This window comes from Lutra lutra, chromosome 9 (genome assembly GCF_902655055.1).
Source record: "Lutra lutra chromosome 9, mLutLut1.2, whole genome shotgun sequence".
Classification (NCBI taxonomy): Eukaryota; Metazoa; Chordata; class Mammalia; order Carnivora; family Mustelidae; genus Lutra; species Lutra lutra.
Window position 1 is genome coordinate 50,490,659 of NC_062286.1, and position 133,322 is coordinate 50,623,980.

Here is a 133,322-nt window from a genome sequence, read left to right on the forward strand (position 1 = left end):
CTCTCTTCACCAGTATTTTTTGCCATTTTAATGGCTATGTGCCTTGGTGTGGACCTCCTTGGGTTGATTTTGTTGGGGGATCTCTGTGCCTCCAGAATCTGGATCTCTGTTTCCTTCCCCAGATTTGAGAAGTTTTCAGCCATTTCTTCAAATATATTTTCTGCCCCCTTTTCTTGCTTCTCCTTCTAGAATCTCTATAATGCGAATGTTATTACACTTGATAGTGTCACTGAGTTCCCTAAGTGTGTTCTCATTTTGCACAATTTTTTCTCTTACCTGTTCAGCTTGATCACCTTCTATTACTCTGTCCTTCAGGTCCTTAATTTGTTCTTCTGCTTTCTTTAGTATTTATTTTATTTCTAGAGTATTTTTTTTTAAGATTTTATTTATTTATTTGAGAGAGAGAGAAAGTATGAGAAGGGGGAGGGTCAGAGGGAGAAGCAGACTCCCTGCCAAGCAGGGAGCCCGATGCGGGACTCGATCCCAGGACTCCAGGATCATGACCTGAGCCGAAGGCAGCCGCCCAACCAACTGAGCCACCCAGGCGCCCCTAGAGTATTTTTAATCCTATTTATTGTTCTTGATCTCTGATTGGTTCTTTCTTATCTCTTTGTTAAGGGTCCCACTAATGTCTTCTCTTTTCTCAAGTCCAAGGAATATCTTTATGACCATTACTTTAAATTCTCTATCAGGTATATTACTTATCTCCATTTTGCTTAAGTCCCTTGCTGTGAATTTGTCCTGGTCTTTCACTAGGGACATACTCTTCTGTCTCCTCATTTCATCTAACTTTTTATGTCTGTTTCTCTGAGTTAGGGAAGTCAGCCACATCTCCTCATCTCCTGCTTTTGAAAGTAGTGGCCTTATAAAGAAGAGGTAATGTAGTGCCATGCAGGGCAATGCCCCCTGTTCATCTGAACCTGGCACTTCAGGGGTGTCTCTTATTTGTGTTGCATGTGCCCTGGATGTGTGCCCTAGCTGCTTTTGCCTTCAGTCCAGTCATCTGCAATGGCTCTCTGTGTCTGTTGTGGACAGGGTTTAGTCCCCGTGTTGTTTGTGGGCGAGTCTGGGGCTGTCTTGAGCTTTAGCTGAGTCAGGCCAGGCATTTGCCAGAGATGCAGTAGCACTGAACTGCAGTGTGCTTCCCCTGTGTTGTGCCCCAAGAAGCTTTTGTGGTGGGTGGAACCTGTAGTCAGACCAGATGTTGGCCCCCAGCCTACTCCTGGGCCCCCAGTCTGACTGGTGTGTGTTTTTATCTTTTCCTCTCCTTGGGGCAGGAGTCACTTTGGAGGGGCGCTGTTTCTTGTTGAGGCTGCAGCACACTGCCAGGTTTGTGGCACCTCTTTGGATGGGCTCTGGTCAAGAGTGTATTGGAGGGAGTGGATCCATAACATACCTGGGGGCAGACGGCACAGTGTTTGCAAGGTTTGCATAATTGTCCCAAGGGAGAGGGGACCTTCAGTGCTGAGACTGAGTCAGGCCTGGCTAGAGTGGGCAGATCTGCTGAAGCGCAAGGAGAGGGGGTGTGGAGGAAGGGAGAGATCAGGCTGTTAGAAAGGTAGTGCTGGCATTGTGCTGGATCCCACAGGTGTCTGTGTGTTTATGCTGGCCGGCAACGGAAGGAAATGGTGCCTGCTAGCTCCTTCGTTCCTGGAGGAGTCTCCCTTGCAATCCCTGCCCCTTTAATGTTCCCAGATTAGTAAGTAACTCTCTCTCCCATATGCCCTAGGCATTTTTCCAGCTACTACTTCTGTGCTGCATCTCCTTGAGCTGTTTGTTTTGTTGACTCCTTAAGGGTGGGGACTCAGTTCCCTTTTGTGCTCTAGGCTCTTCCAGAGCTGAGCCTGCTAATTTTTAAAATCTTAAGTTTTAAGTCCTTCTTGTAAGAAGTCATTCTTATAAGAAATTTGGCCCTTCTGGTTTTCAAAGCCACATGTTACAGGGATTTGTCTTCCCCATGTGCGCTCCCCAGTACACCCATCTGCTTTTCTCCCCCTCTCTGTGCCTGTGGGTCCCCCCTCCTGTGGACAGTCCCATGATCTGTTTTAACTTCTCAATGTGTCTCTGCCCTTCCTACCCTCTTCCATGTGGCCTTCTATCTACATTTAGTTGTGGAATTTGTTCTCCTAGATCATTTTCTGGGTTACAGTGATGTAAGTGTTACCTAGTTGTATTCCTGGGAGAGGTGAACTTAGGGTCCTACTCTGCCATCTTCCCAGCAGTGGGGGGTGTGTGTCGTATGTGATTAAAGGACATGAGGGCACAAAGAGTCACCTAAGGAGAGGACCAGAGGGCTTCAAGGTCTTTGGAATGTCACTGATGGTACAGCTAAGGAGCTGAGAATTTTGAGAGCATTCACAGAGTTGAAAGAAATCAGTGAGGACAAAAGTGTTGCCCTAAAAGACCGCTCTTTCTGGAGTGAGTGGTTGGTGTGGAAGTTGAAGCTGAGATGTTGTCTACACCTGCAGAAATGTGGTGGCGATAGAAATAAGTGAGAAAGGTGGTGAACATGGGCAGAGCAGGATCAAGCCAGAGACCTGAGAGCACATAAGGGAGAGGAGCAGCAGAAAGCGGAATAACTGCTGCGGCAGGTGGTAAAGGAGAAACAAAGGGTGGATCTGGAGAGAAAACTCCGGGCTGGGGGGATCAGCCTTGAGAAGAAGGGATCAGTGTGTGTGAAGAAAGAGTAAGAGAAAATGTTCTGAGTATAGGGATGGGAAACTGGGAAAGCTTGTGCGCCTGGGATTGGGCTTCTCAGGGGATAAGAAGAGTAGGCTTCTGCCAAAGCTTCTGGAGGGGTGACTGGGGATGAGGTTGGAAGAATCTAGATTCTGAAGAAGCTTTGATCACATCTTCTTTGGGGACCTCATGGCTCTGGGGGGAATGTGCAAGGGTTATATGGGTTGAATGTATTTTTGGCAGAACCACCATGCCTGGGGATATTAAAGGATTCATTCCCTCTTATAGGATGGTGAGTGCCAATTATTTTGAGCAAAATGGGAGACATAAAGATGACTAACAGCCCCCTGAGGTTAAGAAGCCCACAAGAGCATCAGCAGATGAGCCTGTGATAAGGTTGTTGAGCAACTTTGTGTAGCTGGGCAGCATGTGTCGACAAAGCTAGGATTCAATACCCACAGGAAGAATGAGTTAAGCAGTCTGTTTAAGACAGCCAAACTTCAGGGGCTGTGTGTAGAATTAAAAACACAGGCTGGATTAGGAAGGCTGGAGGTTGGTGGACTTGACTTGTCAAGAGTTCACATAAGAGGTCACTATGCCTTGGACTCTTTAGTGACCTAAGTCTTTGAATATGCTAAGAGTAATAATGACAGCTTCTATTACTTGACATGATTTGCATGTCTGGTACCTTTACTTCTATAGTATTTTTTGGTGCTCATATCAATCTTATCTGGTATCATTAGCCTACTTTACAGACAAAGAAAATGACATAGGAGATGAGCCAGTTCATCTCCCCATCAAACAACTGGGACATTAGAGGGCCATCCATGTGCTTTTTACTGAGCCACACAGCCCTCAGCATGACTCAACTGCTTGAAAAGTAAATAAACCTTGGTGTGCATTTATAAGGATGGCATGTCCAGATCATGGGACTCTTTGGTGTCTCAGCTTGGCTTAGGACAGCTGGATCACATCTGGAACAAAGTGTTTATTTCTAGGGATCCCCATATAAAGAACAATGTGCTGTCTATACAGACAGGGCATGGTAGGGGCAGGTAGGATAGGATCTAGAGCTATGTCACAAGGAGGTTCAGGGACTTACAGATGTAGTTCTGTGGCTGCTGCTTAGAGCAGAAAGAAATTCAGTAGGTGGGACTTATGGAGGCAGACTTAGATCGGCCCATTTATAATTACAAAATGTTGGGATCTTAGAATTTAATAATGATAATGATAATAATAGTAATAATCCACACAATGAAGTACTAGGCAACTGTGGGAACGTGGACAACACTGACTCCATCTTTGGCCCTCCATCTTGTTTATTCCTGCACAATGACCTCCCTCTGGACTGTGTGTTGCAGGCCCTGTGGAGGATAGCATATGGTCTGACTGGAATGTGGGAAGACTTACTCTGATCTTCCCTAAGGTGGTGGATAGAGGGCTTCACTTTTAGATGACTACCAGAGATGACTGGTGCACAGAAGACAGCACTTTATTTTCTTACTTTTTTATTTCCAGTATAATTAACATAGAGTGTTACGTTAGTTTCAAGTGTACAGTACAGTGATTCAACAATTCTATACCCTACTCAGTGCTCTTCATGCTAAGTGTACTCTCTATCCCTTCACTTATCTCACCCATCCACCTACCCACCTGCCCTCTGGCAACCACCAGTTTGTTCTCTATAGTTAAGACTCTGGCTGTTTTGTTGTTGTTTCCTTTTTAAAATTCGTTCATTTGTTGTGTTGCTCAAGCTCCACATATGAGTGAAATCATATGGTATTTGCCTTTCCCTGATTTATTTCGCTTAACATCATATCCTCTGTATCCATCTATATTGTTGCAAACAGCAAGATTTCATTATTTTTAAGGCCCAGTAATATTCCACTCTGTGTGTGTGTGTGTGTGTACACATCACTTCTTCTTTACCAATTCATTTTTCAGTGGAAATTTCAGTTGCTTCCATAATATGGGTATTGTAAAAAAAAAAAAAATACAATAAACTCTGGGGTGCATGTATCCTTTCAGATTAGTGTTCTCCTCTTTTTTGGGTAAATACTGGGATTTAGTAGTATGATTACTGGATTATATGGTAATTCTATTTTTAATTTTTTGAGGAATCTCCATACTGTTTTATACAGTGGCTGTACCTGTTTGCATCCCCACCAACAGTGTTGCACAAAGTTTCCTTTTTCTCCACATTTTTGTTAACACTTGTTGTTTCTTGTGTTTTTTATTTTACCCATTCTGACAGGTGTGAGGTGATAGCTCACTGTGGTTTTGATTTGCATTTCCCTGATGACGAGTGATGTTGAGCATCCTTTCATGTGTCTGTTGGCCATCTGGATGCCTTCTTTGGAGAAATGTCTGTTCATGATTTCTGCCCATTCTTAATTGGAGTATTTGTTTTCTTGGTGTTGAGTTGTGTCAGGTCTTTATATATTTTGGATACTGACCGTTACTTCATGGGATATGTTGTTTGCAGATACATTCTCCTATTCAGTAGTTTGTCTTTTTGTTTTGTCAATTGTTTCTTTTGTTGTCCAGAAGCTCTTTATTTTGAAGTAGTTTCAATAGTCTATTTTTGCTTTTATTTCCCTTGTCTCAGGAAACCTATCTAGAAAAATGTTGCTATGCTCAATGTCATAGGAATTAGCACCCGTACTTCCTAGGAATTTTTTGTTTTTGTTTCAGGTCTTGCATTTAGGTCCTTAATCCAGTTTATTTTTGAATATGGTGTAAGAAAGTGGTCCGGTTTCATTCTTTTGCATGTAGCTGTCCAGTTTTCACAACACCGTTTGTTGGAGTTCTTCCCATGACATATTCATTTCTTCTTTGTCAAAGATCATTTAACCAATAATTGTGGGTTTATTTCCAGGTTTTCTATCCTGTCACATAGATCCATATGTGCCAGTACCGTACTGCTTTGATTACTGCTACTTTGTAATGTAGTGTAACTTGAAATCTGGGATTGTGATTCCTCCTGTTCCATTTTTCAAGACTGGCCATTCAGTGTTTTTTGTGGTTCCATACAAATTTTAGGATCATTTGTTCTAGATTAAAAATGCTGTTGGTATTTTGATAAGGTTTGCATTAAATATGAAAATTGATTTGGATAATACAGACATTTTAACATTACTTGTTCTCCCAATTCATGAGCATGGAATATCTACTTTTTGCATTGTCTTATATTTCTTTCATCAGAGTTTTATAGTTTTCAGAGTATAAATCTTTTATCTCTTTGGCTAAGTTTATTCCTGGGTATTCTATTGGTTTTGGTGCAATTAAAAGTGGGATTGTTTTTCTTAATTTCTCTTTGCTGCTTCATTATTAGTATATAGGAATGTAACAGATTTCTGTACATGGATTTTGTATCCTGTGACTTTACTGAATTCATTTATCAGTTCTATAGCTTTTTGGTGGCGTCTTTAGGGTTTGCTCTATAAAGCATCATGTCATCTGTAAACAGTGAAAGTTTTCTTTCTTACCAGTCTGGATGTCTTTTATTTCTTTATGTTGTCTGTTTTATTTCTTTATGTTCATTGCTTGGGGCTAGGACTTCCAGTACCATGCTGAATAAAAATGGTGAGGGTGGACATCCTTGTCTTGTTTCTGACTTTAGGGGGAGAAGCTCTCAGTTTTTCACCACTGAGCATGATGTTTGCTGTGGGTTTTCATATATGGCCTTTATTATGTTGAGGCATTTTCCCTCTAGACCTACTTTGCAGAGGGTTTTTATCATGAATGGGTGTTGTACTTTGTTAAATGCTTTTTTAGGATCAACTGAACTGATTATATGGTTTTTATCCTTTTTTTAAAAAGATTTTATTTGTTTGAGAGAGAGCACAAAGGGAGAGTGGGAGGGAGAAGCAGACTCCCTGCTGAGCAGAGAGTCCAATGCAGGACTCAATCCCAGGACCCTGAGATCATGACCTGAGCAAAAGGCAGAGGCTTAACCCACTGAGCCACCCAGGGGCTTTGTCCTATCTTTAAATGATGTGATGTATCCTATTGATAGTTTTGTAAATACTGAACAAACCTTGTATTCTGGGGTAAATCCCACCTGATTGTGGTGTATGATTTTTCAAATGTATTGTTGGATTTGATTGCCTAGTACTTGGTGATGATTTTTACATCTGTATTCATGAGATATTGGCTTGTATGCTTTTTTTTTTTTTTGGTAATATCTTTATCTGGTGTTGGTATCAGGGTATTGCTGGCCTCATGGAATGAATTTGGAAGTTTTCTTTTGTCTTTTCTTTCTTTCTTTTTTAAAAGATTCCATTTATTTATTTGACAGAGATCACAAGTAGGCAGAGAGGCAGGCAGAGAGAGAGAGGGAAGCAGGCTCCCTGCCGAGCAGAGAGCCCGATGCGGGGCTCGATCCCAGGACCCTGAGACCATGACCCGAGCCGAAGGCAGAGGCCCCAACCCACTGAGCCACCCAGGTGCCCCTGTCTTTTGTTTTCTTAGAATAGTTTGAGGAGGAATAGGTATTAACTCTTCGTTAAATGTTTGGTAGAATTCTATGAAGCTATCGGGTCGTGGACTTTTGTTTGTTGGGAGTTTTTTGACTACTGATTCAGTTTCATTTTTGGTAATTGCTCTATTCAAATCTTCTATTTCTCCTTTAGTTTTGGTAGGTTATATGTTTCTAGGAATTTACCCATTTCTTCTACGTTGTCCAAATTGTTGGCATGTAAGTTTTCATGATATTCTGTTACAGTTGTACTTGGGTGATGTTGGTTGTTATTTCTCCTCTTTCATTAGTGATTTTGAGTCTTTTCTTAAATGAGTCTGGCTAGAGCTTTATCAATTTTATCGGTCATTTCAAAGAATCATCTCCTAGTTTCATTGATCTGTTCCTTTTGCTTCCGCATAATTTCTTTCTGCTCTAATCTTATTATTTCCTTCCTCCTGCTGGTTTTGGGTTTTGTTTGTTCTTTTTCTAGCTTCTTTAGTTGTAAGGTTTGAGATTTTTCTTGCTTCTTGAGTAGGTCTGTATTGCTTTCAACTTCCTTCTTAGAACCACGTTTGCTGCAGCAGGCCTGGCAATCTGAATTAAAAGGGGGCCTTATGGGAATGCTCCTTTCCCCAAGGACAGCAAAATCTAGGGCTCCATATTTGGCCCTTCTTACTAGACCCAGTGTTCAGGTCATCAGAATGAAGCTGGAATCAGCTGTTTTTTAGCAAATATTACATCAGAGGTAAACAATCTTAACTTGGGGGAGAGGGAGGGAGTCTCCAACTAGAATGAAAAAAGGGGATAAAAAGATAAAAGAAAAAAAAAACCCAAAACAGAAACATAGATGAGAAAAAGGCCATCTCTGTTTTGTTCCCACATATGCCTCAATTACATCAAAAGCTAATGGCCTTTGGACGTTATGCAGGTGGCAGGAGGAGACCAGGCCAGGCTCTACTGTTGCTATTAGTGAGGGCTTCAGGGGTGCACTTACAGCACACGGTGGGAGGGCAGGGTTAGAGTAAGCCTTAAATACCAGTCTGGGCCTGGCTCAAGGGAGTGGGGATGGATAGGGGAGAAAAAAGAACCCACTCTGAATTTGAGTGCAAAAAATAAATATAAAATTTATTAAAACACCCACAATATTTTAAAGATACCAGGAGTAATACAGTTCACAAACCCAGTTGTTTGTGTAAATTATAATAAAATACAAATCAAAAAAGGATACATACTTGCAATTTCTAGGCACCCTAAATTAAATTTACTGAAACACTGGGGGAGAAGGGAGGGTAAGGAGGGGTAGCTCAGGAGGCAAACCAATAAAGTGGGAGGAAAAAATATTAACAAAAAGGTAAAAATTATACAAAATAAAATTATCAGCATAAATTTACTGTACTAAGAATATCTACAGTTTAATAATACACATCCTATTGCCTTGAGACATTGCAAAAATCTACCATTCATCCATCAACCCCAGATAAACTTCATTTCAAGTAGCCACAGTTACAAAGTCAAGACGGAATATTCAAGTATGGTTGTTAAGTTCACCTCCATTGGAAGCCAAGTAACCAAACAGGAATTCAAAGAGAGAAGAAATAAAACACAGCAAAAAGCTATAGGGGTTCCAGATTAAGTCTAATGCATTAATATGCCACAATATGACCTGCCCTTATTTCTTTTTATAATTAGAATATGTGAAAAAGAAATGACATCACTCCTGTTTTTCTCCTCCTTTTTCCCCTCAAAAGAAAAAAAACAAAAAATTAAAAAAGGAACTGGAATCAAGAAAATTTTGGATGTTCAAATGAGCCAAATAGTATTTTTTCAATCCCCATGTGAATAGTGATGAATTTTCCCTGAATGACGGGTAGTCAAAATGAGAAGAGCGCAAATGACACCACTACAAAAAGCATCCCTGATATCAGAAGAGAAGCAAACGAGGAAGTCGGCCAAATCACGCACTGATCCTTAGGCCAAAAGCAACTTTAGACCTTGCATTTCTGTGCTGCAGCCTCTGCTCAGGGGAGAAGCCTATTGCTCTGCTCTGTGGGAGGAAGGGCTAGGAGCGCCAAGACAGGGTCGCACGCGGAAACTCTACGCACACATGGGGTGGGGCCGTATATAACCTATGCTAGGATACGCACCTCAAAAAATTTTGGTCCAGGGTATGTCCAAGTTGGCCGCGTACTCCAGCAGATGCAGCTGGCTGATAAAGTAGGTTTCGAGGAAGTCATGTCAAATGACAGCAACAACGCCTGCCAAAGCTCAGTGAGATGGGCACGGGGGATTCACATTGTATCCGAAAGCAAAACTGACCAAGAAAATGAAAGAAAGTCAACCACACTCATTCCTTTCGCTGTTCTGCCATGATTAACTGCCGAAGAGTGAAAAATAAAATGACCCCAGATGCTTCAAGGTCAAGTCAGTCAGCGATGGGACAACCTGCAGGTGTCAGACCCTCGCGGAATCTACTGAAGTTGTCACAATGTCCTGTTTTTGAGGTATTTAAAAAAATTACTGTGACAGTGGATGACACAAAATGGAGCTTCCTGTTACGTTTCTCCAACATCAACTTTTGTGGACCCAAGAGGAAATGGAGAGTAGCACCAACTAAAAAGCAGTCTCAGTGGCATCAAGTGAGCAAAGAAAGCTCCTTCCTTTAGTTGGAACACGAGGAGGGACAGGCAGGAGCAAGGCTGGGGCCAGGGTTGCGGGGAGCAGAGGAACGAGCCTGCCGCGCACCAGGGCCCTGGCCAGTGCCAGGGGAGGAAGGAGGTCCCTGTGGAACGCCTTAGTAGGCGAGGGCCTTTGAGACCCTCAGCGGTGCCTACTTGGCACCCTGGGCTGCAGGGGAAAGTGTGTGTCCTTGGCTACGAGAATGCCTGCCATGGTAGAAGGGGCAGGAGTACCAGACTCCCCTTCCTCAAAAGAAGCCCTTCACCCTTCCTTTCTTATCAGGCGTGAAGGGACACACGTGTCACCAGAGCCCCTGCCAAGCCAGGCAGGCCCACTCCCGTCACTGTTAGGGAGCCGGCTGCCTTCAGAACTTGCCTTTCTGTGTTCGGCCACCAAGGGAAGAAGAATAAAACGAAACAAAAACTGCTCAGAGCAGGTTTTAGCACGGTAAACAGAGGTCTAGGAGACAGCACCAAAAGGGGAGGGGGGAAGCCAAGAGAGACTGGAGCCCACCTTGTTTTTGGTTGGTTTTGGTTTCAGAACCTTGATAGCACCTCAGCAGGACAGGATCAGGGACAGTCACATTAAAACACCATAGCACCATTTTATTTAGACTATTTCAATTCATAAAAATGCTTCCTAGTCCATAAAACACACTTCCGTAACAAAAGGAAAGAGATTGGTTGAGGCACGTCAGGGATATTACTTAAATTTTCCGCCAGCATCGCCTTGGTTTTGAGATCTGGCGGTGGTTCAACTTCACAAAGTCTAGCTGGATTTCTCTCCGTGAAATCAGGTTACCATCTACTCATCAACCGTCTTCACACATCTAGGGCTGTTTGGTACAAAGCCCTTGAGCTCTGCTCCTTTCTTGGCTTTAGCACTTAAAAAACCCCTTGCTTATAAACTACCGTTTCCACAAGAGGCTGGTGGAAGGACCAAGAGGGGCAGGGTATGATCTCTTTCCATGCACACCACGGTTACCCCAGCGAGAGGGCAAGCAGTACCCACGAAGCCAGCATGTGGGAAACTTAGGCCCTAGCAAAAAAGAAAACACCTCCAAAACAAAAACAAAACTCCCCAAAACCAACAAAACAAAAACCCAAACGACGACAAAAGAAACAATGAAACCTCAAAATCCACGCAACAACTTTAGTCAAGATTTCTGATAATGGGTTCTTGAGCTAGCACCAGTTATTTTGTGAGAACCTGCCGCAAAGCGATTATTTAAAAAATCTCTTAGCACAGAACTTTGCAAGCACTTCCCTTGCATGCAGAAGGCAGGGGAAACCAAACACAGGGGGACCCAGATATCCGCACTGCATGTGGCTGGCGTCTGTGGACAGGGCACACTGGGGAGAGGACTCTAGGACTCCATCACTTCTCATTGCTATAATATTACTCTACAACTTGGTCATGCTGTTAGGTTCTTTAGTTGCAATGGCTTTATTTTTCTTCTCATGATAAAAATGTCTGTTAATCATCTTTAGGACTTAAAAAATGATAGTGCCAGTAAAAAATAAAAATTTGATTTTTCTCTAAGAAACCTTCAGCAGCAAGGGGGGGGAATAAGGAGCTGTGCATAGTTACTTTTTAAATATACGTCTAAAGCATGCTAATTTTAATGACTGAGATTTGAGGTAGGTTATACATGTAGTGTGTAAAAATCAGCATGGACTCGAGCATGGCAACAGCACCACCTAATCTGTGAAACACCATTGTCAGGGGAACGGGAACATCCAATGGAGACCGCCTCTTGACTCAGCTCTCAGCAGCCTTGGTGCTAGTCTAGAAAGTTACGGACCAAAGGCTGTTGGGGCTGCGGGGACAGACATCACATGCTTTGAGCCTGTAACGGTTTCTCCTTTCATCTAATGGCTTTGCTACCAAAGGGTGACGAGGGGAAGAGAATATTTAACAGACATCAGGAAGATTCACACATGCCAAGTATCCGAATCACCTGGGTTACACTCGGGACCTTCCAAACCAACAGCCAACCTGGGGTTTTTCCCGGGTCATACAGACGGTCACATTCTCCAAATGGTTCGTAAAATATTGTATTTCTTGCTTAAGATCATTTAAAATGAAGTTTTCAAGGCACCCCCGCATCTACCTAAGCACGGAGTCAAATGAGACCTGCATAAAAGTACTGATGCGATAAGCAAAATAGCATTTAAAGGACCCAACTTTTCCTCAAAACTAGAAAATTAGCATGCTTATTAAAGACTCTGCTTCCTTTAGCTTGTCAAACTGAAGGTCAGAGGTTTTCCTATAAATCTGAGTTCTGAATAATTCTAAATCCTGATAAGCTCTTGGGTATTTATTTCAAAAGCTCTTGGGTATTTATTTCAAAAGCAATAATATTTCATTTTTGTCCTGTAAAATAAATGCAACTTTACAGAATATGGTAAAAGTGAAGGATAGACAAAGCACGTTAAATATTCAGCTACTATTTACAATTTCTCCCACAATTACATGTTAAAACATACTTTTTTTTTTTCAAGTTGCTGTTTAAATCTAGGCAAAAGTGCTTAAAAAAATCTTTCACTATGTACAGTTAAAACCAGACCACATAAATGCTCAGGACATCTGACAGCGACTCCCCGCCCGTGCGTCTGACTAGTTACAGCAAACACCCAGCGGGTCGGTTCTCAGCTCTTACACAAGGCACCTGGAAGCTCAGGAACTTGCCTTCAGTATCGTCATCTGATTGTTAAACTCGTTTTACAAAGACCCACGTCTGAATAAAACTGCTCAATAAATATCTGACCTGTATCTCAGGGCTTGGTTGTCATTCACCGTGTGGCCACGGTCCCCTCCGTGTGTCCTGCTGAAGCCTTCCACTCACCACACACATCCACACGGGCAGCCTGATGGAAACGTCGCTCACACCACAGGAAAAACACACACGCCAGGGAGTCTGACTTGCTGTCCACGGAAGTTGCTTCTACCAGCCACGCCCAACCTCTCTGACAAAGTTGCAAAAATGAAGCACCACATTCTCATTTCAAAGAACCAAACGAATGCACCAGAATTTTAGAAGGGGCCCGTTGAGGATGGGGGTGGGGAAGGAAGGAAAGGAGAAGATGATCAAATTGAGAAATGGCACCAATTAGGGAGGAAAATCATAGCTACCTGCTGAAAACGTTGGACTCCTGCATTTTAAAATTGCTGAGGGTAAGCCCACCCCCGCCCGGGAGAGCATGGAGAGGGTGGGCCCCGGGTGGGGAGGCCTGCACCATCGTCTGATGTGGAGATCCAGGAACAGAGAGATGCACTAATTGCTGTCACGCAGCAGGGCCGGGCTCCCGCAGGACGCCACCTGCCCCGGAGTCCCAGCTCCGTCCTACAGCACCAGGCTCTGCACAGCGCCGCGCCGTGGGCCGACGCCGGCTTTTCACAGCTTGGGTTCAGCTTCTTGCGTTTAGAGATACAGTAGCCCTTTTTCAGTATCAGCATAGGCTTTGGGGCATTTTTTTTTTTTAACAAAAAAAACCTGCCACTACGACAAATTCCTTCAGCCCAGCATTCATTGGCTTGTCAACCCGGGGGGAAGAGGCTCCAAAGAGCCTCTCAACTCCAGCTCCTGCAAGGAGGTGCTGCCTGGGGAACTGTGACATCATGGGACTTGATCGACAATGGACAGAGGATTCAGTGTGGAGACTAGCAAGCTCAAAGCTGTCTACTTCCAACCTGGTTTACCGGGGAAATCGACGCCGGCATCTCCGGTGCCTGGCCTGGGGGTGCGCCTGCCTCCCGGTCCCCGACTCCAAGCCGGTGACTGGAAAAGGGACCCCGGATATTTCTTTACAGATTCTCCCATCCTGTTGGAGAGGACGGAAGCTGTCCTGAGGGCTCCCTCCCCTGAAGGGAAGGTGTAGCGGTCAGGAGGGGTGGACCGGGCGGCTACAGTCTGCACTTGGCTCGTGAGGGGCAGATGGCTGAGAGAACCTTGCCAGCTCCCAAGAGGGCGAGGCTCACAGGGCCCAGCAAGACTGGGCAGGAATGTGCGCTCTTGGCCTTTCCCGCCGCTCCTTTACCATTACTATTGTCGCTTTTAAAAAAATCCAATAAATACACATTTTAAATGGAATTTAAAACTACTCCTTTGTGAAAGGACACTATAAACTTTCTTTCCATTATTGTGATATACAAGGATAGAGTTTTAAAAACAAGAGGAAATAAAAGCCCCCCCAACAAGGGGGGGGGAAGGGAGAAAAAAACCAACATGGAGATATAAATAGTAAGATCACGAAAAAAATCACCCGACAGCCGTAGTTTCTTCTTCAAAGTGCTGGGGAAGTTGGGGAAGGGAGGGGCGGGTCAGTTCTGAGGTTTGGACCATAAATACATATATATGCGTATCTATATATGTATATATAAAGACTTCTGCACCCCCAACCCGCCCCCAGGTGTGAGGGCAAAAGCACCACAGAGGCAGCTCGGGCCGGGCCCGACGCTGAGGTACACTGGCTCCCTGGCACCGGGCACCTAGATCCAGCGGCTGTAGGGGCCAGTGACCTTCGTGTAGGCGTAGGAGGACACGGTGACTGCGGAGTCTGTGGGCACGGCCAGCGCCTGCCGTGTGGGGACAAGCCCCTTTTTCTCCTTATGCTGGGGCTCGGCCACCATGGCGCCCCCCCATTTGCGCTTCTTTCCGTAGAGCTTGGCCTCCTGCTGGCCCAGACCCAGCCGAGCGGCCTCCTCCTGTCGCGCCCGGGCCCTCTCCGCCAGCTGCTTCATCTTGGCCTCCCAGAGGGCCAGCCCGTGGTTGGGCTGGTTGAGGTTCTTGTGCTGGTAGAAGACCAGCGAGATGCGGGTGGGGTGGCAGCGGTTGGGTTTCTTGAGGGGCGTGGTGGCGTGCAGCTCCCGCCGGGCACACTCGATGAGGATCGAGCCGTGAGCAGGGGCCACGGCCACACCGCCGATGTTCTCGTCTAGGAAATTGTGTTCACTGTCGGACCAGAGCTCTTCCTCCTCCTCCGCGCCCCCACTCTTCTCCTCCTTCACCACCGCCTTGTTGGGGGGGTCCTCGGCTGTCCCCTCCTCCAGGCTGAAGGGATCCCACAGCTTTTCCTCCGACTTCAGGGCCCCGAACAGTTTCTCACTGGAGCCCAGGGGCACGCCAAAGGACGGCCAGGCTTTGTCCAGCTGGCTTGCCCCCGGGGTTGGAATCCTTCCCTCCTCTCCTTTCAGGGGGCTCCACAACTTGTCTTGGAACCCAGGACCGCTTTTCAGGGCAGAGTTGAAATCCCCGGCCCCAACCCCCCAAGGCTTCTCAGTCAGGCTGGGACCGGCCAAGGCCGAGGTGTTGTTCCCAAATTTGCAGGGGCTCCACGGTTTGCCTCGAAGCCGTCCTCCGGGTTGGGGTGCTGGCTGCTGCCCCTCCCCAGGGAACAGCCCCCACTGGCCATCCGGGAAGTGAGAAGGGGTCAGGCAGCCGGTCCCATAAGAACTGAGCTTGTCGGGGATGATGGCAGGGCTCTCCCCAGGATGGAACACACCCCAGCTGCCGCCCACACTGTTAGTCCTCTTGGGGGACATGCTTGGGCCTCCTGAGTACTGTCCCCAGAGGTGATTGGGCCCCCCATTCTGAGAAGCCTCGGGCAAAGGTGTTTTGCCCATCTTACCAGGGTCTCTGGGTATAGACTCAGCCTGGACCAGGGGGTCCACTGGCTCTTGCTTGATGGATCTGTTGTAGCAGTTGGAGCTCTGTGCAAAGGGAGAGGGGTCCCTGGATGCTGGGTGGATCTGGGGAGCCTTGGGAAGCAGATACTCCTTGGGGCCTGGGTAAGCAGGCTGCTGGTGGTGAGGAGTGGGGTGGTGGGTGTCCGTGGGAACAGCCTGGCCAGGCAGCTCGGCAAACTCAGCACCACCGTAGGCCGGGCTCAGGCTGTTGTGCAGAGCGTGGAGGTCTGGCTTCTTCTCAAAGCTGCTGCTGCTGCCACCGTGTCCCCAGGTGCCAGGACCTAGGAACTGTGAGGGGAAGACGGGGTTGCTGGATGGGAAGCCATAGTAGCTGAACGACGGAAGAGCGTACTTGGAGTGAAAGCCATTGACGGAGGTCAGGCCGGGCTGTGCATAGTAGGAGTGGTAGGAGTACACGCTGTTCACGCTGTAGGGGTCGGAGGGCCGGCAGCTGCCCAGCACCGAGTAGCTCTCCACCACCGCATTGCCGCTGTACTTGAAGGAGCTGAAGTGGTTCTGGGGCTCCACTTTGAGGGAGGGCTTCAGGCCTTGCTGGGGAAGTCCACCCTTCAGGCCCAGGCCTGGGGAAGACAGGAGGCAAACAAAGAAGGAGCAGAGAGAACCACAGCCCACAATGGGCCCGCGGCCTAAGGACTGGGGATGGAAGCTCCCTCTTCCCCTGAGGGGTTCCCAGCCCACGAGAGCCCCAGGGAAACCGGCTGCCAGAGCCCACAGGCCCCCTGCAGCACTCCTCCTCCCTGCTTCCCTGGTGCAGGGAGCTTCGGAACACAGAAGCTCCAGCCACACCCATGCTGGCCTCTGGCAGGACCAGGATCCGAGGACGTGAGAGCGGCCCCACACCCCACTGCGGACCATGTGCCTGGGGCCCTGGCACACTCTGCAGACACTACAGCAAGCTGGAGAAACCCAGCTCCTCTGGAAGATGGGACTCCCCGCCTCATTCCGGTGTCCTGGGGCTGCCACGGATACTGCGCTGACTGAAAGTTAAGATACTGCGGGGTCCAGATGGCCGAAAGAGGCCCTGGGACTCCGGTCTGGAGTTCCCTCGTCAGGCAGGAAGAAGGGCAGGGAGGGAGCTGTCCAGGGCCACCCCCCATCCATCTACCCCCGCCCCAACGGTGCCACCTCTGGCGGGCACCCTCTCCCCACACACCTGGGCCAGTGGTGACACCGGCCAGCTCGAGGGCCTCCTGTTTGATCTTCTCGGGAGTACTCAGCTTCTCCTTCTGCATCTTCTTCTTCTCGGCCGCCGCCTTCCTGGCTTCCAGCTGCCGCTGGCGGCACGACTTGGCAGGCTCAGGCAGGCGCCGGACCTCGCGGGGGAAGGCGGTGAGCACCTGGATGGCCCCGCTGCCCACCTTGGCATTCTGGTTCTCCTCACTGCCGAACTCGTCCGTGTTGGCCATTTTGTACAGCGGGAGCACATGCAGCTGCTCATCCTCGGGGATCTTGCCCACGCAGCGATTGTCTTCCTTGGTCAGAGTGCAGACCTGGCCAAGCAGAGAGAGGAAGTGAGGGTGTGTGGGGTTGGGGGTGCTGAGCGTTGGCATGCAAGACCTCACCCTTCCCCGCGCCGTCCCGACACCGGCCATCCGCTCTAGAAAGAGTGTCTAAAAGCACGTTCCGCTGGTTCTCAGAGTAACACTATCACCAGCATTAGAATCTGCCCTACAGCTTTCAAAGGGCACCCAATCACTGTCTTCTGTGACCCTCATGCGAGGGAGAGGGGAAAAGACAACTGGCCCAAGGTCCCGAGGCTGGGAAAGGGCCGGTCAGGATGGCAGCCGAGCTCTGCCTCCAGTGAGACACTTGTCCCGACGCCTCATCACCTCACTGAGCCTCAGACCTCACCCCGTTCTCCTCTGTGCCCCGAACACGCAGCATCCTTTGGATCTTTAAAATACTTCGTAATAAAAACTACCTGTACTGCTTGTAGAAAATTTAGGCCAGCAAAAAAGAAATAATTATCTCCATAATCCCACCATGCAGAAATAATCACTATAAACATGTTGATCATATTTGCATACACACAAACCCACACTCACTCTTTGGTAATGAAATTGAATCGCATTATTCATACAACCTTATAGTAACTTCTTCTTAAAGCCAGTATGAAGATTTCCTTATGTGTTATTCTCCCCCAATGTGATTTCAGAACTTGCATCATATTATTCTGTTATCAATGTGTTCATGTGAACCTTCATCACTATTAAAACTTGTTTCCATCTTTTCCCTACCATAAACAATACTTTTACACTTTTAGCTAAATCTCCTAAAATACATAATTCCTTGGAATAAACTCTATGAAGTCAAGAGCCACATGTTGCCAAACTGCCCTGTGCAACGAGTCTCCTCAGTGCTCCCCTTATACTGGAAGAAGGGGAGTTTCCGTCTTCCTAGACTTTTGCTTATAATTTTGCCATTCACTTCTGAAAAACATTTTGTTCATTATGGAAATGTGTCTCATTGCTGGTCTGCATTTCTCTGATTACTAACAAGGTTTGATTTTTTTTTTCTCTCTCAAGTTTACTCTTTACTGTTGTGTTGACTATATTTTATTTTCTGTGTACTTGATGTTTTGCCATTTGGGGCCTTGACCCTGGAAGGGCTTTCCTTCCCCCAAGACTAGCTAATGCCTAGAGATAGTAAATCACCTCCTTTGGGTGCACGCTGATACACAAACCAACCAATCCAGAGCCCACGGCCAGCTCTCTCTCTTTATCAAACTCTCACACCCTGAGCCAATATTCTCGATGCCCTACATCACCCAGGGCCAGGGAAGACAACTGGGGACCACCCCTTTGGCCCAGAGCGGCAAGAAACTCTCCAAACTCTCCAATCCCCAGCTTACTCAGCTTTCTACTCTGCCTTGCCCACTCCTTCCCATAAAATCTCCAGTAAAGGCTCGGGCCACGCTCTCCCCTCTCAACCCCTGCCTCACCCTGCGGCTTCCGCGTGGCCCAGCAGGTGCTTCTGAATGCTGAGGATGAACTTCTGCCCTCCTGATGCTCACATCTGTGTCTTCAGGTCATACTCGAGTCAAACAAACCTTGGGTGAATTTTAATACCACTGTCTTTTCTCATGAGTTTTATGCCTTTTGCCCATTTTTATATTAGACTATTCATTTTAATCATTTATGTAATCTTTGCATATGAAGATTATCCTGCTCTTTGTCACTGTTATACTGTTTTCCAGTTTGGATTGGCCTTTCAATTTCGCTCGTAGGGTTTTATTACTGAACAGAAACAGTTCATTTTTGCAAAATTAGCTGTAGTTCTTCCTCCCATCTACAACTTCTCCTCTGCTGTCATGCTCTACCATGTAGGTTTCTTCCCCGCATACATGGGGCCCATGTGACTTAATCTGCTCTGACCAGACCCCCGCGTATCTTCTGCGTTGGACTGACCACCGCCCTGCTTCCAATCATTCCCGGAAACCCAGTTTAATAAAAGAGCAAAAGTAAAGGCAAAGGAGGAGTGATGACAGGAGCAGTATTTCTCTCCCTAACATACACACCTTATCCACATCAACAGCTAAGGCTATCCCTTTTTTTTTTTTTTTAAAGGACATAAAGGATAGTCACAAAGATAAAATTTAAATGGTTGAGAAATACACAAGATGCTCAACCTCTCTAGTCCTAAAGCAAACACAAAGTACCATGAGATACATTTGCCACTCAGGCAGGCAAAAACTCAAGAAACCGAGAAAGGTCTGTGTTGCCAGTAAGCACTCCTCTCAGCCTAGAAATGTCCTGGCCCCAGGACCTTGAGGTTATCCCAGCACTGCACCAAGATTCGGTAAGCCTGGAGCCCCCCTCTGCTTTCTGGAGGGGGCATGTGGAAGCACTCACTGTCCATCCAGAGGTGGACGGTCAAATAAACGATGGCAAAGCCATCCATCCAGCCCGAGCACAGACTGAAGCAGATCTACACCCAGTGACACAGAAGTTGTCCATCATGTACTCCTGAGTTGAGAAGAGCAGGTCATGGAGCAGCACATACGTATCATGTGATCACGTCTGTATGAAACATGTAGAGCTTTCCGCACACACGCACACACACATTCAGGTGCCTGAAAGGATGGTCACCCGAATGCTCACATTGGTCATGTCCATGAGATTTCAGGCAATTTTCACTTTATACCTTCTTAAAAAATGAATAGTTTTTTTAATCAGAAAAAATACTGCTCATTTTGAAAAAAGTTTTTTTTTTTTTACTCTAAACTCTACAAGCTCTGGGACTGAAATAACCTCACCGTGCTCCAATCTCCCAATGTCTCCTCCTCCTCCCCTAACCCTCTCCTAAATCCTGCAGGTCCCTCCCTTTCTCTCTGTCTCAGCTGGAAACCCTCCCTGTACAGTGTAGACAGATGCCTGCCCCACCTCGCTTTGAACCTTGGACATAAGGAAGGAGGACAAAGCAAAGAAATACAATCTCAGGGCTGTGCCATCAATCCTGGTGTCAGACCCCAGTCACACCCAAACTCTGGGACCCCCCCTTTCAGATGACCTGCCAGGGCCTCTGCCTCTGCTACAGTTCCCCAGGGAGCCCTGCCTGCCAGGACCCAGTAAAAAGCAAAGCAGAAAGCCGGCATCATCCCTTCAAGGAGGTCCACTCAAGCCCAAACCTCCCCTCTTCTCCAACTGTACTCATTCTCCTGGTGACCACACCTGGTCTTATGGCTGTAAGTGTGAGCTACGTGCTCTCCAGACGCCCCCTCCCCTGCATACTCAGCACGTCCATGTGGGCAGACAGCAGGCCTCTCAGGAGAGTTTCCCTCCAGACTGCCTTCTCCTGCTAGTCTACAGCTCGGTGTGTCACCCCAACACATGTCCTGGCGCTCAAGCAAAAAGTCTTGGGTGGTTCTCTTGTCCTTCCCTCTCCTATCCTGCATCTGTCCATCAGCAACACTCCCTTGACTGGACCTTCAAAATCACCCAGAATCATCCCATTACCCTCCTCCCTACCCTCCCTCCTGCCCCAGCCCTGTCACCTCTAGCCTAGACATTGTCCCAGCCTTCTAACTGGCCTCCTCCTCCGGCTCCCCCGCCATCCACCACCTCCACATACTTCTATTTGCCAGTTGCAGGAGGAAGCTCCCAACTTCATAAATGAGATCCTACCGTTCTTGGCTGATGAGCCTCCAGGGCTTCCCATCACACTTTGAGCATAGCCCGCAGCTCTGCCTACCTTCCGGGCTCCCTGTGTCTTGATCCCATCCTGCCTCCGAGCCTTTGCCTGTGCTGGTCCTCCTGCCTGGAGCACTCCACCCCCAGACACTCATTCCCTCACTCTCCCTCTTCACTCACGTCTCAGCTCAGCCGCCCCTTCTCAGAAAGTCCTCTCTGCCCACAGCATTTCAAACAGCATCCACTCTTTCCCCTTCCTCTACTCCATCTTCATCGGTACCAGACATGAACTGTATCACATACTTGGGCAGGGCTTAGTCCATTTTATTCCCCAGCATCTAGACCAGCACCTGGGGCTCAATAAACATTTGCTCAATGGGTGCATCAAGAGATCGTCTGGACTTAAATCCAAGGGTTCAGGGAGACCTGGAGCCATCTGTAGATAACGGAAGGCCTACAGGTGTCCAAGAGCCTGCACCCTGCAGCACCCACGAGACACAGAGCCAAGGCCGGCCTGGTCCAAGCATTCCGGTCCATGCGTTTCTCAGAGAAGTGAGCATGAGCAGTCTGGCAGGGCACACCTCCTGCAGATCTGAGACTCTTGTCTCCAGGTTCCTCCCTACTCTGAGCTCACAGGTCTGCACAAACCAGTGCCCCTCCCAGAATCATCCCGCAGGGGGCCCAGAGTTCCTTACCACAGTGCACCCATTGTAGAGGTTATGCTGGTCCTTGTGGGCGTGGGCACAGAAGTCCATGCAGGCTGTGACCCCCGAGAAGGGCCGCCCTTCCTTCAGCCCCAGACGGCAGTCAATCGCTATTTCCTCATTGGTCACCTGTGTGGACAGCCAAGGAGAACTGCTTGTGTGACCTGAGGTCAGTGGCCTGGATTCTGCACTGGGGAGGCTAGGTCTTGGAGGGAGGGAGGTTAAGCACCGCGGCTGCCTTGCGCATGGGCTGCAGAAGGTAGGCTTTCTGGCTGAAGACCCTGTAGAAATGACTTCCTTCTGAGTTACCTCAAGTCCCACTCCCATCATCTGGGAGATGCAGGGGCAAGAGGACGGAGAAACTTGAGCCTCCCTGGGAGAAGCCAGACCAGAGGAGGTGAGAGATGAATAGGCGAAGAGGCATGAAAGCAAGGGATAGAGGAGAGATGGTCTGGGATGCCATTAGCTCATGTAAAGAAAGGATCTTATTCAAGACCTCCACTGTCGCTGTCTCTCTAGCCGAGATTTCCCATATGGAACACCATGGGAGGAGGTCAGAGATGTGGATGACACGTGGGCAGAGAAAGGCCCAGGACCCCATACCTGGTTCTGATAGGCCTGGGGGGCCAGCCTCTTGTACAGGGGAGCGACTTCGGTGGCCAGGTCCTGGAAGCTCTTCCGGAGTACTTCCTCCTGTGGGAAGAAGAGCCGTCACACACACCCACAGCAGCCCCACCTGACAAGCTCTGTACGCTGGAAATTGACCTCCATTCTGGACCACCACTAGGCTGTGGGAAGGTAGAAGTTAGGTGCCATCAGGGGTCTTGACAGAGTTCCCTCAGGAAGGGGCACAGTGCCATGTCCGTTTTAAAGCTGGAGACATGGAAGCTCAGGAAAAGTCTCGCCTGAAGGTCCATCCCTGGACTGTCCAGCTACTGCTCTTCCAGGCTCTTGCTCAGGGCAGCTCACAACCCATGAAACAGGCTGTTGGTTTTGAGTTCTGAGCATCCCGGGCCAGAGGTGTGGTGGGGCAGGCACGTAAAAGCAGGAGCAACAAATGTGGCGGCTTTCTCTTCCGGTGTTACAGGCAGGGAGGTGAAGGCGAGAGGGGTGCTCAAGGTCTGTGCGGGGGAGCCCCCCAGCCAGCCAGGCCCAGAGCCTGCGGCACACCCTTCAGAGCCCTGCCCTGCAGACCTGTGCCATCGTGTGCCTTTGTCGCCAGCCAGGTGCGGCTACCGAAATAAATGTGAATTTTAATTAAAGTGAAGAATCCAGTCCCCCCGTTTTACTAGCCACATTTCCAAATGCTCAGTGGTTCCACGCAGCTCCCGTACTGTTTTTACAGAGAACATTTCCCTCCTCACGGGCATTCCGCTGGCCAGTGCCGCCCCACACAGGGCAGCAGCATCCCCACTGCGTTTGGTCAAGGCTTCAGGTGTCCCCCGCCTGGCCCTCCAAGGGGGCCAAGCAGAGCCAGGGGGGTGGGGCCAGGGGCCTCCTAGAAGGCCTTGAGCACAGGCATGCAGAGGAAGACGATGGAAGAGAGAAAGAACCAAGTTTAGAGAAGTGGAAATGTGAGCGCAGGACCCATGGCTCAGCGTCTGTCCAGCCGGGTGGCCCGAGCAGCCAGCCACCGCCAGCCTCTGACTGCGGTCCAGACACTGCCACCAGCACAGCGGGCCCAGGGCCAGCACAGTGCAGGGGTGAGGCTCATGAGTTCCGGGAAAATCCATGCCCAACTTCACCATTACTGCCACAGGGTCTTGGGCAAGCCATGTGCTTCCTCTACGAAGTGAGGAGCAGTTGCGCCCAGACCCTGGGGTGCCGTGAGCCTGGCTGAGACGCACACCTGGGAGGCGCCAGCCCGAGCGCAGCAGGACGGAAGCCCACGGGAATGCTAGCTGACAGAACAGGGCGAGTGAGAGAGAAAAATGAAGGCAGTGCATTTCCTTTCCTGGTAATTCTTACTTCCCATGGCCCCCGGGCTCCTCTCTTCATTGAAACAACTGCATTCACTGCTTCCAGGGGAGGGCGGATGCCGCCAGAAATACAAGTCTAGCGTCAAACCAGACTGGTAGACTAGCTTGTGCAACAGTCTAAAAGCCAGGCTTCGGGGGCGCCGGGGTGGCTCAGTCAGATGGGCGTCCAACTCTTGGGTCATGATCTCAGTGGGGAGTCTGCTTCTCCCTCTGTTGCTCCCCCTGTTCTCGTTCTTTCTTACACTCCCACTCACTTTCTCTCTCTCAAATGAATAAATAAAATATTAAAAAAAAAAAAAAAGCCAGGCTTTGAGGGAAAAAAGTTCCGCTTTGAAAATGCTTCCTTTCGTTTCTGAAAAGCAGGGCTGAGAACTCTGAGCATAGAAGTTTATTACATGTATAGTAGAAAAACACACGCCTGGGGCACCTGGGTAGATCAGTCGGTTAAGCGTCTGCTTTCGGCTCAGGTCATGATCCCAGGGTTCTGGAGTCAAGTCCCACATTAGGTTCCTTGCTCAACAGGAAGCCTGCTTCTCCTTCTGCCTGCCACTCTCCCTGCTTGTGCTCCCTCTCTCCCTGACAAAATCCTAAAAGAAATCCTAAAAAATCCTAAAAACCAAAATCCTAAAAAAACAATACACACACACTCAAGGGGAATCCCCATACCCATGGAAAAGGGGGAAACCCTCTGGTACAAGGAGCTTAGGGATATATGGAAGATAGAACCAGGGATCAAGATGTTGCCTTGACCCCCACTGAAGGGCCCAGTACCCTACCTCACAGGTGTTCAGGCAGGAGGGAGGGGGGAGGCTGAAAGGGAAAGGACAGGGAGCCCAGACAGGTCTGCACCTTCCCTGCACTTGGAACTCAGAGGGGAGCCCACCTCTTGGAATGGCCTTCACAAGCAGGGCAACAGAGGGGAAGGGGCAGGGCGGAGGGCAGCCTGACCTGACAAGGCAGCTACCGAGAGGCCGTACCATGTGGACACCAGGCCAGTGCCTAAGGGCCAGGCCAGGCTCTCAGGAAGAGACAGCAAGGGCCCGGACAGGTGAACAACCGCAGAGAGGTCACTGGCTGCCAAGCAGGATGAAGGTCACTCTGGGAAATCCAACACTGGCCCCAGAAAATGGCCCATAGCCTTGAGGCTCCCCTTCCTGCTAATCATCCTACCCTCTGAAAGACATCTTGGCAAGAACGAAGAGAAGAAATGACCCAGGAAGCAAGTCCCATTCAGATGTAGAATTTGAACATCTGCCATAAAGAGATGGTTTTAAAGCTGGAAGAGTCTGGGGTACCTAGTTGTCAGTTAAGTCTAATCTCTCACTCCCCCTGCCCTCACACCACACCCCACACCCCTTACCTCAGGGCAAGATAAGGTCAGTTCAAAAAAAAACAAAGCAAGTTGCATTCTGCCCCCGTCTGAGTCCCACCTGCTGACCCACCCTCCCCCCAGGGGCTGGCAGGAGAGGTCCCCCCCCCTCACCTCCTTGGGGTTGTCCCCTGCGAGGCGGAACTTGCGCGGCGTCTTGCTGCGAGCGTATTTGCAGCCGTTGAAGTACATGCTCCAGGAACAGCCGAAGGAGAAGGAGGCACCACAGGTGCTGGGGTCTTTGCCTTGGCAAGCGCAGGTCCGGCTGCAACAGACGTCCCACGTTAGGCACATGGACACAGGCTTTGTTCGGAAACCTTCCTCCTGCCCGGGGGGAGGTCCTGCGGAGGCCTGGCATCCGTGGCCTCCCAGTGACTGGGACCACATCCTTCCCCACCTCCGACTCCTCTCCCAAGTGTCCTGGGGTCGACGGTCTGCTCTGAGCAGCCCGTTCTTCTCCTACTCCCTGAACCTCCTGCTGTTGGGAGAAGCTCGTGGGTTGTTTGAGGTAAGTAGGAAGAATCCAGTCAAAACCCCAATAAGGTTTATCCTTTGCCTTAACTCTAATATCATGACAGCTTTCGACGCGTTCAACACAAACAGAGTCATAACACGAACTATGGGGTTTGAACACTCCCACGTCCTTCAGGCCCGGGTGCTGACAGGCCTTTAAACAAATTAACACTGACATTGTCACTCAACAACTAATTTGGAAACAACCCAGATGCCCCTCAACTGGGGAACAGATAAATGAAGGTGCCACCGCCGGCAGTGGCATACTACTCAGCAGTAAAAAGGAACGAGCTGACACGAGCACAGATGAGGCTCAGGGAAAGAAGCCACACCCAAAAGGCTATGCGCGGTCTGGTTCCATTTATAGAACATTCTTGCAAAGGCAAACCTATGGGGACAAGAAGCATGATAGGCCATTGGTTGCCAAGGGCAGAAGAAAGGATTTTCTTGTAAAGGGGCACAGGGGAATTGGGGGGAATGACAGAACTGTTCCATTATCTGGATGGTGGCAGTGTTGGTTACGGCGCTGTAAACATTAGTCCCTATTACATTGTCGGTTAATTAACTGCAATTTAAATAAAAACTTAAAAAAAAAAACCCTCTTCAAACTGTATACCTAAAAGTATGAATTTTTACTCTACTTTTTTAAAGCAAAAATACCTTAATTTTAAAAATGGGAAGAGACTCTAGGAGGGCAGGTTTCGTGATGACTACTGATGCCTTACACTTGGGGGTGGGGGTCGCTCATACACTTTTTCACAGTTGTTCCAGCATTAGAGTCCCAAAGTCTGTGTGAGGTTCAGCAGCAAAGCTGAGCCCAGGGAAGAGACCCTTTGCCGCTGGCACCAGAAGAACCCAGGCTGGGATCGTGGGGGAGCTGCTTTCATCACAGCCCTGACTGCAGGGCAGGCAGAGCCCGGGGCGGGCGGACAGAATCCCCTGCATCTGCTGTCCAGCACCCTGCCAATGGCCACCTGGCCCAGCCGCCCCCACCCCTGCATGTAGGGACCCCCTCCCTGCCCTGCTCCCCACATACTCATCATTGAGGCCACATCTCCGGCTGGTGGGGTTCCCATACTTCCGGAGGGTGTCGGTGAGCTCCTGGTAGAGGGTGTCTCCGAGGCTGCGGGGGATGCCCTCCCAGGCCAGGATAAGGATGACAATCACAGCATTCTGGCAGTGGTGACCTGCCCGGTGCCGCACCAGGCACAGCAACTTCTCCTCCAGCGTGTGCCTACGGATCACCTGCAGGGATTGTGGGCAGGTGCACACTGTTCACTGTTGGAAACTGGCCCCCTCGCTCCTCTGCCTGGGACGTGATACCTCCTGACCTCTGCCCACCAGACCAGGGTGGTGGGTCTTTAGGGCAGTGTCGACAGCAACCACACAGGCTGAGAGACCGCTATCATTAGGGAATAATAAACACAAACATTTTCTCAAGAGCAAAATAAAAAATAATTACTACAATAAGTTATAGATGAGTTGCATAGGCTTAGAACTAAAATTATAGAGATAAAATTGTGAGCCAAGATATAATCAGAGATTTCTTTTTATGTTGTCCTAAAATATTTGCAGAGAAAATGTTGCCTATCTGTATGATTTTAGTTACAAAACAAGGGCTTTGGCACTATGGGAAAGTTATGGGCAGTTTCTCGAAATGCGTAACATGTCATTACCACATGACCAGGCAGGGCCACTCCTAGGAATTTACCCAAGAGGACTGAGAGCGGGGACTGCGACAAGCGTTTCCAGGCTCCTGTTCAGAGCAGCACCAGTCACAGCAGCCAGATAGCGGAAGAAACCCAGATGTCCATCAAAAGACACGGATAAACAAAATGTGGTCTCTGCGCACGTGAAATAGTCGTCAACAAGGAAAGAACATCAGACACACACGATGACAGGGATGGGCCCAAAGAGCACTGTGTTAAGTAAAATAAGCCAGATGCTGAAGAACAAATACTGTACAGGATTCCACTTACAAAGGGTACCTGGAACAGTCGGATTCACAGGGACAGCAAGTAGAATGGCGGCTATCGGGGGCTCGGGGAGCAGAGAATGGGGACTTAGTTAACAGGTATAGGGTTTCTGTATTCTAAGTTTTGGAAATACAGAGTGTGGTGATGGTTGCATAAGAATGTGAATGTAGGGGCGCCTGGGTGGCTCAGTGGGTTAAAGCCTCTGCCTTCGGCTCAGGTCATGATCTCAGGGTCCTAGGATCGAGCCCCGCATTGGGCTCTCTGCTTGGTGGGGAGCCTGCTTCCCCCTCTCTCTGCCTGCTTCTCTGCCTACTTGTAATCTCTGTCTGTCAAATAAATAAGATCTAAAAAAAAAAAGAGAGAGAGAATGTGAATGTAGGGGTGCCTGGGTGGCTCAGTGGGTTAAGCCTCTGCCTTTGGCTCAGGTCATGATATCAGGGTCCTGGGATCGAGCCCCACATCGGGCTCTCTGCTCAGCAGGGAGCCTGTTTCCCCCACCCCCCGCTCTGCCAGCCTCTCTGCCACTTGTGATCTCTGCCAAATAAATAAAATCTTTTTTTAAAAAAAGTGAATGTAGGGGCGCCTGGGTGGCTCAGTGGGTTAAGCCGCTGCCTTCGGCTCAGGTCATGATCCCAGGTCCTGGGTTCGAGCCCCACATCGGGCTTTCTGCTCAGCAGGGAGCCTGCTTCCTCCTCTCTCTCTGCCTGCCTCTCTGCTTACTTGTGATTTCTCTCTGTCAAATAAATAAATAAAATCTTAAAATCTTAAAAAAAAAAAAAAAAAGTGAATGTAGCTGGTACCACTGTACACTTAAAAATGGTTAAAAGGATCAATTTTACGTTATGTATAATTTAACATAATTTTTAAAGACTAGTAATGTCCCCCAAACCAATGACCTGTATACTCTGAATGGACAAATTGTATGGTATGTGTACTGTGTCTCAATAAGGCTCTTAACATGACGAGCAAGGGCCTAGGGCTCTGCACCCCATGGCTCCTCAGCCAGGCTCCCCGCCCCCCAACTGCCAGAACTCCCACCTGGCTCCCATGGCAAAGGGCCCGGGAGCCAAGGCATGAGGTGGCTGACCTCTCCTAAGAACCCCAGCTAATTCCAGGAGCCAATGAGGGCCTGTGAGGAGGGTAGACTGGGAAGGGCTTCGAGGGAACAAGGACTCGAGGTGGCATTCCACAGAAAAGTCAACACAGGGGGCTCTCCTGAGGAGCTTCCTGCTCTAGAAGGGGAGCAGGTGGTAGGGGCGAGGGAGAGGCACAGCGAGGCCACTAACAGACCTAACACAAGCAGAAGTGGATTACGTGCTGAAGCAGGGCCATGGGGGATGACATGGGAAAAGGAACGCATTCAGACACACTGAGGAGAAAGGGGACTTTGGGACTCTCTGACTCGAGGGGCTGACGGACAGGAGAAAGTTTTAAATGCCATTTTCACTTTTGTGGCAGGGGACAGTGGGTGGGTTGTGGGCTGCTTCTTGGCGAGTTAACTGGGAACATGACTGGGCTGAGAGCAGCCAGTCCTCAGAGGCCCCAGGAGATGGGTCTGCGGTCAGGAGATGCCTGTGCTGGACACACACTTGGTCATGAGTGTGTCAGTGCAGGAGACGTCTGAAGAGGCAGCCAGACAGGATAAATAAGGAGAGTGAGTCAGATGGACAACGGGGGAGCAGTGCAGACAGACCACGGCCACTTGAAAAAACAGCACTTGCCCTTCAAAAGGAAGAAGCCCGGCCTTCTCTCCATTGACCAGTGCCTGAGGAGAATCTCAGCCTAGGACACCCACCTCTTCCAATTTTAATAAGACAACAGAGATCCAGACTTTTACACGAGATCTCTGCTTTAAAAATGTGAGCATTTGGGGGCACCTGGGTGGCTCAGTGGGTTAAAGCCTTCGGCTTGGGTCAAGCCCCGCATCAGGCTCTCTGCTCAGTGGGGAGCCTGCTTCTCCCTCTCCCTGCCTGCCTCTCTGCCTACTTGTGATCTCTCTCTGTCAAATAAATAAAATCTTAATAAATAAATAAGTAACAATGTGAGCATTTATTCCAATGTTTTAAATCATGGTAAGACACCCAGGACATAAAACTGACCACTTCTGTGTGTGGTTCGGTGGCGTCCGTACGCTGCCGTTGAGGGGCACCTGTTGCCAGAACTCCCTCACCCCAAACAGAAATTCTCTAGCCTCGTAACACTCTCTCCCCTCGCCTCCTTCCCCAGCCCGTGGCAATAAGCACTCAATCTGCTGACCCTCCGAGGAGGGCGAGTGTGTGCAGAAACTCATAACCGTGCAGTTGTCCGGGACTTGTCCTCTGGTGACTGGCTTATTCCACTCCATGGAACAGCCTCAAGGCTCATGCCGGCTGCAGCAGGGGTCAGAATTTCCTTCTAAATTTTAAGGGGCACCTTGCAGGCTAAACAAAACACATCCCCTGGCCCACGAGTTCCTGCTTTGAGCCATCCCAGGGGAGCATCAGTTACATCATTATTTTTTAAACTGTTTTTCTGGGAAAAGGAACCTATGAATGTGCCACTAAGTCTGCCGTGAGAGGACTCGCTGTGTGACTGTCCAGGCGTGTTGTGAGCAGCTGTGCACATCCCAGGGACTGATAAGACAGCAGTCCCTGGGCCGCCAGGGTGGCTCAGTCGGGTAAGCGTCTGCCTTGGCTTGGGTCATGATCCTGGGGTCCTGGGATCAAGTCCTGCACCAGGCTCCCTGCTCAACGGACAGCCTGCCTCTCCTTCTGCCTGCCATTCTCCCTGCTTGTGTGTGTATGCACGCGCATACTCTCTGTCAAATAAATAAAAATCTTTTTAAAAAATTGCATATATTAAAAAAAAAAAAAAAAAAAAGACAGCAGTCCTATCACCAGGGTTCCTGAGGCACCACCGTCCACCTCTTGCTCAGTGCGCAGGGCAGGGCACTGGCTCATGGCGCCCATGTGTGACCGTGTGATCCGAGCACACAGGGAAACACCTTACCTGTCTGAGCTGAGATTGAGGCCATATCCTTTTGGTTTCCCAAGTGGCAGGCACATAAACATGACTAGCACAAGCAGACAGCTCTCTGTGGCCATACCCTCACAGGCCTATGGCTACACTCAAAAAAACCATAAGAAAACTGAGTAAAGTGGAGCGCCCTATGCACACTAGGAAGGAAGCCAGCAGGACTGAATGCACGAAGCACCTGATTGAAAGGCCCACGGAAGGGCAGGAGGACACCAACACCTGAGCTCGGCAACACCAATGGTTCATAAGTCACCACAGAACCACAGACAGCCCACTCAGATTCTGGGCAGGATTTCCCTGAGCACTGCACCCAACAGAAGCCTAAATCTGTCTTCCCACAGCTCCCACTCCTGGTACTCCGTTTCAACCCCCGGGGTTCCCCAGGAGGCCCGTTCCACTGTGCCCTCTATGGGCCTTCAAATACCGGCCTTCTGTCCCCGGTCATCGGTACGGACTGGCCCACGCAGCAGCTCCGCAGTTCTGCTACTGAAAGCCCACTTCTGCTGTCAGTGGCATTTGCTTCCGGTGTGTCCCTGTTTATACTGAGCCCTAGGAATGTGACCTGGGTCACTCCCCTACTCCCACGCTTGGCAACTTCCATATTCTGTATGGGTCACCTTACAACTGGCGGTTACCAGTGGGCTCCCTGGGCCATCCCACTGCTTTCTTAGATCCTTCCCCCAACACACATTTACTGGGTACCCATGACGAGCCTCAGCTCTGTCCCTGAGATCCTGGCCAGTCAAGTCCCGAATTTGTCAGGCATACTACTTTTAGATGAACGTACTGGCTGGGGGCTTGGACGGTGAACAAAGACATGCAGCTGTTTGGAAAGGGAAACCCGGGCTCTAGATGGGAGACCGGAGGAAGCTGTGGGCAGGGAGAACCACGGGAGGTGTCGTCCACCATGGGCAGCCAGGCCCTGCTCTGTATGTAGCCACAGACCACCGCCTGGGCTCCTGAAGCTATGCTGCCGCCAAAGACAATCTGCCCTTCTTGGCACTGATAAGTCCCCTCCCCGTGAGGGGGTACCTGTCCCTTCTCCAACTTCCAGGGAGGTAGAACTCTGTAGATGAGCTCTACCACCAGAACAGATCGGGTATTTGGTGGCTGTGTAGGCAAACCAGAGAAGCCCACCGCACCGAGGGAGATGGCTACACAAGACCACCACACGACTCAGCACCACCTCTTTCTTACCACTGTCATCATCTATGACCTGCCACTATTTGCTCTTCCTATAAAAAAAATTCTTTCCTCTCTCATGTTCCCTCACCAGATACTGGAATTTCATCATCTCTGGGACCACTGTCACCATGCATTCCCTTCTATCTGGCCTTTTCTTTCAAAGCCAGCATCCCCCACCGGGATTTGGTGACACCCCCGAGTTGTTTCATCCTTGGACAAAACATCAGGTGTCCTGCGTGCTCTGCTCTGGGCATCTGTCCATAGACCCTGCAGGATCAATGTGTGAGGATCAAGGTCCTCCCGCTCTCTCATTCTGCTTCCCGCTCACTGCCCCAGGGACCGAGCTCACTCTTCACCCAGGCACCTCCTTCCTCAGGCCTGGCAGAGACCCACAGGAGCTGCTCCTCGGGGGTACTGGGAACTGGAAATGCATATTCTCTTCACCACCACTACCCACAGAGCCAGCTCTTTTCTTCCCGACTATTCCAAAGATGGAAAAGTCTCTACCTGGGTGAGGACCTTCAGTTTCCCATCCAAGACTCTGGAATTCCTCAAGGGCTATCTGAATGAGCAGGAATAAGGGGCAGATGCCAGGTCACTGATGGCTTCTGGGGGGGATAACACCACCCCCTGATCAGCCACAGACACACACCGTCTACCCGCCACTGTAACGCCCAACTTTCTGGAGGACAGGACACTGTGCTGCTTCATACTTGTGAAAGTTCTATGTAGTTCCAGGTTCTTTTTTTTTTTTTTCTTTTAGAAGTTCTTATTTATCTGAGAGAGAGAACATGCGAGCGAGCGCGCACATGTGCACGAGTGGGGGGAGGGGCAGAGGCAGAAGCAGTCTCCCCACTGAGAAGGGACCCTGGGATCATGATGACCTGAGCCGAAGGCAGACACTTCACCTACTGAGGCCCCCAGGCGACCCCACCCCCAGATTCTTTTATTGTATATAATTCAGCAACATTGACTGAAAATTGCTAAAAACAGATATGTGGTAGTTCAGGTTCAGACACCTTTCATGTCCATTAAAAACAGACCAACATACGAAGGCATGGCGGACAGACCATGTGCACAGATGGACAGATGGACCGCCTTCCCTCACTCCAAGGGAGCTGTGTGTTCATGCAGCCTTTTGCCTTTGCTCCCATGACTCTCCTTGCCAGAAATGCTTTTGCTCTTCCCTCAGGCCATTTATATGGCCCTGCACTCACGGCCCCAGAGTCGTGGCTCCATGCACACCCCCTCCTCCAAGAACCTGAGCCTCACGCTCCCCCCACCATGCACGTCCCTGCACTCTGGACTTCACAGCACTGTCTCAAAGTCAGACCTTGATGCTTCGGGTCTCTGATTTTATTTCCCGTGTCTCTACATCAGAAGCTGCTTGGGCACAGGCCCAGAGCTCTCTTGTTCCGGGCGCATCCCTCCACCGAGCACCCGGCACAGAACCAAGCTCACGGCTACCTAACGACCCCGTGGCTGCTCTGGAGCACAGACTCTGCAGGGACGCTAAAGGGCTCCTGCAAGACTGGAAGGACGAGGTCAGAAAACTGTGTGTGGGCACAGGGGTCTCAGTCACCGCCATTGCCCCTGCAGACACTTAGGCTGCCTGGAAGGCAAGAGTGGCTCAGAAGTCACACAGATGCATGCGCCTACCCCCACCCCCTGCCCCCGGAGGCCAAGCTCTTCTGCCACGCGTGCGGCCCGGGGGTCACATGGTCCACAGGGGGGCCCGCTTTGAGGGAGGCACCGTCTCTGTGCCTCCCTTCAACCACGTCTCCGAACTATGGGGAGAGTTTGAACTGAACGTAATGACTAGAGCATTTCTGAGGCCAGCCCAGGATGCCAGGGGCTGCCGTTGAAACAAGAGCAGAGAGCGCAGCCTGGGGGAAAGTGACCTTAACCGAGCACAGATGCCGACTCTGACTCCGCTGGACAGGAAGCGTCTATAGGCTCTACACACCCCTGGCCTGGCCTGTGGGAGGGAAGTGAGGCACAGCCCTGGCTGGGGCCGTGGGGCGGGCGGGGGGGGGAGCTTGACACTCACCCACTTGGCGATGGGGCAGCCTCGAGAGCTCTTTCCCTCCTTCCCAGTGTAGATGACCTTCTCGATCCGGATGGCTTTCCCCTTCTCTCCGTACCTGGAGACGGAGACAGAAGCCGCCATCAGCACAGTGGAGCCCCAGAGGAGAGCAGCTTATGGTAAGAAGGCAAGCCTCAGTGTGCTTCGGCGTGGGTTTCATTACCATGGGGTCAACAGAGAAGAGTTTAAGTGTTTGTTCTGTGCCGAGAGCCTCTGGAGACATAGTGGCCACTTACAGCTTCCAGGGCCTCTGGTCCATCTCGCCCAGGGTCGAGGGGATCGTCAAGCACAACATCCCTGGTTATTATCTCCAAGCCTTGGGGAAGGGTGCTCAAGCCAGTGGCTAAACATGGCCCTTGGTAGCCGAGTCACCCTGAGAGTTTGTTATGTATAAATTCAACAGGCAGAACGAGGTAAATGGGGAAAGCCTTCTTGTTTTCCTTCCACAATCCCCAGCTGACACCTGAGCATGAGGAGGACCGACAGCTGAGGCCAGGGGAAGGGACCCTACCAAGCACCAACTGGTCCATGCCCCGCCGCGGACAGCACACACATTCCGCACACGCACTTGCCCTGGCCTGCACATGCACATGCACGTGCAAGGGGGCCCGAGGCCATCTCACGCAGAGGGGAGGAAACTATGACCGCAGAGCTGGCTGCCCTGCCCAAGGCCACACGACCACAGTGCTGTTGGCAACGGGAGCTGCAGTGCTGGACCCCCGACTTTCCGCCTACAGGACTGCAGCCACGTGACTGAATTTCTCGAGGCCTCAGTCTCCTAACCTGCAAAATGGACATAAAAAGGGCTCCCACTTCTTAGACTTGGAAAGAGAACAAAGGACATTGTCGCCAGGGGCTACATGGTTTCAAGTGCTTTGAAGTTCCTGGCACGAGGTAGGAGCTCACGAACTATTAATTCTTAACAACGCAAGCAGCCACCTGACTGAACTGTCTTGTTTTTAATAGCTTTTTAGTTTCTGGAACCAAGTCCTAGCATCTGCAAGCAGGGTCAGCGGTCCCTTCCTCCTGTCCACTCCTCATGCCCCATTTCAGGCTCCTGTCTTTCTGCCCCAGTCAGGGCTCCCCAGATGCTAGGGGCACCTTTGCTTATTCCCTCCCTCGACTAAAATGCTGCTGACTCCATCTCTGCGCGTGAAGCCAGTGACCCAGGGAAGAGACAGAGACTCCCTTACTTGGCCGCCACTTCCTAGGGGTCTCCTGTTCGAAAGATTTTTGATCAAGAATTATTACTTTTATCAAAAGCACTTTTCACACCAAAGGACATTGATGCCTGAATGGTTCTTTTTTTCCTTTGGTCAATTAACGCAGTGTGCTACTTTAACGGACTGTCTAAATCAAACTATCCTTGTATTTTTGTAATGAATCCGAGTCGGCCACGGCCTATTATCTTTAACACACAGTTTAATAGAAATGATAACATTTCACACCTGCCCCCGTTTACCTATGCTCTCGTATGCACTCCCTCACTTCTCAACGTGTTATACCACGGTGCTCTTATGAAACACCGACCTCAGCCCCTGTTTTTTGGTAACTGAAACTAATCCAAAGAGAATTTCTGCTTTTAAGAACAAAGGCAGAAAGCGAACATCGTGTTCAGCGTCTATTTTGCAATGAGCCATTGTGGAGGCAGTGCGCGCCTGGAATAACGGGGCAAGAGTGGCCCCACTAAGCATCTTCCCCAGGAATTCCACTCAGCATCTCCACATCCAGCTGCCAGAGCTCTGAACTGTGTCCGTGAACATCTGGGCTTTGTCTTGATTTATTTTGTGCATCCGTTAGCCAGATGTATCTTAAGGTATGAGAGAAGCCTAAAAGAGGTAATTGGAGGGAGGGAGGGTCCAGGAATGCTCAAACGTTTCTCCCTGTAAGTCAAATGTAACTGTTGCTTCACTTTACTGCCATTTTCGGTTTAGGAAAATTTTCAAAGGGACACTCCACTTCTAGATAGTGCAGGAGACCTGCATTCTTTCTCATGTCTGCTCTGCTTCCAGGAATCTCTAGGCCTCTGAGCTCACTGCACAGACACACCAAGACTTAGAAACAAGATATTCATTGTTGCATCGACAACTGAGAAATTAGAAACAACTTAAATATCCAGCATAGGACTGGCTAATTACAATATAATCAATATAATAAATTTCCATATAATGGAAAACCATGCAGCCATCAAAAAGGATTCGACATAATTGTATGCACTAACATAGAGGAAATTAACAAGGGGGGAGGCAGCTGCAAACAGTGGGTATGTTATGATTGATCCCCTTTGGTGTAAAATTTATCTATATATGTGTAGCTATAAACGCTTAGAAAAAACTGAAGGGTAAGCATGAAACTTTCTTTTTAAAGTTTCTTCTGGATAATTGCTGGAGAGCTTTATTCATTCTTAGCTTTTTTAAAGCAAGACTTTTACAGACAGGTTTTATTTTTGTAATTGGGAAAGAAAAATTATTTTTTAAAATACTGATATATGGTTTCTTTGAGTTCCCAGAGATCTTGAGTGAAACTGAGAATACTGAAGAGGTGAAAAGCATTTCTGAGAATTAGCACATGAAAATTCTATGGCTATGTGAGTCCCTTATAGAATGTGTTTGGGGACAGGACCCTGGGGAGTTGACATGGTGTGGCCTGTTTCCAGAGGAAAAGACCAGATACTGCCACTTTTGTTCGGTTCCTGGAAAACTTTCACAAACATTTATCAGGAAGTGGTCCCCAAGTGCAAAGCCTGGATACTTGGTGTGTCCTGGGGTCCCTGTGGAAAGGACAGCGCAAGTGTCCATGCTGCTCTCACCAAAACAGACAGGATATCATGTTCCCCACAGGAGGGTGAGCTGAGGACACTGACGTGAGCTTTCTGACCAGTACCTTCCCTGCCATCCCACCCATGTGAGAAATACTTCCTGCACTGACCTGCATATTCAAGAGCAAATAAGAGCCAAGCACTGTCTGATCAGCTAGACCTTCTCTCTCTGTGCTTAAAGACAACCAATCAACTCTGGATTTGGGTCTTTTTTTTTTTTTCCCTTAAATGTCTCACTCGCTGGTCTATCATTAAGATGATATTCTAGAACATCTAGATGATGTTCATCCCCATAGACGAACTCCTAGACCCTAAGCAAAGTCTGAAAGAACAGGCTGAAACCTTACTCTGAGGGATAACTCGATCATCTTAGCAAGTAATTCTCAAAGGGTGGTGGCGAGACCAGCGCCACCTGGGAACTCGGGAGGAATGCAGACTCTCGGGTCCCATCCCAGACCTGCTGCAGGGTCAGGAACTCTGGGGTGGGGCCAGGGATCTGTGCTTTCACGAGTCCTCTGGGAAACTCTGAAGCCTGCTCAAGTTTGAGAACCACTGACCTAAAGTTGGACTTCTTTGAGGTTCCCTTTATCACACGGTAACGAGACCAGTCAGACCCCCTGAACTCAGAGGCTTTTTTGCCAGCACGGGGCTGGTTCTCTGTTTTTCGAATAAACACTGAATGAACTCCTAGGCTGCACAGAATCCCCTTCCCAGTTGGAGGACAAGGGACTCTGCAGCACAACCTTCTCAGACACGGGTTTGAACAACTGACTACAATTACCTATGTCAGTGGGGACCTGGGTTCCCACAGGTGGAACCCATAAATAAGTTGGAAGAATATTTTAGGATTTGCTTTTGACCTCCCCCTCCTTTTTCCAAATCTTTACAGAGAAGCTAAAAGCACCAACGTCTCCTTGATTTCAGTTCACTTCCCCTTCCTGACTTTGGCCAACTTCTGGCGGTAGAGTGGTCCTGCAGAGAGAGGGTTGGCGGGGAGAGGTCTAGGGAAAAAGACAGCCTGGACCATTCACAGACTAGACCCCCAGCCTGGTGATATTCACTAATCATTCATTCCTCTCCTTCTTCCACAAGAAAACTTTTTTTTTTTTAAGTTCTATAAGATAAAAATAACAGGTGATGAAATCAGAATAAAGGGGGAAAAGACGGATGTAATGTTGGTGTGCAAAGATGCAAGCAGTAGGGTCTTGTGTGTATTTCTGAGAGATGGGCCTAGAAAATTTCATTGTATGAGAAATCCAGCAAACGCATGAAGACTCCTTTGGGTCATGTCAAAAGGACTCAGGAGTGAACCTGACTAGGTTCCCATGGGCCAAAGATGAGAAATTACATTCCTCCTAATAGGGGTACACAAATCTGGCTCTAAGCTTACCAGCAGCTAACGAAGATGGAAACGCAATCTGTTACATAATTTACAAGGTCCTTAAGATAAAAATAAACCAGCTGCTGAGGAAAAACACAAGTATTCCTGGTCTTGACAGGAATTCCTCCCTTGGATCAGTTTCTGAAGAATCTACAGTTTGCTGTTATTTTTAAAGCAATGAAGGGGGAAAAAAAAGGACAAATCTCAACTTTATCACTATCTCCTAATCCTTGTTTCAAAACATACTCTTCCATAACTAAAAGTTATTTAGCGAGCTGTCTAGAAATTTTGTAAAATTGTTACCAAGAAACAAACACAAACAAAAACTGTCCCAGATCAATGTGCACATTGGAATCCCCTGTAGCCCTCAACCTGCAAACCACAGTATCAAGATTTCCTTGAAAAAAAAAAAAAAAAAAATCATCACAGGCCAACTTGCTGGCTGCCCCAGCCTTGGCACTGTGACGCATACACGTGTCAGCACACGTGGGTGTGCATATGTAATGCATACCCTGTCTTAAATGTTCTGTTCTCATGGACTCAGAGGTACCCTTGCAATCAGGCTCGAATGTGCAGATTGGGTCTTTGATCAAATGCTTTTCTGATGGGCTACTTTGAATCTAAATGTTTGCAGATGGTGCAGGACGATTAGGAGTCATTACAAGAGATCACAGTCCTCCAACCATCTTACCACTTATTTACTCAGGGATGCCAGTACAGCTTTCCCGGTCAAAATCATGTTCCCTGCTACATTAATGACAAGATTCATCTGGCTCCCCGATCAGACGAAATTTGGTTCCCAAATCTGTGGGAACACTGAGCCACTCAGCCTTCCACACATCTGTCTGTATATGTACATACAAACATGTTTATCTACATAATCGTTGCCTTTACTATTAAAATGCTAATGCTTGTTATAAAATTTCTACCAGTACATATATGTATGAGACAGAACCCTTTGTGCGTGGTCATTCCCTATAAGCACGAAGTGCTCTCCAGACATGGATTCAGCTTCTCTTTGTAACTCTCCTACAGTGTATGTGTACTTCTATCAGCTCCATTTTGCAGATACAAAAACTGAGTCACAGAGTGGAACAACTTACGCAAGGACTCAGCAGGAAGGGCAGGGCCAGGATTAGATTGTGACATCTAGCTCCAGTATCCACATGTTCTCAATCATCAAGCTATTTTACCCTTCTGTACACTAGAATTAATGGCATTTCATATCTGCTTTGGACACGTACATAGATTTTAAAGTCTCTATCTACACAAATTGCTTAAAAAAACAAAACAGGGTTGTTAAGGAAAAACCCTATAGTCCCGAGTTTGCATTCTAAATGTTAATGTAAACTGCGATGTATCTGGTCAGTAATCAATAACCAAAAATAAAAACTTGACACGTATCTCTTAGCTCTTTCTACTGAAATGGCCTAGAAGCAATGGGCACATCTAGTACCAGAGTTTGTTTTCTAAGTACTTTTCCCCCAGTAAAAGGGACCGGGACTTCTTGGGTAAGTGTGGAATGTGAGCCCCAAGCATAATACCACATGAGGAATGGAGAAAGCTATCAGACTCCCGGGACAGCGTCGCAACGACTCAGGGTATAACCTGAATAGACACCCACTGGCCAACGAGGAAGCATTCTATTCCTCCTAGTGGAGGCACAAAAAACCACATATGAAGTTGTTTTGAAAAAAAGAAAGAAAAAATGATCTGATTCCCATGACATCTTAGGTCCAGCTGAGAATTTACAGGCCATAGCGAGGGCAGAAGGACACAGTGAACGATATTTCAAAAAAGCCAGCAGCAAAATTCAGACCTCGAGAAACACTACGGGACAGGGTCATTTCACCAAATTTCTTCAATAAAAAGTAGTTCAAAAGGAGAGAGAAGAGCCGGGGAGGGGAAGAGAGAGGGCAGACCTATGGAGAGAGCCCCGTAGTCAACCTTCCAGTGTGGGTATCGCGACCTCCTTCCTGTTCGTCGTCCGGTATGAGGCAATGACAATGAGAGGCGCCTCAATGCCGCGCTCTCTTAACTGCCCACCTCTGCTTGGACACCTGGGCGTCACTCACCGCTCCTCCATGAGCTCCCGGATAGAGGCTACCGTGGGGCCAGATCCCAGGTGAGTATAATACGGACCTTCATCTTTCTCCACTATTTGTTCTGCAGAGACACAGAGTAAACATTATTTGGAGGCATCGGTTCATAACATCAATTCAGAAAGGCAAACCACCAATAGGAATGTTAACGGGCACATTACAAAACAAGAAATTCAAATGGCTTATAAACATGTGAAAATGTGTTCAACTAACTCCTTTAGGAATCAGGATATGCACACTAAGATTACAGTGTAACACCGCGGCACACCGGGCAGACTGGCAAAAGCTGAAGAATCTGGTAAAATCAAGTCAAGATTGTCAAGACTGTGGTAGAACCACTTCAGAATTCAGTCTGCCGCGCTGTCCGCGTTCTACACCGGGGTCGGCAAACCACTCTACTCCTAGGGCTATACACACAGGAATAAAAAATAACGACTCACTCGGATACTTGTAGGCTAATTGATGAGAGCCAAAAGGTGAAAACAACACAAATGTCCATCCACAGTTGGACAAAATGTGGGGTCACCGCCCAATGGAGTATCATCCAAACCTAAAAAGGAACAAGCTTCCGAAACCTGCTACAACATGGATAAGCCTGGAAAACTTGATGCTGGGTGAGAGAAGCCAGACGCAAGAAGACGGCTACTATGTGACTCCACTTAGAGATGCCCAGAACAGGCAAATTCCTAGAGAGAGAGAGATTAGACTAGAAGGTTACCAGGCCCGTCAGGGGCAGAGAAAGGGGACTTACTGAGCACTGCCTTTCTGCGTGGGGGGATGAAAAGGTTTTGGGAACCGCGGGGACTGGCCGTATGGTGTTGTGAGTGTAGTTAATGCCACTAAACCGTACATTTGAAAATGGTGAAAATGGCAAGTGTTCTGTTATATATATTTTACCACAATTTAAACCAAAAAAAAAAAAAAAAAAAAAAGAGGGAAGTACTGACATGCGGTACAAGGCAGATGAACCTGAAAAACAGGACATGTGGAAGAAGCTGGACCCAAACCACTGCACGCTGCGCAGCCCTGCCCACAGGAAATAGCCAGAACGGTGAGGCTGCGGAAGCAGAACGCAGACTGACGGCGGCTGGAGGCTGGGAGGAGGGACAGAGCGCACAGGAACTGCGGGACGAGTACGGGGCTTTGTGCTGGGGTGATGGACATGTTCTGGAACTGGAGAGACGTGGTGGTTGTGCCCTGTACATGTACTAAACACCACGGAAGTGCTTACTTGCCAACGGTTAAGTTTTATGTTGTAGGACATTCACTGCATTCATTCATTCATTCATTCATTCACAAAAGGAACAAATTATTGAGGCACGGAGCCTGGATGAATTTTAAATGGATTTTTCTCAATGAAAGAAAGGAGACCCAAATGACTATGTCATAGTAAGGAGCTTTTGGCTACTATATGTGGCTAAAAACAGAAAGAACTTTACACGAATACTATACTGTAGTTGGTAAGTTTGTTTTATGTCTAAAGAAATGGGACAACTAAGTGCACTGTGGTATCCCACACTGGTCCTAGAACAGAAAAAGGATGTTAGTGGAAACAATGACAAAATCCAAAGTCTGTAGTTCATAATATTGTAACAACATTAATGTCTGATTTTTAAGTGCACCATAACTATGTAAGATGCTTACATTAGGGGTAGATGGATAAAAGGTATACACAAACTCTCTGTTCCAACTCTGCAACTCTTCTATACATATAAAATCATTAAAGGCTTGAAAAAAATAAAAAACTAGGGAGCGGGCCCTACTTCGTGGATTCTGTCCTAGAAGAAATCTTAGTTACATGCATCAAAACACATGTACAAAGATTTTCATTAGCAACCTTGTTTTCAATAGTCAAAACTGGAAACCTATAATCCCACCACAGTGGGATGGATAAATAGAGTGTGGTACATCGTACGATGGGCTCTCTCTAGCAGTGAGAACTGACAACCTTCGACAACATGGTTGAGCACCACAAGGTCACAGTAATGGAAAGAAGCATGGCAGAGAACAAATACAGTAAGATTACACTTAAATAATATTCAAAAGTAGGCTCCACTAAACTATACTGTTTAAAGACACATGCAGAGGTGGTAAAATTATTAGGCTGAAATATGAAATGGCAGACATTCAACGGCTTTTTACCTACACACAATGGTGATTTTATATGGTCCAATCTTATTATAAAGTAAAACAAGAAAATCCTTGTCACAAGTCAAGAGAGTGGTTGCCTCTGGAGGATGGAAGAGGAATGTGAATGGGACAGGGGTGCCGGGGACTTCTGAGGAGGAGGAAATGGCCTATTTTTGACCTAGGTTGTGGCTACCCAGGCATTCACTTTATAAATTTTCACTGAGTTGTATGTGAATGTTTTGCATACTTTCCTATACATGTAAGTCACAATTCTTTGTATATAAAAACACTGTCATATCTCTTTTATGCAGGATGTTATGCTCAGCTTTATGGGGGATTCAAGATAGGATGATATCTAATTGTTGCCTTTTAAAAGTTTATGGTCTGTCTGGGTAGATAATATCCACGAACAAGAAGATACCTAATGGCATTTCAAATCAATGGGGAGATTCATTTTTCAATGCACAGTGTTGAGACAATGAGGGAAAAGTCTGATCCACACTCAATACCTTACCCTCAAATATATTCCAAAGAGCTGGAAGATTTAAATACAAAAAAAAAAAAAAATTGAAACTATGCAAGTTCTGAAAGAAAAACAATGGGAGAGTTTCAAAAATATTCATAGAAAAGGGAAATCTTCTCTAAGTGTAACATGAAATTCTAAAGCCCCCCGGCACATATATACAAATCCCAATAAATTTAACTAAAAAAAAAGTTTATAGTAATAGCTACCAAAAGTCAAGCTAAAAGACAAATAACACGCTGGGGACAAATATCTGGAATTCATACCAGACAAAAGGGTAATTTCCTTAAAATATCAAGAACTTCTATAGCTAAATAAGGTCAATAATTCAAGAGAAAAATTTAAAAAGGATAAAAGGGAAATGCAAATGGCTCAAACATCTGTAAAACACAAGAAGGTACCAGGTTTACCTTCCCGAGGAGTTGCCATCAGGGTCCTGTGTTGGTGAGAGTACAGGAAAACAGGCAGTATGCAAAGTAATTTAGCAATATGTTAAAATCACAAATGCACACGAGTCCATCTGACTCCGCAATTTCACAAAGAATTTCAAATCTTCTAAGAACTCATTTCTGGAAATTCAGATATGTGCACAATAGTACTTGTATACACGAATACTCACTACCTCATTTGTAATGGCAAAGTAACAGAAACCTCAATGTCCATCACGATGCATTATGTATTCCAAAGACACTGGGGCATGTCCGTATAATGAAATGCTAAGCAATATCAAAAGGAATGAGGCAGCTCCAGATTTACGGACAAAACACGACCTCCAAGATATTTTAAATGGGGAGGAAAAAAGAAAATTTCAATACTGCGTGTATAACACACTACAGTCAGTGTACACACGCAATCACACATACATGAGTGTGCACACATCACACATACACACTACGTGCAAGCCAATCGGTGTGTGGGTCGCCACCCACACTAAAAATAAGTGTAAGAGCAAGTTTGTGAAAATGAGTTTAGTTGTGTTTCTGGCTTTAAAAACAAACAAGAAGGGGCGCTTGGGTGGCTCAGTTGGTTAAGCATCTGGCTCTTGATTCTGGCTCAGGTCACGATCTCAGAGTCGTGAGACTGAACCCCGCGTTGTACTCCATGTGGGGTGTAGAGCCTGCTTAAGATTCCCTCTCCCCCTCTCCCTCTGCACCCCTCCCCTTTCTCTTAAAATAAAATAAAGTAAAATAAAAAAACAAACAAACAAGGAAAGGTCTGCAGAGCCTTCAGGCCACTGTGAAGCTGGGCAGGTCCCGGCCAGGCTGAGTATGTTGATCTCACTGAACTCCCAGCCCTTTGACATTTCCCTGAAGCCCCTCAATAAAATGGTTTGATCCCCCAAAAAAGATAGCAACGGTATATCCAGCCAATGAATTGACCAGACGTGTCTGCCTCTTATGGCTTCTGCTCCTGGAGGCTCTTCATCCCCCACTAATGTCCTGGGTCAGGCTTTTGTCTGAATTATGGGTATGGTTTAACTGATCTCAGCCCTCCTAGGTTATCCTTCCTAATTCCGCCAGTTTATACACCCCCCAACAAAAAAATCTGATCACACTGCTTCCCCCGAATGACCCCATGTTAGACAAGAGAAAGAACCCAAATTCCAGAGCACAGTCCACAAGGGCCCTTGGAGCCATCTGTGCACACGTCCCACCCCACGTTCGGCAGCGACCAGCACAGCTCCTGCCACCCAACTGTGCGATCCCTCCGTGTCTTCAAGAGGGTTTCCCCACTGACAACAGTGCCCTCCCTTATTTCTGTCTTTGGAAAAGCTCCTCTTTTAAGGTCTAGTTCAAATGCCACCTCTTCTCTGAAACGCCAGGGCACCTGTCAGGGTCCACTTCACCTCTGGATTCCCAGATCACCTTGCAGACAACAGAAACATCAAGGCACGTATCACCACCCGTGTCTGTCATTAGTATGGCACAGCAGAAAGAACGTGGATTCTGCAGAGACCTGGGGACCTGTGATGCGACCGGTTACCCTCCCGACCTGTAATCCTCATGCCTTCCTGTGCACACTGCACAGAGGGCTCCGTGCAGTCTTTGGCGCATGAGACGAACTCAGAGCCTGTTGTCCAGGCTCTGCCAAACAAATTGTGTGACTGTGGCCAAGTGACACAACCCTTATGAGCCTTAAGAGCAGTTAAAATAACGTTCCTGCATTACAGAATCATTGATGATGAGATGAGAGTTAGTCACCTAGCACTGTTCTCAACCTATCGGTGCCTAAATGTTTCATGAATGAATGAATGTTTTCAACTAAAGGATTAAAAATGACTTGCTCCAAATATACACTATTCCGAACATAACACAGAGAGGATTGCAGAAGGAAGCATATGGAATGGGGGCGGGAGGGAGGGGAGACCAGAGAAGGCTGGGGAAAGGAAATATAAGAATGTGGGTGTTGGAAGTAGTGGTCTGAAGCTCTTTATAGGTGCTAGGAGACTACATGGTATATAGAAAACAGAATATAAGAAGATGCCAGAACTTCTGGGCTCTATTCCAGCTCCTATTGTCTGGAGAAAAGTCAAAATAATGGATTGACTGCAGAATCTTCCACTGGAACTAGAACATAATGTAGCTTTTAGTGACTACCTTCTGCCCCCCAGTCAGAAAAGCTCAAAACTTACTGGCTTAAAGGCAGAGAAAGGAGATTTTCAAGAAGATGCAAACCAAATCTTGGCCATTCCAGCCGCTGAGAAAAAAGATACAGATCCGAAACCAAGCCAGCCTCCACACTGGATGGTCAGGTTTCTCGGGGAAGGCCTCGAAAATGCAAAGGCAGACACAGCTCCGAGTGCCAAGCAAAAGCAAAGTCATTCTTTCCCATCTGTCAGTTTACAAGGCAGCCCAGGGAGTCCTTCGGAAGCACTGTTCCCTTTAACTATATCCCTTTTTCCTGACCTACATCTATAAAAACATATAAGATAGATATATTTAAACATAAAGATAGATTGGGGCGCCTGGATGGCTCAGTGGGTTAAAGCCTCTGCCTTCGGCTCAGGTCATGATCCCAGGGTCCTGGGATCGAGCCCCGCATCGAGCTCTCTGCTCAGCAGGGAGCCTGCTTCCTCCTTTCTCTCTCTCTGCCTGCCTCTCTGCCTACTTGTGATCGCTGTCTGTCAAATAAATAAATAAAATCTTTAAAAAAAAAACAAAACATAAAGATAGATCTCCTTCCTTGATTATATGTTGATTATATGTCTGTATCAGGGAGAAGATATTCTGTGGAAAAAAATTAAACTTAAAACCAAGTATGCTTAGTTATAAAACTAGTATACATTTGCAAATGTAATTATTCACAGGTATATGTTTATACATCCACAAGGCTGTATATTTCATTATATATATTTATATAGGCAAGAGAATATACGTCTCATTATATATACACATATACACACATATATGTATTTATATACATATATACATGCATATATACACATTCGCGTGTGTGTGTATCTTTTCTATAGCAATGGGCTTGTACTTGGTTATGGTGCCAGACAAGTGACAATAATTTGCAAGGTTGGGATAATGTTCTAAAGAATGCAGTACACATTCTCAATCAGTAAGCAATATATGCCTCTGTTTTTTCATAGGGAAATAAGGTTTATTAACATTTTTTGGTGCTGTTTAATGCTATTCATCTTAAATTCAATACATGAGTTTACCCTATTTACATTTACTGTCATAATATATGTTTGCTCTTCTGTCAGTGTATATTATGTTTTCCATGCTGTGTCCTTGTTTTTTTCTTTCCTGTATTTGTTCTAGGTTTTAAATTTTCTTTTACTCCCTACCCTCAACCCTGGTAATTTAGAAAAATCTGTAGTATGTCTTTAGTAATGTTCATTGTACTTTTGCTGAGAAAGAAGTTATTAGCATCCTTATAATTTCTCCCACCTCCTCCTTCATTTTGTCTCCTGCTTTTTGTGGGTATCCTTATGAACATAGCTTTTCCTCTCTGTTAGCAAAGAGATATTTGATATAAAACAATTTCAAATATAAGTAAATAAATTACTCCTGTTTTAGAAAAACAATGATTACAGTTATTTAAATGTAGACTTCACATTTGAGTATATTTAGTGTCCCATCATATATATAAATTCCCTGATCCATTACTTATCTGATTCATCTCTAGAAAATTTGAGTTCTTGTATATTTGGAAGTATTTTAAGAAATTTTTACATGTGAAGGGCAACATAAGTGGGTATAGAATTCCCAGGTCAAACTTTTAATATTCCGAGAACAGCAATACACATCTCCAACAACAAAAATCGGATCCACCATAAATAAAGAACCCATGCCAATCAATAAGAAAAAAAACAGAAACACAACAGAGAAATGGGCAAATGGCTTGCATGGGCACTCTATAGAAAAGTATGAACAGGTATGAAAAGGTCTCAACCTCATCAGTCATGAGGGAAATGCAAATTAAAGCCATGATGGGATACACCTGCCACAACGGCAGGAAGACTGCTGATACCATTTGCTGGTGAGGATGTGGAGTATGGCTGGCAGGAGTTTAAAGGGTCACAAGCACTTTGGAAAACGAATAGTAGCAACCTAAGCTGAACACAGACAATTTCAGTCTTGGGTATATAACCAATGGAAATATGTAAGCGTATACCTCCGTGTTCCAAAAGACCTATAGAAGATATCTTATATCAGCATGATTCATAATAACCTTCAAATTGGAAACGATCCAAATGATCATCAATGGTCAAACGGATACACTGTGGTATATTCACAAAACAGAACACTATGTAGCAACGAGAATGAAGGAACAACAGGAACTGCTACACACACATAGATGAACCTCACAAACAGACACAACACGAACAGAAAAAGTCAGAATGTGAAGGAATACATATAGATTTATGATAGGATACGTATGCAATTCAGGAACAGGCAAACTGGTCAGTGTGGTTACAAGTTAGAAAAGTAGTTACATCAAGAGAGGGGTTGGCAAACCTATGTGAAGGGCCAGATGGCATGTCAGGCTTCACAGGGCATTGGTGTCTGTGGCGAGCACTCATCTTTGCTGATGTAGTGAAAATGCAGCCACAGATAACACATAGACAAATAAGCATGGCTATGTTCCATTAAAGCTTATGGACACTGGAATTTGGACCTCATCTAATTTCCATGAGTCATGAAACCTTATTCTTCTTCTGATTTTTTGGGGGGCACCATTTAAAAACATAAAAATTGTCTTCGGCTCAGAGATGGAGCCAGATTTGGTCTGCAGGCTACAGTGTGCTTTAGTGAATCAGGTGTAGGGGACTGGAAAAGCTGTTTCTTGATCTAGTTATGGTTACATAAGTACATGCCTTTTGTAAAACTTACTGAGTGTATACTCTTAAGGTTTCTATACCTTCCTATATGTCTTTCGATTAAAACAGTGTTTTTTAAAAAGCATTTTTTAAGCTTAAAAAAAAAAGAATACGTGTGACTTAATTTTTCAGTTAATTTATCTGTAGGTGATTGTTCATCCTTGAAATTCAGTAAGTTGATCAGGATCATGATTTGTCCATTTTTAGTCATTTTCTTTCGCTTCAGAAAAGTTTTCTATCCTTTGACTCTTGCCTTTGCTCAGTTTGTTCCAGGCTCTTCCCCAGTGAATGTTGCCAGCATTCCTGACAGGGAGTCGGCACACAGGACCCCTCCTCTGGCCTTTGGGTCCCCTTATCTCCCTACTCTGGCTAGGACCCTTTCTGTTTTCTTTTCCTGTTTTGCCATGACCTCCAAGTCCCTCTTCCTCACTGATTGGCTCTTCCTGTAACTCTGATTCCGCTTTTTCCAGCTTCTGGTGCAGCTGTGTGGGCTGTGTGCAATGGCCTGCTTCTGGAATTTAATCTGTACCTCGTGCAGCTTCTCTGTAATTTCATTTTAGCCCCTCATCTTTCACTTCCTGTTTCAGAGGGAACTTTTTTGGTTCAACTTCCTTGATGGCATATATCAGTTCTTCAAATTTTTGTTTTCTCTAACGTAAACTTTCATTCTAAATGTTATATATCAATCCCTCTACTTTCCCCACAGAATCTGAATGGATTGCATGTGGGACTGTTTGTTTGCTTATTAATTAATCTTTCCACGGCAAAGTTTATCTCCAGGGTTTCTCCCCTTTGGTACTACATTTTGGACTGGACAGCCCTGTGTTGTCATGTTCTGTGTATCAATCACTGGGGAATACTTAGCAGCATCTCTGCCCTCCACCCACTAGATGCCAGTCGTACCGCACCGGTTGTTACAACCAAAACTGTCCTCACACATTGCCAAAAGTCTCCTGGGGAGAAGAAGTGCAAAAGAGCCCATCGTTGAAAACCACTGGGCTACTCACCTGCCCCATGGAGGATGGGTGGAAGGTCCTGACTCCTCTCTATTTACCTGCACCATGTTCAAATCCTTCCCTTAGAAATTAAGCTCAAGAACTGGATGGGGGAGAGGTTTCGACTATTAGTTCAAAAGCTCAGCAGCCTGAGGGGGGATGGGAGGAACTGGGGCTGGCTGTGGACTGTCGTTACAAGTAGGAAATTTCATCTTTGGGCACTCTGTCTGTTGGGGCCAACACCTCTGAATAAGGACAGATGTATGTTTGTATGTTGGGGGTTGGGTTATGCTCTGTCCTAATGCTATGATACTGGTTTATTTCCTTATTTGGGAGTGAGCGGGTCACTGTGATAAGTTAACATCAAGTTAAAATAAAGCCCCACAGATTGCAGGATTTTTGTTCGGTGGTTCAGCAAATACTTCTCTGTGCACAATGGCCTTTGTTCGGTGCTACTGGCCCTCAGCTACAAAGCAGGCTCCTAGGATATGGTTTCCAGGCCCTCCAACCAACTGAACTCACCCTATACCTCACCCCCATCAGAAGCTGGAATAGGGAGGGGAAGGGGGCCTGTCTACATTCCCCACTTTCCAGAGAGCATGCTTTCCAGAAGGGTGGTCCCCAGCCCATCTCTCCAAGTTTCAGTGTCCAAGAGTCCACTACTGTTTCTCCCCACACTGCGAGCTGTATACCCTGCATCATCCTTTGTTTTCATACAACTTCTCTTAAGCTAGTAGACAGCCTCTAGAATTCATGGTTTAAGATTGGGGCTACTTCCAAACTTCAGCGGATGAATTTTCACTTCTGTTTTGGTTGTTGTTCCTTTCACCAGGCTTCTAGAAAGGGTTCTTTGGCTATCTTGCTGTTAAGTCACCGATTCTCCTGCTAGTCCCCAGTGGGGTGTGTCTTCCTCCTCTACAGAGGGAAAGAGCAAGGGAATTGCTCAACTCTCCTTGAAGAAAAATCTGGTTTATGTCTCACTTCGAGCCACTGGAGCAGAAAGAAGTGATTTTCCACCCCCCCAAAATACATAGTAGGAAGCTCTGGGGCAGAGCTCAGGAGAGAAAAATCCAATTTTTGAGAAAAGTGCTGGTTATGTGGCTCTAGATGCTTTTCTTCGCCCTGTGCACTTAATTTTATGCTCATTAAGACAGAAAAATATGCTCCGCTCTACTTCTGCACTAGGCGAGGGAGAGAATGAAATGTATCCTTTCTGCTATCAGCAAGAGATACCAAACACAAGAAACTACTCATGACTGCCTAACAGCAAGAAGGATCCTTAATTTCTAAGTGAGCCTCCCATCTTCCCCCCGCCTCCACCGGGTCTACACAGAGACTAAGGCACCCAAACTTCCCCAGTGGGAAAGATAACAGCCACGGAAAGACATGGGAGCACAGGCCGAGGCACTTTTCCTCTTTATGACATTGATAGAGACAACTGATAACTGGTATAATTAATGCATAGGAGTCAAGATCACACTAGGGTTTTATGTACTGGTCTTCTTTTTCCAAACAATCCTATATAAAATGCTCAGTTTCCTAGTCCCATTTCAGTGGACTTCAAGCTGAACAGCTCAGGCTTATATTAACTATTTAGACTCTATTTCCATGACAGTCAATCACCAGCTGCTAGCTCATTGCCTCCTGGCAGGCATAAAGACACACAGTGGGTAGGTAGATGGTTGGGCCCTACCCTGGATTAGGTGTGCTAGATGAGTTTTTTAAAAACTAAAATCACAGGTCAGCTGCCTGTGAGTCCATGGGCAGAGTGCCAGGCCTGCTGGTAGCGGACACAAATACTTTTATAACAGGGGCACACTCACTGATGACAAAGGTTAAAGGGAAGGAGATCGTGCCTAAACTCATCTGACATCTCTGCAGAGTTTAAATGGGGAGGCAGAATAAGGTTGACCAGTTAACCAAAAAATAGGAAGCACACCTACCAGAATGCTTAGCACCAGTCTAAATGTTCTAGAAATACAACATTCAGTCCCCGTTCCTAAGGAACCTGGGATTCAATCGACAAGACAACCGCATGTGTAATAACAAATCGTGTGAGACAAAGAAGAACCCAGCATTGAATCCTGACGCTTCTCCAGAACTGGGCTCTCAGCCCTCCCAACCTCCCAGCTCTCTGCGGATTCTTTAGCCTTCCCCAACCTCAATGTCTTCCCAAGTCTCTTCCACACCCTCCTTCACAGTCTCCTGTTTGAGACCCTCTAAATGTTAGTGTGCTCCCTTCCTGGGCCTCTTCTCGATCTACACGTTCAGCCTGGTGGAATGATCATAATTGAAACATCGACTACCATCACTTTGTTCTAGAACCTCTAACGCACAGACCCACCTCGATGCATAACCTTTAGGTCATTTTATCCAGCCTTTTATCTCAAAGGCTGGATGTCCAAACCTGATTCCTTCCAAGGATTCTGAATCTAGGTAAATGGCACTACTGTCCACCCCAGTCACCCAACCTGGAGCCCCAGGAGCCACCTGACATGCTGCTTCTTCCTTTACTCCTACAGCCAGCAGTTAAATCTTTTTCCTAATCTTTCTCTTATCCATCCACCTCTCTCCTCCCTCCCACTCAATGTCATTCTCGGAGTTCAAGCACCCATTATTTCTCTCCTGAACCACACCTCAGCTTGCAAACTGGTTTCTCTGCCTTCAGTATCATCTCTGGATCCCCTGAAGCTCTCCTGTCCGGCCACTCCCAACCTTTCGTCCAATACACCAGTCACACCAGAATTACTTGCATTTCCCCATGTTTTCTCACCACTACAGCTCTGGCTTCGTGAGGTTTTTCATCTCTACAATCTTCATGTTCCTTTGCCTGGAACACTCTCCCTTCTTCGTATTAATCCATTAAATGTCTCACCTCAAACATCACCTCCTCCAGGAACTTCTTTCTGATACCCTCCCCAGAGTCAGATTCCCCATCTTTATGCTGGGATCCAAATAGTCTATTGTCCAAAAAAATATTTAGAACACATGAAGTTCCTCTTCATCTCAAACTGAATGAGAGGCAGGGGTGGGTGAGGGGGGTACCTTCTCCTAAAAACTATATGAAATAGACTTTCCCCGATTGTAAACAGAGGTAAGTCTCTGTGTCCCCCATTCAGATCCCATGGCACTGGGGGTATAGCTCAGTGGTAGAGCATTTGACTACAGATCCCATGGCACTGTTACCAGCCATATCTGCTGGACAACAGCTCCCTCTCACCCAGAATTTCACCATGCTCCAGGCAAAAGGACTTTTTTTTTTGTATTGGCCTCTGGCTATTTCTTTAAGGTAGATGATCAACTGAATGAAAATGTCATTCCTACGAAGGTGCCTCCTAAGATCTGTCTCCCAATCTGCTTTTCCTATGGTCTAATATCTAAAGCTGTCTGTGGGATGCTCCTCAGAGACAGGGGGACAAGACTCAAAAGTTAATCAAACTTGTTTCCTCAACTGTAAAAGGATGAGCAGATGACTTCCAAGGATGCCTTCCCACTGAAAAGCCACCTGAACTCATTCTCTGTCCTAAGCTGGCTCATCTTGTGAACCTCCCCATCTAGGAGTAGTATTTTATCTCTTCCTAGTCATTGCTGCTCACTGTCCCGCCTCTGACAATGGTATTACAGGATGGTTAAGGGGATCTCTATTGTGTGCCGCAAAGTATTAGAAATACATCAATACTCTCTTCCTCCAATAATCTAAAATAAAACTTCAACTTGTAAGTTTTCCCAAACCTGGATACCATTCTACCTTTTGGAGAAGGACACTTCCTTTCACGTCTTCTAAATTTATTTCTTTGAAGCTTCAAGAGATGCCTCTAATTCTAGTATTTCAGGATTTGGAGAATAAGTCCAAATGAATGCTACCCATTCCTTCAGAAACTCATAGTCTTTATACAAGGGGAAAACAGTGCTCTTCGTGTATGGGTTTTTGGTTCGTCAGTGAAGCCCATGTCGGCCAAAATCACCAATTTGGCAGAAGTCACCATATTGAATATTAAGTTTCTTTTGCTGTGCTATAAAACCTTTTTATGCCTTTATAAAGTTGTTCATTATTAATGCATGATGGCATCTCCGAACCTCACTGTCACTTCTATGGAAAATTCTTCCTCAAACTGACCTGCAATCCGCACCTCTCTACCTACCACTGTTGAGAGGATGAGTTTCTGGAACATGAGACGGTTCCCATCTGACATTAATGCCAGAGTGAGCAGCCTTTACTCCTAACCCTTGTCCTGAGCCCGAGTTCACAGAGACAAATTCTGCCATACTGACTGATGGAAGCAACAGTCCAAAAGCGGGCTCTCTAGATACTTCTGGAAAACAGGATGGCTTTCCCTAACACGAACTCCAGCACCTCAAGAAGCTGGCTCCAAGTGAATCCCATCTTTCTCACCCTCTTCACTCTTAATCCCACCATTTTACATAATAGGACTCCTTTCTCAACTAAATTTCTTTTTTTTTTTAAGATTTTATTTACTTATTTATTTGACAGAGATCACAAGTAGGCAGAGAGGCAGGCAGAGAGAGGAGGAAGCAGGCTCCCTGCTGAGCAGAGAGCCCGATTTGGGGCTCAATCCCAGGACCCTTGGACCATGACCTAAGCCAAAGGCAGAGGCTTTAACCCACTGAGCCACCCAGGTGCCCCTCAACTAAATTTCAATCACAGTATGGTGTGCTGGTTAAGAGTCCCACTGCCTAGATTCGAATCTCACCTCTACCGTGTGCTAGACATGGGACCTGGGTAAACTACCGAATCTAAGTTCGCTTCCTTCCTCATTATGATGGCACTACTGACAGTACGCCCCTCATACAGGTGTTATGAGGATTAAACGAGGTAACTGTAGAGTCCTTGGCACAGTGCCTGGAACAGAGCAGGTGTTTCATAAATATTATTATTACTACTATTACAATTCTTCTTCTCAATAGCTCCCCAACCAGTCTTCTACTGCAAGGTCATCACCCTTCACTGATCTGTCTTCCAGGCCATTTCCAGGATACGCTTTCAAAACAATTCTTGATTGTAAAATACATATCTCATTACAGAAAGCTCAGAAAACATATAAGAAAAAAGTCACCCACCGACCACAGAGACAGCCACTTTTGATGTATTTCTTTCCAGTGTTTTCCTTCCTTCCCTTCTTTCCCTCCTTACTGCCTTTCCTTCCCTCCCTCCCTCCTTCCCTCCTTCCTTCCCCTCCCCACCTCTTTCTTTCTTTCCTTTCTTCTCCCTCCTTTCCTTCCTTCCTTTCCTTTTTTAACATAGGTGGGATGATCATTTATGTACTGCTTGTGTCTATTGGCTCCCACCAAGCATGTCCCCATAAGCTAACATTTAACAACACGAGCTAGGCTTGGTTCGAGCTCTCTGCTCAGGATTGCATACAGAGAAACACAAACTGGAACACTAAAGGATTGGCCATGGCAGGTGCTGCCCACTGACCTGCCCTTCCCTGGCGGAGGGGCATTGGCGGCCAGGATCGCTGCTGCCAGGTTTGTGGGACGCTGACCTTCTCTTGCCAATCCTCTGCTCACTAGCTTCGACCGGACACCCATCCTCTGTAGGGGGACGCAGACCGCCAAGGGTCTGGGAGCACCCCTGTGCCGCTGGCCCTCCATGCCCTCCGCTGGCTCCTGCTGCCCCGAAGCTGGGGCTCACACGTTCCTGGGGCTGCAGTGGCTGCCCTCTTGCCTCTCCCCGTCTGGGTTCACTGCCTGTTTCAAACCCCATTTCAGAACAAGAAAACATCACCCTCAGTAATGACAACCAAGCCTGCGGGTTCAGAGCACTCCTACCATCCAGCCACACCCGTGCGACCACATGGGCACCTGGCAAATGCCTGCTGAAGGGGCGACTGAGTATCTTGTGGTTTCAGCGGTTGCCTCGAGCACACGACAGAATCCTTCAGAGACAACCATGTCTCCTAACTTTGATCCTTTACAGTAGTTAATACAGAGTTAGTAATCAATAAATGACTGATGAATAAAGTAATAGCCAACACCAGGCTTCCTTTTTAATACATATGTTTTCACTTCTTTCTCTTGCCTTACTGCACTTGATACACCCCATGACGGCTAACACCCGGAGGGCTCGCTCCACGCCAGACACCATCTAAGTGCTGTGTACATATTAGCTAATCTAATCCTTCCAACAGCCCTGGCAAGGGGATGTTATCATCATTTTCATTTTAGGCACGAGGAAGTGATGGAATTAGAATTCAAATTTTAAAAACTAGTTTGATCAAACATCATATCCAAATAATTGAATTCAATACCTGAAATATTTAGTAAGGACCAGCTATGGCCTATGCATAATGTAAGGTTATGTCTTACACTGCAGGGGGAGGAATTTCTAACAACGAACTAAACACAAGGCAAAGTGGGCAGATACACACCAACGCGGAGAGAGAAGAGGGCAAAGGGAAGGGCCCAATTCCTATGATCAGAACAAGCTTCTCCAAAACGCTGAGAAATAAGGAGGCCCTCAAAGTCATCTCATTATGAAGATCCAGGAATGAATAGGGTTAGCCCTCTAAGGGAACCACAATCCCAGAACACATCTGGGATCATCTGGCAGGACCCTGAACTTCTGTTCACCCCCACGACAGAAACCCTGGGGCCAACGTTTCCTTTTTCCCCCAAGTGAGTCCTTGTCAGGAGTACAGGAGTCTGGGGTAGCTGGAGTGGGCTGGACAGCCCAGCTCCTCCTTACTGACAAGGACACAGCACCCCAACAGATCACACCATTGCCCGATATTAATTTATTTTGACAAGCAGAGAATACAGACCTCGTTTGTATATCCTAAAATCGCAAGCATTTCAACACGCTCCTCACTAGCATCGATGTGCTTTTCCGGCAACACGTGAAAACACATCTTCTAGGGAACGCACCATACACAGCAGAGAGCCATAGCCCTAGAGGAGACCTGGGGCTTCCCAGTGCATCCATGCTTCCCTAAGACAGAAGCCCCCGGGGAGCAGTCGTCACAGCCTTGGCCCTGATTACTTACAGGAGGGCAGGGCTCCTCAGCGCTTTTACCACAGCGCTCAGCTCACAGCTGAGGACCACAGCCTCAGCCACAGCCTGGATGCCAACTGCATCCAAACCCACGACTCAGAGGTCCAGGCTCTTGGCCTGCTCTCGGGGACCGGCACCACCCAGGTAGAACCCCCAGGCCATCCGTACCGCACATGCCCTCCCCCACGAGAGGCCCTCTGCCTGCCCACTCTCTCTGTCAGGCCCGCTTTCCTCCTTGCCTGGTTCATGACAGCATTCTTACAGATTTCAGAAGAGTCTTTTGGAAGCACAAAGTGACAGATCATTCCTTGATTTACAACCCTCAGAAGCTGACTTATACCTATGAGATCAGGTCAAACTCCTCACCTTAGCCTGCCAGGCCCCTGTCAGATTTGGTCCTTCGCTGCCACCCAGGCCACCTCTGGTTCAGACCCACATGTACTCCACCCCTCCTGATCCTGCCAGACCCAGAGCAGTCCAAATAAGCCTCACCCTCTCACAGCCACCCAGCTCAGGCCTCAACACAAGTACCATCTTACACAGGAAGGCCTCCAGGATGCCTTTGCCTCCCTCTGTGCACAAAGCACCCACGCTCGCCTCCGCTAACATGCTACCTACCACACAGCATCACCGGCCGCTTCCTTTGCGGTTGCTTCCACTAGTCTCTGCACTCTTTTCAGTGTCCCCAGGCCCCAGTGGCAGAGGGGTGGTCAGCACACAGTAAATGTTTGCCACGTGACAGACGGAGCCTAGACACCCAAGCCCACCAGGCCTCTCCTGTCCCTGACACCCAACGGACTTACCAACACAGTCGCAGGTGGGGAACTCGGCCTGGGCTCTCTTTGCAGGTGTGTCTAGCAGACTCTTGGTGGGCGTGTCCAGGTACTTAAGAGGTGACTCCAGGAAGCCACTGAGGGTGGGTGTGAGGGGGTTCTCGGCCTTGGTGGGTGTGGCCTCCTGGCCTCCCTCCTCCGAATGGAAGCAGGTAGTTGAGAGCACAGTCACAGCCCCCGAAGACTCAATCTTGATTTGCTTGGGGGAGCGGGTAGAAAAAGGGCTCTCGGGGGCTGGGAGACATGTTGACTGGTTCTCGGCGTCCTGAATGGGCACAGATGGGGGGCCAGGAAGCCCAAAGCTATCCCCAAATTCAGCTTCAAACTGCCGGATGAGCTCTTCCAGCTTGTCATCAGCAGGGGGAAGAGGGCCGGTGGAGCCCGGCTGCAGGGTCGCCATGGGGCTAGGGGATCTCATTTCCTGAGTAGGGGGCAGCAGGCTGTCCCCAGAGGGACTAGGTGCAAATAGCGCAAGAGAAGGTTCTGGGGGCAGGGGGGCAGCAGAGCCCTGGGAAGTGGGGACAGGGGCCGGTGGCTGTGCCTGCACATCCTCAGAGGCCGGGGGCCTCAGCCCTTCTAGGACGATTTGCCGCAGTGGCAGGAAGAGAGGCTGTGCTTCCCGCGGCCTGGACTTCTTGATCTGAATGGGCTTCCGGACACTGGGCTTGATCCCGGGGGCCACCTTCTCGGTTCCCGGGGGACCTCCAGCTGGTGCCAGCGGCTTCTTCTTCTTCTCCTTAGGTGGTCTGTCCAGAGGCCGTGGGGCAGGTGAGCTTGCTGGGGCCCACCAGCCTGGAGCAGGAGGCTCGGTGGGCGGGGGGAAGGAGGCATCATGGGCCTGGTCCAGGAAGAGACTGCGCTTATGGTGAAGGTGCTGCTGCAGGGCGGTCTGGGCTTTCTGGTGGGTGTCAGGCTCTGTGGAGGGTGCCGGAGCCTCCCTCTGGAGCATGGGGGATGGGGACGGGGCTGGGGAGGAAGAAGGCGCCTCCACCTTGACCTTTGGCTTGGAGGGCAGGGCCTCGGGCCGCTTGAATACTGACTGGATGTAATCACTGGCGCTGCCCAGCAGCTGCTCCAGTTCGGCCATGGGGTCAGGGCTTGGGCGGGGCAGGGGCCAAGAGCTCCTCGGAGTTGCTGGTGGGGTGTCGGTGCCCCAGGCTTCAGGAAACTCGGGTCTAGGAGTTGCTGGAGGGAAGGCGGGGCTGTCAGGAACGAAGGGTGCATGCTCTTCAGCAGGGACCACAGGCCACGAGGGGGCCCGGAGGTAGGACTGGGGGGACCGGAAAGGGGCAGGAGGGGACAAGGCCTCAGGGAGGGGGCAGGAAGCCTGGGAGGTGGAGTGGGAAGGCTGAGGGAGGGCAGAGGAGAGCTGAGTGAGGGCCTCGATGGCGATGGCCGTCTGCAGGCTGATGTTCTTCTCCTTGGCGATGCTCAGGGCGCTCTGGGACAGGGGAAGGCCCTCAGGGGGAGGTATGTGGGGGACCTCGGAGCTGAGCACTGGCCTGGGGCTTGGCGCTTGGAGGCCAGCCTCAGCAGAAGGCAGAGTCCCTGGGAGCCCGGGCCGCCCCTCCGCGCCGTCCACGACCACAGACTTGATCTTGCCCTCCAGCCACTCGAGGTAGTCCGGGCACTCCGGGCCATCGCAGTTGCAGCTGGGCGGCTTCATGCCATGCCGCGCGAGGGCCAGGGCCGCCTGCAGCGTGTCCAGGTCTTCGCTGCCAGCAGAGCAGCCCTCGGGCCCCGGCCGGGCTCCCCTGCTGTTGTTCCCAGCCTCGCGACTCATCTCACGGTTGAAGGTTTCGTAGAGCCGGGTGCTAAGGGCCCCATAAGAGGACACCGCTTCGGCCACAGCCGAAAAGGCCACCAGATCGTGGGCATCTTCCAGGCGAGCAGTGTGAGCTGGGCCCGGGGCAGCGTCCCAGTCGGGCTTCTGGTCTACTCGCCAAGGACCCCCAGCCCCTAGCAGACTGGGTCCGGAGGGTTCTCTAGCACCATTGACAGGCGCCCCTGAGGCGCTTAGCTGCCGTGAGTCCCCATGGTACACTGGCCCTGAGTCCATCTGACCTGGAACAGGTCCATCAACTGGGCTGAGCTCTGAGCCTGTCTGAAGAAAGAAAGAGAGAAAAAAGGGAAAAAGATGAGCCATAATATTAGAAAAGCACTGCTCTGCTTCACACCACTCAGAGGCATACCTAAACCCCATGTTTCTTGCAAACTCTGCCCCTGACACAGCTTGAACCTGAGCTCATCTTTGTCTTCGTGTCTCCTTGCCCAGCCAACCGCACCAACAGAAGTGGAAGGCAGATCTTTAAGAGGTCCTAATCCAGAATTCTGCTCCTTTTAGAGCCTAAGATCGATGGTACAGATGAGGCTCCCCAGACACCAAGCATTTATTCAGGATTCACAAAAAGACCTCTAACTTCCAGGGGCCAAAATGACCCCGGGGCCATGCCGACTTCGGTGTTTGTCAGGCGGTGTTTGTCAGGAGAAAGCTAACCAAACACCCCAAGAAGCCACAGGCCATAAATGTGTGGTGTGTGTGTGTACAGGGAGGGGGCAAGCAGCTCTGAGGAACAAATGCAGCCTGGACCAGAGGTCAGCCAGAGCTTTTCAGTGGGAAGGAACCCACAGTTTTTTTCTTTGCCTGTTCATGTCTGCACGTAAGCCCTGGCTGAGCTCCGAGAGCTGGTGACAAGATGACATTCCCACTCCCAGCCCCAGGCTGGCCGGAGGGAAACACTGATTGGACACCACGTGCGTTCAGCACCCTGACGAGCCAGTCACACCAGTGACAAGCAAGCCGCCAGTCGCCGGAGATCCAGGCCTCTTCCCAAGCCCAAGAACCACCACTATGCACTTGATGTCCAATGAAACACACAGACGGGGGAGGGCATAAAAAAGGAGGAGCCAGGGGTCCAGCCCAGCAAGTTAAAAGCTAATACAAAGATGTGAAATTCAGTTCGCAGAATTCGTCCCTCTAGAAAGGAAAGCTCTTCCCCACAGTAGAAAGCAGGGCCAATAGATTGGGAAAGTCATCAGTGAGTGCTACAACTAGCAGGTGAAAGCTTGATGGAGCTCAGGATATAGACGTGATCTCAAGATAGCTCCACAAAAACCACCAAGTTACAACTGTAAAGAGAAATCTGGCAGATGCCACCTTAACCAAACGATCAGAGTTCTCATCATCACCAGTACTGCGACAAACCTACATCCCGAGAGTCTTGATGTGATACACTGAGAAGGATACAACATCACTCACACAGAACTCCAGCCAAAACATACAACCCGCCTCCCATTATGAGGAAACATCAGATAAACCCAAACTGGAAGGCATGCGAGAAAGCACCTGGATTGTTGTCTTCAAAAATTTCAAAGACAAGAAAGACAAACATCTCCGCAAACATCTTCAGCTTACTGAAGAGACAAGACAGAGAAAGGCATGGTCATGAGTTAGATCACAGACTGGGGAAAAGAGCTAGAAGGCACATCGCAGGACATCTGATGCAACTGGAGTATGGACCTGGATAAGATCACACTGCGTCTGTCTCAGTCTTCTTGGCTCGAATCATTTTACTCTGATTATGTAAAAGAATGTCTTTGTCCTTAGGGGACATACACACACACACACACACACACACACACACACACACACACGCTGAAGTATTCAGGACAAAGGAACATAGTATCTCTAACTTAATCTCAAGTGGTTCACAAAAATGTGATATACATATAAGAAATATACACACATAGAGAAAATTATAAAGCAAAATGTAAATAATTTTACTATGTGGGAGTCCCAGGTACTCTTCTTGCAACTTTTCTGTAAGTCGTAACATCAAGCGGATTAAACAGATGTTTATGCTGCTACTAGTCCCCAGACTGGGGAAGGTGGCCATCACGCATGGGCTCCAAAGCAGCAGTGGGAAGGTGGGCTTTGGGATCAGCCCCGTGGGAGGGGAGAAGAGACCCCAGCCTGGGGTTCCCACCTCATCCTCATCACTGCCCAACTCTGGCCCTAAAGGACCCTTATGCTTTTCCAAGTTTTGCACGTGCAGGGCTCACTGCCTGGAATGCCCTTCGCAGCCTCTATGGGGCCACCTTGGCTTATCCTTGAAGCACCAGCTCAGAGGAACCCCCTCCCTAACCTGGCCAGCAGACCGGCTGTGGCTCCCACCCCCTGGTCTCCCGTGGCACCCCGTATAGGCCTTAGCAGCACTTTTCACTGGCCCCTGCTATCATTCCAGCAGCTGCCTCCCCGACCTGATTCAAGTTCCTTCAAGACAAGGTCCGCATCTTAGCCACTTCCGTGCCTGCTGCCCGCAGCTGCTACTCACACTCTCTCCTGGGGTAAAAGGGCTCCCATGCCCCCAGACACAAGTGCCACCTTTCCCTGACTGTCTCTCCCAACCTGGAACTAGGAACAAGACCTTCCCTCTAGGAATGTGGCTGATCACCTAGTCGTCCCTTCCTTCCTTCTCAGAAACCTAAAACTACCATGACGACAAGGGCAATGAAGTCTGAAGTGGCCAAATTTTACCTGCTTATGTGTAAAAGACAGCAGGAGCATGCATAATCCCAAAGAAACTTGAGGGAGTAGCATGGACTTACAAAAACAGTGTCAGGAAGACTGATGCTGAGGGAGCTGAGGCTTCCCCAAAATGGTCAAGACAACTAAAAGGATTTAAAAAGTTATTTTTGGTTTGTGAACAAGAACAAGGAAAGGCTAGGCTGGCGCTTGGGCCTCTGACTTCCCTGGGAAAGAAAATGCTCTTTCGACCAAAAAGAGAAGGAAGGGAAGAGTGGACACAAAAATGAGGGAAGGGAAGCCAGGACAGGTGGAGGGATTTTTTAAGAAATGCTACATTCCAGCTTCTCAGCCAGGGGATTCCACTAACACATTCCTAGGCACGGGCTGGGGATCCTAGAGGAAAGACACCGTCAGGAGAAGGGGCCACCGGCAAGAAGAGAGCAAGCATCGTTCCAGACTCTGGTGCCCAGAGCAAGACCAGCCCCATGAGGGTTCCTGAGAGGGTAACTAGAGGAACCACAAGGAGCCAGGTTCAACATACACCATCAACCCATCAACACCCAATGAACCTTACTGTTTTGTGTCGTAGGGTCACTGGACCAGAAGACAGGGAGACATCCTATCTGACAGATCACAGACTCAAGGGCTGTTGGCCAAATCAGCCACAGACCTAGTCTGTTTGGCCTACACAGCGTTAGATTCTTGTTTATCTTGTCAATATTAAAATGTCAAATTTGACACGAAACCCAGATTGTCTTGAAGGTCTGCATTTCCACCTAGCAAACAAGCCACGGCTTCTGCTCTGGCCATCCCTGGCCTCGCAGTTCCATGCTTCTTTCTTGACACCAAGGCCAGGGGTCAGAGATTACTTGAATTGCCTGTATTAGTTTTCACTTCATTCGTGTTACTTGCCAAGGCTTTGCACACATTTGTATTTGCGACTCGGGCTATAGACGTTTAAGTCTACTAAGGCCTGCTGTGATCCCCTCGAGGGCCAGCGGTAGAGAACGACAGGCCGGATGGGCTGGCTCACCACAGGCGGAATGACCATGCTCAAACTCAAATGGGGTAGCAACTTGGGTGGGAGGTAGGGGGAGGTCTCTAGTGGTCTGCCACGGGGCTCTGTCCTCAGCTAGTCTTTCCTCTCTCCTGATACACGCAACAGGAGGATGTGGCAGCTTCAAAGGGTCCTATAACCCAGGGTTTTCCCCCCAATTTCTTTACTACAATCCGCAGTAACAAATACATACTGTAACATGATCCATTACATGCTTAAACGTATGACAAGGCTGCAAAATACTATTTCCCCTTACTATATACAGAAATCCCTCCCTCCATTTCTTGTAGGCTGCAACCTTGTAAGGCGATTTCACAGCCCACTAAGGAGTCCCAAGCCATAGCTGGACACACACGCAGGCATGACCTGATTGAAGAGGACCCATAGCACAGGCAGCGATGGCCTCATTCTGCCCAGACAGTCCGTGAGGGGACACAGAGCAAGCTAGACAGTGCAAAAGTATAGAGGTACGGGTCCCTTTAGGTTCTGAAGACAAAACTCATAAAAGTCTTTACACATCTGAAGTCTGTCAGTCAGGCACAGAATTAGACTCGTTTCGAGTGACTCTGAGGGATGGAATTAGAAAATGAGTAAAGCTTTAGAGAGGTGAACGTAGGCTCAATTTAGGGAAGACTGTGAACACTTAGAGATGCTGACGCGTTGGCCCGCGTCCCCCTAACAAGCAGGAGGCAGCAAGTTCTTATCAATGGAGACTGAGAAGGGAACAAGGTGGGTTATCAGGTGATTAGTGGCAATGCCAGACGATGGAGGCTAGTTGAGAAAGGCCCTTTCAAATTCTCAGTTCAGAAATGCCCCAGCTTTAAAACCCTCCATGATGTCTCCCTCCCGCTCCAAAGATCTTCCCCAATGTTTGCTTTTTGTCTGGACCTCTCAGCTGACCTCCAGCTAGCTCCAACCCCAGGGACATGTTACAAGCCCACTGAGAGGCAGCTTGTCTCAAACAGAGTGTAACTCCCCTCCCCACCTGCAACAATTTCCTATTCTGGACAGTGTTCTTACACCCGCCAATGTTCCTGACCCCAGCATCACCTGTGTTCTTCCAGTGTGCCTCATCACCAGACCCCAAACAATTCTTAAACAAGAACACCTCTCTGTTCTATCTCCTCCCCCTCCATGCCTGCTCCCTAATTTGAGCCTTGCTGTGTACGCACGCTTTCTATCAATCTGCCACCGGCTTCTTTAAGCGACTCCATGTGCCCCCCTCAGCCCCAGCCCACTGATTATCTCTGTTGATGATGCCTCACCTTCCCTCAAGGCTCCCAGCACCACTTCATAACTCCTCCTCCCACTCCACCTTTGCTCACCCTCCAGAATTTGAGAATGTCATTTGTATGCACAAAGTGCTTGGGGCGTGTAGCCCATTATATTTTCCAAAATGGCCATTATATCCCTCCATCCCAAATGTACTTCTCCTACGGAGAGGTGGGAATCTATATGCTCCCTCCTCGTGAATTTGGCTGGGCTCACGGCAGCGGTGGAAGTGACCCTACATGGCTTTCACAGCTGGACTGCAAAAGAGAACACAGCTTCTGCCTGATTCTCTGGGGACACACACTCTTGGGGCTCAGCCACCATGGGGTGAGGGAGCCCAGACCACATACAAAAGGCACATGCAGGTGTCTGAGTGGACATTCCCAGCAGAAGTCCCAGCCAACAGCTGGCATCACCTGCCAAACGTGTGTGTGAAGGGGCCCTTCAAGGATTCAAGCCCAGGGGTCGAGTTACCTCCAGGTTTTGACCTCCCCAGCCAAGGCCCTAAACGTCAAGGACCAGAGACAAGCTTCCGCTGCATGTCCTTCCTGACTTCTGAATCCAAAGGCTCCAAGAGCATAATAAAATGACTGCTTTGTGCCACTAAATTTTGGGGTGGCATAAAGACCAGACAATTTCAGGAACACCAAGACGTTAATGAGTGAAGAAAGACTATAAACAAACACCAAAAAGCCTGTCAGTGCTGTGAAAGCCGTCTACACGGAGGGCACAGGTCAAGTGCACATGTGTGTCAAGAATGATCTCACCTGGGGCTGCTGGGGGGGCTCAGTGGGTTAAGCCTCTGCCTTTGGCTCAGGTCATGATCTCAGGGTCCTGGGATCGAGCCCCACATCGGGCTCTCTGCTCAGCAAGGAGCCTGCTTCTCCCCATCTCTCTCTGCCTGCCTCTCTGCCTACTTGTGATCTCTCTCTCTCTCTGTTAAATAAATATAATAAAATCTTTTAAAATTTTTTTAAAAATTTAAAAAAAAAAAAAAAAGAAAAAGGATCTCAATTTGGGGTGCCCGGCGTTGGTCATAGTTTACTTTAAAAAAAAAAAAAAAGATCTCACTTCAAAGTAACCTTGGGGATGAAGCTGGAAAGCTGGGCAGGTATTTGGGAGCGGGGGAGGGGTGGAGGAATTCCAGATGGAGGGAGGAGCAGATGCGAAGGCACACAATCCTAGGGTTGGGGTGGGGGGCAGGGAAAGATAACTGCTGAGCACGGGGAGGACAGGTGTGTGGCTCACAGTGTGAACAAAACAGAGCAGATGTACCTTGTAGGAGGGGCAATCAGGTGACCCTGTAGAATTCAGACTGCAGACTAAAGACCAGTTGGGGCACTGAGGTCCCCATCAGTGATAAGGGCCTACAAGAGCAAAGAGGTGAGACTGGGCCATGCTTACGGGAGCAGACGACTTGGTGCAGGGGCTGAGCCAGGAAACGGAATCAATCACCTACCAATTGAGCCCTCCCTCCCCAGACTTGCTGACCTCGGGGTCTGAGCCAGATCCTACGGTCCCCGTACACAGCCTCCATCTGGCAGGGGATCTCTCTCTCTTCCTGTGAATCTGACCAACTGCACCCTAAGCGCCCACACTGGAGCTTCACCACACCCTCAGGACCGAGCACACAGTACTCGGTATATGTCCCAAAGGACATGCTGCTTCTTCCTCCCAACACCAGGCTGGGACCTGCCCTTTCAGCCCCATACCTGGAGAGGAGGGCCCGTGAAATCCTGGGCAGACCTGGAGGCTGCTTCCCCACTACAGCCCCACCACGGAGCACAGCCGGCAGAGGTCTGCAAGGCAGCCGGCACCGGGAACACCTTCACCACGAGTGACTGGGGAATCTGACATCGGACCCGGGAACGGCCTGCCCCTAACCCGCCTGCCACGGGAAGGCCCAGCCAAAGTGGGTCCCTATTTACGGCCACCTTCCAGGTAGAGAACCACACCCTGGCCTCACTGGGATGCACATAGCCAACCTTACCCAGTCCATTCCCTGCCTCACAGTGCCACCCATCCCAGGCTGTGCCTTGTCCAAGCTGGGGGTGCTCTCCCCTCAATGCGGGGCAACAGGGGCTTGTTCCTGGAAGACAGGCAGAGTAGATGCCCTTCTCAGATCCAAGCAGAGACTTAATGCCACACCTTGCTCTATGAAGAGTGGACGTGTGCATACATCACACCGATCCCAGGATTGCACCCTGAGGGGACTCCAGATCCTCCTCTGAGGGTCCACGAACCTCTCCTGGGATTGGTCCCTGCACCCTGCCCGCTCAGGACTCCCAAGGGCCCACCTATCTCTTCTCCTACAACCAACTCCCTTCTTCCACTCCCAATCCCCCACAGCTGGTCCGCCGATATCTGCAGGTATCCAACAACAGCAGCCCACCCTCCCCACCTGAGGGGCTCCAGACAAGTGTGGAACTCCGCCACCAAATGCCAAATATCTCGTTTTTCCTATAACACAGGGAGCGGGGCCGAAAAGACACAGGATTTTCCAAGTCCTTCCTGGCTCTCAGAGTATCAGCCCCCTGAAACCAAATCAGCAATCCCCTATCAAAGGGAAACAGAAGGAAGGAGGTTAAAGACTGCTATCTTGAGAGATCAGAGTCCGTATCGGCCACAACATCCTAGGGCCTCTAGGGAAGGGGAAGCCAGAAGAGGCACGGGGTCCAGGGGGCTGCTCCGTGGGTGGGCAGCACTTACACACCATGTTGGAAGAAGTGTGTCTGGGAAGGTGTTTCCAGCCAGGATGGAGAAGTCTGCAGTCGGCCTCCACCAAAGGCCAGTGGCTGGGGGGCAGGGCTGGTCTTGGGTGCATTCTCTATGGCGGAATCTCCAAGAATAAATTCCTCTGGGATTCCAAGATAGTAGTGGCTGCTCCCCATCCAGCTGGCCAACAGACCCCACCCAGCGCTTTCCCAATAGCCTGCACCAGCAGCTCCACTCCTCTGCCCTCCAGCAGCTGTTCAAGGAGCTGGACCTCCCAGCTCCGCCCTCTCCCCCAGTCCTAGAGAGCAGCAGCCAAATCCTTCCTACTCCCCTCCCCCAACTAACTGATGGCCCCGCCACCGCCGCTCAGCACACGGGCTGTATTTAAGGCGCGTGTAAATTAAGGCGTGTTCTGTCTAGAGGTGATCAATTATTCATCTCTTAAGAGGATTCTCCCCTCCTGGGATTTTACTGATGAAACAAATCCATGAGTGGGGAAAGAGACTTTTAGGGGAGCCCTTTCAGAGGATGTGTTCATGTGTCTGTGTGTGTGGGGGTGTGTATGCTGGCTAGCCCTGTCCCATGTCTACACTCTCCACACCCAAGCTCTCTGCAGACAGCAAATCCTGCAGGGTTAGGTCTAACTTTAGAGATTGTCATGTATTGGCGAAGGGTGTTCTTGTGTGAGGTGGAGGGAGATAGTGGGCTTTTGTGGTTAGTAATGTATGTATCAATAAAACACTTTAAAATCTAATTTTTTTCCTACTACAAATTGGATGCACATGTAGCAGATCTCTCAATGGCTGGGGTGATGCTTGGGAAAAAGCTGAATTAGACCCAATGACCTCAGGCCTAATTCCCTGAGGTCACCATATCTGGCAGAAGCACAGGGCTGTGACCATTCATGCCTTCTGACCCAACAGTAACCAATACAGTTTCAGGGAAGAAAGAAAAAGAAGAGGAACTAGGAAAAGTCTAGTAACTTTGATGAAGCACTCTTAGAGTATCAACCTAATCACTGCACACTCACTTGTCTCCTCCAATCATCACAGACTCCTACAGGGTGGAGATGTACCTCCACAGATGAGGACCCTGAACACAGAGAGGCTAAGTTCACTTCACCAGCATCACACAGCAACCCAGAAGAGCACAGCAATTTTTCATCATTAAGCGTTCCTAATCTCACTTCAGGAAAAGTAAACAAAATAAATAAGACAACAGAAGAAATTAAAAAGTTACATGTGCCAAAGACTTCCCCTGAAGCATTAATAGCCAAGAATTACAAATAACCTAAGTGCTCCAAAGATAGGGGAATAGTCTTAAGATGTTATGTTTTAATGGTTTTAAAATGTTATGTTGGTTTTTCTTCATGAAAAGAAAATGGGAATAAACATAAAAAAGTATTCAACTTGGGATGCCTGGGTGGCTCAGTTGGTAAAGCAACTGCCTTCGGCTCAGGTCATGATCCCAGAGTCGTGGGATGGACTCTGCTCAGTAGAGAGCCTGCATCCTCCTCTCTCTCTGCCTGCCTCTCTGCCTACTTGTGTTCTCTGTCAAATAAATAAAATCTTTAAAAATAATAAAAATAAAATAAAATAAGTACTGGTATGATGTCCATAGCATATGTTGTTGCTACTCTTATGAATACTTGTCTCAGGCCTTTTCTTCCATGGGCAACCTTTCCTTGAAAAATAAAGCATATAAATATGCATTCTTTCATCCTGTTATTTTGTACATGTATTAACATACCTCTTTATTTTACTCATGGTACAGCAGGCTGCTAAGATATCTTGGTTAAGTGGATTCTAGCTTACTCTATTATTTTAATAACTAATTTTTATAAAATAAACAAGATCTCGAAATAAAAAAAAAAATTTTAGTTCATATCCTGCCTGCTCTTACCACTTAACTAGCTGTGTGACCTTGCACAAGTTGGTTAACTTCTCTGTGTCTCATTTCTTTATGTGTAAATCTGGGGTTAGTCATTAACCTCTCTGTGCCTCTGTTTCCTCATCTGTATATCCAGTGTTCATAATAGTACCTAACCTCACACGGTTGTCATGATTAAACGAATTAACATATGACGAGCACTTTCAACAGTACCAGGTACATAGGAAGGGGTGAAAATTTAGTTTCACACCAAGTGCTGGTGGGGTTTAGCAGGAATGTTTTTCTCATATACCACTGGTAGAAGGCAAAATAGAAAAACCATTCTGGAAAGGTCTGTGGTTCTTTCTTTTAATGTTAAACATACACTTACCCTAGTCTTGCAATTCCACTCCCAGAGAAACTTTGCAAATGTGCATCAGAGATATGTACACAAATGTTTACTGTAGCATTACTCATAAAACTCAAATCCTGGAAATATTCTAAGCACCACCAACCATAGAGGGACTATGGAATATTATATAGTAGTGCAAACAAATGAACCACAGGAACACAAACAAATCTCAGAAACTAGACTAAGCTAAATTAAAAAAAAAAAAAACAAAAAAAAGAGGCAAGGCTTAAAGGCTATATATAGTCTACCAATTCAAAAAAGTTCAAACAAAAAATAAAATTAAATGTGCTGTAAGAAATTTAATTAAAGTATGTAATTAAAACTTTTTTTTAATTTTTTTTAAGATTTATTTATTTATTTGACAGACAGAAATCACAAGGAGGCAGAGAGGCAGGCAGAGAGAGAGGAGGAAGCAGGCTCCCTGCTGAGCAGAGAGCCCAATGTGGGGCTCTATCCCAGGACCCTGGGATCATGACCTGAGCCGAAGGCAGAGGCTTTAATCCACTGAGCCACCCAGGCGCCCTTTTTTTTTTTTTTTTAAAGCAAGGGAATGATAAACACAAAATTCAAGGGAGTGGTAACCTCTGGAGGTAAAGAAAGACTACAAGGTTAGGGGAAACAACTCAGTTTTTTTTTTTAATCTTTTTTTTTAATTCAATTTTTATCTTGGGTAGGTACTTCATGTGTGCATTATCATGCTTTATCTGTTTAATGTACATAAAACACTAGGTCAAATATACATTTCAAATAATACACAAAAAAATTACAATACACACTACTTTACCAGTAGATGTATAACTGCTTAAATGATTTTTTAAAAAAAAGGACATTTTTATAAAAACACAGGGAAATGTCTTCAACAAAAAAAGGAACTCAAGAATGTACTCATAAATAGATGCTTTCTGAGGGGTTTTATGACAGGGGAAGTGTCTGAAATGGAGAAAAGAAACAAGATCCAAAATATTACCTAACTTAAGAATTCCATCCACAACACACACTTGTGCACACAAACAAAACACCAAAGGAAAATGTGCAGAAACGGTAACAGTGCTCATCTCGGGGTGGTACCGAACGTGAATATTCCCTTGTTCATAATCTCCAGACTTTATTGTAGGTATTGTAGGCAGAAAGTGTAAGAACAGAGTATGGACAACACACCTGAAACGGCATACACTAACCTCTGAACAAAAACTAGACGGGAGCTTCCTGGAAAGGAATGTGTGGGGTGAAGTTTCTTCTTGCTATTTCTCTTGGTAGAGAGTTTGTGCTACCCATCCCCCAACACACACACACACACACACACACACACACACACACACACGGACAGAGCAGGGAAAGTCCTACGAGATGAGCTGCACTGGGGGAGGGGAAGACAGGGTTTGGTTGAAGTGGGGTGCAGAGGCTGAAGTTCCTCACCCGTTAAAAGTTCTCTGCCGCTCGAAGTGCTCCCACCCCAAGTCCAAGGTAAAGCCCTGCAACGTGCACCGCTGCGGAAGCCGCCTCCCTGGGCAGCAGCGCAATCCTCCCCCACCTCCCCCGAAGCGACCCCCACAGGCAGCAGGAGCGGGTGCGCGCTGGGTGGGGGCGGAGAGCCCAGGCCGGGCGCAGTCTCCTGATCTAGGGCCAAGGCGGCCAGCTCTCCCGACTGAAGCCCCTGCCTCGAGCAGCCGGTGGCGGCCCGGCCGGGGGCCAGCCGGTAGGAAATCGAGCCGACCACATCTGAGGCCTGGCGAAAGGCGCAGCAGCTGCCTCCGGAGCCGCCAGCGCACGAGAACCAGGTCAGGACGCAGAGGCGGCTCCTTGGCCAGACAGCAAGACACATACACACACACACACACACACACACGCGCGCGCCCCTCCAGCAGCCGCTGGGGCCATCGCCCGCGCCACGCAGTGCACGTCCGGAAGAGCCCCCACCGACCCCCCGTGAGGCCGGCCGCTCCCACAGCTCCACCCACCCGACTGCCCGCACGGCTCCTCACCACCCACTCCCACCCCGAAACGCGAGGCAAAGGAGAAAGCAAACGCGCGGCCACCACAGCCCGCGGAGCGCCAGCCCCGAACAGAACAGCAGCCCCACGCACGTTGCCTAAAGGGGTCCAAAGCCCGCGAAACCTCCTGGCCCCTCGGGAGGGCTGGAGGACAACGCTAAGGAGGAGAGCAGCAAATAGTTTTGGAAAGGCCGGTGGAAATCCCAGATGAAACAAGCACTCTCATGTTCAAATGTAACCTCTGAAAGTCTTCCAACATCCATTTTAGTGGATGGGCAGATAAACAGGGGACAGTCAACCAACAGACTCCAAGGCTCAACACTGGTGAGTGGCAAAAGCCAATGGAACTCGGGAGGGGAGCGTGGATGCCCACGGCCTCCCAGCTGCCAAGCTTCTCCACTTTTGGAGAATGAGCTCCCACACACTAGGGATTTCTGCCTCTCCCTTGCACCCCTGACAGGTGAGTTTGCCCCAGGCCCTTCCTTTCTCTGAAGACTCAAGAGGACTTACACCTTTTTTCATCAGAAGAAATGAATCTTTAAGCCAGCACCCAAAAATCTGGAGAAGTAATTTGTGACAGAGGGGCCTCCAGCCATCAGTCATTAAGACCGACTTCACAAAGTGGGCTAAGAACTGGAAATGGGGGAGAAATGCCATTTAGGGAAGCCTGATGACAGGAAATTAGGGAATGCAAACAAATCAAATACATTCTATTTGTCCTAAACTCCTAGGGAAAAAAAAAATCACACAACACATCTCAGTATAAAGTCTCATTATCCACAGGCACTACAGTCTGTTAGCCCAGATAACTGAAAGATGCCCGTAATCTAGATTCTTGTACATGTTCATCTGGAAGTCCCATCTGCAATGTTAGAGAAAAGGGCAGAGAAACCCTGGCCCTCCCCCTCCCAGAAATGCTCTCTGAGGGTCAGGGGTGATGAGGAAGACTGTGGGAGTCCTCCCTCTGGCCTTCCTATGGCACACAACCCCTCACCTCCCTCCCAGTTTCTGGGACGCTGCTAGATCTTGGTCCCCCATTCTCTATTTCTTCCTTCATCCCCTCAGCAGAGCTACTCTCCACCGTTCTACCTTTTGGTCTTCTGGAAACTTCCTCTCCACCCAAGGCTCCACAGCTCAGCCTGCACCAATAACCCTAAAGCTTCCGTTTTCCTAGACTGTTCCTCAAGCTGGAGCCTGCTTTCCAGCTCCAAGAAACATTTCTACCGATGCAATGTAGGCCCAAAGCACTTAAAACCTAACTCAGTGGGCAGGTTGGGGGGGAGGGCACCCAGATGACTCAGTCAGAAAAGTGTGTGACTCTCGATCTTGGGGTCTTGTGTGTGAGCTCCACACTGGATGTAGAGACTTAAAGTCTTAAAAATATTGGGCGCCTTGATGGCTCAGTGGGTTAAGTCTCTGCCTTTGGCTCGGGTGGCGATCTCAGGGTCCTGGGATCGAGCCCCGCTTCAGGCTCTCTGCTTGGCGGGGGACCTGCTTCCCTCCCTCTCTCTGCCTGCCTCTCTGCCTACTTGTGATCTTTCTCTGTCAAATAAATAAATAAATAAATAAATAAATAAATAAATAAATAAATAAATAAATAAATAAAATCTTAAAAAAAAAAACCACATACTAGAAACTCTGTTAAAAAAAACTCTTCAAAACAAAACAAAAAACAAAAACAACTCACTCAGCACCTGTCCCCTTTTCCCCAGCAACTCCTCCTCTGAACATTGTTTTTTAAAAATTCCTATGAAAAGTTATTCATCAATGAAGTTATTCATTAATGAAGGTTGGATGTCGTCCCCTTTATGCTTCCATATGCAAGCAGACCCCAGTCCTGCCAACGGCTCCCCTCAACAGTAGTTCAGACCTGTCTTCTTCCCATTTTCTCCTCACTTCTCTCTCAGGGGATAACTGCAGTACAAGTCTCCTTGACTGGCCAGCTGACCTCTGCCTTCACCTCAGCTCACACTGTCAGTCATATTCAATCCACTGAACCCCCAATCCATGGGTTCAACTCCCAGACTAGTGTGCGTAATTCACTGCTTCAATCTTTTCTTTTGGTTCAAATGGTAAAAATAAGCAAGTAGGCAAGTAGGTACGCAGGTAAGTAGGTAGGTAGACAGATACATGTATCAAGGGCAATAAAGATCCTGCCACCTTGCTCTTATGAACTTGGGTTTAGAATTTTGTGTTTTTTCAAAACATCTTTTCTACACATTAGTGAAAACTGAAAACTCCAGATGAGGGCAACAGTTGGGTAAATTAGAATACAACTCAATGGAATATTAGAGAATCCTCAAAAACTATAAACCATGAACGCTAAGGGAATATGTTGGATAAACCAGACTGTACGAAGGTCATGACTGTAACCACGTAAAACCATGCAGGCAAGGGGCACAAGCCGGAAAGTAGTTTTAAAAAAAAAAAAAAGGCAGAAAGAAAGAAGAAAAAGCAGAAAGAGCTAGAGCGGCCCCACAGAATACTAAAATTTCACCTAATGATGCTAGCAGCGCATCCTAACCATCAGGCCCTTCATGTAGAGCGTACATGTATGTTATGTCAGGCACGCTTCCAGCAAGCACGTGTTGAAAACTTACTCGGTGAGTGTTACTTGCGGGAACCGGGGAGGCAGGACTGGGTGAGCAGTCTCCGCCTCATGAACAAAGATGTTAGGGATGTTTGGACTCATCTTAGATCTCATTCAAGGGAAGGTTTCTCTAGGACAGACCCGGACCAATACCTCTGAAGTGTGTATGGCAGCATAAATCTAGGCTACAGACTCTGTGGCTTTGAGTCTGTGATGAAAGCAATGAAAACTGATATTATTAATTATGAGTTTATCTCTGAGTGAAGCTGCCCTTTGTGCAGCTACTGACAGAATTATCACAGGCACACTAAAACTCATTACAGAGCCAAGGAAAACTCTGGTGGATGACCCAAAGGAATCAAGCAGGGTCCTAAGAATAGAATGACAAGAAAGGTAAAGAAGAGTTTCAGTAGAAGATGCTGAGAGGGACGGAAGAACAGGAGACTCCCTCCCTGCGAAGTAGAAAACAAAGAAGTAAAAACAAGGAGTTGACACTTCCCGGGGAGGACTATAGTTTACATTTGGTGCCCTCCCCCCATGCAATTGGCATATAGTTTATAAAATTGGGGTCACTGAGTATACTCAGGATTTTTAAATACTTAGCTCTTCCCTGACTGTATCCTAGGTATTTTCCCATAGCGTTTCCCATACCCTGGCGTGGGTGAATTGCATGTGATATGAATTATTATCGAAATGAAATTGTAATTTAGGAAAATCCTTTAGAGGAAACTTGTATCTCCCTCCCTGTAAGAAGCCTTAGGACAAAAGCAGAAACAACACGTGCTCACAAGGAGAGGGCTGAGCTGGAGAGCCCACCCCGACGCTGAAGGGTAAGGGACAGAGGAACGGCAGGAACCTCAGTAGAAACTCCCCTTTTAATTTCCTCACAAGGGTTTGACATTTCCATTTCCCCACTGGGTCACAAGTGAAAGTGAGAATAAGAGGGGTCTTATTTCAGGGTGAGTGCTGGTGGTCAGGATAGGGAGACCCCCCTCCCACTCCGTCACTACACTTGGAAGGGAAGAGCCTCCCCAGGACAGCAGGAGCATGGTACCTCCTGTGAGGAGGGGAAAACAAGCTGGTGTGGCCATAAGCTGTGGGTTGAGAAAGAAAGAGCTGCATTCTGAAGATGCATAAGCAAGGGTCCCCTAACCCAAGAATCACTGCCACAAACTCCAGTGATCAGCTATGCAGTCACAGGTAACAGTCACGAAATGCAGGTGGGTCCAAAAGGCCCTTACTGAAGAAGGAGAACAAGAAGGAAAAGAAAAATGGGGGAGGGGAGTCTGCCAGAGACTGAGTAAAATAAAAGCAAAATAAAACAAAGAATATGTATTAAGCAATTAGCATGTCCTTTAAAAAGTTAAATGCAGGGTGCCTGGGTGGCTCAGTGGGTTAAGCCGCTGCCTTCGGTCATGATCTCAGGGTCCTGGGATCGAGTCCCGCATCGGGCTCTCTGCTCGGCAGGGAGCCTGCTTCCCTCTCTCTCTCTCTCTCTGCCTGCCTCTCTGTCTACTTGTGATCTCTCTCTGTCAAATCAATAAATAAAATCTTTAAAAAAAAAAAAAGTTAAATGCAAACCATTTTGTTGAAAACTGGAGTAGTGTTTTTAATACCCACAATACAGGCCCTTTGTTATGAAAAGACCATTCTAGAACCTCTGGGAGAGCACACAGGCAGGTGAGCTGGTGACTTGCACACTCAGGCCCAGCCTCCAGACATATCCCAGGCTCCCACTTTGGGCTGGAGATGAACAAGTCCTAGCCACTAACTCCAAAACTAATGGGGGAGGGAGATTTGAAAACCACATCCCCAACCTGGGGGTGTCAGTCCTCAGAAAGCAGCAGCTGTGCCCCACCCAAGGCCATGATCCTTGCTCCTCAGCCTTCATCTCAAGGGAAAGGCTGGACCAGTTTTAAAGTCCCTCTCTCCCCAGCTATGGCCTTGATCTCTGGCCAAACCCAGATCAGCTAGGAAAGGGGTGGGGGTGGGGTGCTGTGGCCTGGCATTGCCAAAACAGAGGGGGAAAGGCAAGGGCAGAAGAGGACAGGTGGCTGATGATACAAAGACCTAGCAGCAAGATGTTCACCTGGAGCTGGAGGGGCATGTGACCAGCAGAGACATCAGCTTGCCAGGTGGGACCCTCACATCTTCTAAGGTTGTCTTCCTATAAGCCCTGGATAACATTTTATCTCGCTGGGCCTCAAATTCCTCATCCACTCTTAAAAAATTCTTTACATGTGTTAGAGAAAACTGAGGATCCACTCCAGGTTAAAGGAGACTAAGAAACCTGAGCATTGAATATGTGTGACTTGGTGGTTTTTTTTTTCCTTATGAAACAGACTGTGACAATGGGCAAAATCTAAATAATGCCTATAGGTTCGTTTATGTTAATAATGTTAATAATGCTAGTGTTCGTAAAGTCTGTAGATCAGGTCTGTAGTAGTACTGTATGTACATTCATTTCCCGGTTTATCGTGGCACTGTATTAATTTATGTGATTATAGAAAATCCACACTCAGGGTGCCTGGCTGGCTCAGTCGGTGGAACATGCGACTCTTCATGTCGGGGTTGTAAGTTCGAGCCCCAGGTTGGGTACAGAGATTACTTATAAGACAAAATCTTTAAAATATTAAAAAATTACTTACTACTTATAAGATAAAATCTTTAAAATATATAAAAAAAAAGAAAATCCACACTCAAGTGGTTAGAAGTAAAAGGAATCATGTCTGCTACTTACTTTCAAATGGTTCAAATAAAAAATAGAAAAAGAAAGCAAAGTGCATGTAGTAAAATGTTAACATTTGGAAATCTGAGTGAAGAGAATTCCTTGTACTAGTCTTGCAACTTTTCTGAAACTCTGAAAGTACGCCAAAAATAAAATAGTTTTTAAAAGAATTACGTTATTAGATGATTGATAAGACTCTCCTAGTCTCTGTAAGAAGGTAACATTCTCCACATTTTAGGAAACAGGAAGAGGAGCTCCTTGACAGCACCAGGAGGGCTCTGGAACTCAGGGTCTCTGACTCAAGTCCTCCCTCCACCCAGACTCCAGCTTCCGAACAGCAAGGGATGGTGAGCCCCAGACACCACTCCAGATACCCGACAAGAACCTCAGTGCAGAAGGCAAGTAAGTGCCCAGAAGACTGTCAGGAGAAGCAAAAAGCTTTGGAAAACAGACCACCCTGTTCTCCTCCAGAGACCCCTTCCCTCCACATGCACGGGGCACAGACGGTTCCTCTGGTGCACACCCCAGAGGCTAACCAGAAGTAACCAGAAGCTTCAGCCAGCATGCATGCACTAACTCCACCAGAACAGGCAGCCCCACAACACAGAACACAGCCTGGACATGCAGTTTGGCCCTGGGAGGGCAGCCTTCAGCCATCTCTGACCATGGAACACGACATCTGGAAAACCTAAGTCAGTCTCCTAAACAACTCTAGGGTCAAGGGAGAAAAAAGAAACCAAATCACAACTACATTTATTTCTATGTGTGCTACTTGTCTGTGTCATGGTAAGGATGTACTTTAAATATCATTAATATGTAAACTGATTTGAGTATAAAAATAAGAGCTATTTCTGGGGAAAAAAGTCACACTTACAGATCTGAAGATTAATGTCCATGAAAATAATAGCTATTCACAGAGGAAAAGTTCTTCTATTTCTTCTAAAGCTGCTTCTATAAATACTTTTTATGAAACATGAAGGAAAATAAATTAAGGCTCCATCCAAGAATATAGAAAATAGAATCCTTTAAAAACGTAGGAAAGGAGCCCCTGGCTGGCTCAGCCGGAGGAGCATGCAACTCTTGGCCTTGGGGTCGTGAGTTTAAGCCCCATGTGGGGTGTAGAGAAGACTTAAATAAAACTTAAAAAAAAAAAAAAATAAAAAGTAAATAAAAATGTAGGAAAAAGGAATCTGTAAATACAGAAATAGTTGATTAGAAAACAAAATGTAGTGGTATTTATAAATGGAATCTAAGAGATGGCTCTCCAAAAGACCAATGGAATAAAGAAACTTCTGGCAAGGCTGCATCGTTTGAAAAAGAAAAACATATAAACAATATTAGAAATGTGAACAGGAATATAACTATTATCAGTGAATAAGGCATGAAGTACATTACTAAAAACTTTGAAAATATTAATGAAAGGATGATTTTTCTAGGAAGAGTAGAAATATTAAAACTATCAATCACCGGACAAGTAGAAACATATCAGAGAACAACCCTCCCCCAAAAAAGGGCACCAGGACCAAAAGTTATTACATTATTTTTCTAGGTCATAAAAATGATTTGTTTTATTCTTTCATTTAATTCTCCCAGATCCGTATAAGGTAAGCACACTCTCTCACAGTCAAGTAATCCAAGGGCTCAGAGGGGCTCAAGCAGTGTCTCCAAGTCACCCAGCCACACGTGGCCAACCTGGAACTCAGTCCCACAGCCTGACATTTCTGGGGTAAGGCTCAGAGAATTTTGTGTTCCAAAGTGTTCAAGTACTTCTGTGACCAGCCAGGGTTAGAAACTTCTGGGCCCTTGCTACTTAAAGTCTGGTCCCATAAACAGAAGCAGCATCACCTGCGAGCATGTGAGAAATGCAGAATCTCAGGCCCCACCCCAGACAGACCTGCTGAATCAGAAAATGCGTCATAAAAAGATTCCCAGGGACGCCTGGGTGGCTCAGTTGGTTAAGCGGCTGCCTTCGGCTCAGGTCATGATCCCAGCGTCCTGGGATCGAGTCCCGCATCGGGCTCCTTGCTCAGCGGGGAGCCTGCTTCTCCCTCTGCCTCTGCCTGCCACTCTGTCTGCCTGTGCTCACTCTCTCTGACAAATAAATAAATAAAATTTTAAAAAAATTAAAAAAAAAATAAAAAGATTCCCAGATGATGTGGATGAACATTAAAATATGAGAAGCACTGGTCTATCCTATATCTGTCCAGTCTACTTCAATTCCCTTTAAAATTTGTAAAAGCAGCACCTGTTCCATCTAGCACAACCCAAAAAAATGAACTGATGTACAGCTGGAGGGAGATTTGATCCTATAACCATGCACCAAAAAAGTGTAGCAAAATAAAACACTAAAAAAATTAAAAGAAATTTGTAATATTTATCAAGGTCTGAGAGAATACCACTAATAAATGAAACTCTTACTAATTCATAAAAACACACACAAAGAGGCAAAGGAAATAAAAATATATTCACATAGTAGTACAGAGACCCAATAAACAGAGCAATAAGAGATGTGTGAATCAAATGTTATGCCAATTTTTATGCCAATTAAAAAAATAAAGATTTTATAATAAATATGTATTATTTTGTTGACAATCAGGGGAAAATCAATAGACATTTAAAATAAAATATATAGGGGCGCCTGGGTGGCTCAGTGGGTTAAGCCGCTGCCTTCGGCTCAGGTCATGATCTCGGGGTCCTGGGATCGAGTCCCGCATCGGGCTCTCTGCTCAGCGGGGAGCCTGCTTCCCTCTCTCTCTCTCTCTGCCTGCCTCTCTGTCTACTGTGATCTCTCTCTGTCAAATAAATTTAAAAAAAATAAAATAAAATAAATATATACACATACATATATATACACATACGTACATATATATACACATACGTACATATATATACGTACATATATATACATATATATACATATATATATATATACACGTACGTACATATATATATGTACGTACGTACATATACATATATACGTACATATATATACACATACGTACATATATATACATACATATATATACGTACATATATATATACATATATATATACGTATATGTATATATACATATACATATATATACATATATAAAGACCCAAATATTAACAGGAATTCTAAGTGGTGAAATTACAATGTTTTATTTTATGTGCTTATGTGAACTTCCTAGTTTTTCTGCGATAAATTTGCAATCTCTGTAACAGACAACAACCAAAAAGTTCTTAACTATTTCTTAGTTTGACCTGATCTGTAATTTAACAGCTTTGACACTTAGTCTCTCTTGGATTTTCATAAGTCCTCACACATTATTTCCTTTTCACAAATCAAGTCTTTTTTTTTTATTTTTTATAAACATATATTTTAATCCCCAGGGGTACAGGTCTGTGAATCGCCAGGTTTACACACTTCACAGCACCCACCATAGCACATACCCTCCCCAATGTCCACAGCCCCACCCCCGCTCTCCCAACCTCCCCTCCCCCCATCAATCCTCATTTTGTTTTGTGAGATTAAGAGTCACTTATGGTTTGTCTCCCTCCCAATCCCATCTTGCTTCATCTACTCTTCTCCTACCCCCTTAACCCCCCATGTTGCATCTCCTCTCCCTCATATCAGGGAGATCATATGATAGTTGTCTTTCTCCGACAAATCAATAGTCTTAAAGGCACGTCCTTTCCGTCCTCATCAAGTACCAAGCCCAGATAAACAGAGCCCTTTTACCTTACTCTGCAGCCTGCAGTTCTCAAAATCCAGTGCACACAGGAATCACCCACAGGAAGCTGGTTGTGGATGTGGACCTCCAGGTCCTACCCTCAGTGATCAACCCTGTGTGTCCACGGAGGGGATGAGGAATCAGATGGTCCCCTAAATATCTTTAGAGAAGCCCCCCTCCTGGCCAATAACCCTATGGGAGTGAGGGTAAGTATAGAAAAAGGGAATTCTTGACTGGTTTAGAAATTGGGTGAACTGACGGTCTTACAGGTTGGCAGGGGGACAGCGGTCTCTTTCCACCCACCCCTACTCTGTGCATGTGCAGGGTTGACAGGGGCTTCTGCTGCTGAAAGAGGGCAACAGGTGGGTGGGAGGCAGGGGTAGAAAAAGGTTTTCTCCCAAAAGGTGAGCTGAAGTCCAGCACAGCCCTGTGTCTTAGCCTCCCTGCCAGAATGCACTCTGCTCCGGGAGAAGGCACTTGGAACAGCTCTACGGGTTCACGGAGGTCCATCTGCCAGGGTTTCTGCACGGCGCCCTGAGAAGGCAGCTCCTCCCCGGCTGGCAGAGATGCAGCGCAGCTGCCACAAGGGGCCTGAGGACTCGGCCTGGTGCTGGCCGGCCCCACGGGGACCTCTTTCAGCCCTGGAACAGAGCTTCCCCTCCCTCCTAGACCTTGTGGGTACCCCCTTGATTCCAAGGTTTCCTGGAGGACTTAAAAAAACCAGCAGAGGAGCCAGAGAAAGGGCTTGGTCTGCTACGCCACCTGAACATGAAAGGGGAGGAGGAGCAGAGACCACCACTAGATGAGAACTGCTCACTGCTGCTGCAGATGCAACCTGGTGACACGCGGAACCCGACACGTGATGAGCCTTCTGGCAACTGGGAGGCAGCTCACAGCCCATGTCTAGCTGGCGTTTCTTTTTCACTTTTCTCTTTTCAAGCCAAGTTGACCCCTCTCCCCACCTTCTTTTTAGAGAGGGCAAGAGACAGGAATCTGGCCCCTGCTTAACAGCAGCAGGGGTTCCCACGGCTCCCAGGGAAGTGGGGGGGGGGGGGTCCCCTGTTCATGGCTCCCAGCAGACGCAACCTTCCTAGGCAGGCAGACAGCTCCATCTCCAATGTAGTTCTTGGGGCAGCAGAGACCTGGAACGTGCAGTTATGGGGCGAGGGGCCGGGGGCAGGGCAGGACAGAGGGGCCGACACTGGACAGCTCCACGGAGAACTAGTGCCTCCCATTCCCCAATTATAAGTTTAAAGTGCAGGGCGCCTGGGTGGCTCAATCGGGTAAGGGACCAACTCTTGATCTCAGCTCAGGCCTTGATCTCAGGGTCATGAGTTCAAGCCCCGAGCTGGGCTCCACACTGGGCGTGGAACCTACTTAGAAAATAAATAAATAAAAATAAAAGGCAAACACAACGGGAAAGATTAGCGCATTGACAGGCTCTATCTAGAACACACTTGCGGGAGTCTTGGACTCTGAAGAGCCGGACAACCAACAAAGATGCTGCCTCAAGAAAGGAGACCGGGCACACAGAAGTGGAGCCCATTTCTACTTCCAGCTTCCATGAACCCTCATCCCCACAGAGCAGCTGCAGATAAGTCTGTGTTTTAGGCTTCCTTCAGGTGTCTGGGAACTGAGAAGGCAGCTCCCCCTCCTAGTAGTTAGTACTAATGAGAGTTAATGACAAGTGGGCTGTTAGTCCCCAGGTAATTACAAGGTGTGGGTTCACAGGGCTCCTCCCTGATGCATGTTTGTGGGAAAACAGCCTAGGACCTTCTTTCTACGTTGGGGAACAGGCCGGTGCCCCATCTATTATCCGGCTCACAGCCTCCAGGCTCGCAGCCAAGCCTGCGTTAGATTCTGCTCCTCAGACTGGCCTAAGCTGTCACACTTTGAGGAGGTGAAGCTCATTGTCTCTCCCATCAATTTGATTCTACAGCATTTATTAAAAGGACTTACTGCATGCCAGGCCTTGTGCCAGCTCCTGGGAAATGGAATTGAGGGAGAGGAGTGAGCACCTCACCACAGGAAGTCATCCCAGGCCCTAAAGTACTCCTAGGGAAGTACAGACTTCCTGTGCGGCAATGAGGGAAGGGTGGGTACTGGGGCCCAGGCAGTGGGAGCACTGGAGACAGGCAGCACAGCTGCAGGGACAAAGCCCAGAACTTTTCCAATATACCTGCAGGAACAGGTTAAAAAATGTAACACAAGCATGCCTGGCTGGCTCAGTCAGAGGAGCACATGACTCTTGATCTTGGGGGCTGTGAGTTCGAGCCCCATGCTGGGGGTCGAGATTACTTAAATAAATAAAACTTTTAAAGAAGTGTAACAGAAAAAGATCCCACTCACTGCAGTAATAACCTACAACATCTTAGATCTGAACCTATTGAGAAATGTGTCAGAGCCAAATCTTTAAAACTCTGGTGGACATACAAAGAAGACTAGAAGAGACCGATATACTTTCCATTTCCTGGATAGGAAGACTCATTGTAAAGCATTCCACTCTCCCCTAAATAATCTATAAGTTCCACGTAATTCCAACTGAGAAATCACAACATTTTTCACAGAATCTGACAAGTTGTTTATAAGCTTATTTGGAAAAGGAAAAACAGAAGAAAAGCCAAAAAAAAAAAAAAGTGGAAAAAATGAGTTCTGGGTTTTTGTTTTTTTTTAAACTCAACTGTTATATAAAAACTGCTGTAATTAAAACAATAAAATACTGGGGCGCCTGGGTGCCTCGCTCAGTTAAGCGTCTGCCTTCAGCTCAGGTCATGATCCCAAAGTCCTGGGATCAAGCCCCATGTAAGGCTCCCTGCTCATCAGGAGCCTGCTTCTCTCTCTGTCCCTCCCCGCAGCTCGTGCTTGAGCACACGCTCTCTCTCAAATAAATAAAATATTAAAAAATAAAATACCGACATAGAATCAGACAAATAATTCAATGGAACTGAAGACAGGCTCTAGAATGCCCATGAATATGTATTTATAAAATGCTTAAGGTAGAATTATAAACCATTTGGGAAACTATAAATAGTCAATAAACAGACTGGCTTTCTATTCAGGAAAAATTCAATCCCTATCTAATCATACACAAAAATCAATCTTGAACAAATAGCCAAAAAAATGTATGTATATATGTGTCAATTACCACATTTGTAATTACAAAAAACTGGAACTGTACAAGTCCATCGATGGGAATCAATTTAATTACAATAGCTCTATAAAATGCAAGACTCAAAAAGAATAAAATGCAAGACTCTACAGCCTTTATAAGGCGAAGATAGATGTGCTGACATGGAAAGATACCCTCAATGTATTAATGAGCAAATAAAAGAACACCAAAATATAAAGGATAGTACAAACACATTACTGCAGGAAAAGTAGTGAGTTCACCTACTCATTTTAAAGTCTGCAAGATAAGTATAAATTGACAATAGAGATTACACCAGGATGGAGAGAAAGAGCAATTTTCAGTTTCAATCAGTTTCAAACTGATTTTGTATAGGTTAAAAAAATTTTTTTTCTCCTACAGGTCTGGCTGCTAAGCTGTTACTAGGTCCCGGCCCGGCGGTTGGGAGACAAAGCTCCTAAAAGTAATCAAGCTCCTTCTCTGGCCTTGCCATTGATCCACAGCCAGTGATTCTCCCTTCTTGGGAGCAAAGGGAGCCAGGATGCATCAGGATTTGGTCTTCTCACATTGACTATGCCATCAGCATCTCCCCAAGAGCACTAGCAGACATGAAATACCAAAACCTTTCAAAAGAGGCCACAGTAGAACTTAGAGAAAAAGTCATATTTTTAAATGTGTCTGTGACAAAAAAAAAAAAAAGTAGGAAAAAAAAATAGAGCATCTTACAGATCCAACGGAGAATCTAGAAAAAGCACATACCAAATAAACCTGAGGAAAAGAAGAAAATAAAGACTGAAGCAGAAATTCATGCTTTAGAAGACAGAAAGCTGGGGCGCCTGCCTGGCTCAGTCAGTATAGAGCATGTGACTCTTGATCTCAGGGTCGTGAGTTCAAGTCCCACGATGGGCATGAAGCCTACTGAAAGAAAGAAGGAGAGAAAGAAAGGAAGGAAGGAAACAAAACAGAAAGCACAACTGACAAATCCATGTGCTTTTAAGCTACATAAAAAAAGAAATTAATGTACGATGTTGGAAATTAACAAAGTGAAAAGAAATCACAGCTACTGAGGGAACTGAAGGGCAATAACTATATACCCATGGTTCTATTAAATTTGAAAAGAGATCACTTTCAGAGAAAACACGAAGTAAATGTTTTGTAACAATAGCCACAGAAATTATAGGTCAATCTCCTTCACAAAAATAAATGCAAAACTCCCATGCTGATAAATCAAACAGCATGCTAAAAAAAAAAAAAAAAAATACCCCACTACCAAATATGGAATATTAAGGAATGTAAAGATAGTGCAACACTAAGAAAGGCATTAATGGGGGAGGCTATGTGCTATGGTGAGTGCTGGGAAGTATGTAAGCCTGAAGATTCACAGACCTGTACCCTTGGGGCTAATAATACATTGTATGTTAATAAAAAAGTAAAAAAATAAGTTATAAGATTTTTTAAAAGAGCATATTTATTTTTAAAAATTAACAATGCAAAACATCACAGTGGTTTCAGTAGTTCCATGTTTACTACTTTCTGCATGATTTCTGCTAAAACAGTTCATCTTTCTTTGATATGAGCTGTTCTTCTACTTTTAAATGTTAATTCTAAAAAAAAAAAAGAAGAAATGCATTAACACAATTCATCCTATTAACAGAGGAGAAATGTTTCACCTTCAAACCATGTTAAATAGATATGACAAAATGAGGCATCCACTGTTAATAGGGAAAAACTCCTTAATAAAATGGAGCAAGAGGCGAATTCCCTAACATGACATAAAGACCTCAAACAATCAGCAATACCATGCTTATGGGTAAAACACTAGCGACATTCATATTAGAGTGAAGGGGGGGTGGGAATCACTAAGGAGAACAATGGCCTCTGCTCACTAAATATTTGTCAAATGAATTTAACATGGAAGGATAGTCCTAGGAGAGAGGTGGTAGACAAGGGGAGACAAGAGGATTGGCTCTGAAGTCAGCTCCACCTCCTGGAGAAACAGCAGCCCTTGCTCACACTACTGGCCTGAATCTGTTCGTTTTTGTTTTAAAAGATTTTACTTAATTATTTGACAGAGAGGATCACAAGAAGGCAGAGAGGCAGGCTGAGAGAGAGGAGGAAGCAGGCTCCCCGCCGGTAAGAGAGCCCAATGGGAGGCTTGATCCCAGGACCCCAGGATCATGACCTGAGCCGAAGGCAGAGGCTTTAACCCACTGAGCCACCCAGGTGCCCCTGAATCTGTTTTCTTATCCAAACAGTAGGGCTACTACCACCTGCCTCCAAGTTGTCACAAGAACCATGAAAACTTGGCCCCACGCATCACACACATGGGGATCAGTAAGCAACACTACAGCTAGTAATATGTAGGATAAAGCAGGCTGTAACAAAGCATGACTCCATTTTTATAAACAACAGAAAATGAGGAGTTCACTCTGGAACAACTTGAAGTTAGGGGCACTGACCCCCATGCTGCTGAAAATCTGCATATAGCTTCTGACTTCCCAAAAAGTGAACTGCAGAGAGCCTACTATTGGCAAGAAGCCCTACCGTAACATAAACAGCTGATGACCATATATTTGACATTTTATGTATGATCTACTGTATTCTTATAAGAACGCTGAGGAAATGTTAAGAAAATCATAAGGAGGGGCATCTGGGTGGCTCAGTGGGTTAAAGCCTCTGCCTTTGGCTCAGGTCATGATCCGAGGGTCCTGGGATCGAGCCCTGCATCAGGCTCTCTGCTCAGCAGGGAGCCTGCTTCCTCCTCTCTCTCTGCCTGCCTCTGTGACTACTTGTGATCTCTGTCAAATAATAAATAAAATCTTTAAGAAAAAAAATCACAAGGAAAACACATGGACGGTACCATAGTATATTTACTGAAAAAAAAAAAAAAAAAAACCCAAAAAAGTCCACGTATAAGTGGACCCACACAGTTCAAATCCACGTTATTCAAGTGCATAGAGTCAAGTCTGGGAAATACTAGTGAACAGTGGTTAATCAGGTTGTGAAATTATGGGCAAATTCTTCCCCTCTATTTTTATTTTCTCATTTTTCCAATAAACATGTATTATCTGTAAAATACAAAAAGAGACTAAAAACCAAAAAAAAAAAAAAAAAAAGTAATAGTTTTGGATTCAGCCAAGATAGAGGCCTGGGCAAGGCTCCCAGGGAAGGTGGCGGAGTAACGACAGGTTGGGGGGTGGGGGCCTGGTTACCGAGGGGAGGGGCTTGCGGGCCTCCTGGGCTCCTGTCGCGCGGTGAAACCCACCCAGTTTCAGGCACACCCACGCAGCGGGGCACAGCGCGAAGCCCAGCTCCCCGCAGAGGACGAGATGAAGCCCTCAGGCCCGCAGCCAGCACACTGTGCCGTACAACCACGGCGCCTGACCTGACTTTGTGCAAATGGCACAGAAAGCCTGGATGATGGGAATGAGGTGAGAGCACTCATTTCTCGAGCCAGGGGCTTGTTATGCAGGTGTGTTTGCTCTGTGAAAACTCACCCAGCTGCACAGAGTATGTACCCTTTTGTGTGTATGCTGTACGTCAATAAAGTGGTTTTTTTCTTTAATCAGAGAACACTCAGTTTCTGTCCTCTGCCACAGGGCTTCCCTCTTAAATTCTGGTTTTGATAAATATGAACTCATGGGCCAGTTTCATGGAACAGAATATTCAATATGGTATTTTGCCTGACATGTCTTGCTCTCTTCATTTTTCCAGACTCTTTATTGATTACTACTAAAATTATCAATGGACAAAGAAAAAAATTCTGGGGCAGTCAGGGAGACACAGGAAAGCCAAACCAGATGAAGGCCAGTGGCTCTCCGCCCCTGAGCACACATCTGAAACCCCTGAGGAGTCCTGAGAAATGCTGGCACCCAGGCTCTACTTTAGACTAATTACATCAGCTTCTCAGGGCCTGGGGCCCCAGCACTGATATTTTCTTTTTTAAAAGCTCCCCAGATGATTCCAGGATGCAGTGGCACCGAGAACCACTGAACTAGCTGAACCGGAGGGACTAGCCCCCAGGCACTCTCCGGAGCAAGCTTAAGCATGCTCCCTGCTCGTCCAGGCACAGGCTGTGGGGGTGGGAGCTAGCATTTAGGGCCCAAGTGCCCTGGCATCCTCCCAGGCCCTCCTCCATGTCCCACGACCCCCAGACCTCAGGCAGAGACAGGGGGATACCATGCCCCCACATAAAGGAGGCATCCTCTGGAAGGCTGGGGGGTGCAGGGAGCTTCCCAAGGGTTGGACACAGAGCCCTGGGCTCTGGCTTCCAGCCAGGTGTTCAGAATGCTCTGGACCACTTGCCAGTCCAGCCCCAAGACATGTACCACTCCAACCACACAACCCCAGAGCTAAGCCCTAACTACTACCCAGGGTCCAAATGACACCACTGGGAACCCACAACTGGAAAACAGGAAACCGAGGAAAAATAACAGCGAGAAGAAAGGCCACGGGGCAGAGGTCAGTGTATAGCTCAACCATTACATAGGACCTGGCTCAGGGACAAGGGGCAGGGCCAGTTTAGAAGGGATGCCACACGGACCACCTGCCCAGAGTCTCCAAAACTCATCTCTGGGACCCCCATACCACCCTCATCTTGCAACCACTCTGACTAAATGTGTAAGAGAGGAAGCCACAGGTCTGAGCCAAGCAGTAGCTATCGTGGCCCAGCAGCCCCACAGCATCTTATAAGCACACCTAGATAACTGACAGGAGTCATCCCTGGCTTATAGCCCACAAAGCAGTCCCCTCAAAGGCCCCCTCTGCTCAGCCCAGAACTTAGGGCTGGGCTCAAAGCACAAGGGGTGAGAGTGGGGATGGACTGAAGCCATGAACAGTGTTCTAGGATGGAGAACACAGCAGGAGAAGAGACAGGGAGGGATGTGTTGCACCAGGAAAAACAGAATGGGCATCTCTGGGGCACAGCCTGCCCCAACCCACTGCAAATCCATTTCTGTGTACCCTCCACACAGCTCAGGGTGGAAGGCAACAATGGTCCCACTTGGGAAGGCAGCCTCCCCCTCTCTGGGTCCAGCAGAGCCTGGGGTCAGAGGGTATTCCCTGCACCCAGTGTGAACTTATTCAAGTCAGTAGAGAAATGACTTGGCCCAGGCGGCTTGGGCCTTGGCCCACTCTCAAGGGAGAAGGTGGTGGAGAGAGAATCTGTCTGGGGATGCAAACAGGACTGTCAGCCCGGACCCCTTCCAGGGTCTGTTTCTGCTTCTGCTGGAGTTACTGGTCTCCCTAGTTCCTGCACTTATGCAGAGGAGCTGGCGGGAATCAGGGACAGAAACTTCCTAAGGTATAGGATGACGGACCGGCAGAAACCGCTCCTTCAGTAAACTCCATCTGTGTAGCAGGGCTGGTGAACCAAGGCCCACAGGCTGGGGGCGGGGGGGGGGGGGGTTGAGGGGGAGGGGACGTGGGTGCGTGCTGCAGAAGGGGCAGAGCAGGAAAACTCAGTCAATAGGGCAGGGAGTTTAGGAGCTCACTGTCAGGGACAAGTTGCAAACCCTTTCAATGTCTTTGTTTCCCTTGCAAAGCCCATGAGGTTAGGATTACACGTGAAAAATGCTTGGAGGCGGGGTTGAGAAATCCAATTACTTAAGCACCAAGGGCACAAGAGTTCCAGGCCACAGAAGTAACCAGGATTTGCTCAGACCCTAATCTTACTGTCCTTGGGATGTCTGCCTCTTAAGGAATATTTCTGTGGCAGGACAATGTCATCTGTGCCTTAGCCCCGACCCCATTCTCCTCTAGGATAAGGTAGCTGGGGTAGTAGAAAATGGCTATTTTTCTTTTTCTTTTTTTTTTTTTTTTTGTCTAGTCTTTAGCATCCTAAATGAAAACACCAAGGAGCCTCAGCATAAAAAAACAAAAAGCTTTGCAGAGTGTGTAGGGGGGGAAAGTGGGATAAAGTAGGAAGGAAATGTCCAAACTTCAGCAATCAAAAATATTGGGACGTCTGTCCTTACAGAAACCAGCGCAGAGTTTGTGATCAGCCCCAAGACGAAAAGAGCTATACCTCTAAAGGAACGAGAGCCGCCAAAGCGGAAAAGCTTGAAAGTCAAGGTGCCCTGAATGACGCCATGGAGCTTTAGTGTCCTACAGGGTCCAGGTCCGCTCCAGCATCTATAGGAGATCTGGCCTCTCTGTAACTGTTCCCTTCTTCTAAAGCACACAGTAAACACACACACACACACACACACACACACACTCACTCACTCACTCACTCCTGCCCGTTCAGGGGCCTCTGCAGGTTCTCCTCCTCTCTGTCAGAATCTGAGACTCGCAGAGAAGTAAGGGCAAACAGGAGGCATCCTTATCTACAGAAGCCGGGAGGCGGGTAAATCTTTGGAGGTACTTAGAATCTCTGTGATAGTAAGATCTCTACTCTTCCACGTGTCCTCCAGAAGGACCGTACAGAAGAGAGGAGAGGTCCTGTCCAGAAAAGGGCAGGGGAGGGGGGGGTCAAAACAGAGACCCTCTGCTCTCCCAGGAGCAAAGTTCAGAAGTAATGCAGTCCAAGACCTGGCCCGTAAGCTGTGGCTCACCAGTCCACCACGACTTGTAAAACCATCGCAGCTATGTGCACCTGCCGTGACAAGCCAGAGCGAGCTCGCTGACATGCCTCACCCGGGAGCTCCCCGACCGGTCTGGATGGTGCTGAGCTCCCAAGGGGAGCCATGCCCACCAGAGTCCTCAAACTCCTTGCACAAACAAGGCTGGGCTATGTTTCCATCTGCAACATTTTGGTCATGAAGAAAAAAAGAAACTGTCGCTCTGCCACCTTTAGTTGGAGAAAAACTAACTTTGGGTAACCCCTTCATTTCACAAAGATGACTAAAGTCCAGGAACATTAAGCGTCCCCACGCCTACCACACAGGAGAAGAGCGGGGAACAGAGAGGAGAAGAAACCAGACAACTGCCCTTCCCAGCTTCCTCCTTTCAGCTGGTGGTCTCCATGGGAACCCCCCTGGCAGGACGGGCTGCAGGACCCACACACTCCCACTGAGGAGAAGGCAATTCAGGATTCAAGGTGGAACGCCCAGACACAGTATTTCCGTCCCGCTTTACCTGAATCTCAGACACAGCACATCTATGACCAGCGCTTTCCTTTCGAAACTAAGCTGTCTTCCCACCTCTTTCATTCCTGATCCCATTACCCTAATCTACAAGCACCAGCTTCCAGAAACACTGACTTACTCAAAACAAGGCTGGCATATGGATTCTTCCTGCAAAGTCCCTTGAGGTCCACTGAGCCAGTGATGAAAGCAAACATAAAGAGCTAGGAGCTAGGCACAGCTGGAGGCCAAGGGTTTGGTCAGGGGCACGTGCAGGTTCACAGCCCTAAACAGAAAGATCAAAAGCCTTCACTGCATAAAAAACAAAACTTGCCAGTGCTGGTTTTCTCACTCCGATTTAAGATTTTTGGTAATATTGTCAGTGTCTCTTGGGTCCAGTGGTACTGTGAAGAACAAATAATGACTTATTTTTCAGGATTTGCTACTGTACCAGGAACATGGTAAATGCTCATAAATGTTGAAAGACAAAGGGGGGCGCGGAAAGGGAGATAAAACGAGTAGGATCACAGTCCCAGATAGCACCATAATCAACAGATTTTCACCGTCTGAGCCATTCCTGTCCCCTACTTGTCCCAGGGCTTCCTAAACTAACCCCTAAGGAAGCCACCTCCTTCTCAGAAGCTGCACACATGCTGGGAACAAGGGGGAGTCCTCAGCTGACTGCCAGATGCACGAGTGTGAGAGGAAATGAGGCCAAAAGCCCAAGAGGTCAGGGTGGGAAAGAGAGCTGGGAGACTTGGAAGCTGAGCCAAACCAAAGCCTCTCCCCATGCTCCCTGCCCCCACTCCCAAAGAGCCAAACCTCTTGCTACAGCCTCAAGGGTATGGGAAGGGACTTGGCAGGACCACAAAGCCCATTTCTAGCATCTGCAGGGAGCCCAGAGCCCAGACCCCCCTCAGCAAACCCAGCAAGTGGGACACCGGAGCCCTCACCATGATCCCTGTGGGCGGCTCCAGGGGCCCCTCACTGTGGCAGGCAGGAAGGCTCTCCCTTCCACTCACGTATCTATCCTGCAGTGGATCAATGGTTCAAACGTGGCTGGGGTCACTAAGGAGGTGGGGCTGAGCTCTGGGACTCTAACTGCAGTCCTTATCAGGCATGCGGGCATTCCCAAAAGAAATTCTGTGTTTGGTTCCCTTCCTGCTCTAGCCTGACACTCTCACCTGAGCCCCTATCTCCCCAAGTTCACTGCTGCCTGAAAACTTACCTCAGAGAATAAGTTTCTGCTAGACCCCACAAAGGGGCTGGAGAGTAGGAAGAGCAGGCAAGAAAGAACTAGGAGTCACCCTTGGTGTATGGACCACAGATCCTTGACAAAAGGGGCATTTCTGCAGTGGTCCAAAGGAGAGACAGGAGGCAGAGATCCCGGGCACAGTCCCAAAATAGTTTCCAGACATCCTCAGCCAGTCAAGGATTCCCATGGGGCTGAGCGTGGGAGCAGCGTGGGAGCCCGAAAGCAGGGGTGGCCTGGAGCTCTCGGCACTGGGCACTCACTCCTGTCCAGGCTGCCAAGAAGGAGGCGGTGGCAACAGTGTGTGCTATAGCATGTTCCTCGGGATATCATGGGTAGACACATAACACACCAGCCAGTACAACGACAAACTGCGTTTAGCAAGCTCAGCTCTGTGCCCCTGCTAGGCATTACGCAAACCCTACCTCATGGATATGCCTGAAACTCTGGAGCTGTACTCCGCACACGGCAGCGAGCCGATCCCCCCCTGCCTGCTGCACATCACTCACCCATGAGCTTTATCCATCTTGCACCCATCCTGTGGGAACACATACTATGACAAGTGACGCCCCCTTGTCCCGTGTCCCAGTCTTGGTCTGATCTCAGAATGAGCTCACGCACCAGACCCATCTTCCTACACCAAGACCTGCTGAAGGAAGAGGATCTGGTCACACTGCCTCATCAGGTATGTGGGACACAGCACCTGACTGGCCACCTAAGGGAACTCCATGTGAGGGAAGGGTAGCACCAGGAATGGGGGGGGTGGGTGTCGTATCCTGGTGCTTGTTGGCAATGCCCAAGCCGGGCCAAGAGGAGGCTACGATTCTCAGACAGACAACTCAACAATAAAAACAAGCACAGACACAGTCTCAGAACTTCAAAAACACAGTCAGCTCAGGCTCTACGCGGAGAAGGGGGAAGGAGGAAGACGTGTTTGGAAGGCTTCCTCTGCTTTTTCAAGGAGCCTCTGCCGCATGCCCACACTACTAAAGGTTGAGGTATGAAGCTGAGAGCTTCCAGCAGCACTGCGGGGCCAGCAGAATGCAGGCAGGGAGAAATGGAGAACATACTTGGAAAGAACAGAAGAGAATCCATGGCTAGGCAGGAGAGGGGTGCTTTGGGGAGTAAACAAACCTGCCAGCAGTCCTTCCTCCAGCACAGAGGGAAGCTCTGGCTGACAAGGCCAGAGACACAGAGGAGGGAGGGAGCTGCCTCCTTCCTGAGCCCATCTGTCCTCATCCCCTAGTCCTGTTTTCCCCAGGGTGGGGGGCAGAACAGGTGCACCACATGATCTCAGCGCCCACAGCCCTCAACAGCACGCACAGTGATTACAGCTCCTCCAGTCAGCAGTGGGAGGCCAGGGAAGGAAGTGGAGGTGGAACCCGGGGTTCTGCTCTGGAGAAGTGAACGAGTGAGCTCACAGATCTCTCCTCTCCACCCACAGCACGGCCAGTATCAACCACCCCCTGCTTGCCTTGGGGGCCACCCACTGCTCCCAGCCCCACGGAGGCATACCCAGCTCCCCACAGGAGCTAAGGCCCCCTGGTTCTTCTTCCCCCAGAATACGGCTTCAGGAGCAAAATCCGTGCCCTCCCCCCAAGCACTTCCTTGCCTCAAGTTCCTTGGGAGGAGGCCAGGGAACCACCCTGGCTCCCAATCCACCCAGCAGCCGCCTCGCCCTGGAGCCCCCATCCCACGTGGGGAAGCAGAGCCCCTCCCTAGCAGCGTCCCCACCCAGGCAGTGAGGCGGCAGGGTGCCACTTCAGCACCTCCACAGAGCTTCCCACAGCTTTCCCAGGAAGCGGGAGGAGGATTTCCAGGGACCAAAGTCTAAGAGCGTCTGGGGACTCAAGCAGCTTGCCCACCTGCTACCCAAGCAACCTGACTCCCACAGGCTCCGTGGGCCAAAGAGGAAACAAGGGCTGAGGCAGGCGCAGGGACGAGCTCCCTCCCCGCATTCTGCCCCTGCCCGACAGTCCTCACGCTCCTTCACCAGCCCCTCTGCCCAGCAACTTGAGAGGCAGGCACACGAAGCTGCCTCCCGCTCTGTTTTCTCCACCCGGGGCCAGCAGAGGATACTGCTGAGTAATCCCAAACACTCGGCAGGTCCCCAGCCCTGAAAAGAGGGGCAAAGCCCAAGGAAACCTACCGATCCCGGTCCTTGCCGACGCGAGAGGAGCATCTGTATTCCCCAGCAATGGCTGATACCCCAACAGATTCTGCCCTGCCCTGCCCCAAATACCCCAGTCTCAGCACTCAGACGACCACAGTGCCCCCTTCTCTGCTGCCCACGCACCTGGTAACATTCCCTTTCCAGTCCCCCAGACACCCAGCTGCACAGAGTAACAACAGCCGCGCCGGATTCCCAGTCATGATGTTGCATCAGCCCCCACCCTACCCAAAATATCCTCACCCCCACCACCTCCTCTCCTCTCCAGCCATCTCCATGGTGACAGAAGCATGACTAATGACACCCTATCAGCTTCAGATTCAGGAGCACAACCCCCTCTCCCCCCTTACACCCCCCCACCCCGGCGCCCCGGGATTTCTGCAGGTTGGACACAAACCAACAGCACCAGGGATATTCTCCAGAGATTTCCAGAGGCAAGAGTGGGGAGTGGGTTGCATGTCTTAAAAACACACACACACACACACAGTTCAACAAACCCAATCCCAACTGAACCCAAACCATCCAGCTGAGAAAGCAAAAAGAATCCAAACAAAACCCACACAGGCCTGAGAATTCATTGGTCGCCCACACCCCCGCCACCCCTCCCCCTCGGCTGCTGCTACACACACAGTGGGAGATTAAGGGATCACCAGAGGAGACCCTTTATTTTTATCCAATCCAGTCAAACACTTCACCCCCACCACACACGCACACACACACACATGCGCGCGCGCACAAGGTACCTTGACAGCAGCCCCTTGTCCCCACGGCCCGGCTCCTTCACCAGCCTTTATTTCCACCTGCAAAAGAAGCCAGAGAGACTGATGAGCCCGGCAGACACCAGGAAAGAAGCAAAGTCCTTCTGCTGCACACCCCCAGCACCGCTGCAGAGAAAGGACGAGAATGGGAGGGAGGGGGCCTCGGAAAGAAAGGATAGCAGGGACCATCTTCCTGCCTCCAGCTGCCGCCCAGACTCTTGGTGGATGGGCTCCTTCGCCTTCCTGTGTTTTTGTTTTCATTTCTCCTTTTTCCCCCCTCCCGAGATCCAGGAGGGCACTGCCCCTCCTCCCGCGTCCTGTCTGGCCTCGTCTCTCCCCGCCTTGCCCGCTCTACCTCCGCCGGCCTCCTCTGGTGCATCGGCCGGCGGGCCTCCCATTATCCCCGCCGGAGCACACGGAGGGAGGCACTGCAGAGGAGGCGGCAGCCAGCTGCCGGCTTGGCTCCCCTCCCCGCCGCCGGCGAGGCTGGTGTGGAGGGGGCGGCGCGCTCGCCAGCCAATCCCCGTGGCCCGCCGGGCGGGGGCAGGGCCGCCGGGGGCTGGACCTGCCCAGCCGGGAGGCGGGGGGCGCAGCCAAGGGTGCTGCGGAGCTGCGCTGGCTGCTGCCCAGGTCTGCCGCCGCCGCTCCCTGGCAGGCGGGGGATCCCGGGGCACCTCGCTTCCTCCCAAGCAGGGGACCCTGAAGGAATACCCAGGGCGTCCTCTGCATCTCCGGGGTCAGAGAGGACAGATCGCGCCCAGCCGAGCTGGGGTGGACTGGTGGGATTCCCCCCGCTCGTAGCAGCTCTCTAACCCGAGGACACCAGCATACTACCTCATCCTAGCAGCAGCCAGGACAGTGTCGGTGCCGGGTGCTGGGATAAGAGCAGAAGGGGTGACAGCCCCCTTCATCTTCCAAGAAAAAGAAACAGAAAAAAAGTCTTGGCAGTGTGAACCTTTACCCCATTTTTGCAGATGAAGAAACAAGGCAAGACAAGCAAAGGAACTTACCCAAGGTGACAACAGCTAGAACAGGGAAGAGCTGGGATTCAGAGCCAGACCCATCTGGCTGTAAAGCGAGACTGAACCATTACACAGTCCTGCTCCTCCCTCCCTCTAGCGCCCACCTCAGAGAAGAGACTACTTGAAGCCCACACTGCCTGTGGCTCAAAGCCTCACCAAGTCAGCCCTGCCCTCCCCATACACACAAACACCCACACCTTACCCTGGATCACTCATCCCTCATGCCTGAACATACCCCACCCCAGCCAGACAGCCTCCGCCGCCACCACCACTATGATGTTTCCTCTTCTCTCAGAAAGGCCACAGAAGGTGGCTCTCCAGGTCCTAGGGGGCCCCCAGACCTCAGGGCTTCCCAGCCCTGGGAAAGGCTGAGGAGAGGAGGTGATCAGGACCCCAAGAGGTCTGGCCTCCACTTCCTAGACTCTGAGCCTTTGAACACTATAACACCCAGGAGACTAAAAGAACAGCAGGAGGAGAAAGAACAGGATGGGGATTTCATTTCCTTTCATTTCCTGGGCATCCCGGGCACATCCTGCTGCACCCTAACCCTCCCTGGAGCTGAACACCCCAAAATCTCCACCTCTGTGGGAAAGGGCCAGCCACAGAATCTGGCGCTCATGTGGCTGGCCCAGTTCCTGGCTCCATCATATCCAGCCACAGCACCACGTGTGACTTTACCTCTCAGCCTCACTTGGCTCCTCTGTAGAATGGAACTACAAATACCAGCGAAGCCCTGCACAGTCTGGAGGATTCTACAGAGAAAGGTAGCATGGCGCCCACCGCATGACTGAGCAGAGCGAGCCACCAGCACTCTGAATTTCGGGGGGAGCTCACCGTGGGCCACTTCTCATCTCACAGATGAAGACGCTGAGCAGCAGGGGAGAGGCGGCTGATAGAACTGGTTAGGACTTGTGGGAGCCTCTGTTTCAAAGGAGCTCTGCTACCTGCCCGATCGCTGCCCCCTCTGGGGTGTCCTGTGCTGATACTCAGAGTGGGACGAGCCATCTCGGGCTCTGGTGAGGAGACTCCAAGAAGCACCAGGGCCCACACCTGCCTCACCCCTGGGGACAAAGGGCAGCCCTGCTGGCTCCTCTCCAGTGTAGGTAACAAGGCGAGGCAAGGAGCAATGTCCCGAACCATGGCTCAAGATGGGAAACGGCTTCTGCACCCCCAAAGCTCTTACTTTGGCCAGGCCAAGAGAAGTGCCCTCTTTATCCTGGTCCCCACCACCCCTGGACCTCCAACCCCGCCCCACACATCATCTGCTGCCCGATCAGAGTGACTAACACTGCCTGGACAGTGACAATTAATAGCTGTTGTGGCTGCCACAGTTTCTCGAGCTCCTGCTCTGTCCCAGGCCCCGAGCCAGTGACGCCATAGGAGCATCTGACTGGGCATCTGACTTACTCCACACACAGCCCTGCCTCTAATGGGGAAGTGGACTGAGAGATGGTAAGTCACTTGCCTAGCAACACACAGCTGGTGAGAAGGGAGCTAGAATTCCAATCTAGGCCTTTCTCGTTCCAGTTCTTTAACTGCCCCCTTCTCTGCCAACCCCAGGGAAATGCAAAAAGGGACAGGGTCATTTGAACCTAACCACTTCCCTTCCAGCTATGGGTCTGAGAATAGTAACATTTTTCATGCCTCAGAGACTTCGTGAAGCTGCTCCTTGACTCGGTTCCTCTCCCCTTTCCCCTCCCGCGCCTGGTGCTGGGCTTCCTCTGCCTGTTCCCTCCCTGGGCGGCCTTCCCAGCTCCTCTAGCCCCCGCGAGCATCCCCCACTCCTCTGGGGCCTCACAGCACAGCTCACAGCCTCTCCTAGAGCACCACTCACAACCAAGCACAGTTATTTATTTACACGGCGTCTTCCCCACGTGGGCGGGGGCCCTGTCTTCCCCACTTTACTAGGCTCTGCACAGAGCTGGAATGTGCTAAGTTTCTAGGCAAGGAGGGTGGAGAGGGAGGGGGCTGGGCACTGAAATGTGGAGGCCGCTCTCCTGGTTGACCTTCTCTTTGAGGTCCCCAAGGATCAAAGGGACACCTGCTCTCCTGGGAGGGCAGACCTGCTCCGACTGAGCTAGAGCTGAGCCTCAGCCTCATTCAGCCCGCACAAGTCTTCCTCCCCAGCCTGCAGGAGCAACCCTGTCTGACCACCCCCCCAAAACTCCAGTGCCAGCTCAGTCCTACCCCACCCACCAGTCCTGGCTCCCCACCCCCAGCAGCCTGCGGATACCCAAGAAGAGCCTGTAGTAGTCCACCTGCCCCCACCTCTGTCCCACACGGGCCCTCTACCCTTTCCTGAGGCACTTGGAATGCCAGGGCTCCAAGGAGTCAGGGGCCCATGCTCCTAGCAGAGACACTCTTCACACCCCATGACCAACCCTCTCCTATCTCTACTGGGCTCTCTTTCTGCATTTTGGACTTTTCAGTGACTGACCCAGATGTCCTTGGGCCCCCTGGGGGCTGCCATGACCGCAGTCCCACTATACTCCCAACAAGAGGAATAGGGCCACAGCCATTCCCACTGAGGAGAGGCAGATGGATCTGCTCACTCTCAGAACACGCAAATGACCCCAACACTGAGAACCGCAGTGACACGGGTACCCCCAGGCCAGAAACCACACAGATACACCAAGACTAGGGGATGGGGACACATGCAGACACAGATTCAGGAGCACGTGCGGGAACATCAACCAAATGTCAACCCCACGCAGGGCCCCATACTTGGAGCATGGTGTAGCAATTTTATTTAATCCTCAAAATCAACCAGTGAAACAGGAATTATTCACACCCATTCTACCGATAGAGAAATCCATTGACAGGGAGACTAAACACCTTGCCTAAGGTCACACAACTAGAAAATGACTGAGCAGGGCTCTTGCCATCTCCTCACTTGCACTGATACAGTCGGGGCTGCTCTGGGTAGTTCTAGGATTTTCCTATCAACCTAACTCTTTTAGTGTTGGCAGAGAATAGACAAAGTTCTCTTCTCCGGCACAGCTGTGTCCTGAATGAGGTCACTCCCCACAGGCTTTACTTTAAAGCTCAGTTCAAGACCTACTTCCTCCAGGAAGCCTTCTAGGGTTACCCCAGTCCTCTGCCAGCCGACAGCACTTGTAACGTTTCTCATTTGACACTTGGTACTACTATTTGTCAGTCTGGGGGTCCTGCTTCCCCTCACCAGAATGGCTGGAGTCATGCCTTTCCAAAGCCCCTGAGGGGTTTTGCCCAACATACCACACCCAGAAGGCACCTGAAATCAACTGTGGGGAAGTTGTACCCTCCTCTCCTTCCCTTTCTACCACACAAAGGATCTTGCCAAAGAAACCCAATACTCCCTCCACCTTCAGAGCCTATGTTTGAAGTCCCCGGTGTCCATGCATCAATTTCCACCCAAGTAATTGCAGCCCATCACACACATCATCCCCTATATTTGAAACTCTTTGCGGTTGTCATGGGAACTGCCTTTGCCTTCATTCACTGATCAGGGCTCACAATTAGCTTTGGCAGCGGAAGTCTGTGTCAACAGCAATCACACGGAGGAGGAGGAGAAGGAGGAGGAGGAGAAAAGGTGCTTCTCCTGGAGACTAGAGACGCAGCAGAGACAGATTGAACCAATGTGCCCAGCAGCGTCTGAGGGAACACAGTCAGAGGCAGCCAAAAACTCCGCCCGCCCACAGACTTCCCTACTCACAAACAGAACGTACCTGGGCCCCCCAGGCCACCAGACGGAGGCTGTAGCTCTGCCCAGACCCCACAGGCCTCCTCGAAGCTTGGGAGAAAGTCTTAGAGTCTATTTCCCCACCCCAAATTCAATAGCTTTGGGCCGCCAAACGTTCCAGGATCCAAGCAAACAACATGAGACCTTAAGAGGTTGTAGAGAGGTGGGACAGGAATGCTGAGTAGTTTAGAAACCCAGGGACAGCACCCACCCCTGGAAGACTTCCAAGAGGTATTCACACAAAGCGTCTTACCTACCACCTGGAGGACCCGGGAATACCCTCAGGGGTCCCTTGCAGTCAGTCCAGTCCTTCCACACCCTGCCACCAGTCGTGAGCATTCAAGAAGCATCTCCACACACCTCAGACTCAGGCAAGATGCCCCCTTCCTCCTGGAAGCCCTCTCACCCTTCACCTATGGCTACACTGAGACTCTCGGAACATATCTCCTCCCTTCCCCGCTGGGCCCAAAGGTGAGTAAGGCTGGTCTCTGCCCTCCAGGCGTCCCTCCTCCCTCACAGCCCTGGCAGCCTGTCCTGTAATTATTTGTTTCCACGCTTGTCTCCCTCCCCAGACTGTGAGCTCATTAAGGACAGAGCAAGCACTGCCTCCTCCTTCCCGCAGCTGAGGCTCCACTGCCTGGACAGTCCCAGGCGAGACTCACGCTGAATGAGGCTGGGAAGGCAACTCGAGGCGAGTCAAAGCAGATGCCTTCCTGCTTGGGAAACTGAAGCCAGTGCCGGAGGGAGTGACAGCCCTCCCCCAGCACAGGGGACACTGCCAGTCCCGCCGCCGGTCCCGCTGCCCATCCCAGGACCCGAGGAACATTCCGGGGAGGTACCTCTCCTCCTTGTCCCAGCACCAGGGCTTCCCGACGCCCCACACCGTACTGGGGCATGAACGCATACCCTTAAGAGCAGAGCAATCCGTGAAGAGAGGAAAAGAGGAGACCCGAGTGAGCCAGTCCGTGTTCTTCCAGCGTGAATGGCTCTGGAGCAGAACAGACTCGATCTAGCCCAGTGCCTGGGTATTTGTTATTGACCCAACATCCCCACGCCCCTTCCTGAGGCTTCCTCCAGCCTTGTGGAGGAGGGGTGGGGGCCGAGGGGGCACATCTCCTCTGGTAAACGCCCCCAAAGGACTTCACCCAATGCAGTTCCCCTTCCATTTGGAAGGTCCCGAACTGCTGCTCTCCCAGCAGCGTCTCTGTTTGCAGCCTCCCCAGCTAGGGGGTGGGGGGTGGTCACTGGACTTGGCACTTACACGGCTCAGAGCCGGCAGTGGAAGAAGAACTTGTATAACCTGATGCAAGCCAGCAAGCCCCAGGCCTGGGGTCACCTGCAGGCCAGCCAGTCACCCCACAAGTCAGGTGCCAGCTTTCTCTTCTCCCTCAAAAACTAATTAAAAACTTGGGCGATGGGATTTCTTAGGCAAATGATGGGAGATGAGGCCCCACAGGATGTGTCCATGGCAAGCACGGCAGCAGCCTCTGCCCTGCACGGGCCACACTCAGGTAGAGACCCACCTCAGCCCTCAACACCACCACCACCACCACCCCCGCCACCCCCGCCCAGCTGCTGGCCAGGCCAAAAGAGGACTCAAGGGAGATGAAGGGGTGCCCTTCCTTTCTAACACCTCTCTTCCTGAGCGTCCTACCTTCGATCCACAAGGGAGCTATGAAGAAGTGATGGGGAGGGGGATGGGGAATTAGTGACAACTCCTGAGACCCCTGATGTGGTCTTTCAACCAGTCGGAGGCCCAAGGCAAAAAGGAGACAACAGGGCTAGATGTAAACACAGGCAAGCTCCCGGTGGTCAAGTGGGGGGGGGGGGGGGCACTTCGCCCTAGGGAGCTTCAGAGACAGCCTTTGGGTGGGGAGCCACGCCTCATTCCTATTGTTCTTTCCCCATAAAACTCAGCCCATGCCTTCCAGGAGAAGTGATGATGAGCTTCAGGGTGTGTTAGAGTCTAGGAAAGCACCAGTCCCTTCCACACCCCTCCCCGCTTACCTTGGAGGTGGGGTGGGGACAGGGATCCCAATCCAAAATATTCTTCTGAGAGCCGCCAGCACAAACAACTATGTCCCCAACCCAGTTACAGGTTTCAGTGAGAGTCCAGAGATCACACAGGGAAACTCCATATTCAACAGAACTTTTCAGAGTAATGGAAACATTCGCTATCTGTGCTGTCCTGGGCACAAGGCATGGCCACATGTGCATACTGAGCAACTGAAGGGTTGCTAGTACAGCTGAGTTACCGAATTTGGTTTTATTCCATTTTAATTAATTTAAATTTAAATTTAAATAGCCACACAGGGCTAATGGCTACCATACTGGACAGCTCAGAAAGAGTGCATTTCTTAAATCTGGGGAGTCCATGAGTATTACTGAGAATCTGCTGAAAACCACAGGCCCTCTCCCCTGAGAAAACACACCCAGTACCTTCACACATCATTTGGCAGAAATTTTCAGAAAGTTCACAGACTTTATTCCAACACAGGTCTGAGATTAGGTCTAGGTCTAAGATTGTCTATAACTTGACCAAAAACTTTTACTAAGAGCAATGTTTCTTCTGCAAAGTAATTGTCTAAGTAATATGAAAACAGACCTGATATTATACTTCACAGTCTCAACAGGAGACACTAAGCGTGGAAGCCCCCACCTGACAGAGGATGTCCTCATGACATCCCTCCCATTCAACACCCAGCCTCTCCCCAGACGTGTGCAGGCACAGGAGAGGCACTCCCTCTGAGGGCTGGCTCTTCATTTTTGGAACAGCTGTAAATGTTAGACATTTATTTTTTCTCTTCTTTTTTTAAAGTAAGCTTTACACCCAAAGTGGGGCTTGAACTCACGACCCTGAGATCAGGAGTCGCATGTTCACTGACTAAGCCAGCCAGGCGCCCCTAGACAATTCTTTTTTCTAACACAAGTTCAATCTCCCTGCTTATAATTTCCACCCACTACTAAAAGTTCTGCACACTCCTCTACACATAGAAATTCCCTCTTTCACATAAGACTCACCTTGGCATCCTTCACTGCCAAGCTGAACAGCCCTATTTCCTTCAGTTATCCTACATGTGACCATTCTGACAGATCTCAAGAGAGGCTGTCAACAATGCTTTCAGAGTTTCAGCTCTTCCTACTTGCTAGGAAGTAGGAAACCAGGCTTCCTTACCTGTGTATTAGTTTTTCTTTTTTTCAACAAGTACAAGATTCTGGATTCACTGATTAGATTCCATCAGCTCTGGCTGCGGCCCATTGCTCCAGACTGCCCCCACTTAACCCCTTGTTCTATCATTCAACTTAATACCTGCACCACAGCCCTCACCACTCCACCCCACTCCCAGAGCTGACACACCTACTCCCCACCAACATCTCAGGCATCTTAGGAATATGGTACACATGCCTTCTCCTCCATAAATCTCCAAACCCTCCCATAAGATCCAAGGTTCTATAAACACACCCCTCTTTCACAACCACCACCATCTACTACTCTCATGGGCTCCAAGATCCTGCCAGGCTGCTTACCAGCAGACATCTTCCGAGAACCCTCTCCTGACTATTCTCAAAACACACACGCACAAGTTCCACAAGTTCTTAAGGGGTTTTATTGATAACTCACTATACTAGAAGGTAATGGGTTCCAGAAGAACAAGAATAAACCTGAAGTAAATCTCACGAGGTTCCTGTCTCCCTGACCTGCAGGGCAAAGAAATGGGTTGGGTTGGGGCTACCTGGGTGGCTCACTTGGTTAAGCATCCGACTCTTGGTTTCCACTCAGGTTGTGATCTCAAGGTCATGAGATCGAGCCCCATGTCTGTGGAGCCCCACACTCATCTCCGAGTCTGCTTAAGTTTCTCTCTCCTCCTTCTGCCCCTTCCCACACGCTGTGTATGTGTACCCACATGCACACTCTCTGAAATAAATAAATCTTAAAAAGAAAGAAAGAGAGAGAAAAGGAAAGAAAAATGGGTGGGTCATCTTCCTTACTCTTGTTGGCAACTAGAGTTGTCTACCTGTTCATCCAGACTTACTTCTGGCCCCTTCTCCAAGCTCCACCCCCTTTTTCCAGTCACACAAGTGCTGAAGATCGGCTCCTCACACCGTATGCACATAGAAATCACCTGGGAATCTGGTTAAAGCACAGATTCTGATTCAGTACGTCCTAGATGGGGCCCAAGATTCTGCAGCTCTAACAAGCTCCCAGGTAACACCAGTGCTGCTGGTCCACTGACGGGCACAGAGGACACCTGGTCACAAAGCATTCAGATTCTCCAAGACTCAGGGTAAGCAAGCAACCAGCGCTAGAAGAGCCCAGGCGGGCGCCCATTGCCTCGGTTTCTCATCTGCATCAGCGACTTTCCACCCTAACGACACATTAGATGTACCTGGGGAGCCCCAGCCTGACTAGGTTCACCACAGACCAATTAAATCAGAATCCCTGAGAGTAGAACCCAGGGGATGGCAAAAGTGGAATCCCTGGGCCACACGGTTGATAAAGAGACTGAATGAGGCGATTATGCCAGTGGCCTCTCTTCAGGATGACTTTAAATAAAAAGCTGGCCTTCTCATCTGTCCAAGAAGCTGCAGGAGATGCCATCATTTATTTGCAGAAAACCAGATCTATTAATTTGGCTGGGCAGCTTTATAAAGAGCCACAGGGACCAATCCCACTCCCCAGAGCTCACCACCTGCCTTTCTAGTCTCACAAACCACCTTTTGAACAATCTGCTCTAGAATGGGCCAAAACAGGGGCGCCTGGGTGGCTCAGTGGATTAAGCCGCTGCCTTCGGCTCAGGTCATGATCTCAGGGTCCTGGGATTGAGCCCCGCATCGGGCTCTCTGCTCAGCAGGGAGCCTGCTTCCTCCTCTCTCTCTGCCTGCCTCTCTGCCTGCTTGTGATCTCTCTCTGTCAAATAAATAAAAATAAAATCTTTAAAAAAAAAAATAGAATGGGCCAAAACAGAAGTCAAGCTTATGTGTTCATAATTTCCCAAATCTCTGCAAAATTGGGACTTTTTGCCTGTCTCCAGTCTTTCAGCCCTCTTTCAGCCACCGTGACTGCATAAAGATTGTCACTCTGCAAGCGCAGGTGACTGTTCCGCAGGGAGCCAAAGGCTCACACTCAGGCTGAGGCAGCGGACAGGCCCTCCCTCCCCAAGCACACAAGCACACCCCACACCCGCGCAGTCTTCCCCAAGCTCACTCCTCCCCACACAGCAGGGCCCCTGGTAGCTGTTCTAGGTCCCCAGCTATGTGGCGAAGTTGTAAGCCTACTCTTCCTTCTTGTTCTTGCCGGAGGAGTATATACAAGATGTTTATTGTCTTGGGTATTTTCCACCAGCCTCAGCACATTCTGGCCACTGGACTTCCTGACACTCCTCTTAAGGGGTCAGACTACTCCTGAATCTGCCCTCAGCGACACGCACCCCCTTTCCACATATGGAGCGTGGCCTTCCACCATCCACGCTCACTCAACAGCAGCCCGCGCAGCCACCCAGATGGCTCAGTTCTCCCTGAGTCCCACCACCTTACTCCTTGGGGCACCATTCAGGGCTGTACTGTCAGCATTTCCTTTTGAGGGGGCAATCCTATCCCTCCTGCTAAGTTCCCTTTTAGAGCCTGTGGCCATGGGGTTAAAAACTGTTTGCATTTGTAAAAAAAAATTTCTAAACTCTGTGGCCAATGCCTGTCCTTGTCCAGCCTTCACTCCGGCTTCACAGACGCTAAGCTGGGGTTCCTTTCTCAATAATGGATCTGATCGCCTCTGTTTTACCAGTCAATTCTCCTCCCCTTGCTGGTGGGAACTGGCGCCAGCCCGAGAGCACCCCTCCTCCCAGCCTCTGTCTTCAGAAACAGAGTGACAGGCAAGGCAAGAATTCACAGGTATTCTGATACTGTGGAGGGGTCCCCAACGCTGAGGTATCTTGTCTCAAAACTGGCAGAGAGAGCCACTGAAGCCATGTGGCCGAGGGCCACACAGTGTTTTCACACTATATATATATCTTCCCATTTCTCTTCGTTTTCACCCACAATGTTCTCAGTCAAGCTTCCCACCTCATACACATGTTTTTCTAAGGAGGGTTTGGATTTTTTTTCCATTAATATTTATTCTCCGACCCTTCCTATCAGGTGTTTAGTGCCTTCACCCATGAGCAACTTCTCAGTCAGGCCCAAGACCACAGCAGGTCCCGGCCCCCGGGTGTCCAGCCTCCTCCCCCAGAACGGAGGCTGGCAAACTCCTCCCTCCTTCAGCCCGGCTCCAGGGTTCTTCTGTGAGCAAGCTACAAGATGTCTAGAGATAAACACTTAATTTGTATTATATCTCTACAATTACCACTCAGAGACTAACTAATACAGAATTGTTTATGCATAAAGACACCACACTGTCTCTGTTTCTTTCATCCATCACCACCCCTCAGAGTTCGGGTTCACTCCCAACCATCTTCTCTAGATGTTCTAGGAATGTTTTGTCCCCATCTATTGATTACCTACTATGTGCCAGACATTATACATATTTTAATCTCCATTAATCCTCACAACAACCCCGCAGAGAAGGGTCACGTCATCCGACAACTAAAAAACCGATGCTCAAGGGTAGCCTGGGTGGCTCAGTCAGTTAAGTGTCAGCTCTTGAGCTCAACTCAGGTCTTGAACTCCGAGTCATGAGTTCAAGCCCTGCGTTGGGCTCCATGCTGGGCATGGAGCCTACTTAAAAAAAAAGAGAGAGAGAGAGACAGCAGTGCTCAAGACAGTAAGCAGTATAGTGCTTACTTTGGGGTCTGAGACGTACTTTGTCTCCACACCCACCAAACCCTACTTTTCTAATTAAGCATCTTCATTGTGCTACAAGTCACCACTCAGGTAAAAAGAATGTGAAGACTATCAGCCTCAGACATCAGCCTAGGACCTAAATCCTTCCTGCCATTAGGAAGAAAGACCTCAGTCCAGGAATGAACCACGTCAAGGCAGACGACCTCGCTTTCAGTCCCAGAGAGCAGTCACCTGGCTCTGGTGGGAGGGCCCGTCCCTGGGAGCGTTCTCTAGTCTTAAAATGATGAACTTCTGAGAGAAGGGGCTCCACAGGACCTCCCCCTACACACACATACACACACACTACAAAAAAGAGTGAGAAGGGAAGAAAGACAGGAAGCCCAAGATAATGTTCCTCCTTTACAGAATGATACAAGGAAGCGGTTAGTAGACAGCTCAAAGGAGGCAGGGGGAGGTGGAGACGGGATGGAAGTAAAAGGGGCCTAGAAGAAGAAATGCCAGGGAGCAGGGAGGCAAGGAGATGGACTGGTTCTCAAGAAACTCCTGGATGCTGTGTCTTGCCCCACCTGAAGAATCAGGGCCAAACTCTAAAGGTCCATTCCTGAGCCAAAACCAAAAACCATCCCCAGATGTCAGTAATATGTCTTCCCCTTTCCCAACCTCCCCAATCCCAGGACGCATTCCCTCTGCTACAAGGTTGCTCAGATCTAATGCTTAAGGTCCCGGCAGTCCCCCTGGGGCTGGTAAATGCGGGGCTGGTTCCCTGGCTCAGTCATGCAAGCAGAGCCTCTGGGGTGTTTCTCAGCTCCATGACTATGCCAGAGATACGCTCATTAAAGGCAGCATGGTCTGGACAGTGGTCCCACGCTTTCAGCTTTCACAGACCCATTAAAAAAAAAAAAATCATAGATCTAAAGCTACTAGTTACCATCTTGTATTTTACCAAGTAAAGACTTTTTTAAAAAAATAGACCCACTTTCCATCAGCACCTTTTATAAAAGGCATCATTTTATAAAAGAAAACACATTTTGAACGTCAAATTGAAAGGATCTATGCTTAAAACAAGTCAAAAAAAGCTCACTCCAATTGTCCCCTTTCCATTACTTCCCTAGAAACTGGGAGAACTTTGTGTGGGCCAGCACTGGTCTACATGCTCATATGTGGACCTTCTGTCCTGGAACACCTCAGGCCACCAGTCCCAGATGCTGGGGGCCTACAGGGATAGCCAGCCATGGAGAGGTCCACAGGGATACAGATCTCTCAGCAGAGCTGTCTCTAAGCCTCAGCGAAGCCAGATCCCTGTATTTGAACCATGATCACCGGGCTGCCCAGGCCAGCAGCTTAGGCACAAGGATGACAGGATCCTGGCCTCACTCCCCGCCCCCTTCACTCGGCTATGCCGCACTGGTGCTGCCCTAAGAAAAGCTCAGACATGGTTCGACAGTGCCACTGGTTCCAGGAACATCCAACTTGGAAAGATCAGTCCCCCTGCTCCTCGGGTTTGATCACAAGAGAAGTAGAGTGAAACATAAGTGGGGGGAGGGTGAACGCTTGAAGGAAGCAACCAAGGGAACCAAGCTTTCAAAGTAGACTGAGCAGGTCTTCCTTACACCAGAACAGCAGATCTCTTGCCAAGCAGTGAAGCCTACCGCTGCTCTTCTCCCCGCTTTCAGAAATGACCCACAGGGCCCCACACCAGCAGGATGCCAACTCCCCACGGCACCAGCAACATACAGGGGATGGACGTGGTCTCCCAGGCTGGGGTGGGGAGCCGCCTGCTTTAACCAGAGACCGGGGAAGTCAAGCCCAGAGCCTGTGGTCCTGGGCCGTGACAGGCAGCTTCCACAGGGAGTGGACAGAAGGTGAAAAGAGCAAAAAACAGCCCAGCGACACCCACTTCCCTGCCCCCGACACTTGGAGCTTCCTATCCAGCCACGGGACCACAGCCCCATCAAGCTCACGGCACAGCTGGGCGCTCAGCGGTCAGGGAAATCCCAAGCACCAGCCGCCAGCCCGTGGAAGCCACAGGTACCCTAGCCCTCAGAAGCGCGGCGGCTCCCAGCCCAGCTGGAAAGGGCTTCAAAGGCCATCAAGCGCAACCCCTCCATTTCCCCAGGGAGAAGACAGGCCCAGAGAAGGGGCTCAAGTCGTCTGAGCCCTCGGACAAATCAGTAGCAGAGCGGAGGAGCCCCGCAGACAGCGCAGGCCGCCGGCTCTGTCCAGCGCCAGTTCCGCTGCCTAGAGCGACCTCAGCCGCTCCACCGCTCCTCCCAAGCTGCTCAACTTTGCTCATCACTACTCCTGCCAACTCTCCGCTATCGAGGCTGCCACCAACCTCGTGCTGGCAGCCTGCCACCCAACTAGAAGGAAAAGATGGCCAGTACAGGGTCACTACCTCTCCACTTTCCCCTTTCATCTCGTCCCCGCTCCTCCTTTCCTCCATCCCCCTATTCCAAATAAAGGGAGTACTCTTTCCTGGGCTTGACAGGGTCTCAAAAGCACATCATTTATTCATTCACTCATTCATTCCATTAGTCTCCGAGTGCCGACTACATGTCAAGGAATTGGGCCGGGTCCTGAGAACACAAGAGATAAAGAAAAGTCTTTGACCTCCAGAAATACTTCAGTCCAGCAGGGGAACCCAAATCATGGGTTGTCATTAAATTTCCAGTTCCAGCTGGCTTCTTGCTGTCTCTCTGAGAATGATGGGGCCATCCCATTCCATCAGGGCAGCATAAAACCACCCTGTCACCCCAAATCTTTCTTTCCAAATCCCTCAGTCTCTACCCCTTACCTGACACCACCACTCCCCATGTCACCCAAGTATTGGTGTGACCCTGAAGTACACCTGAGGCTTCAAGCAGGACAAAAAAACTTCTAGAAATAAGGCCGGATGTGTCCTGCATCAAATGCAAACATCAGAGACGAGAGTGCTGGCCAGAGCCCCCACTCCCTGGTTCCTCGCTTACAAACCATCAGCCTGGCAAAGAAGCACAAGCCCGCTTGGGCCCAAGGCCCCATCCAGAGTTAGACCGAAAGGATGAGAACGGAAGCACGGGCTGAACGGTGTCCGACAAGCCCCTGGGAGGACAGCGGTCGGTGGTAAGGGCAGGGCGGCGGAGCAAGGGCCCGCTTACCTCCTTGAGAAGCCCCACCTTCTTCTTCAGCACCTCACACTTGCGCAGTTTGCAGATCTGGTGCGTGCGGCGGTTGGTGCAGCTGGTGCAGGCCCCGCAGTTCTCCAGCCGCCGGCAAGGCTCACAGGTACCACACCGTTTTCGTTTCTTTCGCCCATCTCCACCCCCTCGGAGCTGGGGCTCGCTCCCAGCCATGGGGAGCCCAGGCCCCTGGAAACCCCCCACCATCACCTGGCCCTGAGGGAAGTCATAAAGGCCTGGCAGTTCCGGCTGGACCGCCAGGGGCACCTGAAATTGGCTCATAGTGCTGCCAGGGGCAGGGGCATAGGTTCCAGAGAAGGGCCGCGGTCCAGTGCCCTGCCTGCCCGCCAAGGCCCTCCACCAGGTCCTTCTCTCCTAAGACAGTCAAGAGTGCACAAGGGTGAAGGCAAGTAACTCCAGTATCCAGGATGGGCGCCTCTTCACCTCCTCTGCAGCACTCTGGCCGGGCTCAGTCGGGGGCCACTCTCCCATCTGCTGGAGCCCGGGATCTGGGGCAGGACACCAGCAGCGGTCCCCAGAGAAGGGATCATCTTGGCTGGGCGGGTTCTTCACCCTCACCCACCCTGGACCCAGGCATGAGGTGAGCAGGTGGGTGTGTGGTGGGGGCTGGGCAGGTTGAGGAGGTTCTCCTGGTACTTGTCCTCCGGGGGGCAGGATGATGGAGAAGAAGGCAGCGTTGCCTAAAAAAGAGACAGAAAGGGGAAGCGCATCACTCGAGGCTCAGGGACAACTTTCACATGTTACCTCTTCCTGCTTCTGGAAGAAGAGAAAATGGGGGAAGAGAAAGGGCTTGCTCACATGAAGTCCTGCCTAGAACCTCTGGCAGGGCGCACCGGCACCCGCTCCCCGCCTGCGGGAGGAGGCCTTGCGCCCGATGGGGGTGCTGAGGGAACCTGCCCGACAAATGTAAGGGGGTAATCAAGGTGAGATTTCTAAGAAAGTTGTCCACTCCCCCCCACCCCCGGGCTTCGGAGAGTTTCACCAAAATTCCCACACACACACACCCCTCACTGGAGGTCGCTGGGCCCTCCCCGAGGGAGCAGGGCTTTCAAAATAAAGTTTGCTGAGAGCTTCACTCGGCTGGGCTGCCCGAGCGCCCCCGGCACGGAAGCGGCCTGGACGGGGGCGCGCCCGGGGTAGCCCGCGCCGGCAGCCCCGCCGCGCCCCCCTCCCCCGCCGGTCTGCCAGACAGGGGAGGGAGGCCCGCTCCGCCGAGGGGGCGCGGGGAGGGGGGCGCGCTCCAGCTCGGGCCGGGCCGCGCGCGCGCCGCCGCTCGGGCTCCTTTGTTCTGGGGCCTCGGCCGCTCGGCTTCGGCGGCTCCGCAGCCCCCGCCCCGCCCCGCCGCCCCCGCCCGGCTCCGCTACACTGTGACCCGTAGCACCGCCGCCCCGTCCCCCGCAACAAAGTAGCGGCCCCCCCCCCGGGCGGCCCCCGGGCCGTCCCCTCCACCCCTCCCCGGGCCGGGCCCCCCACGCCTCCCCGCCGCCCCTCCCCCACCCCGGAGCCGGAAAGGCACCGACTGCACCGACCTGCCCGCCGCCTCCGGGGCGGAGCGCACAAAGGGGCAAAGTTTCCCGGCCCGCGCTGCCGCCGCCACCACCGTCGCGGCCGCCGCCGCCGCCTGGGGCGCCCGCCTCTCGGAGCGCCTGGCCGGGCCGAGCTCGGCGCGCGGAGCCCCCCGCCCGGGCCGAGGAGGGGACGGCGCAGGAGGAAGGAAGAGGCAGCGGCGGCCGCGGCGGCAGCAGCAGCAGCAATGAAGGCGTACGCGGGACTCCCCGCCCCCCGCGCGCCGCGGCACGTGCTCGCCCGGGGACTCCCCCGCCCGGGAGGGCGCGCACGTGCGGCCCGGCCAAGCCTCGTCGGCCCCGCCGGCCCCGCCGCCCCCTCCGCCGGGTCCGGGGCTGAGCGAGGGCGGGGGGGGGGGGGTTCCCTCGGAGGGGGGAGGGGACGGAGCGGGGAGCCGGTGGCCGCAGGGCCGGGCTCCGCCGCCGAGCCTTTGCACCTGCAGCACCTCCCCACCCCCGCGTCGGCCCTCGCAGGACCCGGCTGCCACCTTGGGGCTGGCGGCCCCCGCCCTCCGGCGCTTCTGCAGCCCGGGCAGGCGAGGCGGGCCGCGCGGGGTGGGGCACGCGGACCTCCCAGCCTAGGCCCTCGGCCGAGCCGGCCCTGGTGTCCCCACTTCCTGCCGCTCCCTGTGGGCCCGAGCGGTCCGGGACGGCCCCGGAGCCCCCGGGAGCCCTGAGCTCCGGGCCTGACTGACCCCCCTCTCCCGGCTGCCGCTCGCTCATTCCGAGACAGGACAATGGGGGACATCGCGCGTTTGCGTACCGAGTCAGCCTGGCCGGCAAGGAGGGGGTACCCGGGGGCAGAGGCTGCGGGACGGCCGCGGGGCACCCTCGCAGGGGTCACGGCCGAGCGCCGTACTCAGGCGGACCCCAGGGCCCTGCCATCGCGAGCCTCCCCCGCGCCGCACTCGGCTCTTTCGCGTCGAAAACAAAGACTAACCCGATACCCCCGCCCTGCCTCCCAGAGGAGGGGGAACGGGCGCGTCGCGGAGGGTAACGGGGGAGGACAGCGTTCAGGAGGGGCTCGGAGAGCCTCCGCAGGGGCCGTGGCGCAACCAAGTCCCATTAGCCGGTGCACACACTTTGAAAAGTCACCCTGGGCTGTTTTCCAGGCAGAGGACAAGGAGCACGACACAAGAATATTTCCAAGTTGCCAAACTGCCCGTTCTCTCTGCTGCTTTTTTTCCCTCACCTGTTGTGCAGGCCAAGTTGAAATTCCAGGTTAAATTAATTCTGCTCCACCCATCTGGCCTGACTGCTAGGCGAGTGCCCGCAGCTGCCTTCCACCTACCTGGGTTGCTGGGGAGAAGGGTGGGTCTCTAACACACACACACACACACACACACACACGCTCGCGCGCGGGCAAGTCCTGGCAGAAACAACCACGGGGCGGACTGGCCTGACCAGTTTGGGCGGTGCTCAGAGAGCCAGGTACCTGGCAGGCATCCCCGCCCGGCTGAAGCTAACAACTCAGCCAGAACTGGAAAAAGAGCATTCGGCTGGCTATTTAGAAGAAACAAAAAAAGTAACTGATCTCAAGTAGCGCTGTCCAGAAAGCCCTAGGCGGTAGGAGAAGCCGGGGTTCTGCCTGGAACTTCCCTCCTCACAGGCCTTTTTTTGACAGCCTGCTGCAGCGGACATGGTGGCTGCGGTACTTACTTCCTACCCGGGTGCTTGAGAGGACTAAAGAGTTTGTGTTCAGGGAAGTAAGTCTAGAGCTGAGAAGAGATACTTTGAGAGTGTAATTTTCAATCAAACATGAGAACAGGTTGTGGACTTGAAATTGTTGTCAGTGTAATAAATGTTTAATGTTTTCAATAATTTCATTTTAATGAAAATTATGTAAAAGAAAATGTAGAATATACAGAGAATTTGAAGACAAACATCACCCAAATACAACCCCATTTAACTATGTGCTACATTTCCTTGTAGCCTTTTCTATTTGTAGATTAGTTCCTTTTTTTTTTAATAACGTGGTTGTATTCGCTCTGATTACGCAATTTGCTGCCTTCTTTTCACTTAACTTTATACCATAAGCATTTCCCTATTTGTTTCACAATCTCCAGATAGCGTGACAATGGGGTGAAGCAGGTGGCTTAGGGACAGCGAATTCTGGGTTCCAGACCCAGCTGTGTCATTTGCTAGCATAGTGACCTTGGACAAGGTACTCACCAACTCTGAGAGAATCCAAGTAGTTGGCCTAGGGCATTCTAGACAGCATTACTTGAAATCAGTTACTTCTTTTTTTCTTCATAGGGCATAATAAATGAGAATAGTTATTGTCTCACCCGTAGAACAACCTTTAAACTAGGTACTATCATGAAACTCATTTTACAGATAAAGAAACAGAGAGATTAAGTAACTTGCCTAAGGTCACTCAGCTAGCAAATGGTAGGTTCAGAATTTGAGTCTGGCATCTTTCCTCCCATATTCTGAGCAATTTACTGTGCTAAAGTACTCTCCACCAGCCATCTATGGGAGCAGAGGTTGTTTCACAAAACCCTGGGGCTTAGCTAGCTAGGTGGATGCCGGTGCCATTCACCAAGCAGAGTGTGGCAGGAGACATGCATGGAGCCATCCATGTGGAGCTGGAAACACACACATGAGCTTCATTGTTGAGCACAGTGTGAGGCCTCAGGTGTGGAGGCGCTCACGGTAGCGGACATGGAGAGTGAAAGGAAAGGGCTCCAGAGAAACAGCCCTGACAAGGGACCAGCCACAGAGACTAACAAGGAGCAGCCAGGGAGGTGGGAGGGGAACCAGGCCCAGCCGGACACCTGCCTGTGTTTTCCCAACTGCTTCTCCCTCTGGAACCCTGCCCTTCTCATTTGCTCATTTCCTGTGCCTAGGGAAACCCCTTCCCACTTCACCCCCCCCACACACCCCTCCCCAGCTACTCCTTCTACCTGCCAAATTCCCACTCGTCCTGCAAGTCTCAGCATAAATGCCAGTTCTTCTATGAAACTTTCCAGCTCCCTGGATTCCAGAGCCCCACCTACCCCCCCCCCCCCCCCCCCCCCCGCTAAGAAGTTTGATGCTCCCTCCCTTTGCAACACTTATCTTATCAGCATTGTAATTGTTGGTACATTTCCCTCCCAGTTACTCTGGGCTCCTAGAGGGCTGGGACCTTGTCTTTTCACCTTTGTAACTGTACACCTAGCACTGGATCAATATGTGTTGAATGAAGAAATGAGGTCAGTAGAACCTGATCAATGACATATCCTAGTGACATCGAAGACCCACAGGCTTCCGAGCGTTTGCTTTGTCTTTTTTCTAGTGGGCCTCCTGTGCTGCCGGGTTACTCCTTCCTGGCACTCAGGGCGGTAGAGCAGCCCGAGGTGCCATTAAGCCCCAGGCGGCATTAAGCTAGAGGCAGTGGTTTGCTAACTGTGGTCCCCAGACGCAGCATCACCCACACCTGGGAACTTAGAAATGCAAGCTCTCGGGCTGCACCTAAACCTACTGAAGCAGAAACTGCAGGTGCGGGCCCAGTGCTGTGTTTTAACAAGCCTTCGGGTGATGCACGCTGGAGTTGGAGGAGCACTGGACTCGCGGAAGCCGGCGGTTGGGAAGCCAGATCAGCACCCAGGCGGCGGCCAGGATCAGGCCCCAGGCGCTTAGAGGAAGTAGACTGGGAGAGGCTCCTTTTAATTAAGCAGGGTGGTTAGCCCCACCCCCCAGCGACCGAAGACGGAGCCTTTTTTAGGCCAGGGCTCCGGTGAGGTCAGGACCTGGCTGCCGCAGCTGCCCCAAGGGTTAGAAAGGGAAATCTCGTCGCGAAGGAAACAAGCCCAGTGGACTGCGAGCTCTGCAGGGTTGGCAGGGGGCGTTTCCCTGGCTGGGGACGGAGGTGGGGCTGGGAAATCATGAGGACTTCCCGCTCCACTGAGGAACGGCAGTGGATTCAGCACCCGGCAAAGAGCACAGGGAGTTGGGTCGGATGTGCCGCGTGGTTCTTCTGGAAGTCACTTCGTGGAATGAACGCTGCCACTTGCTTGCGGAACCTGTGAATGATCTCGTGCGACTAACCTCTGAGATGCTTGGCCCTGCTCCTTCTCTTTAGCTAAGACGCAATTTGTCCTGTCTGAAGGAGCTTTGCACTATGGAACCTTTTGCAGAAAAGTAAACATACAGCCAGGTCCCCACCTGGGCTTTAAAGATTGAAGGCATGGGAGGGGGGTATTTGGTTGGGGACGTGTTTCTTCTTTGGTCCTGTACTGGTTAAAAATATTATCAGCTAATGTTTTTGTAGAGCTTTCCTGTTTCAAAGCACTTCCACATATATTATCATTCTGTCTACAGAGTGGTGAATACACCAAGTGCGAGTGTTACTTTCCTTTCCTTTCTGTGACATAGCTTTTATTCTTATTATCGCCATCTCACAGATAAAGGAACAGGGACTCAGAGAGGTAATTTGTCCAAGGTCATTCACTACCAGGTGGCACAACTGGGCCTACAATCCAGGACCTCTGTAATTCACCTATCAGGGCCAGAGCTGATATGGGGCAGAAACCGGCATTTTGCTCTTAGGAAGAGAGAGATGTGTCCGTAGATTCCTTTTGGTCATGCATGGGTTAGTGTGATGTGTGTAGCATATCTAGACTATGTTTTCTGAGTAACTCAGCAAATGCTTTCCTGTTTTATTTTTGAATTTAGGCTGAATCAAATAGACTGCATAACTAGCGAGGAGAATGCGAGGTCCCCACCGTAATAGGAAAGAGATGAAATAACCTGGAAATCTTCCAGCCTAAGGGGACTGGGCAGGAGGGTGGGAACTTTGATGGACTCCGAGACACAGGCTGCTGAGCATCAAACAGCTATAAAGGCCTTGGTAACCCCACACCCAAGCCTTGGTTTGACCCGATGTAACAGTCAGGATCCATTAGGTTTCATGATAATAACAAGCCCCATGTGTCAATCATGAAATATGTCCACTGGGGGCCAATAGGAGCTCTGTTTCCCATAGCCACTCGGGGACTCAGGCAGCTGCAACTGGACATGTTGCCCCCTTGGCCCTGAAGGCAGGAAATGTGGATGGGGTAGATCAAGCACTAATTTCCCAAGTGTTTACCTGGAAGCAATTCACATAATTTCTGCTCTCATTTTAGTGGCCATAGCAAGTCGCAAGGTGGCCAGGAAGCACCGTGCCTGGAAGGAGAAGCAAACATTTGGTTATAACAGCACTAATAACACACAGGGAATAGCGGATGTGGATATTCGAGGGGTGTGTAAGCGCAATCAGTTCCACCCATTTCATGAGTGCTTCTGCCTCCTGGGGATGAGAATCTGAGATTCCCATTCTATTGGCTTGTCATTTCTCCCACGAGAGAAGATTCTGAGACTGAGACCAGGGACAAGGAAATCTGAGCAGAGGGAAGCATAGTGGAAGAGATGAGTGGCAGTGGGGCAAACTCAGTAGAAATTAATGTTAAATTGAGAAAGTGTCCAGCAGTGGAAAGGACTCAGGGTATCTCTATCACCAGGGGCCCACCTGCTAAAGGAAAGTTCTAAAACAGCAGAGTGATGGCAGAAGCATTTTCCTGCCTTCTCACCATTCACTCCCATTCATCCTTCCTGGCTAAACTTGGGTGACACTCCAGGAAGCCTTTGATGGTCTCTCGAAACTGAACCTTCCCAGCACATTGTCAGAGTGCCTGGGTCCGTCCTGTGAACTGTGCTGTGGGAAGAGAGCACATCTCACTCAGGGTTGCCCTACAGGGGATGTGGTAGAATCTCAGCATGAAGGCAGAGCACCCAGCAGGAAGGCTGCTGCAGGAACCCAGGTGAGAACAAAATGATGGTGGCCTCCAGGTGGGTTGTGAGGTGGGGGTGGAGAAAAGTACTGGAGAGAGATTTACAGAGTCACATCAACAGGGTAGGGACTGATGACTTGAGGATGTATGGAGGAAGTTTTCAGAAGAGCAAGGTCAGCCTTTCTAAAAGGAATTTGTTAAAAAAAAAAAAAAGGTGGAGAGTTGGGGAGAGGAAAGCACAGAACATACGTGCACTATGAAATCATGAAATTCCTGAGCTACACATCTTAAGAATCCAGCCAGAGCGCTGCAAAGCCTTCTTAGGAAGAGTTGAGCATCCCTACGAGATGGCTTCAACTTCAACCTGCTTGTCCCATTGCCTTGTTTCTATATGCTGCTCCTGTTCCGTCTCCGCAGAGCAGGAGCCTGTCCCATCTGAGACCTGAACTTGATATCAACCCCTTTCATTCTCAAGGTTCCCCTGCCCCATATCCTTTATGCATGAGGGTCAAGCCCCATTTGCAGGAACTGTGCAATGCTGGCAAACCCATCCTCAGAGCCCCTACCAATCCACTTGGCCATTGTGCACCTCTCCCCCCACACCTCCCTTTTCCCCAAACACTGACATGCTCCCTCTGGGTGCCTGGGCTCCATTTCCAGCTCCGCTGTGCATTGGCTTGTGACTGTGGGTGAGGTACTTCCTCTCCCCCAGCCTCCTTCCCATTTGTCCAAATGCTACTTATACCACCTCCTTTGCAGAGGACCAAAGGATCCATGCTATGACAATGTCCTGTCTCGGACCTTGGTGTATAGTAGGCACTCAGGTGGTCTCCTCCTTTCATCCCGTCCCATCCCCTGTTTCCTCTTCCCCATTCACAGAGAAAGGGACTTACAATATTTTAACCACATGTAGCCATGACAACCAGAGTTAAAATGTATACAATCTTTAGGGAGGATATTATGTATTATCTAGGAGAAGGGAGGTAATGATGTCCAGGTGCCCAGGATGGGACTTGCCTCTGATTAGAAGCCCCCTAACAGCCTCCCCAGCTAAGACAAGCATCCTCCAAACACATCCTTCCCTACATATTCAAGCAGCCCTAGCGCCTGCCACCTCCACTCTAAACTGTCCTGAACTTGTCCCTTCTCTCGGCCACCAGGTAGCTAACCAGCTCTCACTCCTGCTCCCCTCCTTGCCCTCACCCTGAGGCCTCCTTTCTCACAGATATGGATCCCACCTCCGTGGATTCAGACCTCCTGGGCGTGGCAGTCTCACCAGAGCCCTGGACTTGAAAAGATGGGGTGCTTGGACTATCCTGCAGCCTATCAAGAGAAGAAGTTCCAAAGTCTAGGCTCTCCAGGTGTGACAGGTGGGCCCGCAGCAGCTGCAGCCCTGACGGTGTGCAGAAGAGCAGACTCTCAGGAGGCCCCGGAGCTTCTGAATCAGGCTCTGCATTCCAAAGAGCCTTCCAGGTGATTCCTGGGCACCCTACAAATGGAGAAGCTCTGCTTGCAAAGTCTTCAGGGATAAACGGGCTAGAGATGAAAAAGCCGCAGTGCTTCCCCATGGAGCAGGAGAGGCACTCTTGGGAACACCTGCACTGATGGATGGAGTCATTCGAGGTCACTCTGGCAGCGTTCCTGGGGAGGGAGTCTGTATTGCCAACATGGCAGTATTTATCTGCTAAGCCAGGGAAGGGGTAGGTATGAGCTGATGCCTCCCTCTCCTTGCCATTCTTTAGGTTGTCCTCCTGAAGACAGGACTAGGCCAATGACCCACATCCGCCTGTCACTGGCCATTCCAAACCACAATAAAGGACGAATTTGAACATCCAACTTTTGGAAAACAATGTAATTATTTATGCTGAACCAAAGCCTTTCAGACAGAAAAGGGGTGTAAAGGCAGAAAGAGCCACAGTGAACATACAGATTAGTGCCTCAAACAGGAAGGTGCAGCGGGCAAAGGACACGCAAGTGAGGCAGTGATGGAAGCCCCAGAAGAACCTCACAGCTGCTAGAAAAAGGAGGGAGAAGAACAACGACACACAGAAAGCTGAAAGTAACCCACAGGGCCCGATGGGTGTAGAAAAGTCGAAGCTGTGGGATTTTTGGAAAATATCCCCAGGACCCAGGGAGGAGGCTGCCCCTTGGCCATAAGGGCCTCCTTGGAGGCAGGCAGGCAAATTCCTTACGTGATATACCTGATATGCAGGGTCTGTGCACAGGACATCCAGTTAAATTTGAATGTCAGAGAAACAACATATCATTTCTTAGCATATGTATATACCAAATGCTACATTCTGAAGCAGCCCTGCGGCAGGGTTAGAGTCTGTTCCCAAGGCCTGCGACCAAGGGAGTTTGGGGCTGAAAGTCAGTCTCCACCTAAGGCCCAATGGTACCTTCCTACGACCTACCCTATTTCTGAAATCAGAGAGAAAATGGGCTTTGTTAATTTTAGGGTGGGGCAGTCTTTTATGAGAGAGGCTATGCCATATTGTTTGCTTTTTTTTTTTTTTTTTTAGATTTTATTTATTTGATAGAGATCACAAGTAGTCAGAGAGTCAGGCAGAGAGAGAGAGAGAGAGAGAGAGAGGAGGAAGCAGGCTCCCTGCTGAGCAGAGAGCCCGATGCGGGGCTCGATCCCAGGACCCTGAGATCATGACCTGAGCTGAAGGCAGAGGCTTTAACCCACTGAGCCATCCAGGCGCCCCATATTGTTTGCTTTTAAATGTTTTGTCCTACAAAGGTGGGGCTTACCAATGTGTTTTTCACATTATCATGTATCAGGTAGGGCAGGTCAAGGAATGTGTCCTAAAAAGTATTGTAGTTTTGATCATTTCAAGTCAGGTTCCTGTAAGAGATGAACTGTTTCTTAGTCCAGACCAATAAAATCCTGCTTAATCAGAAAAATTGCTCCTATGTAAGCAGACAGTTATCCACTGAGACCTGTAGAAGAGACTGTTGGTAACTGTTTACCTGATCAGGCAGTCTAAAGGTATTTCTGAGCACAAAATCAATAGACTCTTCTGTACATCAACAACCCAAATTAAATGCTAAATTTAGGGAAAATATTTCCAAAACTAATGAACAGGAAAAGTGTTATATATACTTAGTATTCTTTTTTTGTTTAAGACATTATTTATTTACTTGACAGAGAGCACAAGCAGGGGCAGCAGCAGGCAGAGGGAAAGGAAGAAGCAGGTTCCCTGCTCACAGGAAGCCTGATGGGGGATTCAATCCCAGGACCCTGGGATCATGACCTGAGCTCAAGGCAGATGCTTAACCGACAGAGCCACCCAGGTGCCCCTATACTTAGTATTTTTTTTAAAGATTTTATTTATTTATTTATTTGACAGAGAGAGAGTTTACAAGTAGGCAGAGAGGCAGGCAGAGAGAGGAAGGGAAACAGGCTCCCTGCTGAGCAGAAAGCCCTATGCGGGGCTCGATCCCAGGACCCTGGGACCCTGGGATCATGACCTGAGCCAAAGGCAGAGGCTTTAACCCATTGAGCCACGCAGGCGCCCCTATATTTAGTATTCTTAATGTGTAAGAAAAAACATGAATATCCAAAGTGAAGGGGGGAGGCCAACGATGTGAACATTCACAAAAGAAGGAATACAAATGACCAATAAAAATATAAAAAGCCCAACCTCATTAATAATCATAGCAAACTGGTAGATTATAAAATGAAAATATTCAATTTTGCAAAGACTGTAACAATTCTCTTTCCCAACATATGGGAATACAAATGGGCAAAAAGAAAAATCTGAAAAAAATATGCAGTCCAATGTTAATCACTATTAATGTTGTAGACCATATCTTTAAAAATCTATGTTTTAGGATGCCTGGGTGACACAGTTGGTTAAGTGACACTCTTGGTTTCAGCTCAGGTCCTGATCTCAGAGTCTGCTTAAGACTCTCGCTCCCTTTGTCCCTGCCTCCCCTAAAATAAATAAATCTTAAAAATATCTTTTCTGTTTTAATATTAAAATAGTGTTTTTGAAAAATATTTGGCAACATTGGAAAACATTTATGAAATATATGAAATCATATACATTTGTAAGTAGATACGCACAAAGATAGGAAGAGAATAGATCGCAATAATAACAATGGATCTCTTGACGATTTTTTTCTCTTCATACCTGTCTTCTAGGGGGTCCTGGCTGGCTCAGTCATTTAGCGTCTGTCTTCAGCTGAGGTCATGATTCCAGGGTCCTGGGATCGAGCCCCACATCGGGCTCCCTGCTCAGCGGGAAGCCTGCTTCTCCATCTCCCACTACCCCTGCTTGTGTTCCCTCTCTCCCTGTGTCTCTCTCTGTCAAATAAATAAAATCTCTTAAAAAAATACCTTTCTTCTAAAACTTTGACAAATAATATTATTCCTATAATGGAGAAATAAAAAATTATTTTTGAAAAAAGACAAATGGGGGGCGCCTGGGTGGCTCCGTGGGTTAAAGCCTCTGCCTTCGGCTCAGGTCATGATCCCAGGGTCCTGGGATCAAGCCCCACATCGGGCTCTCTGCTCAGCAGGGAGCCTGCTTCCTCCTCTCTCCTCTGCCTGCCTCTCTGCCTACTTGTGATCTCTCTCTGCCAAATAAATAAATAAAATCTTAAAAAAAAAAAAGAAAGAAAAAAGACAAATGGAAAGCAGTTCCTTGAGAAAGAAGGAAGCCAATCCTCATTACTAACAGAATGACTGTGGCTTTGCACATTGCAGACACCTGGAGAATTCCAGGAATCCTGGTGCCCAGGCCCCACACCCAGAGATTCTGGTTGAATGGATCTGGGTGGGGGCCCCGAGCCTCATGTGCTTGGCAACATCTAACCACACTTGGGTGTGGTCTACCATGCAGCCAGGCTGGGAACCTGTGCTTGCCGAAGTCATCTCACGTTTTGGCAGAAGTTTAGGCCTCTGGTGCTGGGCGAACGGCAAGACCTGGTTTCAAGCCCCAGCAGTGGCCCTCTGTAGCTGTGTGCTTTAGGCAAGCTGTCTAACCGAACCTCAGTTTGTCTGTCCATAAAATGGGGATATTTGGTGCCTACCGCAAGAGTTGGGGGCATGGCTTCCAGGAGAGAGTAAATAAGAAAGGTCTGCATGAAATAGAAAGCCTATAGAATGAGCTCTTTGTTAGAACCTGGAAGCTCAGATGATAACAATTATCTTTGATCAGTGAAATATCCTTGGCAACATGGGAACCCATGCAAATAAGCCGGTTTGTTTCTAAGCTCTGTCAGTCTTGTAATTTGACTTGATTTGGAGATACGGTAGGCAGGTGCTGTCAGATGTGGATGCGCAGGACGGTCTTAGCCTAAGGGCTCATGGCCAGTGGACAGCAGCCAATAGATCTGAGTTGGTTCAGACCATTTGGTCATCTTGCTTTGAGAGGTGGCTGCCTTCCAGAAGCCTAAACCTTGTTCTCATGAAAATGTGCCTTTGCATTTTAAATACCTACTGTTTCCAAATACGTGTTCTTATTTAACCGTCTCCTTGGGAGGCTGCGTGGCCACTGCTTAAAATGTCTTGGGAATTCCTCTTTTGAGATTGCCTTTGTCTCAGCTACATTTTTTTTCTTTTCTGGGTAGTTTCAATCAGTGAATTCATTCTCTATCCTTTGAAGAGGAGCTTAATTTTAGAAAACAGTCAAAAATATCTTTCAGAACCAAACCTGATGATTAAGATGGTATTCAAGCCTGGATAAGACTGTCTTTTTTTAAGCAAAGAGGTCACTCATGAAGAACACGCGTGTGCCTGTCTCCCTACCCCGCTCATTCCCAGCACCCTGCACACAGCCTGGGACCCAGATGTTCAACATACTCCTGTTGAATGGTGACCACAGCTTGGCTCTCTACTGGGACCCATAAACTGGCTCCAAAGGTAAGTCTGAAAAGGCTTTGGGCCAAAGCAGCCTACTCGGAATTAACAAATTCTAGTTTGTATGCTGATTAGAAATTAGTCCCTTTCTTTGTTAAGTATGCTCTCTCTCTGTCTCCTATATACTTTATGTATTTGACTGAAGAGAAAATGTTGCAGTTCCTTCCCTTTACCGGGGCTAATACTGGATTTAGTTTCCTAAGGCAACACTAATCAGCAACACTGGACAAATCCAAGCATTTTTGGAATTATTTTTTGGGCCGACCCAGTCCACAAAACAACCAATTAGGTGTTGTTAACAAGAACAATGCTTGAAACAAGACTCACTTTTTCACCCAAGAGTTTCGAGACACTGACATTAATCTGGATTTGCATACGACCCGCCTTCATGAATTTGAGGAGTGTAGAGTTACGCAGCTCCCAGCCTGGAAGAGAGCACTGGCCTGAGCCAGGCTCCTGGGCTGTCCCGGTTCCGCCCGTAGTAACTGTAGTAACTAGACATTCGCTGTGCAGCCTGGGGAAAACATTTTACACTTCCCCCTTGGTCTTTCTGTCCTTATCTGTGCGGTGATCTCACACTCTTAAAGTTGCGGATACAAAACTGAGAACCATGCAGGCTGACAAGAGGCAGGGAGGGCGGTTGGGAGCCGCAGACACGTGCTGGCAGGTGACGGAGAGGAAAGCAAGGTCCTGCTCAGGTAGCAGGGAGATTTCCACAGCAGAGCCGGTCTCAGCGGCGGCAAAGTCTCTGCTCTGAAGGAGAAAGAAAGCCAAAGCCAAAGCTCAACGGCTTCTGGCCATGGAACCGTTTCCAGGAAGGGAACACGCAGGTCATCTGAGGTCAAGTTCAGGGCGCGCAGCCAGCCACCAGGCGGGAAGGAAGCTGCAGTGAATGCCTGCTTGCTTGCACTCCAAGCCCTTCACCTTCTGAACACAAGTCCTGTATCAGCCCCTCTGCCAGGTCTCCCGGGGGACCTCAGAGGCTCTTTCCAGACCCAGGCATCCTGGCTCTGGCCTCAGACTCAGCCCACACCGAGGTGCTAAGGGGAAGCTGGTAGGACACAGGGTGAACATTGGAGCCTGGCTGGCCTGTCATTGCCTTGCAGAGCAGAGGGCCCCAAGGGCTCTATTTAAAGCCTTTGAGCATTCCTCACCTGCCTTGTTGCCCTCCCCGCCCCCAGGATGCGCAGGACACGTTCCTAGCTCCCCGCCTTTGTCCATGGCGCTAACTCCACAACCACTTATCCCAGCTTCTGCTCTACAGACCCTCTTCCCGTGTGGTGTCCGGCTCACAGGCCACGAGACCTGTGTAGCTGCCTTCGCCAGAAGCAGCAATGGCTCTCGTCTGTCTTGCATCACACTTAGGCACACTTCCTCTCTCCCCATTTGGGACCACACGGTACCCCCACTTCACTATCATGTCCTGCATCTTCCTTCCTTTGCCCACACCCCTTACCTTCCTGGTCTGTCCTTACTTTCTGCCTCCCGTCCTGTTCCGCACCTCATCCCCGAGGCTCAGCTCAGCTAGGCTCTCTGAAAGATTTTCCACCCAAAAACCTACCGGCTCCACTTACTGAGCGGCTACTCTGTGCCCAGAATTTTGTCTACAGTATTTCTAATCCTGGAACTGCCCTGCAAAGTGGGAGCAAAGACAGTTTCACTTTCAGACTTGGGGAACACAGAGACTCAGAGAGGTTCTGGAACTGGTAAGTTGCATAGCTCGTTCGTGGCCCGGCTGGGATTGGAGCCCAGGTGTGATACCTAAACCCAAGCCCTCCATCTCTTCCATGCTACTTTTTCATTCGTAAGGCAAATACTTTGAGCTTGAAGCTATAAGAACTTTGAGGATCATCTTTCTTGTTTTCAGAGCAAGGAACCTAAGGAGTATCTAGGCCTAACGACTGGCCCAGGGCGGCACGGCTTCTCTCCACCCCCTTACCTCGTTCTTCCCCTGTGCTGGTCCCGGGGACCCAGGAGCTGTCTATCCACTACAGGGGGGTCTCCAGTGCCAGTAACATTCTCCGGGGTTTCTGGCTGCAAGGTTTCTGACACATACCTGTCCTGCAAGCAGGGCCCCAGAGGAGGCAAGATAGAATGTCACGGCAAGTTTAGAGCCACTGGGTTACTAGTTGAGTGGTATACAATGATATATGTATACAATGTATATAATGTATACAATGATACAAACAGCAGTGACTTAAGTTTATATCTTTCTTGGGTAGAAGAAGCCTGAGGAGGGCAATCTGGGGCTAATGTTGCAATATTACCCAGCTAGGGCCTGGGGCCTCTTCTGTCTCTTGCAATTCCCTCCTCATGAGGCCCTGCCTGGTCCCCAGGGGCCCTGGGATCGCCTAGGGCAGGGAGCCTACAAGTGGACTCAGAGGGCTCCCTGACTGTCTTCTGCTTGTACTGTTCACGCCAGAGAGGATTCTCAGCGCCCAGCTGGGAGCTGGTCTGGGACCTGGTGAGCATGGGGCATGTTGCTAGCAGCAAAAAGGGTAGGAGTAAGGGGGGGGGCACATTTCATTGCTTAGTCCAGGGACCCTTCTCAAGCTCAGCCTACTCTTCTCCCCTTTGTCCTTCTTTCCATTTGTCTAATAGTTACTGAGCAGCATATCCCATGTGCCAGGCACCAGAGATAAAAAGACTCATAAGACATAGTCAGTGATCTACTGAAGACACAAGGAAATAGACCATTCTGATGCTCCGGTGGCAAAGGCAACCAGAAGAGACACGCAAAGGGCACTCGGCAAGAGCACAAAGGCGCCTGGCCCAGCTGGGGAGGTCAGCCACTGAAGACAATGCTTGCTGGGGACAAGAGCTGGGAAACAGCAGGGGGCAACTGCTAGCCCCAGAGGATCAGCCAGCTGCTGGGGATGAGTGAGAGGGAGGAGTCCAATGCCCCCCGTTTCTAGTTGCGATGGCCGGAGGGGGGACAGGCCACCACAGATAAGAGAACACGGGTGTTCTCTTGCCTTGGGGAACGTCCCCAGCTTCAGAGGAGGCTGCCGCTCCCCAATACTACTCTTTTCCATTGCCGCTCCCAAAGATGTGCACAGGGTTTTAATTCAAGTGCTCTTGGGAGATGAAGTGCCCTTGGCCCTGGCCTGATGAATCAAATGCAGGAGCATAGTGTGGACCAGGCAGGCTCTGGGCCAAACTAAGCTGGTTTTGCTTTTGCAAGTGTCACCTGGGCCTGCTGTCCCGAGTGTGAGCTTTGGTTCTAGAAAGCCCACCTGTAGTGAACATGTGCCAGTTTGTGGAGAAGCAGTGAATGAATCCTCTTCCTGTGTTGGGGGACCTGCCCACTGTGCTTGGAGGGAGAGCCAGCCTCACACGGTGAAGAGGAAAACTCAGATACCACCTTTCTCAGATTTCCTTGCAGCCACCTGGCATGCCAAGGGCCTGTGGATGAGACTGCAACTAAGATACACCTACCAGAGGCTCGGGTCCAGGAGGAAGTTTGTGTGGCAGGAGCCGTTACTAGGGATCACGTTCTCATAACAGCCACGCCCGACACTCTGGGACCTTGCAAATGACAGCCTTGAAGTTGAGCTTCACTAGGTCCATCGTAACGGGCTTCCGTTTGCAATCAAGGACCATGACGACTCCTTGGTAGTTTATCCGTCCAGCAGTGTGTGTGGCTAGGGCCAACGCAGCGGGGAGGGGAGCACAAACTTTGTGCAGAGGACAGTGAGTAAAACCATTCAGCTAGACCAGAGGATTCTTCCACAGTGTAGGGGAAGATTAAGGTGGGAGGATCCCAAAAGCCCAGTTCAGGAGCTTGGTCTTTACCTTGTAAGAGGCACCAACATTCTTTTTTATTTTTTTTTATTTGTTTTTAAGATTTTATTTATTTATTTGACAGAGAGAGATCACAAGTAGGCAGAGAGGCAGGCAGAGAGAGAGGAAAAAGCAGGCTCCCTGCCGAGCAGAGAGCCCGATGTGGGGCTCGATTCCAGGACCCTGAGATCATGACCTGAGCTGAAGGCAGAGGCTTAACCCACTGAGCCACCCAGGCGCCCCTAACATTTTTTTTTTAAATAAACTTTTATTTTGGAATAATTTTTTTAAGTAAGCTCTATGCCCAACGTGGGGCTTGACCCCACAGTCCTGAGATCAAGAGTCACATGCTCTACTGACTGAGCCAGCCCAGTGCCCCAGTTTTAGAATAATTTTAGATTGACTGAAAAGTTGCAAAGGTAGCACAGAGTTTCCATATACCCCTCACCCAGTTTCCCTTGATGCTGACGTCTTGCATTGTATGCTACATTTGCCAAAACTAAGAAGCCGACACTTGTATATTACTATTTACTCAACTCCAGGCTTTGGAGTTTCAATTTGGATTCCACTAGTTTTCCACCAATGTCCTTTCTCTATTTTGGGTTCCAATCCAGGATACCACTTTGCATTTAGATGCCAATCTTTTTAAAAGAGAAGACTGAATATGATTAAGTCTGTTTTAGGGGAATTGTCTGATAGCAACATCCACGTTGCACCAGGAAGTTGGATAGAAAGGTATTTGTAAACGCATTCCAGAATCTTCACCGAATTTCCAAAGGCACCTTAATGCCTGATGCCTGGAGGGACACAGCACCTTGTGGTTGCCAGAAAGAAGAGCTCGGGGCCACTGGAAGCATGGCTGCCTGTTCAGGGCCAACCAGGCCAAAGGCATATTCAGAACGCACGTGGGGGCCTCCACGTCGCAGCGCTAGCAGGCCAGAAGGTCTGCCTGCCTGGGCAACCCAAGTGGACTGATAAATCTAAAGAGGGAGCCAAAGAAATGCATGCTGGCCTTCTTCTCTGAAAGCGTAGTCTTGTCTCCCTTAACAAGCAGTGTGTTGTGGGAAGAGAGCAGACCCTGGAGTCAGATTTGAGCCCTAGCTCCACCACTTAGTGCAGGAGGAGCCTGGGGGAGTCCCTAACTTCCCTGAGCTTCTCTTTCCTCACTGGTAAAAACTGGGACCTTAAACCTCCTTCATAAGATTACCAAGAGGATGAAATCACATTTAAAAAGTGTTCAGCGGGGCACCTGGGGGGTTCAGTTGGTTAAGCGTCTGCCTTCAGCTCAGGTCATGATCCCAGGGTCCTGGGATCAAGCCCTGCATCGGGCTACCTGCTCGACGGGGAGCCTGCTTCTTCCTCTCTGTCTGCTGCTCTCCCTGCCTGTGCTCTCTCTGTCTCTCTCTGTCAAATAAATAAATAAAATCTTTAAAATAGAAAAATAAATAAAAGTGTTCCACAGGGTATCTGGCACACAGTAGGCATTCAATAATCATCGGCTCCCTTGACAACTTGAGGGTGGGGTCTGGCCTTGTAATTTTTTTGCATATCCTTATAGTACTTAGCACACAGAAGGCACTTCATACTTTGGTGATTATAACATGGAGCTCCCAAACCCGATGACCCCAGAAAGGGCAGACCATGTCTCCAGTTACCTCATTCATTTATTTAGCAAGTCTATATTAGGCATTCACCAAAGAGCAGTAAATAGATAAAAGCCAGGCACTGTGCTGAGCCACCAAGACATGGTCTGTGTCAAAAATGGCAAAGCCCAAGAGGGGAGAGAGGTCTCTAGTCAACTTTCATTCAGGTCTGATACAGAGTCGGACTAGTTTAATAAGCACTGTGTCCAAGAGCACAAACACTGGCTCCTTCTGTGTGAGGCAAGGGTAGAGCCTCACAGAGAGAGTAGACTGGGGACTGGCAGAATCAGTAGTTCTTTTCAGTAAAAAGAAAGAGTGGGAGAAGATGAGAGAGAAGTATTACACTATGTGGGAAACACAAGCTGTCTTTTGGAAGCACAGGTAGTCTTGTGGGGTTTATGGTAGGAGTGGAGGCTGGTGAGGTTGTATAAACATGGCAGCTCTAATACTTCTCCACAGAAAGGACTGAGGGGACTGAGGGGCAGTCATGGTGGGAGGCGGCAGGAGTGGGAAGGGGCAGGGGCTGGCTGAAGACCTGACTGGAAGCTGTGCTTTTAGAGTGTAACCACAGTTCTCTTTGTACAGTAGTCTCCCCTTTTCTGAGGGTGGTACGTTCCAAGACCCCAGCTGGAAACCTGAAACCACAGGTAGTCCCAATCCCTAAATATACTATTTTTACTCCTGCACGTACATACCTATGATAAAGTTTAAGTTTGATTTATAAATTAGGCACTGTAGATTAACAGCGAATTCATCACTGATGACAAAATAGAACAATTATGACACTCTAAGTTTTGTGACTGTGCTCTCTCCCAAAATCTTACTGTGCTGTGCTCACCCTTCTTCTGGTGATGCTGCGAGATTCGATGACCCATGTGATGAGATGTAGTGAGGGGAATGACGTAGGCGGTGTGACGCAGCATGGGGCGGCTTGGGACTTTCCCACAACCCGTCAGGAGGACCATCTGCTTCCAGTACATGGCTGACTGCTGGTAACCGAGACTGCAGGGAAGTGAAACCGCGGATAAAGGGGGACGCCGGCCCACGGGTGAGCTGAGGTGGCTTGCTGTAGAAGTACGGGGCGGGCAGGGAGTGGGCATTGTGGCCGCTCCTGACAGGGCCATGCTGGGAAGGGAGCTGGGTGTCTGCTGGGAGAGAGAAGGTGGAGTCGAGGAATCTGGGGGACTAGACCGCACTGTGCACGGCACACCTGCAGCTAGAGTGGCAGACACGGAGGTGCAGGGAAGGTCTGAGAGCTTTCAGAGAGGAACAAGCAGAATTTGGGGAGAAAGGGTGTAGAGAGTTGGAGGACGGGGAGGACTCCTCCTGTGGTCACCTGCGAGCAGCTTTCAAACTCATCCTCCTGTCTGGGATTTGCTTCAAAACAATCAGAGGGTGGTGATTTGGTCCTAAGTGACACCAGATTTGCTCTGAATAGATAACCAAAGTGGATGAGAAAGTAAAAATTAGCTCAGACTAAGAAAACCAAAGCTGGAGGGCTACAAAGTTACTGTGGAACAATATTCCTCCCAAGGGCAGCTAAGGCGTCATAACCACCCCCTTCTTTGCGGAACTGCTGCTTTCTGACTCACTGAGAAACCTTGTTCTCTAAAACGATGGACCATCAGAAATTTCACTGTTTGAAATTTTATCAGTAAAAATGAAACCCTCTTCTGTTGCCAGGAGGATGGATCTAAGTCACTTTGAGCAGTGCTCTCGGTTTGCACCTCAGGTTCAGAGCTTCTGATAAGGGGCTTCTGAACCCAACAGTCACATTTACCTTAACTTTGTATTTTTGCAGGAAATGAACCCAGGTCTACTGTGCAGTTCAGACCAGGTGTTGGATCCTGTATACATAGACCTGCTTTGCTTTGAGCCTGTCAAAGCACTGCTTCATTTACATTTTGACCTAAACTCTATCCTTCCCCCAAATCCTATAATTCTCTCTTTTCCTGTTTGATCAGATACCCCTAGTTCCTCCCGTGTGGCCTCCCTCATTGCAATAAATTAGTAAATCGGATTTTGTCGAACTACAGGTTTGTTCCTAGGGATCCTAGGCTGATTGGGCCAGGGTGTGGGTAATGGGGATACAGGGGTTTTTTGGACTATTCCCTCTGCTATTACTAATGACTCACATTTTCCACATTTGCAGGTTCTTCAGAGGTCCTCACCCTGTGATGATAGTAGGAGCCATGACGTTGAGATCTCTGCAAGGGTGACTAACAGCCCTCTAATGACATCCACGTCCTGATCCCTGACACTTGTATGTTATCTTAATAGCAAAAGGGACTTCACAGATTTAATTAAAGCTAAAGATCTTGAGATGGGGAGAGTATTCGGCCCCAGTATAATCATGTGAGTCCTTAAAAGCAGAGAACCTTCCCTGGCTGCAGTCAGAAAGAAATGTGACCACGGAAGAAGGGTCAGAGACTTTGCTGGTCTTGAAGGCAGGAGAAGGGGCCACAAGTCAGGGAATATGGGCAGCCTCGAGAAGACAGAAAAGGCAAGGAAACAGATTCTCCTCCAGAATCTCCAGAAAGGAATGCAGGCCTGCTGATAAACTGATTTGAGCTCAGTGGGACTCATGTCAGAGTTCTGACTGTAGAACTAGAAGTTAAATGTGCTACTTTAAGCTACATTGTGGCAACTTGATATGGCAGCACAAAAAAAAAAAAGAAAGAAAGAAAGAAAGAAAGAAGAGAAAAGAAAAAAAGAACATGAAATCACTCAGAACAGTGGGTAAAGACAGAAATTAACCAAGGGACACACCAAATAATTGAACAGCTAGAAGAGACCAACAGAGGAGAAAGTGGTCCAGATGTAAGCTGGCCACTCCCTAAAGCGAAGGCTGAAGGTTGAGGAGTCTTTCAGTTTAAAGTGCCTGTTCTTCCCTTGCTTCATGTCCCTGGGGTTCTAGTGTTTGCATTTAACAAGCAGCCTTTTTCACCTGAAACTATCACCTTCTCCCTTCATGTCGAAAGCCTGAGAGTTTGAGAACTTTTACAATCTTGGTTCACATTATAAACCCATCAAGGTAATATTCTGGTTCCAGAAGAACAGGTTTTACCACATCATAAACGAGAATGAAATCTAGTTACTTTTATGTGTTAATCCAAGTTCTGTGACATTGGAGGACAGCCTAAATGAGGAGTGGGATGGCCACCAGACCGGCTAGACTGTGCAGAGCTGGTCTCCGTGTTTAAACACCCCTCCCAAAGCACCCCTCCTCAGATGATTAAGGTCCAGAGCTACAGCTCCTCGCTAAACCACTTTCTCTGCTACCAGTCTGGAAAAGGGCACATTATTTCATCCAGGTGAGATCGTTGATGGCATTATCCTACAGAACATTCTCTTTCTAAAGGGCTAAGGGTACACAGGGAAAGAAATGCTGGATTTCCAGGTTTTCAGGCTGAGTGGAAAATGTGAAGGATAGCAGTGTGTTGCTAAATTATAAACCCCCTAGCCTCATTCAGTTGTTTTTTTTTTTTTAAGATTTTTATTTATTTGACAGATCACAAGTAGGCAGAGAGGCAGGCAGACTCCCTGCTGAGCAGAGAGTCCGATGTGAGGCTGGATCCCAGGATCCTGGGATCATGACCTGAGCCAAAGGCAAAGGCTTTAACCACTGAGCCACCCAGGCGCCCCGCCTCATTGTTTTGACAAGCTGAGCCTAATGCCTCATTCTCATACAGAGGCCTTGGCCTGTGACCTTTTCCCCTGCCTGAATGACCTGCCCCATTCATTCTTCAGAACTCAGAACAGCTGTCACTTTCTTAGGGGGGCTATCCTAGGTTACGTTGGCTTCTTCTGCTGTAGGCCCCCACACCACCTGCACTTCTCCTTTTGGAATGGCCACCATACCTGCAATTACTCGCTCAGGGTCTTTCACATTCACCATTAGATTAATTCTGCAGGGTAAGGACAAGGTCTGCCTTCTGTTGTGCTCACTGTTTTCTCCTCGGTCTCTAGCAGAGAGCAGATACAAGTGTTTGATGACTGGTTAACTGAGTGAAGGAGTGGGCCTCATGCTCTTATTCTGGGTCTACAGATTTCTACGTTAGTGGTTCCTGGAAATGGAAATGGAAATTAAACATTTAAGCCCCTCAAAGCTAAAGAACCCAAACCATTGAGTTTCTAAAACATACCTAACATCCTATGTTCATCTGTTGTCTTGTCCAAAGCCTGTAGCAGTCAACAGATGCAAGAACAAGTGGGTCCGATTTTCCACAACAGTAACAAGACAGTTCAGTGGGAGAAGAGAATAATCTTTCCAACTAGTGGTGGGACAACTGGATATGCACATGCCAAAGAATGAAACTGAATCCTTCCTTACACCACACACCAAAATTAATTCAAAATCAATCACAGGCCTAATGTAAGAGCCAAAACTATGCAACTCTTGGAAGAAAATGTAGGAGCAAACTTTTGTCACCGTGCGTTGTTCAAAATTTTCTTAGACATGCCACCAAAAGCACAAGTGACTAAACTAGACCTTGTCAAAATTACAAACTTTTGTGCTTCAAAGCACACTATCAAAATACACCCCACAGAATGGAAGAAAATATTTATAAATCATGTCTCTGATAAAAACTTTTATCCAGAATATCTAAAGTCTCATACAACTCAACAATAAAAAGCCAAAGAACCGAACTGAAAAATGGACAAAGGAATTTGTCCATTAAATTGAAGAGGTATTTTTCCAAAGAAAGAATACAAATGACCAGTAAGAACATGAAAGGATGCTCAACAGCATTACAGCCACCAGGGAATGTAAATCAAAACCATGACAGGATACTAGGATGGCCATAATCAGAATGACAGCAAGTGTTGGCAAGGACCTGGGGAGACTGGAGCTCTCATATATTGTTCCAGAGAATGTAAAATGGTGCAGCCATTTCAGAAAAGTTTAGCAGTTCCTCCAAAAGTTAAGGAGTTACCATTGGACCCAGTAATTCCATTCCTTGGTATATACCCAAGAAAAATTAAAATCTAAAAACTCCTATGTGAATTTTCATTAGCATTATTCACAATAGCCAGAAAGTAGAATCCACATCTATCAGTAGATGAATGGGTGAACAAAATGTGGTATGGCCATACAATGAAATATTTAGTTATAAAAAAGAAATGATTGGGACGCCTGGGTGGCTCAGTTGGTTGAGCAGCTGCCTTCGGCTCGGGTCATGATCCCAGCGTCCTGGGATCGAGTCCCGCGTCGGGCTCCTTGTTTGGCGGGGAGCCTGCTTCTCCCTCTGCCTGCCATTCTGTCTGCCTGTGCTCGCTCGCTCTCCTCTCTCTCTGACAAATAAATAAAATCTTTAAAAAAAAAAAAAAAAAAAAAGAAATGATGTACTGATGTATGGTACATGGCTGAACCCTGAAACCCTTAAAAGTGAAAGAAACCATTCCCAAGAGGCCACATCTTACGTGATTCCATTTATATGAAATGTCCAGAAAAGGCAAATCTAGATTGAGACAAAAGTAGCCTGGTGGCTGCCCAGAGCTGGCCTGGGGTGGGAGAAGCAGGGGTGACAGGGGATGGGGAGTGACCACTAGTTGGCTGGGGATTTTTCTTGGGGTGCTGAAGACATTCTGGAATTGACTGTGATCATGGTTGCACAACCCTATGGACTGTACTAAAAACCACTGACTGTACACTTTAATTAGGTGAATTGTATGGTACATGAATTATATCTCAATAAAGCTGTTGAAAATTTAAGGTAAAGAAACGCTGTGTTTCTATTTCGCAATGGCATGCATTTGTCAGAAGCCAAGCTCACACCCGTTTTCCCAAGCATAAAGGAAAACACAGGTTTCTGTCTTCTAGGACACTGCTGCCTGAGCTTATTCATTTTCCTGTGTGCTCGCACAACTGTCGAGGGCTCAGTGCAGGAAATCCACTCCTGGGGAATCAGGGACCTGCAGGCTTCTTGCAATGGAGCACTTCAAGTCTATAGAGCCGTGTGTTTTTCTCCCTTACTAATGAATGTCCTTGGAGCTTCAAGTGCAGCACGAAAGATTCTCCTTCCAGCACAGTCACTCTGTTGAGAGCACATGACACTCAGTGGGTACAATACTTTGGACAGGCCAACGTGCCGGGATGACCGAACCCTAAATGTGAGATGCTGGACTATGGGGCTCCGGATTTATTTT

At 49.0% G+C, this 133,322-nt stretch overlaps 1 protein-coding gene and 1 long non-coding RNA gene across 7 annotated transcripts; one reads left to right on the forward strand and one right to left on the reverse strand.

Annotated features, from left to right (window-relative positions):
* Positions 1-8,239: 8,239 nt before the first annotated feature.
* Positions 8,240-111,469, reverse strand: TET3 (tet methylcytosine dioxygenase 3). 6 transcript variants are annotated; one of them, XM_047744058.1, is made up of 12 exons: positions 111,314-111,469; positions 108,515-109,236; positions 93,846-93,902; positions 56,585-58,718; positions 39,757-39,847; positions 33,447-33,540; positions 26,257-26,465; positions 24,822-24,972; positions 21,963-22,052; positions 21,351-21,488; positions 16,680-17,016; positions 8,240-16,086 (listed from the first exon to the last, which is right to left on the reverse strand). In XM_047744058.1, the coding sequence occupies exons 2-12, from the start codon at positions 108,815-108,817 to the stop codon at positions 14,309-14,311; spliced, it is 5,382 nt and encodes a 1,793-aa protein (XP_047600014.1). In that variant the 5' UTR covers positions 108,818-109,236; positions 111,314-111,469; the 3' UTR covers positions 8,240-14,308. The 6 variants fall into 6 exon arrangements, with proteins under 6 accessions (XP_047600014.1, XP_047600018.1, XP_047600013.1 ...); XM_047744062.1 differs by lacking the exon at positions 111,314-111,469 and adding an exon at positions 110,885-111,001; XM_047744057.1 differs by lacking the exon at positions 111,314-111,469 and adding an exon at positions 110,086-110,387.
* Positions 108,552-117,822, forward strand: LOC125108352 (uncharacterized). Its single transcript, XR_007129881.1, has 4 exons — positions 108,552-108,641; positions 115,230-115,349; positions 117,100-117,347; positions 117,617-117,822. It is a non-coding gene; the product is annotated as an uncharacterized LOC125108352 (long non-coding RNA).
* The last annotated feature ends 15,500 nt before the right edge of the window (positions 117,823-133,322 follow it).

Bases quoted from the DNA above. Each gene is read 5' to 3' on its own strand.
- TET3 (XM_047744058.1), bottom strand. From the start codon at position 108,817: ATGAGCCAATTTCAGGTGCCCCTGGCGGTCCAGCCGGAACTGCCAGGC. The intron at 24,973-26,256 runs GTATGTGGGGAG...CGTCTGTTGCAG, and splicing joins AGATGTGGCCTCAATGATGA to CCGGACCTGCGCTTGCCAAG. The intron at 21,489-21,962 runs GTATGGGGTCCT...CTGTCCACACAG, and splicing joins CCCAGGCCTATCAGAACCAG to GTGACCAATGAGGAAATAGC.